This window comes from Lutjanus erythropterus, chromosome 19, assembly GCF_056507025.1.
Source record: "Lutjanus erythropterus isolate fLutEry1 chromosome 19, fLutEry1.hap2, whole genome shotgun sequence".
Taxonomy (NCBI): domain Eukaryota; kingdom Metazoa; phylum Chordata; class Actinopteri; order Lutjaniformes; family Lutjanidae; genus Lutjanus; species Lutjanus erythropterus.
This window is the reverse complement of record NC_139335.1, coordinates 2,204,364-2,347,809: the sequence shown is the minus strand read 5'-3', so window position 1 is coordinate 2,347,809 and position 143,446 is coordinate 2,204,364. Positions and strand designations below refer to the sequence as shown.

Here is a 143,446-nt window from a genome sequence, read left to right as displayed (position 1 = left end):
TTTTCTTGCATGTCAGCAGAACTCCTGAGCCAGAAAAAAAGCATTGAGAAACAAATCACATCAATCACATTTGGCAGAAACCTGCTGCTGCTGCTGCTTCTCTTTTCTACTCTGGTTTGATATTTTTAAGTTTCGGGCTCTTCTGGCCACAACCCCAATCAGTGAGGTCACAGACATTCTGCCCCTGCGCTGATTCTTGGACTGTTAAACAGGGTTTTGGCAAGTGCAAACCTCGTTAAATTAGTAACTGGAGCCAGGATCCAGTGCATGCGGACCCAGAGGAGCAAAACAGCGATCCATAAATTCTGGTCAGGAGGTGCCACATATTGGAGCTCGTGCTCACTGAACCTGTTGAGCTTAAAGGAATGCTGCAAACAAAGCAGGCCTGAGTCACTGCCATGTAATGTGGAGAGAACTTGACTGTGCAAACCAGGATTTTATCCCAACTGTAGACCCGTTCTAGCAGTATTTGGTACATTCACAATGTCAAAATTCTTTCTTGATCTGATCACATGTAGGAAGCTTTGAAGACCTGAAGCTTTAAAGACCTTTAAGGAACCTGAAACACACTGGGAACACATTGGGTTCTGGTTTTTAATGAGCCAGTTTACACCTGGCATTAACATGTGTCTTGGGTGATCCGATCACACTCTGGGCTTTCAGCCTAAAAAAAAGAGGGAGGAAAACTGTGTCTGGATGGCTCAAATCCTAACCTAACCCTCACCCAGGAGACCAGGCTTTGTGTTCCATGTAAAAAACAAAAGCTTTAAGGAACATAAGAAGAAGACATACTTCATTAATCTCCAGGGAAAATTACATTTTTCACTCTGTTGTGATTTCTTTCTACTCATACAGGCCCAAACAGGACCTATAGATATGCATCAGAGAGATGTCAGAGCGAGGGGGCTGCACAGACACATATAGTCAGGTGCCCCAAGCAGACAGGGGTTCAGTGCCTCGCTCAAGGGCACCTCGGCAGTGCTGTGCCAGTTGTACCTCTGCAGCTACCAGTCCATGCTGGACTTACTAGATTATCCAAAACCCAAGACTGAGCTACTTCTTCCCCAAAGTGAGCTACTGATGCTGCAACAAACTGACAAAATGTTTTTACAAGGAACGAAACAGCTTAGTGTATTGCATTTAATGCTGAAATAAGTAATAAAGAAGTTAATTAAGTTTCTCCTCACTCAACAACTCAAATTTGAAGGAAATCTGGGGATATTACAGTTACTATCTCAATGGTGAAATGAGTTGAAACACACTGTTTGCAAACATCTGCTGCTTATCTTCACAAGTACAAAAGTCCAAACAAGTAATCTGCATTACAGTGAACCAAATGGAAATCAGACAGCTGTTTTGTGCGGACTTAACAGGACGTCAGTTGAGTAGGCGTTCCTTCAATGTGGTCCATGACACGTTACGTACAAACAGCTGGTAGAAGAACGTGGTCACATGCATCTTGAGTGCATTCACACCTGAACATAAAGCTGTCATGTTAATAGCAGGTGTAAACGGGGCCAGTGATTCATTCAGAAGTGTCAGAGAAGCTCCACATTCAAACAGAAAATTTATACATATGTTCAATATATAATCCTGTGTAAAAAAAAAATGGGAGAGGCTTTTGGCTGGATTCAAACAAGGGTTCTCCCTAAAGGGCTGGGGCTCTACCTAGAACCATCTGTTTCTATATAACCCTCTTTTGAAGACAGGCTTCATCAAGAATCATTTCTGGTTCCATAAGAACCATTTTCATCGATGTAACCCTGTTAGGAAGAGTTCTTCACAGATTGTTGAAATTCTTGAAAACCTCTTTTAAAAGAGTTCTCAGTAGAACCCCCCTGTGTGGGTCAGCACCTTTGGAAGGATCTAGATAGAACACCCAGACAGGGTTCTGGGTAGAACCATTACAGCATAGAAGGGTTCTCTGTAGAACCTCTCACTTGGGATTCTTGGGGAAACTTTTTACGGATGGTTCTGGGTATAACCCTCTATTCTGGGTTCTAGGTAAAACTCTCTGAAAGAGTTCCAGATGGAACAATAATAAAAGGTTTTAACCAAAAAGGGTTCTCCTGTAGGGACAAGCTGAAGAACCCTTTATGGGTCTTGTTAGCACCTCTAATTTTTGTAAGAATGCAGAGATAAAGAATCTTAGAACCACTGCAGTTCTGTTCTCCAGTTTTATAGCCAGTAAAGTCAGTCGGTGTTTTTTTTTTTCTCTCTCTCTCAGATAACAAACTGACTCTGAGCAGGAAGTCGGTTCTGATCACTTTGTGGTTTGAGACACATTCAGATTCCAGGTGTGAACATCGTCCGTCCCAGTCGGCTGAAGACACAATATGAATGGAAGATACTGATCTGTAGGTCTGACTGACTTCAGCGCAGCTGCAGTTCTCTGCTCTTTGTGATTCAGTGCAGATTCGCTCCTTAAAAGCACATTTAGGTAAATAAAAACCGCGCAGAGGTAGAACATAGAATGCTGACTAAAGAATTTAAAAACATGAACAACCCTCTTCATCACAGGACATAAATATTTATTATTCAGCTGATAAAATGGCACTTTTAGAGGCCTTCGGAGAGGGGTGGGGGGGTGAGAGGAAGGTTGAGGGTCTTTTCTGATCTGTTAGCAGCCTCTGCTGGTCCTGGATCTGTCAGTGCATCCAGAACCAAAGACTGGTGAATATTCACAATGGGTCTAAATATAAAATAAGTATAAAATGAAGATAAAACTCTTTTAACTCTTTTAGGAACAAAACTAGAGCTGCAACGATTAAATGATTATGAATCGATTATTAAAGGAATCTGCAACTATTTTGATAATTGATTAATTTGTGGTTTTGAGAAAAACAGTCAAAATTCTCTGATTCCAGCTTCTTAAATGTGACTATTTTCTGTTTTTTTTATTCCTTTCTGATGGTAAGTATTTGAGGACATCATCTTGGGCTTTTGGTAAACACTGATCAACATTTTTCACCATTTCCTGATATTTTATAGACCAAACAACATCTTGATCAGTCAAGAAAATAATCCACAGTTTAATCGACAATGAAAATAGTCATAAGTTGCAGCCCCAGACCAAACGCAGAAACAGAAAAACTGCACTCGATGTCTGGTGGCCTCAGCATTATTAAAACATACTTTTTTTATTTTAGGAATATCGCCAAGTCAGACCTTTTTTTAACTCAGAAAGATGCAGAAATTCTCACTCACACATTTATTACTCGCCCTTTAGACAACTGTAATTCCTTTTTTACTAGATTATCCAAAAAGTCGATAAGAAAACTGCAGCTATAGTTCGGAATGCTGCAGCCGGAGTCTTTAAACAAACCAAAGAAGATGGATCTGTACACTGGCTACCTGTATCTTTTAGGACTGATTTTAAAGTTCTTTTATTTGTTTAAAAAGTCTTGAAAGACCTTGGGCTTCTTTCATTTTATGCTTCAGCCAGATCACTGCTGTCCTCTGATGTTTTTCTTTTAAATGTTCCTTATATGTCCCATAAACGCCCCGTAACGTTCCAGTACAAAGTGAATTACTGTAGTGAAAACAGCTAACAGTAAAAGCGTGCAAGAATTTCAGCATCTTTCTGAGTTTAAGAAAAAAAAAGTCAGACTTTGGCGATATTCCTAAGATTAAAAAAGGAAGTGCTGTGAGTCATTTCTAATTATTTTCACACAAAATGCATTCAGTGACCTCATTTTCCAAATCCCATGAACTCTTTTCTTATTCCTACTCCAACACTTGCAAAACACAGCAGCTCATTTTCAAATGTTAAATGTTAGAAACACATTCAAAACACAATTATGGAAAATGTCATGCATTTCTGAAATAAGCATGTTGGAAATATAAATCTTACAGTGACAGAATATTTACAATAAAATTAAATCATAACCAAACAGACAAAAGAGGAAGGCTTTGCAGTGACTTTGTGCAATAATAGGAGAAAAAAAAGCACTGACCGATGCTTGTTAGCAATTTAAAAAAACAACTGTAAAATGAGAAAATTTAAACTATAAATCTGAATGTAACATCTGACATTTGTGCTGCTGGTTTTAATCTGTCCACTAGCATGCAGTTCTTCTCTTTCTGTGTTTGGTCCAATGAAAAGAGTCTCAGTTTTGTCCTCACTTAGCTTTAAGAAGTTTTTACTCATCACAGTTGAACTCACTGCCTCTGGACATTAAAATGTCCAGCTGTCTGTATTTTTAAAAGTAAAAAAAGACCTCTCTTGTACATCTTGCATCATTATTATTATTACATCACATTATTTTGGTGTTTCTTTCACTTCATTCTACTAACTATTATTGTTTTGTTTTTTTGCTTTTATTTTATTTTTTTATTTTGCTTTTTTTTTGCGTTTATTTCGCTTTATTTATTTTTTTCTTGTAAAAATATTAGTACTACTAATATTCAAGTACAGTATACATTTTACAGTAGATAATGCTCTCAATATAGAGGGACACTTAGCTGTCCAAAAACAAAAGTATGATTGAATAGATTAGAACATGTTACTTGTTTGGGCTCTTTTAGGTTAATTATCATCCTACAACCTTTTTTGCGACAGCCAACACGCAGAGCAACACGCTAAAGCCCAAAATAGAAATCAAAACCTCCTGAAGAAGAAGAAATTGCTGCTGACACGTTACAAGACAGCAACACACATACAGACCCGGTTCATTAGTTGCATTCTGTCAACAGACAAGAAAACTACTGTAAATACCGAAATTCTAAAAATACAAATTCAAAGAGCAAATGCTGTTTGTGTGCAGCAGCCGTGGCAGAGCAGATGATAACACTGACACGCTCAGAAACAGACAGAAGTGAAGAGGAAAGTAAGTTGATATATAGTGAGAAGTATTGCACAAACAACCTGCACGCAAGTAGGTCAGCACATACACCTTAAATACTCAGCATGCACAAATTAACTCTGTGTGTTTGTGTGCATGTGTGCATGAGATGAAGTCTTAGCTATAAGGAACTGTATTTGCAGTGCTGAAATTAACAAATTACAAATACTCAAATTACTGCAGTTAAGTCGTTTTTGGGGGTACTTGTATTTTCATGAGCATACTTGCAAGTCAGGTGTAACTTTACTCTTACTTAAGTTTACACAACACTATGCAATGTAAAAAATCACTATTGAGTAGTCCTACAAATTAACATCCAAACCTTTTAATTGCATTTTTGTAACCAATAAGAGTATTCAGATGAAAATGAGGCAATAAACACATGACATATACAGATGGAAAACAAACAAATGAAAAAAAAAAAATCTGCAGCAGGCACAGTATCCTCTTGTTTGAAAAAGCAACACAAAAGTGCCCTCTTGGATGCCCCTATGGTAGATAAAAGGTGGTAAAATGCCCACCAGGGTGCCCCTTCAGTGGATCAAACCAGTAGTTTTACTTGTAGTTGAGTAACATATCAGTAATGTAACAATACTTATACTGTGGGACAGATTTTCAGTACTCTTTCCATCAATGATGAGCTAGATTAGGCCTACAAAGCTCCTAAAAGAGCATTCTATAAAAGTTTGTCACACACACACACACACACACACACACACACACACAAACACACACACACACACACACACACACACACAAAAAAAACAAAAAAAAAAAAAAAAAAACAAATGGAGAAAATAAAGGAGAATGAGGTTCAACGTTTACAGATTGAGCAACAGAGGGATTATATTTTTATAAATCAAATGTTTTTGACAGCAGGGCATTTCAACAAAGGCAGTGATTAAAAAAAATACTTTAAATGCACATTTTAATAACATGAGAAAAGAAAAGAAAAAAGGAAGGGAACAGAAACTAATTAATAGATTATCAAAACGGTAGGCAATTAATTTAATAATTGATTAACTGTTGCAGCACTAGAAAAAAAGTCTACAAAATCCTGACTTTTATAATGAAAAAACATTCCGGAAGTACAAAGTGTTGTTGTAGTGCGACTGACGCTGTCTTCCGGTTTCCGTTTCTGTCAAAATGGCTCGTGTACTACAATTTAAAATCGCAGTTGTTTCGCTTGTTTTATTTGTCGTATGTACGGATTTTGTACGTTGTAATAATGGCAGAAGGGTAAGTGTGAAATTGTGTTAATTTAATGTTAGAATTTGGCTGCGGCGAAACGGAAGCTGCACCTGTTAGCTTTGTAATTAGCATTAGCTTTGATCAGCTGAATAAAGGCTAACTGTACATTTTATTTTTATTATCAGCTTGGCGATGCCATGGACACTGAATTCAGCGGTTTCTCTGTACCTCTGGAACACTCTTTTGAAGTCGGTGAGAAACTGTTGATTTTGTTTTATTGCCGTTATGTTATTTGAAATGTTATTACCAGTGCTGTCAAGCTAACTGAGCACCACTGTGCTATTAGCGATAACGCCGTGCCCGAATGGAGACCCTACATACCAAACCTCATTCAAATATCTGTTAAGTTAATAATTTTTTGATGTGCCGATAAATTAGTGTACGTGATTCAACAGAAATTAAGTTTTTCAGGGCTGAAAACATGTTATACGCAACTCGGCATGCAGAGTAAATGTCAACATTTTGTTTACAGTGCTTATTTTCAGTTATTTACTTTGTCAACAAGACATTTGTCTTTCTCAGGCTGTTTCTGAAAAACATTAAAGGTATAGTTAAATGAAAATTCAGTCATTATCTACTCACCCTCATGCCGATTGAAGGTCAGGTCTAGGTGTTTAATCCACACTCTGCTGGAGTTTCACAGGAAAACAGAGTTGCAGAATCTCCCGTCTTTTAAAGCTCCAACATGCCAAGCTGACTAAAATAAATGTTATTTTCACCATTTTTTTAGCCTGAATCTTCACTGTAGATCCTTAGCCTGGAGCCTTGTCCGCACGCACATGCACACTGTCTGAAGTTGGTGTGTGGTGTGACGGTGTTCAAACGGCACACCTGACTGAATTTTTATCTTTAATAAATGTGTGCCTGAAGTGCTTTTTTTCCAGTCGTTAATCAAAAGCAAAATTCGTCTCATGAGCATTTGCAGTCAGTGTTGATGGCAAATTTAGTCAATTGATTAATTTGATTAATTCCTGTGCATACTATGGGCGTGGGCATCAGAGGCTCAAGCGCAATGCATTCTGGTACATGTAGGCATTGACCATCGACACTTATTGGACTTCCACATAAAACAAGTGATGAATTTTCCCTTTAATGTGACCTGTTTTCTTCTCACTGTCTGTTGTCTTTCTTGTCTCAGATGATGTAGCAAAGTTTCAAGTACGAGGAGCGCTGGTGTTAAAAGTTGGAAGGGATCCCAGCGTCTCACTGACTCAGAACCAGCTATCAGAGGAAGACAGAACCAAGCTGAAGGTGAAATAAGATCAGACTTTAAAGGATGTAGCTGTGTCCAAAATAGAGATTACTGAATTCCCCCTTAGTTCTTTTTTGACATGTTATGCTCATCACTGGTGCACAAAGTAAAGTAATAGACCAAAAATCAGGATGCACAAAAGTATTTGAGTGTGATCAGCATGGCATGCTGTGAATCTGCATCTTTAACATGTTTGTTTTGAATGACTCTTCAGGAAGTGGCTGCAGTGGACGGCCTGTACAGAATCAGAGTGCCTCGTGTTTTCCTGCAGGCAGACAGACAGACAGAGCGGCAGATGGAGGGTTACCTCACAGCATTTGTCAGAGCTGTATGTATTTCTCACATCCTCACCACAAAATCCTCTTCAAAGAACAATTTAGGGAACCGAGAGAATATTTGTGTTTGATAAATCTATTTGTTCTGCTATTAATGGAACTAATCAATTCAATGCTTCTTTTCTAGGTCTCCCTCTAGTTCCAATTGTTTAAATTGATCATTAAAAGTAGAAGTACAGAAGTACTTTGACTGGATCCCTTTTTTCAGATATTAAAGAGAAACTTTAGGTTAAGATTTTGTTTCCAAATATACCTTGTTTATCAAGACAACATTTTAAGTTGATCTTTTGTTTATGTACAAGACAGTTATTGATGCTGTTTGGTTAGGACTGTACCAAATGCTTCGAAACTTAAAAAAATCAAGGCTATTTGGGGCAGCCCTTCCTTTGATGAATATTCATGAATGAACCTTCTGGCATTTAGGGGTGAGAGAGAAAATCAATTCTATTAAGTATTGCGATTCTTTTTTCGTTTTTTAAAATTCCTGACACATAATGAGAATTTACATTGATGTGCTACCGGAAATTTGCACATCAGTCGCAATCATAATAATCTCAATAAACTGATCCATTTTCCTTCACATGCTTCACGTGTGTGTTCACACTTTCAGACATAAATTTCCTCTGATCTGTGTGAACAAAGCTTCTGAATTCAAATTGCTGACTCAGTCTGTTCTCAACACTGACCAGCTTCAGCAACTTTAAAGGGTCAAAAAAATCAAAATTCACAGTGAGTTTAAAAATACAGCTACCAATGGTGGAGACAGTGTGCCAGCAGAGGGCAGCACTTATATCTGTATGTTTTTGATCGAATTGTTTGTTCACTGCTCGAAGAGCAAGAGCAGCTAAACGTAGCAGTTTTTCAAAAAGTAAATATTTTTATTTTAAATTTCAGATGTGAAGGATGTTCATTTAAAGGCTCACAATTGTGCTGTGTGCACTTTTCAGTGGTTCTATTCATTTTGGCCCAACATTTTTTATTTATTATTTTCTTACAGCACTAGCTTACTGAGCAGAAACATGTCAGTGTAGCAGTTAACCTCAAAAAGTATTTTATTTAATACTTTTTATGCACCATAGTAATGAAAGAAAACTAAGAAAGACTGACTGACATGTTGATGCTCGTTGATTTTGGAAATATGAATCATGCTATACAGTCTCTAGAAGTGCATGATTCAACTTTTTCACATGGTCTTGTGTTATAAAAGAAAGCAACAGTCAAAATACTTAGAAATCACAGTACTTCAGTATCGCAATAAAACTTTCATGTGTTGAGCCAAAGACATTTTCCACTCTGATGGACAATGTTCTTATCTAGTCTTTTGCCTTTGAACACTTTGATGCAAAATGATTCATGCATATTTCCACTAGAATTCTATTTTAGACTAGACTTGTAAGTAGATAACCCAAATCTCTCCACTGTGTAAGGTTCTGTGAGAATAAAAATCAATCCAGACTCATGTGAAATCTGAAATCTTCTAAAATGGGTGTAATATTTTTCTAATAGATAGATAGATTTCCACCATGTGATATAAATGCAGCTGATACTAACTGTTAAATATTGATGTGACTCTGCTCTGCTCTGGTCCTCAGTGTGCCATGGTTGAGTCCCATCTGAGTGATGTCATCACCCTCCACTCCGACGTCTCTGGGTACCTCATCGGTGTCTCCATAGTGACGATACCCGGAGCCTGCAGGGGCACTGAGGTCGAGGATGAAGTTGATCTGGAGGTTTTCAACACCACACTCAGCATCATGTCTCCTGTCAATGCACCGGGGTCAGTCCCACATTATATATATTATATTAAATAAAAATAACAAAACAGTAATATTAAAAGATACCACCAGTTTTAGACGGTGTAGACGAATTGGGGGAAGTTCAGCAAGTAAACAAGCTGCCATTGCTGCAGTGCGTCTCCCCACAGAATGCAGGTGTCAGTGCGAGCTGTCATGAAGAGTGTGCATGTGCATTTACCTTTTATGTAACGTTACCTTTGACTAGAATGTCTTGGAAGTTGGGAAGAACCTGCAGTGCTAGGCTGCTCCAACAGCAGTCGTAAACTTCAACTTCAGAAAAAAAAAAACAAAGGAATGCAAAATACACAAGTCTGTACTTCATGAAGAGTGCTCCTGTGTTAGACCAGACTCTCTGGGCGTTCGTCAGAAGTGGATCTACACCTGAATACCTGTGAAAATATATGAATTCATATTTTCTTAAATATATTACGCAGTACTTCATCACTTAAACTCTGAATTTTCAATACTGTCTATTTTAACAACCAGCTAAATACTGTGTAAAATTATAAGAACATTAATATCAGCATCCAAAAAGGTACTCAGAAAAAAAAGGTCATCAGTTACTGAACTGAACGTCATCAATCCAGTTATCCATGTTCAGCAGCAGAGAATCTTTGCCATTTAAATCTCACAGTTTTTATTGATGAAATTCATGAATTCATGCTGAAGTTCACCCACTACCCTTATAAAGTTATCGCTGGTTCCCAGGGTGTTAGAAAATTAAAACTCAAATGACTTGACACCTCGACCCCAGCTGTCTCTCTGTGTGGCTCTGAGTATAATGCAGCCACTGACTGTCATTAAAACTTGTGCATGCAAGCATCTAAAACCGCTGGCTCTCCAGCAGGACGTTTTTCTCAGCTTTCTCAACAACTGCTCATGCAAACTATTTTACACTCCACACTGCACTTTCTTGCATCTTTAGCAATGCACCCGCTTCATGTGAAGTTGATCGGATCGACTGTTACAAAGAAATCAGAGGGACAGATGTACCGAGACTCCTTAGATAAAAGAAGGCTTTCTCATTTTGGTTTTTCTTCCGTCCAGTCTCAACCACTCGATAAAACTTGACTGCGTAGGGCAGCACACTGTTACAATCTGTATCTGCAGCGGTCTGCGCGTTAGTGAAATCCTCTCGGGTGGCTTTTTCAGATGTCTTTGATTCAGTTATATTTGCCGTGGCATAGCAGCTCTACATCGTTTCCCCATAGGTAGAACAAGCCTCTCTGCGCTCCTCTGCCTTTCAGATACATTTTCTGTTTCGGGGTTTGTTTGAATACTAATTGCCCGTTTTCTTGCAGACCTGAGACGGCTCTGTTCCTTGAACGCTTGGAACAGGAAGTGGAGAAGAAAGGGAAGAATCCACAAGAGCAGAAATCTTTCTTTGCTAAATATGTAAGTACTCCCACTGAAAACTGCTGATAAAGCTAACAGGCTGCACATGAAGATAAACTCTGTGTCTTCAGTAATTGGGCTGTGATTATTGTAATGGTCTTTATAGTTAATGAACACATGAAAATGCATATTTGGCTCATCATTTCTTTTTTGCTCAAACCCACCTCAAAGTTTTTTATGCATGCAGCATGTTTCAAAATAAAGTACAGAGGTTACTTCAGTAGTAGGAGTAAAAGATGTTTTTGTATTTAATTTCATTTTCCATTATTTGTGACAGAAAACTATGAATATGTCATATTTGCACATTTTTTGTTTGCTGTATTCTGTGTTTGGGATTCACTCTTCATTCCTGTTTGAAGGAACTTTCACACCTGCAGTTAAGTTTTTTTGGTTCAGAGTATAAAAACAAAAAGACGCAGTGTTGCTTTTTACCTGTTGGGCAGTTCGTACAACCACGTATTATGGCCCATTGTAGGTAAAAATAATAAATAAATAAATAAAAAATATGGAGCTGGGAGGAGTGGAGTGATATGCCAAGAGAAAACTTCAAGAATTTCCAAGATTATAGTCTTGCATTTAAAAAAAAAAGAACTTGCATATACTCTGAGATTGAAGTTGTGATCTGTTCATACTCACAAATCTTTTTTTTTGAAAAACCTTCAATACAGAAACACACAGATATAACACACTAAACACAGACTTTTTTTTAATGAACATGAAAATCATGACGGAAAATTGATCATTTCCACTGATAGAAGACTAAAGTTAGTTGTCATGTTTAATCAAATGCTGCACCACCTTTAAATTGTCAGAAAATTGTGAAATATTTTCTTTAAATGTCTTGTTTTGTCAAACCAAAACCCAAAGATACTAAACAGGGAAAAGCAAAAAAATGTCCATATTTGAGATGCTGATATCAGCATTTTCTGCCACTTCTGCCTGAAAAGTTACATTAACCATCGATGGATTATCAAAACAGCTCATTTCTTTTGCAAAAGCCTGCAGTCCTTCTGTTGAGCCCTGGGTTTGCATGTTGCCTTCTACTCACTCTGCTTTGCTTTCACACTATGATCAAATCACACCAGAGTCTTTTTTAGGTGATCTCTGACCTAAAACTTTTGGTCCACACCAGAGTTTGCTTGTCAGCTTTCACACCAGTCTAATATAACTGAATCAGACAGATCAGGTGTGAAAGTCCTCATCAGCTCTGTGCTGCCAGGCCAAACGTGTGATGCTGCTGTCTTGAACTCATCCAACATGATTCTCCTCAGGTTCAATTTTAAGCTAACATGAAAATTAGTCGTGAGATTTTGTTTGTCCTCTGACATTTTGAGCTGCCAGTTGGAGTAAAAAGCGTCTCTCCCCTGGAGCCCCGTGTTTTGAAACATCCCCGCAGAGAACCTGCAGCCTCGTGTCCCCGTCGCTTGGCTCATCTGTCCAATCTCCCCCGTCTTGTTTTGCTCTGTGCTGCTGCTGCGTGCATCGTGCTGTGTTCAGTGACCTGTGTTGACTCTGTGCTGTGCTGCGTCCGATGACAGTGTGTTGACTTGGTGCTGTGCTGTGTTCCAGTGGTATTTGATTCTGGGAGGTGCAATCTTCCTCATGGCCACCAATTCAGCACAGCCCCCAGCAGGGGGAGGAAGAGAGCAGAGCTGATTCCCACTGAAGTACTGTTTTCTTACTTGTGGCTCGTTCTGTCCCCCTTCCTCCTCTGTCAAGTTATGTATTTAACTTCTAAGCAGTATGACTAACTGAAACCCACCCTCTTTCTCCCACTCACTCCTTTTTTTCCACTCTTGAAAGGTTTTTTATTCCAGGATCAAAACCAAATACTTTTCAGACTGATAAATGCTCCACTTTTCTTAAAGTGTTTTGAATGAGAAAACTTCCTGCTAAACCATCTAGAAGTCCTAAATCTCAATAGTGAGTGTGAACATGTTGAATATGTGTTTGGTTTTTGATCCTGAGGTTTTTCATTTTCCTCCAGTCTCTCACCCACTTTGTCCACTTCATCTTTTCTTCTTTTCTGTTCAGAAACTAAACTGAAGCTAATCTGGGCTGACCAATCTGCAACTGTTGAAACGTTCTCTGTGATCACAGTTAAATTTGATGTCTAGAAAACAAATATCACTGTATTCACTCCTGTCTTTTCCCCTCTTGTTCTCTGCAGTGGATGTACATCGTGCCTCTCGTTCTCTTCCTCATGATGTCTGGCGCTCAGGACCAATCGGGTGGCGGAGCCGGGGGCGGAGCAGCCAATGGAGGCGGCCGATGATCAACACGACAACAGCCTCTTTTTTTTTTCTCAACATTAACTGAACAATAATTCTCTTGAACAGTTTTTAATTGCTGTACATAAAGTTATTTAATGAGGATAAATGTCAAACAAGTTAAACTTGTACAGTGAAGAGAAGATATTGAGCCCTGCAGACGACTGCATTTTTAATACTAATGTGAAAATAAAGTATTTATTACTTGATCTGCTTTTTCTGTCATGTCACACCTGCACAGTAATATAAAAATCTAAATGATATATACATAGAATAGGCAGTATATCAATATATATGGTACATTATCAGGACAGGTCTGGTTATTGAAGGGAAAAAATATATCTGTGAGATTCCAACATTGTAAAATAATGTTTAATCAATTTTAGATGAAAATACAAAACAAAATATGTTTATATATATATATGATTATAAACATTTATTTTAACATTAATAATAATAAATTTCCACCTAGAACCATCACAAAAATAATCACAGCCTCTAGTACAGAAATAAAACCCAAAAAATTTTGGGAACATTCCAGTTTTTAATAAGTAAGAGTGCTTTGTTTCAGAAGTTGAGCGCTTAAACACAAACAGTCAGTGGGTTATAGTTGCCAAAACATGTTGCAACCGTCCCTAGTCTCCCCTACTTTAGTTTTAATTGAGTCTAACTAATTATTTCTATTTTAATGTTGAGAAATTGGAAATGGAGGCAACTTGTGAAGTTTTAGTGACAGAGAGATGATAGTTTCTAAGCATATGGTCAGTATAACCACCTGTGACCAACATGAAGTAAAAATGGTCACATTTTCTTTGCCTGTTGTGTGTTTTATATATAAAAACATTTTATATTAAAATACAGACACTTTTAGGAAAAGTCACACACGAGCAGCGTTGTGTTTTTTTTAAGTTGTGTTGAGAGGACAACTGATGTTTATGTTTGTGATTTAAATGAAAGGTCAAAGACAAACACTGACATTTCAAATCCTACAAAAGCTACTTGGAAACGCCGAGTGCAGCTCAGCATCCAACAGACGGTCCAATCCAAACTAAACGGGCGACCACCAGTCTGACTAAAGCCATGTTTGGGGAGCTGGTAACTCTTTCCTTGTTCATCCTGACACCTATCAGTTTATTTATAATCATGAGTCAGGGAGGGGATCACCGATTCAAAACAACACGGCTTTAGTGACAGAATGTCCCAAAATCCTTTCCGTCAACATCGGCTATCCTCTTCCCTGCCTCAGTCAGTCAGTCCGGCTGTTTTTAGTCTTATCCTCTTATTTTAGGAGGCTCAGCAGTGAGCCTCAACACTTCGGTGCCCTCTGCCCCCGTCCAATCACAAGCCAGGCCTTTCTCAGAACGACCCACCTGCTCTGCGGCCGCCTGTCAGTCGCCCCCTTTCGCCGTCTTTGCTGTTCAACATGAGGAATAAGGTGGAAACGACAGCTGAGGGAAACGGGAGAGTTTGAATAAAGGGAGTCGGGCGACAAAAGTCATCTGTTTGTAAAGAGATCTGCGTCTGTCAGAGGAGGGCAGAGGTCACGCCGCCGATCGGTCCGTGTGGTTTTATGTAATATCACGTGTTTCCAAATGTTTCAGTCCAGCGCCTGCGTGTGGGATTTTACTTTGAGCACAAACTCTAATGAATCATGGGAAGCCTTTCAGCATTGACTGTGATATATGTCTGTGTACCAGGAAGCCGAGGGACACTGAGACACTGAGACACGATTGTTGTGATCTTTGGGAATGGAATCATCTGTGTTTGCTCTTACATAGACATGTTCCTTTCAACAGACGAGTGAAGGAAAATGTGTACGACCTAAAATTAGCATCGGCTTAAAAATAACAAAGTTACATCCAAGTAAAGTAGTTTTTCACAGTTGAACTTCACCTCCTCCACGCTTGTGAACCACTGAACCTTTCGAGGACGCCTCTTTAATACCTGATCATGATACTAATTAATGAACTAATTAACCCGTTTACCTGTGAAATGTTCCAAACAGGTGTTTTTTGAGCGTTCTACAACTTTTATTGCAACTTTTATTAGTCCCAACTTTTTTTTACATCATATTGCAGGCACCAAATTCAGAGTGAGTGTATATTTACAAGAAACAATAAAATGAATCGGTCTGAACATTAAATATCTTGTTTTTTTTACTGTGTTCAGTTAAATACAAGACTTTTTTGGAATTGGGGTCCTACCAGAAGTCGAGGGCACAAACCCTGCCATCTCTTCAGGTTTATTGACTTTACTTCTATACAGAATTGCAAGAAGAAAAAGTCATTTACACATCAGCTGGATAAAAATCAATTTACCAAAACACATAATGGAGCTTTAAATCATTGTATAAGCTCGGTTTAATCACTGTAATTGTATTGTGATCATGGTTAAAGTAACTGCTGACCTTGTTAATAACAGAATTATTAGTGTCACTGTTTAAAGCACACTTCCTGTTGTGTCATACAGGTATGCAGAAAATTTCCCACGACCACCAACCAGGTGAGGAGAGGCCGTAAATCATTTCTATGTGATTATTTTAACGTTTTGATGAGTTATTGATACATGCTACGTGAAACCTCAAACCTGTAACCGTTAATTGAGAAAACATGGTTTTAATAACACGGCGAGAGGATAACAGGTGAATGATGTAATATAGAGAGATACTGCAGAAGAAAACAGGAGAGTGGAAGGAGGCCGGAGTGAGGAGGAGGAGAGGAGGAGTAGAGGATTACATCCATGAAACGGGCTGCCGCTCAGATAGCAGCAGTTCCTCGTAAATCTCTCGGCTCTCTGTCGCTTGGAGACCACTAATGTCAGCGTGACAGCGTGTGGCGGGCAGGACATCCCCCCTCTTATTACATCTCGTGATTTAGGAGCGGTTACAAGGTTTATGTGGCACTAAAGCTGAGAGGGGCCTGTTGATTTTGGCCTGTCGTTTTCACATTGTAAATCTGGACATTTCGAGCATGCGCGGTTTGTTAAACACGCTCAGCCTCGATCGATGACTCGTATCTGAGCTAAAAATTAGCTTCATTTCCCGCGATCGTCCAAATTACAAAAGCTGCTCCTCAGAGCTGCTGCGGTTTCACTGAGGAAAAATTAATGATGGAAAGTATTTTGAGGTACTTTTAGTTTTACTCATTGTTTTTTATCTATCTGTCTGTCCTTCCTTCCAGATTAATATTTTTACATAAAAACATATGTGATAAGCTTGAAGTAAGGCTGGGAGATATAGAAAAAAGAAATATCACAATTTTTTTGTCCAAATACATCAATATATATTATTATTTTGAGAATATTGTAGGGATGACTGTATCACTTTACTGTAATGCAGCATTTAAAATCAGGAAAAGACAACACTTATGTAACATCACGATCAAAATCGAGACAATATCTAGTCTCATATCATGATCTAATATTCATATCTTGCTCAACACACTGTTACCTTCATTATGTTTTCAGTTTGACTGATTTGATTGTTTGTCTGTCAGTACACTGTAAGAACGAAAAAGTTTAGATTTTAGTTTAGTTTAGATAAAGATTTAAGTTTTGAGCCAAACTCAAATTCCTAAGTTTTTTGAAAAAAAAAAAAAAAGTTTTGATCTTTTGTTTGAGATAATTTACTTTTCTTCTTTAGATAAACTTAAGCTTTGAATTTTAGTGACTCAGAACATTGTATTTTAATTCACTGAAGTGAAAGTAATTGTGAACTGAAAACTAAAGTTTATAGATCAGCAAAACTTTTTAAGAGTCTATTGCAGTGCTTTGCCCTGAAATTTTAAGTTGTCTCAACTTATTTATTTTATAATGTAGGACTACAAGGGAAAAAACTAATAATTTTAAAGTTTTAAAGTTTAAGTTGTTAGCAGGTCCACCGAAGCAACATTTCCTCTCTAAACATCTCACATGGTTTTATTTAAATAACTGTTTGAGGCCTTTAAAGGTCAGTGCCTGGTTGCATAAAACCAATTAGAGTAAAGTTTCCCTTAAATTTTTATCTAAATTTATGCCTTAAGAAAAATGCATAAAATGACAGAAACTGCTGTGAAAGCCTGAGACTGGAGATTTTGCTGTTTAACCACACATTTGTGTTTGTGTATGCAGTGTTGGATTCTGAGGACGTGGACAAGCATCAGTCCAAATGGGTGCAGGACACGTGAGGCAGCAATGATGCACAGGGACCAACACGGGATGCATAAAGGTGCATATGTGAACATGCAGTTACAATCAAGTATAACTGCGGCCTGCTTACATATGAATGCATCATTATTAACAATCTAATATGTTATATATAATGATTTATCAGTGGGAGGACAAGCTTCTGCAAAACAAGTATTTCACTGTTGATTGTTTCAGTACATTTAGCTGATGGTATATTTGTTGTACTTATATTTTTACTGAAATAAAGGACTTGAAATGACTTACGTTAAGTAATAAACAACAGTTGCTTCAGTCACTCCACATTCACACCGAGAGCCGAGCACACGTGGACGAAAACACTGAGAGGGTCGTGAGACAGAGGGAGCACCTGCCATGTCAATCAGAGACGAGCCAAGAAAACTACATGGTTGCAGTGTTGGAAAGCGTCCCAGCGGGGCGTCACAGATTACAGCCTCATACTCATTGTATCCCCAGTGCGTAATCACGCTATACATTTCACCATAGCACCATCATGTTAACATGTAATGAAGTAACATGATGATAGGATGTGTAATGGCCGAGCTGGGTGGTAATGTACACTGGGAATATTACATAGTGATCGTTGACTGTATGATGTCGTGCGCAGGGCCCCTAAACACACCAAAGGTCAAGGTACAATACTATTTAAGCCCACTCACTGACAGCAGTAAGCAGCAGGTGTTGAAATTTGTTTTCATGCCTCACGCGAAGCATATCTGGTATTATAGGAGCCGGCGCTAAGCGGACACTTACACTTCATTAAAATTCTTCTTCTAATAGCAGCGAGACACTTTCTCATGACAGGGAGTTATTTCCTATTAAGTTTTATCAATTAAGACGTGCCAGGAAAGGACGCCTGCAGAGACGGTGTCTGGAGACGCACATATGACCCACTGCCTAAAGGAGAATACCACTTAATTTCAGCATTCAGACTTTAATCTGAAGCTTTATTGCTTTTCATTTGGTGGACTTTTATTACTGTCTGTGGTCGCTGATAACGAGGCAGTGAGAGAGAAGCTGCCTTCAATTGGTAACGCCGACGAGAGCTGACCCTTTCAGTGGTGGACTGTAGCAAAGTACTTTTATTAAAGGGATAGTTTGGCTTTTTTTAATGTGGGGCTGTATGAAGCATGTAACTATAGTCAGTGTTTTAGCTGCTGTAAATGCCCATCAGCAGGCGACCAGGGAGGAGAAGCAGAGAGCAGCACCAGCATGGAAGCTAAGCAATGAACTACTGTGGACGGGGTCAGCAACAAACACATTATAGCCCCCTAAAATAATCACTATCCCTTCAAGTGTACCCTATATTTAGGACATTTATAAAAAAAAAAAAAAACTGCAATGTTTTTAGGCTTTTATTTACAATTAAATTGCAGGAGCAAGTGTAATTTGCAAAAGAAAGTTGTGGCTTTTTTGTATAATTCATTAAAAGTTCTACATCACCTTACCAAAAAGGTTCAATTATATATAAATTTATATGTATAAATGCAAAAAAAAATAGTGATTAATAAAACAAAACACTGAGTTGGTTCATTGAGATGGACACGTATGATGGGGACCGCTATATAATTTGTGGTCAAGTTGCAGAGTTTGCAAAGTGGTGCAGAATTCACAGGGATTGGTTGAGTTTGCATGAATCGTTGTGATCACAACATCACAGCCTTCTAGAAGGACTGATGAAGTTCAGGTTCCCACCTGTCTGACAGGAAATGCCCTCATATGAGCCAAAGAACTCTCTCCAAATCAACCAAACTCCAAAGGCAAAATCAGTAATTCTACCTTTTATGTAGAACAGGGGGGTTGATACTCGACCGCTGCCTCAGTCTGTTAGTTTGTTTGTGTTACTGTGTGATTTTGGTGAATCTGAGCTAACCTTTGAAAACACTGAAGTCACAGATGAAGGCTGCAGCAGGCCAGCAGGCCAGCTGTAACCTGCGTCACTGCCTTTTCCTAACAGCTAAGTGGAGTTTTCCATTTGAAACCCCAGACAAGAACACAGATGCCTAATATTCTGTTATAATATTACAGACATGGACACATAAAGACTTGAGACTTTTAGAGAAACTTACAGAGCCTCCAAAGTCCTGGAGAATCTTTTCTGTTTATCTTGCAAACACAATATGGATCTTGTTCACACAAGACATTAAATCCAAATCTTATGCCAAAAAAAAAAAGACGTCTGCACACAAGATTTTTAAATAAAGAATCTTTTTGGACTGCAGTATCATTACTTTAGCACATTCAGAATTTTAGTCAGGCTGCATTATATTGATTGAAGAAGGGTTTTTTATTCATATATTATTATATATATAATTAGCGCTCATCTAAGGTAACCAGAGACTGGATGAAATTCAGGAGAGTCCTGGCTGTGTTAACAAGATGCAAAAACCTTTATGAACAGGTGACAGGTGCGTTACAGTCATATTCAGCACATAAGATTGTCATTAAGCAGTAAGAGCTTTTTTTAGATTTTATTTTTATCACATATTCCTCTCACCATGGTGACTATACTCTACATCATCTGGTTTAAAACAGGTCGAATAGCATCTGTTATTTATGACAACCTGCAGTGCAACAGACACATGAAAATACATCAATATTCTGTTTACAAAAACAAACAGACCATTTTTCACTTCCTAAAACCGTCTCCAGTCCTTTGCACTGTAACATTCCCAAATGGTCCAGGGGGTGACGGGGAGTAATGATAGTTTCAAAAAGCAAAAGGTAGAAGAGAAACCAAGACAAATACAAGAACAACATTCTTTTTAATTAACAAATTAAGTCAAAGAAACCACTTCAATGGCAAATTAACATTAACTTCAAATACTAATCAGACAATAAACTTATGAGATGAACAAGACACACCATTAAACATCTTCTCTCCATAAAGAAGGAAGGTTTTCTGTACCAGGGAGACAAAAACAACACACACGGTCTAATCTGCCACACACAAACTAAACTTCCACACAGACTGAAATCTGGTTTGCTGCTCTCTGCCTGCGTTTTAACTCCAGGCCTGATTACTGATTGACCGCAGCTGCAGGAGGAGCGGCGCAGCACCTGGTCACAGGAGAGCTCAGCACAAAAAAAAACATGAAACTGTGGAACGTAACACAACAAAGAAGATCGAGGAGAACCTCATTTTTATGCCTCCCTGCCGGTGAAAGCTGTGGCTGAAAGCATTAAGTTTTTGGGTTCATCCATCATCCGTCCATCCCGTTCTTGTGAACACAATATCTCAAGAACACCTTGAAGGAATGTCTTACGTCCACTTAGACTCAAGGATGAACTGATTAGAATTTAGAGGTTGAAGGTCAAAGTATCTCCTTATGTCCAAAAGGTTCTCTGTCCTCTGTAAAAATAGTCTCTAGGTGAAGACATGTTTCTCACTGGCAATTATTCACTTGAATCACACGTCTTTGAACTCAGTCTCACATGTTTGCAAGACTTCTTGTTGTATTACTGTGGTTTCATATGGAGGAAAAATTGCATTTTTGTACTGTTTTTAAGTCACATGCTGTTATATTCATACTGTTTGTGCTGTAAAGCTTAAGCTGGTCTTTTAATGCAGTAAAAACCTAGTAGTTCACTTAACTGTAAGAATAAATTAAAAAGGTAAAAGTTTAAAAATGTAAAAGGTTTAGAATGTATTTAGTAAAATGACTTGGTAAAAAGAAATAATTAAAATAATTTAGTTAAGAGGATAATTTAAATAATTTACAAGGTGTACATTTACATTGTAGTATGGAGTGTGTTCATACTTTGGTTTAATCTAGACATGAAGGCGAGAGCTGCCTGTGGTTGTTTTCCTTTAGTATCCCTCTTTATTTAAGGACACAGCAGTCTGGTGTGTTGTTCGTTTGTAATCGAGTACAGGTCACATCCTGTGTGAAAGCTAACCGTGCCAAAACACGGAAGTGGACTACGACTGGGGTCCTGCGATCAGCTTTTCTAAACCACAGCAACAACATAAACAAGTGTTGTGAAAATGATGATGCAAGTATACATGGGTATACAACGACATTACAACAAATCTGCATATATCTTTGCCGCGTCTTGAAGTCTCCATGTCGTCCTCCTGCCTCGCTGTGAATATTTCTCCAGACCCGCCCCCCATATGACTTGTAGGAGATCAAGGCCAAGATAATGACAGACTTGAATCTATTCATTACAAATGAATGACTGCTCAATTAAAATTAGTTACTTGAGATGAGTGAGGAGCAATGTTAGCAACATCTGCGTGGACAGACCGGTTACAAGCTGTTATTTTCAAGCTCTGACCACATCAGCAGTTTGGTACACTTTGCCCCAAGTTCTCTGCCAGCGTTCACTTACAGCAGCTGCTGATTGATGGGATCTGGGATCGATGACAGCTCTCCAGTGAGTCGCTGGCTCCCATCTCAAATACTGACCGGCCCCTGCTCTTCTATACAGAAAACAAACACCTATAGGTCGTGTCAGTGGCCGTTCGTTCTCGGGTCAGAGGTCGCCGTGTTGCCAAGGTGACAAAACAAAGCGCAACGTATATACACGATGCCCACGATGCGAATTTAGGCACCGAAACTTCCAGAAATATTCCAGAAATGTGGGCACCGTCTTCAGGCTGCAAAATCATCTCTCAAGTCATCATGAAAACATTGTTTATGTCATTTCATGACTGGGGTCGGTGCCTCGTGCACATGCTCAGTCCATGTGTATGTAAATGAGCATGCATACTTGGGATATACTGGGTATTTGCTTGTCTCCATCTATCTGATCCCTAGAAAGGATCAGGAGTTTCATGTGACAGGACCGTCCCTTTGGGATAACCGTTACATCCAACCCAAACTTATGCACATTCCCTTCCCTCCCCACGCTCATTTTCCCCCCTCCCCACTCATCTGGAAGTCAATAAGAGTGACCCTCCAGAGACGCACGGGCACTATCACAAGACCACCTCGTCTGATGCCAAACAGCACCGCAAACACTAAAGGAATCATGCCTGTGCCCAAGAAAGGAGGTAAGAAACCATCATCACCTGAACCTGTGTAAAGGACGTCGCACAGTGAGGGCGAGAGCATCACCTGTTTGTCATTTATCATCAAAAATATATTCAAATTACTGTTTGTAACAACATCAAATAACGCACAGGTAAGATTTACAGCTTTGTTACAATTTAAAGATATAATTCAAGTCATTTTTGTAATTCTGTGATTCAAATTTGGCAACTAAATCTGAGTGAAATCACTGATTTGCTGCTTTTGATTGCTCAATACCATGTCGCCTCTAAACTCACACTTCAGTTTCTAATTTTAGCCACATGTCATTCTCTTCTGCATTAAAACGTGTTGGCAAGCAATACGTTTTTTGTGTTCTCTTTTTATCAAGGTGCAACAATTAATTGATTATTAAATTACCAACTAATTTGACAATCAATTAATTGGTTTATTCATTTTTTTTAAACAAAAAACCCAAAGAACACCTTCTTGAATTTGAATACTTTCTAGTTTTTTTACTCCTCTGTAACAGTAAACCAAATATTGTGGAGTTGTCGGCAAAAAAAGACATTTTAGGACGTCCTCTTGGACATTTTTCACCATTTTCTGACATTTTATAGACCAAACAACTAGTCAGTTAATCAAATAATCAAGAGACTAATCAGCAGGTTTGTAGTCCAGAGTCCAGATTTCACATTAACACTGTGAATTCTAACACTTAATTCCACATTCTTTTGGGAAAAGTAAAGTCAAGAACTTAACTGTGTCATGTTGTGCATTACTGACACCAACTTACTCAGAAAAACCAAGAAAATATTATAGTATGAAACAAGTATGAGGGCAAAGAGTGCTGGAAACTTTTAAGTAATGACAATGTTTGCATTGACAGAGAAGAAGACATAAATAATCGAGCAATAACTAATCCATTTCGTGACCGCTTGAGCAGCTCAAACTTTATTAATTGCTTGTCACAGTGTTTTCGGACCATATAGTATGTGTTTATTTGACGTTGTTAAGTAACCTCATGCTGATGATCCCTGTGAGTCAGCTCAGAGCCAAGCGTCCTTCCTCACCTCACATCCTGCCAGTTTTCTTTGCCCCATCAATCATGTCAGCAAAGTGCATAAAGGAGCCTCTGCCCAGACGGTTATGGTTTCCTCTGCACTTGTGCCATCGCTTACCAAATTCCCTTCAATGTCATCCTCATCTGCAATCTAGGAGCTCATATTTCTGTCTGTCTTCGGCATCTCTCTCCCATGATGCACCTGTCTCAGCACTGCTTCATTCTCTGTCTGTCAGTACTACAGGTAGAAGATTTATCCCTCGCCCTCCCCGGTCCGTCTGTCCGTCCCCTCCTGCTTTTGGATGTTTCTAATCCGTGCTCCCATTCCACAATATCTTCCATAACTCAGACTCAACCCCTCTGCCCCCCCTTTCCGACTCCCCGCCCAAACGTTACTAATCCCTCCTCTGGCGGCTTCGGTAATGAAGTGTGAAATGCTGCACAGTAATTCAAGTCCCAAAATGTAAAAGACCGTCTCGGCTTTATAAATGGCTGCTTGATTCATCCATTATGTAACAAACGGCACCCCGGCCTCTGCTCTTTAACTTCTCCTGAAGGAATTAGTAGCATCAAAAGTTTACTTTGTCACCATGACTGAAAGATACGCTAATAAGCTAATGTCATTAGCTAATGTTTTTTACATAAAAGACACTAAAATGATTGAATAATGTATTTAATGTGGCAATTCTGTGCAGGAGCTCACAGGAAGAGTCACCTTTTGTAAAAAATGGTGCATTCAATTCACCCCAAAATCAAAAATGTAGTGCTATTTATCCTTCCCGATTGTTTTGGAGTGAGTTGCTGAGTTTTGTAGATATCAACCGTAGAGATGTCTGCCTTCTCTCCAATATACTATGATAAATGTTTTTTATTTTTAGTGAATTTTAAATGGTATGGGTTATTGATTATGACAAGTGTCTTTATCAACCTGTGATAATGCTGAGAGATCAATAAACTGTCAGCTTTTATTGATAGGGATATAACGACACCAAAAACTCTTGGTATCGACTTGAAAAATAGTCATCATAAATCTGATGTGTACAGAATTATTGTTTGTGTAAAATTAGTTTCTCTATTGAACTTAAAGTGCTTCTGCTTTCCTTTTTAAATAAAATCAAATATATAATAACATAAAATAATATAAAATCAAAGTAGCCAGCCATGATTTAAGCATGTGAAAACAATTAATGTTTGAATTTTGTATCTACAATCGCAAAAACAAACAAACAAACAATGCAACAGTCAGTCCTTATGTAAAATAAAATAAAAATAATATAATAAAATAATCAATTGTGTAATATCATGGTATATATTGTCACAGTTTGATATGGTATCGAGATGTTTATTTTATTGCGATATCATGACATTCAATATATTGTTAGATCCCTGATAATGGAACTAAATTGCACTCAGTCTGTGATGCTCATAAAAAAATCATTTGAAAAATTCAAAACCAGTGTCTCTTTCAAAAAATCATGACCCGGTTACTCAGGATAATTCACAGACCTTGTTGTGAGCAGTTTCATGTCAGAACTACTTTCATTCTACAGTAGAAACTACCAGAGCTACTACTAATAAAAAGAAAGTAGTTCCAACATGAAACTGCTCACAACAAGGTCTGTGGATTATCTATGGAGTAGCCGGGTCATGAATTTGGGAAAGTGACTCTGGTTTGAATGTTTGAAATGTATTTTTTGGTGCATTTCGCACCACAAGCTGAGTGCCATTTAGTCTCACTTTATTGGAGAGAAGTCAGACATCTCTACAGCTGATATCTCCTAAACTCTGCAACTCACACCAGAACTATCTAGATGGACAAATAGCACCACAGCCCAGAGGAAAAATATGTATTTTTGATTTTGAGATGAACTGTCCCTTTAAAAGCCAGAATCCTGCTTCCATATGTTACATTTCTTTCCCGCTGTCACCTCATTTGCGCCGTCATCATCAGCAGGGCTTCAAGCCAGGCAGTCTTGACAGGAACCAGAGGGATGAGCCTGGGCCCACGCCACCTCTGCTCATCCTCCTCCTCCTCATCTCACTATATCCTCTGATCTTGCTGTCTCAGTGGGATGTTTTGAACCTGATCTGCTCAGATAATGTAGCTCTGTCCCACTGAGATGGGAATCTCTGGAGGGAAACACTCCACCTTGTGACCGTCCAAAACAAACAGCCCCTCATGGCGAGGCATCGGGAGATCCAAGGTTGACCTTTTGGTGTGGATCTGCTGAGCTGTTCACTCCATTACACATGTGCTCAGGGGGACAAAACTCATGTTTTCCATCTTGTTGTTGGCGTGAATCCACACCGAAATCTCCCTGGCTGGAGATCTTTCATCATTTTGAAGTTATAATCAAACAGCTCCAACAGCTTCATCCACATATTCATCCATTATTCCTGACTTGATTCATGAGGCGTCTTTTTTATGGTCCCTCTGCCCTTAAAGGGACAGTTCACCCCATAATCAAAAATACAGATTCGTCTTCGGTGTGTAATGCTATTTATCCATCTAGATTTTTTGGGTGTGAGTTGCACAGTTGGAGAGCATAGAGATGTCTGCACTGGTCCTGTGGTGCTCAGAGAGCCAAAAAATACATGTGAAAAATTCAAAACCAGTGTCTCTTTTTAAATATCATGACTGGCTACTTAAGATAATTCACAGACCTTGTTGTGAGCAGTTTCATGAAACTGGACAGGGAATGCACAGGGAGAACATTTCAATGAGGAATCATCAACATATTTTTATATTAGCTAGTAAACTTGAGAGAAGGTGAAAGTAGTGGTTGGTTAACAAGCTCCAGCTCTTGTTTTTAATCTGCATCATTGTGCGCAAAGCAATGCAACAGCATGACAGGCTGTGAACTTTATAAACTGAGTCGCTAAATCACCACAATCCACAAAGCTAACTGAAGAGTGATAGAAGCACAGAGTAGCATGACGCACTGTCAGCAGCCTCACCCAGGAGCACCCACAGAGAACATAGAACAGGTGATGCTCGCTCGTTTGCTTATTGTTTGTGCGTGTTTTTGACACTGGAAGGTCCAGACTGAGGATCATGACGGCGAGAGAGCTTATTTTAAAAGTAAGATGCATTTTGTTTAACCAATAAATAGCTGCTTAATTGCTCTCACCAAACTCACCAGACTACTTTCGCATCATCGTCAGCTTCATTCATACTTTACAGAAATTAAATCAAACTCACCAAAAACATCTTGGTTCATCTTTCTACTGCCCCAACAATCAAGGAGTGCCAAGTGTGGAGCGCATGTGATGCTGGACAGACACACTTTGTGTTTCTCCGATTGTCTCTGAAAGTCTCATATTTTCACTTCAAAGATGAGGAAAAAAGACATTAAATCTCTGCGACTGATATCTCCAAAATTCTGCAACTCACCCAACAAACAATCTCAATGTATAAACAGCGTTACACACCAGGGGGAAAATATGTATTTTTGATTTTGTGTTGAACTGTCCCTTTGAATATCTTAATGCCTCACACCTCACTCTCATATCCCAGTCTGTCTCCTCCATGTCTCTATTGCTGTGATGTCAGGGCATCAATCTTTTTGAGTATCTGTTTATCTCTCCGGGGCTTTCCTGTTGATCCCACTGAGCGTGGACAGGCATCCACACGGGTTTAACCTCCACAGAGCAGCCGCAGAGCTGGCATATCTCCAAACAGACACCCCACCTCACCTCACCTCACTGCCAGCCTGATATCTCACTCCAAGGTTACTTGAGGCACTCACCTCATTCCCATCAGAGAGAAGCCAGGAACATCTTATAGATTTGAAGATGAATTTATTTACACGTCTGTCTGTCTCCTAATCCATCTTCCCCTCTAATTCCTCTTAATGCCTTGACTATTCCACAAGGCTTTGCTTTCATCGTGTCCTGGCCTCACCTGCTGTGTTCCTTTACGGACCAGCTCAGGGAAGGAGGAGGGGGAAGAGAGACAGATGATGTGAGCTGTCACCAGCGTCTCTCTGCTCTGCTGATTTCCAAGGACAAACGCATGACCTTCACTCTATCCCCGTCTGTCTGTCCTGCCAAGTCTCTGCTCCTGTCCTCATGCGCTCTGTCCATCTGCTGTTTAGTATTATGTACATGGACGAACAATACTGACTTTTGAACTCGAACATGCTCCAGCAGTAAGTCGTTAAAGACATGTGGACGATATCCAAACTCAAATCTGGTGTGTAATTGGACCCTAATCCTCAGTAGGTTCCAATTAATATTCCTCCATGCCCAGTCAATTATCAAATTTTATGGTCTTAGTGGCTTCAGTCAGTCAGGTAATTGTATTAAACATAATGGGCTTCTGCGTAAAAGCAAAACTGTATATACAGTATATTTAGATTTTTAATTACAGCACACCAGAAGTGGATCTAGAGGACATGGAGGGCTGGATATAAAGGGTTGTACTTAGAACCATCCGTGAAAGGTTTCACCCACAACCCCCTATTGTGTAATGGTACACCTAGAACCATCTCTGGGGGTTCTATCTAGAAACTGTTCCACCTTCTAAGGATGCAAATAAGACTCAAACCATGGGGTTCTACCAAGAACCTTTTCATACCCCAGGGTTTTTTTTTTCTACCAAGAATGTTTTTACATTTCAAGTGTTTTATCTACAAACTACCCAGGGGGTTCTAATGAGAACCCTTTTATATTCCAGTGGTTTTATCTAGAACCCACACAAGGTGCTCTACTGAGAGCCCTTTTACATTAAGGTACAAAAAGAACCATAATTGACAAACCCTTGATGAAAGAGTTCTTAAAAGATTTCAACAGTGATTGAAGAACTCTTTCTTCCAAAAAGGGTTCTTTGAATGAAAACCTCAGTCTAACAAAGAAATCTGGATGAACCCTTACTTCAAACAAGTTCTGGGTAGAACCTCAGCTCTTCAGGAAGAACCCCACATACATTTAACAGAAAAAAGTCATCAGCAGTCAAAGTGAGCGGGGACTGAGGCAGAGTACTTAACAGAAAACTTAACAGTCAACAGGGAGCATCAATTACATGTGTGCTTGGAGCTTTGCTTGTAAATTTCCAACCAGCGACAACTTTTAATATAAATATCTTGCAACTGCCACCCTTCTAGCTCCGCCCCTGCAGCACACAGCAATTTAGACTGTAAAGGAGGAGCTGTGGATCTCCTTAAAAGTCAACAGCTTTAAAGTTGGCCCTCTCACCGTCTGCAAACCTCACAAGCCCTCTCAACTTATCAGCCACGCCTTAAAGTACTGCAGGCCAGCACGATTCAGGGAAAGCAAAGCCGCCTCCTCAATCATATTCGATGTTTGCAGATGTTAATCAGATCCCATTTATCTTCCTGCTTGTTATGTAGCTGGCGTCCTCCCCGCCTGAGGGTCACGCAGGCCGGAGAGGTCATGTTTCCTCAGGCTGAGACAGGAAAACCGTTGCACCTGAAAGCTAACTGTTAACTGTTAGCTTTAGCTGTTAGCTGCTGTTAGCGGGCAACAGAAGCAAGTTCAGCCGCCTCCCAGTGAACAGGGTGAGACCTGTAGCCTATTCCCTGGTATCAAAATGGTCTCCGTTGGCCTTGAAGGCTGTTTTGGTCCTGGTCCAGCTGTGTTCACCGAGAGATTTCAGATTTCAGAACCACTTTCCATTCATGGACTACTTTAGCTTCATGGGTATTTCAGACTCTAAAATACTAGGAACCATGCATCTTCTTAAACATCAACCATTTTAAAGTTGGCCCTCTCACCCTCTGCAAACCCCACAAGCCCTCTCAACACACCAGCCACGCCGGAAAGCACCACAGGCCAGCACGATCCAGGGAAAGCAAACCCACCCCCTCAATCACGTTCGATGTTTGCAGATGTTAAACCAGACTCCCATTTATCTTCCTGCTTGTTATGTAGCTGGCGTCCTCCCCGGTTGAGGGTCACGCAGGCTGGAGAGGTTATGTTTCCTCAGGCTCAGATATGTACCATGATCGACTGACCCACCTGGAAGAGCTGACTCTTGTCTTCAGGCTTATGGGCACCATTTTTAAAAAGACATCTTTTAGTGCATTTACAATCACGCTGATAACTTTAAAGATCTTCTTTGCTTATTTTGATTTGCATAAAGCCAAAGAATTACTGAATAAAAACTTGAACAATAACTTATTTCTAATGGAGGAGTGTAACTGAGTTCACCAACTCATGAACAATCAACTGAAAATTCAAAATCGGTGTTTACGTTTTATTTAGCTTATTGATCTGTACGTCACCTATACACCAGTGTCTGTCCCAACAATGACAAAAAAAGTCCTTTTGCAGACTCTGCTATTTTTAATGGTAAATCAGAGTTCGTATTTTCCTTGAGAACAATTGCAAACTGTTGATCTGCACATCCTGCACTCAAGGGCGTCATTAGATTTGCATCCAGTCAAATGCGTTCGCACTTTATGATGCAGCAGGGCATTGACGGAGAGTGCATCTGTTCAACTTTACATTGACAGGCAATTAGACAGCTGATCAACTTAAAGTGGAGAACTTGTGATCGCTTGTTATTGTCAATTTATGATGTTGCAGAACATCCTGCAGTCCTGCAGAGTTCCTGCAGAGTTTCTGCAGAGCTCCAACAGAGTTCCTACAGCCTGTCTGAGCTTCTTTGAGTCTGGGTACGAGGGGACAGAGAAAAAAACTTACTTTAACCACAGATTGTATATTAAATAGGGATTCAACCTATTCACAATCAATGGCTCCAACTTGTTATTTGGCCTGCGGTATTTATTTTTCCATGCACAATTGCTACATATTGTCCTTTAATACAAATCTTTACTATAAACTTTAACAGAGGAGCCAAAGTTCCCACAGACATCAGGTTTGTGATGTGAAGTGAATAAAAGGACAAGATTATGGAGCAAGATGTCGCCGGCGACGTGTCTCTCCAGTTAGTATCAAAACAAGCTGATATTCTCAAACTGAGTGGGAAAAATGCTATCTTTAACATTAAAGGGAAGAAACATGGGAAAGACTGGTGGTTAATATACAGAAATATGTCTTAAATTGAATATAAGTTATTCACTACACAGCCAGGAGCCACGAGCTCTATGAAAATCACAGTTAGAAGCTCCCTTATATAGAATCTGGAATATCTGTCTAATTTTGGCATTAGCAAAGGACACACAAATCAAATTAATGTGATGATGTTACCATCTGATAGGTGAGTAAGAATGATGAGGAGTTAGTTGTCTGTGTGAAATTTGAGGAAGAGTATAACCTGAGCGGCGGATGACTACCGCAGAGGGGTGTCGGATCATGACCGGACCGGCCGGTATTGGATCGCAGTTTTCTCTGAATGTCAGAAGACGCAGCGAGTGACTCACAAAACTGGAGGAGGAACAAACGAACGGAGATTACACACCAGCCCACACGACATGACAAACATGTCCCCGGTGGTGTGAAGTAACAGCGCCCTACAGAAAGTATATTCTTAGAATGAGACTTCCCGCCGTCGGTGGCCATGATGATGTGTGTCCTTAACAAACATATGCTCCGGCCTCGGGATTCCTTATGTTGAAACCTAAACCTCGGCCGGCACGAGGAAACTTCATGAATCAGTGCTGAGCCGACATACCACACATTCTCTGTCTGTGATCTACTGTACGTTGAGAGCAGAGGATGATTTACTGCAGGAGGACGCAGCCTGGCAGGAGGGAAAGGATTACAGGGAAAGATTAGCTGGACTTTACTGTCCCACCATGAACAGAGTTTTTAATAGGGATGTAACAATATATGTTAATCATTTTAGTTTATTATTTTTATTATACTGTAAAATGACAGCTGCGATGTTTTTGCTTTGCAGTTTGTACAGTCATAATTCAAGCAGTCACTGAATTCATTTTTCACATGCTCCAGTCATGGCTGGCTACTTTTATTTTATTTTATGTTATTAAAAAAGGACAGTAGAGGCACTTAAAGTGAAAATTAAGTTCACAAATGTTGTGCTTTTTTTTGTAACCAACAGTTGGAAATGCTAACAATCAATTAATCAGTTACTCATTAATGATTAATGATTTCATTTGTATTAGGACTTCTGGACTTCTGGCTGTAGCTGTTTTGAATCAAATGTTTTTTGATTTTTTTAATGATTCTCCTCATGATTTCTGTTTTTGTTTTAAATTATTATCTGTATGTCTTATATCTCTAACCATGTAATTGTTCTGTTGCCTGTCTTGGCTGGGAAAGTCTTAAAAAAAGACATTTTTAATCTTACTGAGACGTCCCTGTTGGTTGAATAAATAAAAACAGACTGTAGTAGACTGCAGGGGACTGACACAATATCTGTTTCTCTTACAGGAAGGAAAAACGGCAGCGCTGCAGAAGGTAAAGAGCAACATGTTTAGAAGTCAACAAATTATAAAGAGAACAATTCATCCAGTAAATTAAATGTGATGATTAAGTTTGATGCGTTTCAGTCCAATTCTCTTGTTGTCTCTCCTGTGTGTCACCTCAGAAAACAAGCTGCCGCCATATGAGCCGAACGTCCCCGAACCGACCACCAGGGCAGACTTCATGAAATGTAAGGCTCGGGATGTTTAGAAGCACCATTTTTAATATCTTATTCAGAAAAAACACTATTCAATTCAGTTCAGATCCAACTTTATTCGACTTAAGGATGCACAGCAAGTTTTTGTGGTTTTCTTCAAACATTCAACAAAAGGTTAGTTGATTCCACTAAATACCTGCACAGTTTTTACAGTGTGCTTGTATTTGCTCCCTCTCCTTCCTCTCAGACTGGATCCCCGTCACTCTGGATGACAAAACTGCACAGAAACTGTTGTGGATTTCAGAAGGTGGTGCCAAGGTGGCTCGCACGTCAGACGCGGTCTGCCCGTATCCCAACAGGCCTGAGAGATATGAGCACTCACCTCAGGTAGGTCTGGATGGACCCGCCCCTTTTCCCTCTCCTCCAACAGCTGAGAAAACTGGGTACTGCGGTCAACTTTAGGGCCACATCTTAAGTTACAGAATTTTAGCAAAAAGCGAGCTAACTAGCTAGTTAATAATTGTTGCGGGTTACCAAGCTTCTTAGCTTGTCTTTTGCTAACATTTATAATGTGAAAATTCTTTTTTAGTCCCTCAGCAACATCTTTTAACCATCTTCAAAGTTTGGTTTTCTTTTCAACATAGACGAGCCGAGCACAGAGCGTATCAACGCACAAGAAACAAGACAGGAGAAAAGTATCACTGGAGCACAGAGCGACTTTGATGATAAATCATCATGAGATGATTAATCCTAAAACCAATGAGGAAAACTGCAGCACTGTTAAACTAACTCTTTATTTCTATTATCATAATTTATTTTATTTATAAATTTAAATATGTAAAATATATAAATATAGGTGTATTTGCTTTTTGTCTCTTGTTCCCTGGATATTTGATGTTAAACTATCAGAAGAGCTGCAGATTAATTGGTGAAATAATCTATAAATCAGTAAGAGTCTTTTGTCTGTAGCTTTAGCTGACTTCCTGCCTCCTTCCTGCTGTAGGTGCTCGGTAAGGAGAGTCTGCTGGGACATCGGGGGTACTGGGAGGTGGACTACGACGGCTGGGTGGTGATCGGGTTGGTCTGTGAGAGCGGTCCCCGCAAGGCCGGGGAGGGCCCCTGCGGCCTCGGGGAGAACACCACCTCCTGGGGCGCCGGCTGGTCAGGCTCTTGCTACCAGGTCTGGCACAACGGCGAGAACGTGGACATCCAGCTCCCACTGACCACCACCATGGGCGTCTACTTCGACCAGCCCGCCGGCGTCATGAAGTTCCTCCTGGTGGAGGGCGAGGACGAGAAGGAGGTGCGCCTGATTCACAAGTTCAAAGCCAACATCCAGGAGAAGGTTTACCCTGGCTTCTGGGTCGGCACAAATTCATTCTGCCTGATCAGAAAAAAGGATCAGTGACACGGCGGAAGTTTTAGCGGGGGGGAGGGAGAGGGTCAAGTAGTGTAAATTTAGGAAGGCGTCAGGAGGGAGATGGAAAGGTTGAGATGTTTGGGGAACAAGTGTTGGAGTTGTAAAGCAGAAATGAAGCACAGGGTGTAGATTGTGTTGTGCTTTCTCCCGTGCATGAAGAAAGCTTATTTATTTCATATTATATCCAAAGATGCCTAATTATTTTATGTACTGTTGTGTATCTACTCATGTATTTTATTTAACTTAGAATTTTAGGCAAGGTCTTGTATGTTTTTGTAACATGCAGGACTTGCATGTACTAGAGTGCTTGCTTAACTTACGAGTCTGTATGTTTTTTATGTAGTCAATAAATTCAACTGTTGTGTAATAACACTGATAATGACTTGTTTTTGTGTGATACTGCACAGAGGTGGGAGGTAACGAAGTACAAATACAAAAAAAGTAGATAGAAACAGAATGCAATGATTTGCAAATATTTGCAACTTGTATTCAGTTGAACAGCATGCAAGGACGAGATATTTAATGTTCAAACTGATCAACTTTATCGGTCTTTGTAAATATTCATTCATTCTGAACTTGATGCCTGCAACATGTTGCAAAAAAGTTGGTTCAGGAGCAACAAAAGACTGGGAACGCTCACCTGTTTGGAACGTTCCACAGGTAAACGGGTGAGTTGGTAACAGGTGACAGGATCATGATTGGGCATTAAAGGGGCAACCTGGATAGGCTCAGCGTGGATGGGGTGAGGTTCAACAAAAGGTTGTGAAAAACTACAAACAGTTCAACAGTTTAAGAACAACGTTTGTCGACACAAAACTGCAAGAATTTATAGATTTCACCATCTACAATCCATAATATCATTAAAAGATTCAGAGAATCCAGAGAAATCTCTGCACATAAGAAGACTGAAAACCAACACTGAAAGGCTGTGACCTTTGACCCCTCAGGCAGCACTGCATTAAAAACTGCATTAAAAACCCACATCATTGTATAAAGGATACTACATGAACTCAAGAACACTTTGGAAAACTGTTGTCAGTAAACACAGTTTGTCTCTGCATCTACAAATGTAAGTTAAGACTCTACCCTGCAAAGAGAAAGACATATATCAACAACATCCAGAAACACTGCAGACTTCTCTGGACCCAAGCTCATCTGAGATGGACTGACGCAAAGTGGAAAAGTCTGCTGTGGTCTGACGAGTCCACATTTCAGACTGTTTTCACTAATCATGGACGTCGTGTCCTCTGGGCTAAAGAGGAAAAGGACTATCCAGATTGTTACCAGCACTAACTTCAACAGACAGCAGCTGTGATGGTATGGGGGTGTGTTAGTGCCTATAGCATCATGGGTAACTGTCACATCTGTGAAGGCCTCATTAATGCTGAAAGTTTCATACAGGTTTTGGAGCGACATATTCTGCCATCCAGACGACGTTTTTGTCAGAGAATATAGGTGAAAACAGATTTGCACTCTGTTTGTATTTGTTTTACACAGCATGCCATCTATTTTGGAACTGGGTTTGGACTTCACTGCTTAATTTAAAGTTTCAGACATCTCTACCTGACTTGAGTCTGTATTTTCTGACAACTTCTTACTTTTACAAATACAAATATCTGTACTTTCTGCCCCTTACTTTGCTAAACGGGCTCGTTACTCTAGTTTTAATGTATTTGAGGAGAATTACTGATTTTTTTTTTCCATCATTGTGCACCAACTTCCCAACATCCAGACTGATTCCAACCTAAATAAATGGGACAATGACACACAGGAAAGAGGAAACAAAACAGAGACGATGACTCCACCACAGAGGAAAGGTGATGTTTTGCACAGAAACAGCTGGTTGAAATGTCCTTCACAGGGCAACTTTTTACTGTTTGAGTACATTCACAGCTTCCACTTTTTCACTTCTACTTGAGTAAAGAATTTCAATCAGTACTTCTACTTTTATCAGTCTTTTCGGTATCTGTATTTCTACTTAAGTAAATAATGTTTGGACTTCTGATTCTACATATCAGTTTGGAGCAGATGTTAACTCATTAACTCATTTGATCCACTGTCCAGTAGAGTGCTGACGCCCTCTAGAGGTCTTTCATATTATTGCATCCTCACAAATAACAACACAACTCCTCTTCATTTTTTTCTCTTGGTGTTGCTCCTTTATTTGAAACATAAAAGTACTTTTAACGGAACATTTATTTGTTTTTGAAATGGACATTTGTTCTTTCAAACCAAGCCATCTCTCTCTTTCTCGCTCTCTTTCACTCGGTCAGTTTCTCATTCATTCAGTCCTTTCAACAAGATATCTGGAGCAAAAAAAAAAAAAAAGAAAACACCACCATCCCCTTTAACTCGGTATTGGTTTACAATCATTCTATCAGTCAGTCATTCATTGGCAAAAGTAAAAGTACAAAGAGGCATGTTAGGAGGAGGTGCTGGTGTCCTCCGCTCACATTTTGAAAAGCCACAAGCTTAAAGGGTTCTACTCCTTTAAGGAATAGATTTCTTTTTTATTATTGTGGGGGCGACAACAACTGGCCTGTTGGTCAACTTACCCGCTAAACGATAAGAAGAAGAGGAGGAAGTAAAAAACATCCACATGGTCCAGGGGAGATCACTGGCTCCTGTGCATCGCGCTAAAACTTTAACATATAACGTGTTGAACGACTGCAGGGCCATGAGCTGGAGCTCAGAGACGGTTAGCTTAGCTTAGCTTTTCCCTCTGCTTCTAGCCTATGCTAACCTAAGCTAACCTGCTCAGAGGTCAGACACAACACAAGTGTCGCTTTTCTAACACTTGCAAAGAAATGTTAAACTATTCTTTTAAGCTAATTTTACTTCACGTTTCAGAAGAGTTGGCCATCTGTATTTTAAAGTAATGTAGTATGTAACTTTAGAGCTGTTACACAGTATAATAGTGGTTGCATGATATGGTAAAATAAAGTAATTATTTTGAAAGATATTGCAATATGATTCATGATTCGTGGGAATGGTCATTTTTGCATCACATAATTATTTTCACTGAGATAAAACATTAAAATGATGATGCTGTAACATTTGTTGGAGTCTGTACGTGAGTACAGGTACGTTTATTAGAATGTTATTTCGTCATGCATTTTTACTCTAACAAGAAGTTGCAGCTCCTGTGATTTTGATATTTCACTTGCTATATTGAAATTTCAATATTATTTCAATTAAATGTGCAGCTCTGGCTGATTTAGCTCAAAATGTTGTCTGCCGGAGCGTCAGCATGCAGCACCGGAGCCAACGATCGCCTGGACACAGGTGGCTGCTCCCCAAGTTCTCATCACATCACAGGTAATTTTCCCAAAGCACACAAGCTTCGTAACAATTAACAATCGGCCGTGCCAGTTTTAGACCACCATACACCTTGTTTTAGTGTCTTTGTTGGTCAGTGCAGCAGGTCACTACACGCACATCTTGACATCCTAATGTGGTGTTGTGGGATGTGTAGTAGCTAGTGTTGTGAAATGTGTAGTGGGGGGGTATAGTGTTGAAAATGTTATTAGTGTTCATAATAACAACATTTCTTTCTGTCAGTTACTCCTCGAAGCATGTGCCATTAATTTTGGTTAGTGAGAAATAAATGGAGGTACTAGCTTTTACACTGTTTCACATACTGTATGTCACATCTGCCACACCGCCGTCCGGCTCTCCTCCCGTAATCGCAACTTCCTTTATCTCTCCGATTCTCTCCCTCTATCCCTTTCTCTTTCTTTCCGCTCGCCGCGGCCGCTCCCTCTCGCTCTCAGTGCTTGAGGGAGAAGTCCCCTGTGTTGAGACGGGGCCGAGGCAGGGCCCCGAACATTTCTGTCCCATCGGTGGCCCCGGGGGCCAGCAGGGCCTTCATGCTGGCAGCGATGTGCTCCAGGTCAGCGCAGCCCACCTGAAAGACAGACTATGTTGACTCTATGTTGACATGGTTTGGCCTTAACCCTCTCAAAAAAATGATACACCACACTGCCGCCGCTGACATCATCGCTCATCTTGATGCAACAAGAAGCTTTTAAACCACGGGATTCTGTTCAGATTGTGTCAATCTGCAATCGCTCACACTCAGACATCCTCACTAAAATTCAAGAAGTAAACATGATGGATGTCGGTCACATTTCACCATCCAGTGGGTTCGGCTGTAAGAAACGTACAGCCCGCCTTACAACAACAGTTACAGGTAATCATAAGGTCGATAACTGGGTTTTAAATTTTTCATTATTAACTTTTCTGCACCGATTAATCGTCCTACAAGAGAGAATCACAATGCATCTAAAAAGCACTATTCAATGTACCAAAACAATGACTTATTATCTCAAAATGACAAACTTTCTCGTTAGTATTCAGTGACTATTTTTAGAAAGTTTCTCATTATTTTGAAATCCTAACTTGTGTCATCAGTCTATATACTGACCTCTGAGTCAGAGGAGAACATCTGGACAGGAATGGATGTATTCTGTTTCAGTTTTTATGCCAACTTCTGCTGAGATTTTTTTTCCCTTGCTCTTAGAAAATGGTATTTGTAAAAATATTCACCCGGCACGACTTCACACAGATGTCACACACACTTTTACGGTCACATGAAGCGATGGAGCCGCCGTGGCCGTTAGTTTGTGCATCAGGGAAGCGAGAACTGAATAGTTTCTTTGTCCCAGTCTTTAGACAGCATGAAATATGTCAGGATCCAACTGACACAAAAAAAAAAAACAGCAGCTTGCTTAATTAATTCTTTCATTATCTCTTTTTTTTTATCTCTTCAGGATGTTTGCTTTTGAGTGTTTACTGGAAAGAGGAAGACGCATCAAACATCATCAGATCCATAAGTGGAGAACAGAGTGATTATTTTCATTATCAATTAATATGTGGATCATTTTCTTAATTAATAGATTAGTTGTTTGATCCATAAAAGTGAGTGATATTTTTGGCTTTTTTTAGTTGGCTAAAATCTGTTTTCCTGTTGACCCTGGGAGCAGGACTGCTGCTGGTTACTGTAGGTAAGACACTGTTGACAAGTACCTCATACAACCCCACCTCAAATAATCCAAACTATCCCTTTAAGCCCAAACATATCTGGCTAACTCACTAATCTCACAGCGTGATACAGGCAGCAGAACATTTTAATCTCTGTGTGCAAACTAACCAGCCGCTCTGTCCTGTTTGTAAACTGATACGTGCTCACCCGTTCTCCACTGCCGCTGTCTCCTTGAGCCGATCTGCTTCCTCTGCAGCCCCACACGGGCACGGATACAGGCAGCGACCGGGCCAGAGCCATGGGGTGGGCGTGCCGGGACGAGTACGCAGCCTGACCCATAGCCATGCCACGGGGCGGCGGAGGAGCATCCTCACTCAAAGAGCCTGAGACAAGTAGAAAAATGGATTAGAGCTGCATGACAGGCTGCAATTATTTTGACTGAAATTTCCTCACAATTTTCATTTTCACTGAAAAAAAACTTAAAATCATGATGATGTGACATTTGAAAACATGTTTTCATACATCTGGAGAAAAAGATTTTTATATATATTTTTTATAAAGCTCTTTCCTCACACATTTTTCCTTTATTAAAAACTGCATGCCAAACTCTCACCATCAGTGCTCTCCTCCTCCCCGTCGGACTCAAAGAACGGCTCGCAGTCACGAGACAGAGAGTCCTCGTCCATGGAGAAGACACCTGAAGGAAAACGACGAGAAATCCTCAGAATAAATGCACATGAAAGCATTTATCAAAGGAATAGTTCAGATTTTTGTCAATATTTTCACCTCTTTTCTGACAGTAAACGACTGTTATATAAGTCAAATATCACTCTCTCTTGCACAACCAGACTCCATTGGCAAAATCAGTCATTTTACCTCGCAGAACACAGGAGCTGCTGATCTAACGCTGCCTCCATCTGTTGGGTTGTTTGTGTTATTGTGCGACTTCAGTTGTTTTAAAAGGTCCGTTCACATTCAAGAAAATCACACAATAACACAAATAAACTAAACAATCGAGGCAGCAGAAGATCAGCAACTTCTGTGTTCTGAGAGGTAAAATTACAGATTTTGCCTATGGAGTTTGGTTGGTTTGGATAGAGTGCTATTTGATTTATATTACTGTGGATTTCCTGTCAGAAAAGGCTGTCTCACTGCAAGGTAAAGCAGTGAAAATTTTGTTATTAGCATTATATAGCGTACAATTAAACTGATATTGATTTATTTAGGTGGCTATAATATGTTTTAGCCTCCTGCACTCGTACTCCTGCTGCTGAAGCTACAACACTGACTATGGATAAGTTCCTCACACAGCCACACTTTAAATAATCTGAACTCATCATTCCTCACCAGCACTTTCATTCCCGTAGGGTCTCCTCTCATCCATGTCCTCCTCCTCTTCCTCGTCCTCGCACTCTTCCTCCAAATCCACAATCCCAGACCTCTGTCTCCCGCGCTCGGCCTCCAGCGCACTCTTCTCCCGTTCCCTCTCTCCGTTGCCGTTCTGGCCGGCCCCCTGCCCGATCACACCTCCTGAGCTGTAGATTGATGGGTAGCTTTGGGAATACAGTCTGCCATTGGGGCTGACTCCGCCCATCCCGCCGTCTCCTGTAAAGCTCTGGATCAACAACAAAAACAACAACATCCACCATATTATATCACAGTGCAGTACAGAGTCGTCACAATACCAGAATTTAAACTTTGACACAATACTAGTAGAAAAAAGAGATACTCAACACCTCTTCTGATATCACAGCAAAGAGGAAAAAACTCGCAGGATCACAACACAGAAGTCAAATTTCAGGCAGAAGAACAAAGATGGAACTGATCTGAGGTCAATTTTGAAAATAATTTTGGCACTTTTGATGCTGTGATTAACAAATTTTGTATCTTTTTAAACATGGAATTGAAAAAGCATTGAGGTATCGATACTTTTGTCAACCTTGGCGCAGTATGCGGCTCATGCGGGCCACTCACCCCCCGGTGTCCGGGGTCCGTGGTCAGGTCAACCACCAGCTTGGTTCCTCCGTCTCCTCCTGACTGGCGTGTGTGCTTTTGGGCTGTTAGCATAGTGGTGGAGTGCAGCACGCCGATGTCGTCCATGTAGCGGCGCGCCGACTCGGCCAGAAACCCTTGACCCCATACATTATAGGAGAAATCACACTCCTTAGGAAAGGCACTGCTGCTCTCCCGTTTCCTCCTCCCATCTGCGTCTCCAGTCGACAACCGGAACTTCTTACAGGCTGTTAGTATCGCCAGGTCGCAGCCGGACTTTTGGCAATACGTTTCCGCAGCAGAAAGTAGCGCCAGCCAGCTCTCTTTGTGGTTGTCGGGGATATCGGGCTCGGATGACTGGGTGATGGAGGCCATGATGGTGCTAAGTACTCTTTACAGCTTTCTTTGACTGACTCGATGAGATAATGCTGATGAATGATGAGGAGTTTGGAGTTTTAGGGGGGCACCAAGCTTAATACAATATTGACAAGAAACTTTGGTAGCTGTTGTTGCTCAAACTGTTGCAAAAAAAAAAAAAAAAAAAACTTAACTTCTGTTTCTTCTGTCCTGCTGGTGTACGGTTGGTTTTTGCACTGGTGAAGATGCAGGGGAAAATAATGATCTACCAGGAAGAGAGGCACTGGGTGACTTTAAGATATGATATATAGGGCGGTGTCCTTACACACTGGAGAGCCAGGGGAGAGAAGAGATGTTGTCAAGTTGCTGGTGATACCTGGAACAAAAAGAACCAATTCAAGGTTAGCTGTAGAACTTTGAAGATGGCAGAACACGCAGTTTTAAATAAGTGCTTCTTCTTTCTTCTCCAGAGAAGGATTAGGAATCCAAAGTGACTGACAGGGCTCGAAATTTACTTTTTTCCTCGCTGTCCTGCAACAGTCCTGAATTCCACTTTAAGCTGTCCCAAACATAAAAATCTGGTCAAAGAGCCCAGTTACATTCATATATGCTGATACAAGTGTTCACAGTAGCCATTTCATTGTAGTGAGACCATTTTTTTTAAAACTTGATCTCACTGTACATACGGACCTCTAAGATCATCACAACCACAAACCAGAGACGTGGGACATTCAGAGGACATATGGCTCTGCGAGGTATATCGACAGTAAGGAGGGTTTCTGGCACAATTTCTAGAACATAAGTGCTCGCTGAGAGGAACACCTCTTGCAGAAATATTCAAATAACAACATGAAATTTTGCTTTGGTGTTCAAACGGGTCTTGGTGGTTTTGAAGTTGTCCTGACTGTTTTCATCTCTTTTTGAGTGGTCAAAAATGGTCGATTTTGGACCCAAATCTGTGCAACAAAAGGTATCAACCTCAATAGGTCACAGTGAGGATAAATTAATTCAGTTTTTTTTTTCAGGAGGTTGGGATTTATACACTAGTTTTGTATTGAGGAATAAATGTGTCTGTTAGTGAGAAAGCTGACGGTCTGTCAGACTGTGCAGAGAGCAGCAGGATCAGACAGAGCTCTGCAGAGGAAGACGACCATGAGGAGCAAAATGAGGATAAATCTGATCCCATAAGTGTGTATTTTATACTGAAAGGGCTTAAACCTGCTGTTCATTCTGATAAGAGCAGTTTATGTTCATGACTCATGACAATATTTCAGTGAATGTTAATGGAAGAGGCTCCAGCTTTGCTTCATGGTGAAGAAGCTCTTTCAAATGTTCCCAAAGCATCGGAGCTACAAATAACATTTATTTTCATTGTCAATTAATCTGTTATTATTATCTGTTATTTTCTCAATTAAACGATTAGTTGTTTGGTCTAAAAAATTTCAGAAAATGGTGTAAAATGTTGAGATGACATTTTCAAATGTTTTGTTTTGTCCACAGATGTTTAGTTAAGTTAGCAAGATATTTAGTTCACTGTTTTAGAAGATTAAAGAAAGAAGAAAATATTCACATTTAAAAGGCTGTAATCAGAGAAACTAGACTGATTATTATTCAATTATTACATTAATCGCCAACTATTTTGATAATCAATTAATAAGTTTGAGTATTTTTTAAGAAAAAAGTCAGAATTCTCTGATTTCAGCTTCTTAACTTCTCCTCTATGACAGTAATCTGAATACCATTAAGGTTTTGGGAAACAATGCAAAGATTTCTTAATCAATTCATTGAGAGAATAATTGACCTATTGATCGACTATAAAAATAATCGTCAGTTGCAGCTCAAAAAGCAGCAAAATATCTGATCCATCTGTCAATCTCTGCACCACGTTCATTTAGGTCATACGTTGAATAAATCAGTTCATCTGAAAATAAAGAATTTCAAAGAAACTGGGTCTTTTAATGTTTCTGAATTTTATCAGATAAGTTTATTGTTGATGTTTGTTTATTAGCTGGTTCCTGGCCTCCCTGGTTTAGAGATTACAGAAGATTTATGAATTGAAAGTGACGTTGATTTAAATAAGAGCAGATAAACATAATAAAACAATCAGTATAAACTAATCTGTGCAGTTATTGTGAGCCCTCACCACCTCCACACCAGCTCATGCTAACTACTGTAGCTACAGTGTCGTTAGCTCCTGTGTAAAGAGCCTGCATGCTCTCCACTGATCCTCCTCACAGGACTCGTCTCTGTCTCATTTTAAACTGCATCGCTTTTGCCCTTTTCTTTCCTGCACGGTCGCTGTCGCTGCTGCAGCTGTTGTTGTTGATCTTGTTGTTTATTCACTGTTGTTTGTGTGCAGCCTCCTCATGATGGAACCACATTTCACCTCCATTTTTCAGGCTTTAAGCAGGAGCCGAGACGCGCACGTACGGAGCCCACAGACGAGCCGAGACGTTCACCCACCTGTTCACTTCCTTTCTTCCACGTTGCCAGGTGTTAATCAATCCTAAACTTCACTTCTTTTTTTGTCATACGTGTTCTGCCTTCTCCAACGGTTTCTCTCCCCTAGCTAGTCTCAACACCAGCAGCGGCAAGCTAGCGGGGATTATTGAAGGCTATTCCGGTTCAGAATTTCAAAATAAAAGTATTTTTGTCTTTACATAGGCACAAAACTATTAGTGAAGAGAAGTATGTGTGGTAATTTCATATAATTAAAGCCTTGTTTTATGTCCGAAGTGAGATTATTTTTTTTTTAATCTGCTCCCAGTAGGCATCAATAAAACAATAATGAGTAAGTAGTTAATAACGGATATTGAAAAATAAAATCTAATTAATTAATTCAAGCATAATCCTCAGACTTTATCAGCCATAGCAACTTATTTTATATGTTAAGAAATAAAAATAAATATGTAAAACATCAATAATAAACGTATATTTTGACTTGACTGCTCCTGAAAGCTTAAAACTCAAAAAACATATAAATTGGGAAAACTATCATATTATTCATATATTTCAGATTTCTCAAGAGTATATTTATTTATTTCAGAGGGTAAAACTATTACAGATAAAAGGACATAATAGAAATATGTTGGCGTATCCTCTTTTCAAACTCACCCTATACATAAAACAGTCTTCACTCTTACCAAACATAAATAAAATATGATAAAATAAAACAACCTAAAGGTCTCAGTCTATGACACTCAATAAAGACCACTCCAAAGGGACTGGAAATAAATAAAAATGATAATAATGATAAAGCTTTTTGTTTGTTTGTTTTTTGTTTTTCTTCAAAGAAAACCAACATTTTCTATATAAATAATATGAAAGCACAGAAGCTGAGATATTTCCAGGAAACTAGGAATATATTGGGGGGGAAGAAACTAAAAATAAGTACTTATTTCCAGGGAACTTGGAAAATTTTAGGGGAAAAGGTGACGAATAAAAATAAATAGCTATTATCAGGAAACTGTGAACACAAGTAGACATTATTTTGAGTCAGATATAATGATTTTAATTGACATCCATCTGTCATGTTATGGGGGTCTCACCCTTAATAAAATCTGTGTGCATGAAATTATTTTTATTTAATTTATTTTTTGTTTCAATAGTCATCCGCTCACATCCGGTTTTGGTTTAGCGAGCTCTCGCTAACTTGACGCAGCTCTGACGTCGGCTGTTTACTGCCTTCCAATCGAACGCACGTTGTACACGTGACCGAGCACTGTGGGCGGGCTCGTACTCGCGTGGTCCTCGTGCACGTGTACACCCCACCACCTCCTCCTCCTCCTCTTCCTCACTTCCTCACCTTCACCACCTACCAGCTGCTCACAAGCCACAGATTACTTTGTTGACTTTGTTTTTCACTGCAGCTGTCAGACAAATGTGGTGGAACAAAAACGGAGGATCAGTGATGAGAAAGGATTTTTAAAAAATGATAACTGGAAGAGATTTCCACATGGAAATTTTCCAGTTATCATTTTTAAAAAATCCTTTCTTTCTCTTGTTTCCCTTCCCCTTTCTTCTCTCTCCTTATTGTTTTTACTTTTTGTACTTTTTTCTGTCTTGTTTTATTTTATTTTATTTTATTTCTCTCCTTTTTTCTGTTTTCCCCCTTTCCGTTTGTTTCTTTTTTTTTCTTCTCTCAAACATAATGAAACTAGATGGCACTAAAGTGCTTAAAGCACCAATAAATAAATAAATAAAATACATTTGAAAAATTCAAAATCAGTATCTCTTTCCAGAAATGATGACCTGGTTACTGAAGGTAAACCACAGACCTGGTTGTGGGCAGTTTCATTAAGGAACTGTTTTCTTTCTAGGGAGAAAAGAAACTAGAGTCTAGAAAGAAATAGTTCCTACATGAAACTGATCACACAAGGTCTGTGGATTAATTTGAATAACCAGAAAGCCATGGGAAAAACCAAAAGTTCTCGTCCTCTAACTGTATTTTCTCTATTTTTGATCATGTTGTAAATGTGACTGAAAATGTCAGCCTCAACGTTCAGTCCTGTTAACTATCATTTATTATTATTTCTAAAATTATTTCTTAGATGTTATTACCCTTTTTTAGATAATAGAAGATAGTTAGTATTGATGCCATGTGGCTACATTTAATTAAGAATGATGCATTTCATCACAGTACAGTGATATAATTTATTTAACAGCTAAAATAAACATATTTAAGTGTGCAGCCTGGACGCTGCTGGTGTTGTGACGAATTGTGGGATTTTACTGCCCTCTAGTGATCATGATATAGCACTTCCGGTAAATACTTTCAAAATAAATGTAAATGGTATTACTGTCTGAAATAAAGCACGTCAGAGTGTCGTATTTTTGTTGTTGTTGTTGTTGTTTGTTTGTTTTTTATTTGTTTGTTTGTTTTGTTTTGTTTTGTTTTTGTTTTATCACATTATGGCTTTTTGGCGAAAAAAAATCAAAAATAAATAAAATAAAAAAAAATTATTAATAACAATACATTTAGAGAACAAGGAAAGGAAATCATTAATACAAGCATAAATAAAAGAGACGGAGGAGTGAGATTAAATATGCACATTAAAAATTAAATTAAAATTCACTATGGTCTGACTAACTCGCCTTCCGGCCATGACGTTTACGAGGGGCGGAGCTTCCGTAAGCAGGAAGTCTGACGTAACGTTTATTTTGGAAAAGCAGTGGACACGGAGGTGACGGGAGAATGGAGGATTGCAAGGTATTTTTGAGTTCTTTACTGTAGTTTAGTGTCAGTATTTACGTCTGTGGACGTTGAAAAGTTTCGTCCCTCTGGACTGAGACATTTTGGACGGAGCTGTTAGCTGTAGCGGTTGTTAAGCTAGCGTTCAATTCACAATAACGTCATGATAATGTAAAGCGGTTCACTGTCCGCTGACATGTATGTTATCAGCTAGCTACATTTAAGATGTCGGACTCTGTTGGGTAACTAGCTAACAGTTGCACTTTTAACCGTGAAGAGAGTAGAATTTCGACAGTAGATCATTTTAGTAAAGTCTCCTAAGTTTTCCTGACAGCAGCCACACTGTCATCATGTGACCTGCTTCTGTCATTAAAACAGCTTTTTGTTATGTGAGTCACTCACCTGCCACAGCTACCAGTCAGATGTTTGATGGGACACTTTAGGCCTTTAGGAATATAGTTTAGTGTTATGTGATCAGTTATGTTACAGTTCAGTCAAATAACGTTAAACAACAAACAAAACAAAATCAAATATACACTTACCTGTAGCTAGTCTGAGCAGTCATTCCCAAACACTGGCTCAGGACCCACAGGTGGGTCACAGGAGATTTTATTTGGGTCCCCAAACAAAAAAAAAAACTATGGAAAAAAAATTCTGCATACGAAAGCCTGTTAATTTTGTTTAAATGCACTTCTTTTGTCTCATTTATTTAATTGGCAAAAATGTCTGATATTGTTTTCCTGTTAAGAGGAATAAAAACAGCAAGATGGTTATTTAATCCAACCTAAATTAATTTATTTCTCATTTCTAAAGTTTTAACATGTTCATATGCTTTCAAATGTGTCAAGATGAGACAAAGTGACGGGGAAGTGGCTGTAATTTCTGCACAAAGGAACAATTTATTGATGAGGCCTTTTGTGAATTGGGTCCTGATTGTTTGTCCTTTTTAAAAAGTGGGTCCCCAGAAAAAAAAGTTTGTGAAACACTGAGTTTGAGTGAGACTGGGTGAAACAGGGACGGGGGAGATCTGTCATATCAGAGGGATTAAAATAGAAAAACTATTTTCATTAATCAGTTAATCAATTAATTATTTAGTCTAATAAATGTCACCAAAATTGTGAGAAATGCTCAAAGTGACGTCTTCAGATTACTACTTTTGTCCAACCAACAGTCCAAAACCCAAGGACTCTTCATGTACTGTCATAAATGGCAAAAGAAAAGCAGAAAATCCTCACATTTATTAAGCTGAAACCAGCAAATGTTTGCCTGAAAACTTACTGAAACAATTAATTGATTATCAACATACTCTGCAACTAATTTTCTTTCAATTGAATGATTGATTATTGATGAGTTATAAATCGTTGCAGCTTTATAATATTATGTAGATCAGTCATTTTCATTTCTCTCTAGTTGTGTTTGAAAAAAAAAATGTGCTTTTGATTTTGGGGTGAACTGAGAGCTCGGAGCTGCACTTTTTTTAAAGAAGAATTTGGAAAATGTAAATGAGCGTTCAGAGCTGTCAGTGCTAAAACAAATATGTTTAAATTGGAAAGCAAATCAATTTGTGACCTTTGGAATTTGGAGATTTTGGAGAATGATGACGCCCACAATCAAGCAGATCGGAAGATAATGAGAATAATCATTATTTGAACCTCTGTTAGATCAGAAACATTTTTTTTGCCAGTTAGGTTTTCACATACAAGCGTGCATAACAATATAGACAGCATGAATAAAAATAAAGTATATATAATTGAAAGAGCTGTACAGTTTGTGCATGAATGTGAAAAAGTTCACAGTATAAAGAATATTTGCAGTGTTTAGGCAGAGTCACCATACATTTGCCATACATGTTCCTGTGACTGGAATCTGGCCCAACCTGAAGAAAACCAGTTCTGTTTTCCAGCTTACATTTACATTTCTGAGGGTTTTCTTTGTCTACAGCTGATATTTGAGAAGGAGGGGGTGTACCTTCACACAAATGCCAAGAGGAGTAACCATGACACTACCATCCCCGGCTTCATACGGATTGTGGAGCGGGTAAGTGGATCTGTGTTAAGATACAAAGAGGGAAATCGTAAAAGCACTTTGTTGTTCTCATTGAGCGTGCGTTTGTTTTAGGCCGGGGTGCCGGCTTTAGAGTGGAGCCCCCTGGAGGATGAGGGCCGCAGTGCCCCTGCTGTGCTCTTCACCAAAAAGGTCTGTAATCATCTGTTTGTTACGCATGAAAAGGAAAAGGAAATTATTTATTTTATTTTATTTTTTTTTCTGAAATATAATTCCCTTACCGATTAGGATGGAGAAGGAGGAGAGGAGGAGACAAACTTCGACCCTGGGTATGAGCCAGACTGGGCAGTTATCAGCACAGTGAAGAAAGATCGAGAACACGTTCCAATCAGAGATTCAGGTGCAGTTTACATTTCTGTCCTTTCTTGTAAACAGTTAAAGGAGAAGTATGTAATATATTTACTGCAACAAATCATAAAAAAAACATAATATGTCATTGGACATTAAGGAAACATAAGTTGAAATATTTGCTTCACAGCTGCAGTGTCCTCCTTTGAAATTTCCACCCAGTGCTGGAATTGTTTGCCTGTTTCATGTTAATCAGAGTATGAATTAATGGTGAATGTTAGCTAAATGAGTATGTTTCTGTGTATTAGTCAGGGCTTCATTTAGTGTCTTTTGTTGGATGAAATATGTAAGCAGTGCAGGATTTTAAAAAACTGCAACAGACAAGCTTGGTTGCACACAGATATCTTCTTTGTATGAACCCATTCATCCTTGTCAATATTCACGACAAGTTCATTTAGCCACATCTATGCAACATCCTGCAGCTTCAGCACGTCAGTCTGGCTTCAGACACTGTAAAAACAAGTTGTAGATTTTTTGGTTGGACCAAGGAGAAGTAACTGATCTGTTGCTGATGTAGTGACATTGATATTGAAAGTGTTTTTTTTAAGTTATGAAATCTTGATTTTGAAGGTAAATTTTGTCTCCTGCAGGTCAGTGGTCGTTCTCCCTGCCTCTCTCAGAGCTGTACTCTCTCCGGAGGGCTCGCTTCTCTTTGGGTCGGAACTTCCTGGTGCTGACGAGTCGAGGAGGCCACCCGCTGCCTCCTCTGCACTTCCACAGAGGAGGAACCAGGGAGCTGCTGAGGGCCCTGCAGCGTTACATTATCCTGGACCAGTAAGCATCATCATCATCATCATCATCATCATCATCATCATCATCATCCTGAGTCTAGTTGCAGTTTCTGTCTCGTTGTGACTGTGGGAATGTTAGAATTCATCTCATGACAGTTGAAGAGGAGTTTCAGACAGAGCTCAGCTGTCACATGAGTGGGGAACAACATCACATGGGTTTCTGTTCACTAAGGAACTCTGTCATTGTAGATTTAATCACTTTTGTAACAAGCAGAAATACAGATCCGCTTGAAGAACATTTCTAGCAGCTGTTTCTGTGCAAAGCTAAGTGAACGTCACCTTTTCTCAGCGGTCGAGTCTCTGTCTTTGTCTGTCTCATCTTGTTTTGTCTGTTGTGTGTGAGATGATGATGATGATGATGATGGATCCAACATGGAATCGTGTTGTCTTTGAGTTATTGTTCAGTACAGCATCTTGCTGTTCGGAAAACAGCAATGATGCAAAATTAAAATATTCAGTAGTTCCCCTCAAATGTATGAAACTAAAGCAACAAGTCTGTTTTGGAGTAAAAATAAGAAGTTGTCAGAAAAATAAATGCTCAAGTAAAGTACAGATCCCTGAAAACCTCCACTTAAATACAGTAATGAAGTGTTTGTACTGGAATTGGAACACGATGCTTCATTTGTCATCATCAGGTCACCAGTTGACGGGCGGCTCTTCCTCGCCTATCCTCATGACTCCGGCGCTCTCTCTCAGTCTTTCGACAAGCTGCAGCTCCTCGATGATGGAGGCTCGGATCTTGTGTCGGTGAGTTGACTTGAATTTTTTCAAAGAAATTCATTTGTGATTTAAAGTAAGGAGATGGATATGATAAAAACAGTGATGTGGACTTGAGTCACAGATTTGATGAGTTGAGACTCATCTTGACCATCTACTTGACCCCTTCAACTTCAAACTCAAACGTGTTGTGTTTAAAAAATGAGCCCCAATCAATTTCCTTCATTTCTTCAATCAGCTAAAGTTAATTCTTTTGATTGTCCCACTGTGGAAAGTGACATCAGTGCAAACTCTCTCTGATCAGAAAATCAATATTTTTAAGTTGTCGATGAATGATCAATGACTCACAGGTCAAAGTGACCCTCCAGTGTCACATCATATGACTGAAATGTTTCTCTGTTAGAACAGATGAACTTCGTCGAGATTGTTGCAGGTCTCAAACTAAAAATTCTCGATGTCTGCTCTTGTTTGTGGTTCTGTTCTTTCTGCCTGAACAGAGGTTTATCCAGGACCCATACGCCACCACATTTGGTGGATTCTCCAAAGTCACCAATTTCTTCAAAGCGGCGCTTCGTCCTCCAGATTCCCCCGTCCCACGCTCCAATCAGGATCCCAGTTTGCCCCCCCAGTCTGACGACGAGCCCGGCTTTGAGCTCATCACCTGTGTAAGACAAGAAAACAAATCTAGAGCACACAATCGTGTCTGATTACAGATTTTCATAATGTCAAGAGACTTTTAAATTAGATGTTGACGTTTGTGTCTGTCCATTAAGGGGGTGGAGCTCGGTCCCAGACCAGATGTAACCAGGGGACAACCTCTGGACAAATGGGAGGAGTTTCTGGACCCAGAGGGGCGAGTGAAGAACCCAGAGAGGATCAGAGAGCTGGTGTTCAGAGGGGTAAGACAGGAAATACAGTAACTGTAAATCTGCTTTATGTTTTTCAGCTCTTTATGTCTACCACATGAGTGTTTTCACATCATTCTCGTCCGTCACAGGGCATCACACCGGCCCTGAGGAAGGAGGTGTGGAAGTTCCTCCTGGGCTTTTATCCGTGGAACAGCACTGCCAAGGAAAGAGAGGGCATTCTGCGGGTCAAAACGTTAGTGTGTTTTGTTATTTTTAACAGAGTATCCTCTCCTAATTATTTTTGGTGGCTAAAGGAAAAGTTTTGACATTTTGGGAAATATGCTAATTTGTTTTCTTGCCAAGAGTTAAGTGAGAGGATTGTGTATTTTTGGAGCAGTGGGATTTTGTTTTCAGGATAATGGGCTTATCATTATCTTGACAGATAATTGACAGTTTAGAGTGTAGGACTTCGCATCTCTTTTTATTGTCAGATTATAATGCCGTGCTAAGCTAAGCTAACTGGCTGCCGACTGTAGCTTCATTTTTACCTAACAGACATGAGAGTCGTGTCAAAGTTATCATCTGACTCTCAGCAAGAAAGTGAATAAGAGATTTTCCCAAAATGTCAGTCTTTTCCTTTGAGGCGGTCGACCCCTGTGACGCCTCACTGTGTGTGTCTGCAGGGACGAGTACTTCAGGATGAAGGTGCAGTGGAAGTCGGTGAGTGAAGAGCAGGAGATGAGGAACTCCCTCCTCAGAGGATACAGAAGCCTGATAGGTCAGCCCCCGCAATCTGTCAAAAAAGAACAACAGACGATCCGTTCATCGCATCAGTCAGTTGTCTTTGTTGAAGTTGAACTTGTCTTTGTTCTGTTGTGACAGAGAGAGATGTCAGCAGGACAGACAGACACAATACGTTCTTCTCTGGGAACGACAACCCAGGACTGACTCTGCTCCACGATGTGCTGATGACATACTGCATGTACAACTTCGATCTCGGTGTGTGTCTCTGAGGTGGACCAAGACTAAACATTTCAGAATAGCATAATTCAAAATGAATCTCCATTTAATAAAACCAAGTTTATTCATGTAAACTGAAATTAAACAGAGTTATATCGATATGTAGATGCTTTCTTACCCAAATTAAAATAAATACATAAAACAAAATTTAAAAAGTTAGATTGTTTGATAACTATCTACAAAAGAAAACTGGTATTTTGTTTGCTAGTTAGCTAGATCCATGTCACCGTGACACTGTTGTTTCTGTTCGTCTAGGTTATGTCCAGGGGATGAGTGATCTCCTCTCTCCTTTGCTGTTCGTCACTCAGAACGAGGTGGAGTCCTTCTGGTGTCTGACAGGCTTCATGGAGCTGGTGGTGAGTCGGAGTTTCTCTCTTTCTCAGGATCAGTTCACAAGCATGTGAACTTTTCAATTTCGGTCACAAACAACTTTCACTTTGGTTGTTCCTCTATTTTGCATTCATTAGAGGAACCAGAAGTAGCCGTGTTTTCATCACTTTATGTGGGTTGATGGAAACAGTGAAAGGTTTTTAGACTGATTTGTGGTTGGGTTTTTTTGTCTTGTAAACACTTTTTTTTCTGCACATTTTAATGTAGCAAACATTTCACACGACATGACTGATTAGCTGCTCCAACAGTTGCTCTGATGACTCTATAATCCATCTATGATGCTCCACACAGATCTGATGGAACTTTCCTCACATCAATACATGAAACAAACACAAAGGTCACATTTTCATCCAGTTTTCTACATTTTTTTTTCACCGGTTGTCATCTTGTTGCGCTCTCTTCTTCTTCTAATGGTTTTCTGGCTGGAGAACTGGTGCCACTTCCTGCTGCAGTCTGCAGCCAGTTTACTCAAAATTCACTTACAATTTTCAGTATGTTTGGATATGAACACAGCTACTTTGGACAGGAACAGGAGCTCAGCAGCAACAAAAACCAAAACAGAAATTTTGACTCAAAGTTAAGATGCAGAGGTTTTCTGTTCATGTTCAGTGTGGCCAGTCAGATGATTCCTGTGTGGTGACTTAATGCTTCATCAGCACTTCTGGTTTAAATGAAAACAGAAACGCTTTATTATTCAATCTGCAGCAGACTTATTCTGGTATGATCAGCTTAATCTTTGTTAAAGCTACTATAATGACTTTTTAACTGCTTATGAAATTCTCTGTGCCGTTATAACCTGTATAAATTAACAACATCATCCAAGATCAACTATTTCTGTTTAGTTGTTCTTAATGCCTGCCACTGGGTCGGAGTCTCTGTGAAATCTAGTCAGTTAAAAAGAAGCATATTTTGTGGTTGTAGTAGTGGAAACACCACCACTTTTGTCTGCAGAAATCAAAAAAATATGAAAGTTCAAGGTTTAAGGCTGTACATGTGTGAACTTGAGGTCACCGAGTGACTTAACAAGTCTTTTCTCTTCTCTTCCTCTGCAGCATCAGAACTTTGAAGAGTCTCAGGAGGCCATGAAGCAGCAGCTCCTTCAGCTCAGTATCCTGTTGAAGGCTCTGGACCCGGAGCTCTGTGACTTCCTGGGTTAGTCAGCTGATACTCCAACACTGAGACTGGCTTAGATTAAAATAACTAGAAAGATATCTCCAGAACTCAGTGCCTCACATGAAAATTATCTAGATGGATAAATAGCACTATAGGAAAAATGTGTTTTTTGATTTTGAGGTGAACTATCCCTTTAAGGCATTGCAGGATATGTAGGGAGCAACACAGTTTGCCCAAACATGGTGCGCCTGTGTGACCTCCAGTGGTGCCAATTCCCCTGTCAACCCTCTGATTAATGAATTTATTTAGAGATTGATTGATTGATTGATTGATACTTTTATTGTCAGAGCAAATCTGAAATTTGTCTTTCATCATAGCAGCTCCACTTCTAACATCATAAATGTTACAACAATGAAATGAAAACAAACAAACACTTAAATGGATTTCTTGGAAAGTGATTCTGTTGATTAAATCTATTAATTATTATTATTAAGCATGAAGGTATACACATTTTCAGCAGCTGCAGATGGGGTCACACCACTTTGACATGTATGATAAGTGTGAAAATGTTCGTTAAATGAGAGGACAAGATCAACTGATATTCATGTATTTCTACTGTAAAATGTTTTTAAGATGTAACTCAGTATTTCACATTTACAAGGAGCTCATTCTTCTTTATTTCTGGTCACTAATTTAAAAGAAAACTAAATATCTTTGGTCCATCAGACTCTCAGGACAGCGGCTCTCTTTGCTTCTGTTTCCGCTGGCTGCTCATCTGGTTCAAGAGAGAGTTTTCATTCGAGGATATCCTCATCTTGTGGGAGGTGAGTGCATCCATAGCTGCGTTTACTCATACACATGAATATTTTTTATAAAATTAAAAAATCTAAAGTACATGTTTCAAACTTGTTTGCAGCTTCTGTAAAAGTATTGTAACATCCTTTTTTCTTCCTCAGGTCCTCTGGACTCGTCTTCCATGTGACAACTTCCACCTGCTGATCGCCTGTTCGATCCTGCAGTCCCAGAGAGGAGAGCTGATCGGCTCAGACCACGACTTCAACACCATTCTGAAGGTGTGTACTCTGTGTGTGTGTTACTTTAATCTATAAATATACACATTTCCCTCTGTGAATCTCTTCCCACATTGTGAATCTTCTTCAGCACATCAATGAGCTGACGATGAAGTTGGACCTGCAGAGCGTCCTGCGTGGAGCCGAGGCCATCTACCTGCAGCTGATTCAGTGCAAGGTCAGAGGAGCTTCATGAGCCAATGAGATTCAGCATGGAGTAACTCTTGTAGTTGTGGTTATAATGAACAAAGATGAGACAACATCTTAAAAGAAGAGTACATCCTCTTCTTAAAGGCTAAATGTAAAAAAAGTATCTGTGTGGAGGCTGTAGAATGACTGACACCTTTAAATCAGTGATTCCTGACATAAATCTGTCACCACAATGATCTGAGACCTAAGAAAATAAATCTTCTTTGATGATAACATTCAGTCCATGAAATTATGACATATCTTAATTTGCCAGACTGTTAGTTGTTGTCTTTATTCTGTGAAATATATCAGATTCGGCAAGTTTGAGAAGTGAACAGTGATTCTGAAATGATGCACTTGTAGTGATGCAGGTGAGCCGGGTCAAAAAAATGAAATAGGATGAAGCATCTCGCTCTGTGCATTTAGGTGTGAGAAACAGCACATTACAGTGTGCATGGAAACAGAATCATTAAAATAAACAGAAAACTATCACACATAAATACAACACAATATAGAAATCACTGCTTTCAGTTTTATTTCCACGCGTGTAGTACTGTCACTGCTCCAGATATCATTAATATTTAAGCAAAAAAAATGAAAACTGGACTTGGAAACAGAGGAAATATGTATTTTTTTAGACACCACAGATGGAGGTTAGTAAGAACTTTGACTGTGAGTGTGAGACCTTTTGGATGTGCAGAAAAACATGGGACATTAATTAACATGAGATCCAGATGTGTATGAACAATTAGTGAAGTTACAGCCTCCGTGCATCTCTCTTAATGGGGAGACACTTCATCCCATTATACCTACCTGCAGCCCAGTCACTATTGATCAGAATATAAAATTTTTATGACCTGTGTATTAACTGCAGTGCTTGTTGTGAATCCTCCTATGAAGGTGCATTACTGTCTGAGTAATGCGTCCTTTAAATAGCAGGAAAATACTGCACCACTGACTCTAGACCAGGTTTTTGTCTGCCAGTGGCTCTGTCACTTCCTGCTCCTTCAAGATAGCAATGCACCTGACCAGCACGCCCATGGACACAGGCACATTTGCTACTTAAAAAATGTGGGTGCTGATTGAGAAAATGACAACTGCATTGGTCAGAAAATAGAAATGACAGCTGCGCTACCAGGCAGAAGACTGAGCCCTTTGTGTGTATAAGACAAGTCTTTGTACACAAATATTATTTTTTATTCTCTAATTTCTTTGTTTCTTAAACATTATTTTTGGAAAATGTGAATGAAACGTGTACTTCTACCAGAGTTTTATAAGTGAATCTGCTGCATTTAAACACAAAGTCAGAAGAAAAAGGGAGATTAAGAAATACGTCACTCTACAGGATTTTGTAGCGATGAATTTGACACCTCCTCTCCCCCTCTGCCCTCCTCAGGAGCTCCCCCTCAAGGTGCAGCAGGTTCTGGGTCTCTACGTCCCCTCCAGCTCTGAGGAGGACAGCCCGGACCCCGAGACCAGCGACACACAGCGTCTCCTCGGCCAATCACAGGCAGGAGCTGCATCGTGTGACGCAGCACGCGGTCCCAGCTATCCTTAAATCTGCAGGTGGACTGACAGCCACTGACAAATGTATGGAAGATATTTGTATATGAAAAATATATATATATATATATAAATATACTGTATATGATCCAATGAGAAGGAATGAAGACTGTTGTTACAGTTTTTCAGAGGCAGGGGGTGACGTTGAGATTTTTTTTCTTTTAATGTACCCATGAATGTTGCAGTTCAACCTGTTTGAACACTATAGTCGTCCCTGCACTGCTGTTGTCCTCCTCCTGTCTCCATGACAACCTGTCTCCTGTTTACACGTCCTGCGTCTCTGCTGAAGAGTGTCCCCGTCCTCTCTGCTCTCCATCCTCCTTTCGATGCTGCTGTTTTATCTTTTACCCAAATATTTAATAACTGCATTCATCACACGTGTGTACTTTGAGTGTATTTTGTTACGTTTGGTTTAGATTTCCTTGCGTCCCCTCGCCACCGTTCCTGAAGGGAAGAAGATGAAGGATAAGCTCGCACTGGCGGCGCCTTGTTAGTACTGTACGATGCCATTCCAGCCCTATGCAAAGTTTTTTGCATGCCTTATAGTTTTCACAAGTGGCGTGGTAATATTTTAAGCCTTGTAATTATCTGTATCATGTCATAACGTTTTCATCCGCTGATTATTACCAAATAAATGGTTGAATCTTAACGAAGCAGCAACTTTATATTTGCTCCTTTCACTGACTAGACAGTCTCTCTGAACAGATCTACTCACAGCCAGGATCTGACTTGATGTTGTGTGCAATTAAATGGAAAAAATATGTGCATGTCTGTATTGGTCAAAACAAGTTATAAGATATTGACATGGATATCTGCAAAAATCCAATATCATGCATCCTCCTCAAAGCAACAAGAGAAAAAAGTTAAAAAAAAACTCATGAAAACAGACAATGATTCAGGAAACTGTCATAAAACTTAATACCAAGACCAGGTCATTCTTGACTGATCAATATTTAAATCTGTTTCACCTTGAGTGTAAAATGATCCCAGATCAGTTTTATAACCTGTGGAGCTCATTGAATTGATCCCCGTCTGTAGAGTCACACAGAGTTACTGAGACCCTGAGAGGCACCACCACACGGTGGAGTCTGGTTACACAGACGTGTGTGTGTGTGTGTGTGTGTGTGTGTGTGTGTGTGTGTGTGTGTGAGCTCAGTGTGTAGTTATAAGGAGATATATGTTTATTAATTGTCATCGTGTTCGACTCCTGCGATGCTTCCATAACTGACTGCTGGTGTATAAACAGGTTATGAATGTCAACATAACACACTTGTAATTATATAAAATCTCTTTGTAGGAGAAATTATATGTATTGGAAATGTTGTACATTAACAAACATTTAAAGTTATCATGTATTGATATCAAAAATTCAATAATGGCACAGTAAAATGTCCACAATACAATATTTATTTTTACTCTAAAACCAAAGAAAAATGACGACTTCTTGAATAACAACAAAATATCACATATTTAAATAATATAGTTTTTTCTTTATTTATTTTATCAAAATGTCCATTGAACACTTCAATCTGAGAAAAAAGTTGTATTTTCTTGTTATGCTTCAGACTTTACAGGGTTAAAATGTTTTCATAAAAACAAAATCCTGGAATGTTGTGATTAAACAGTGAGAAATAATAATTCTTGCAGTGTAACAGTAACAGCTAATTGTTTCTGTAGTGTCTTAACTTGTGAATTGGTTAAACTTTGGCCTCTCCCCCCTCCTCCCCCACCGGCCAGCAGGTGTCTGTGTGAGGTGAATGGCAGGGGACAAAATAGGACCTCTGTTCTCCACTGTCCCGGGAAATGAGCTGGAAAATGAGGGGCGGGGAACCACGCCTCCTTCTCAGGACCCGCTGCACTCCTCTTTTGGCTGGTCGCTGTCTCTGTCCCCCTCGATCTGCGTTGTTTGAATACAGCTGCGACGTATGAATTTAGCAGGGTACTTAAACAGGCCGACGATCTGTCGCCCCGTTTCCCTCCCTCCGTCCGTCCCTCTGTCCACCCCAGCCTGACCTCACTTGACTGGCAGAACCAAACTCACTCAGTCCTTCATTCAAACTCAATCTGCTTTCAGACCCTCTCAAAGCCTGTTTTATAGGCGAAGGCCTTGTCGACAGCTTTAAACCCCATATTCTCTCACTAATGCCACAATCGAGCAAGTGTCAGAGGATTATGGTCTCTTCATGTTGTCATTATGCTGAGTGACTTAGAGAAGCTGTTATCTGATGATGTGGTTGAAGCTCTGTGCTTCAAATGGGAGCCTCGGGTTTATTGTTCAGTACAAGTAAATACTCTTTCTGCAGTGTTTTAGTACGCCAAGAAAGTTGGGACGTTGTGTAAAAGTAAATAAAACCAGAATGCAATGATTTGCAAAAACTTTTTGGCCTATATTTAATTAAAAACAGTAGAAAGACATTTACTGTTAAAGCGTAGAGCTGGTAACAATCCTTTTTTAACAGTCTTTTTCCTCATTAGCCCGGAGGACACGACGTCCATGATTAGTGAAAACAATCTGAAATGTGGACTCGTCAGGCCACAACAAACTTGTCCTCTTTGCGTCAGTCCATCTCAGATGAGCTCTGGTCCAGAGAAGTCTGCAGTGTTTCTGGATGTTGTTGATATATGTCTTTCTCTCTGCAGGGTAGAGTCTTAACTTCCCTGAAAATCCCTAAATTCTTTTCAGTTCTGTGTTGAGAAACCTCGTTCTTAAACTGTTGGACTATTTGCTCACACAGTTTTTCACAACATGGTGAACCTAGCCGCTTCTTTACTTGTGAAGCACTGAACCTTTGAGGACGCAGCTTTATTACCTGTGACCAGCTCACCTGTTTACCTGTGGAATAACTTCCACAACTCTTCCCATCTTTCTTTGCTCCTGTCTCAGCTTGTTTGAAACATGTTGCAGGCATCAAATTGAGAATTAATAGTTTGAACAAGTCGATAGTTTTTTCATATCAGTGCATTCTAATGTTATTTCTCTACTTTTTTGGATTGAGGTTGTACATGTGATGCGTTTGGGTGCATGTTGCATTTTACTGCTGTAGATGTTTAAGGCTGAGCCTCATATGCTGCTGGGTAGTTTAATCTACAGCAATGCATCATGTTCTTTAAGATCATCATATGTTTGCAGCGTCGCCGTCCTGTGAGAACCAAGTATCTCTGAAAAATCAAATTTTCATGAAGCAGACCTTCCCTGTTTTCAGCTTTGTTAATCCAAGGTTTTAAAATAATTGATTCAGTTAAATTAAGAAGGAGAAGTTTCTCAACTCATAAAGGAATAAAACTTAAAAAAACCCAAAATCAATCAATCACAGTTTTATTTAAAGGAAACATTCTGCACTTTTTTATGTGGATGTCCGATCAATTAAAGGAATAAACCTCAGTTTATGCTTGCAAGGCGAGTTCATTTATATCACACCATTCAGACATAAAGAAATGTACAGAAACATAGAAATATGTTTAAAAATTGTTCTTTGTTACTTCCTACCTTTGCACAATACAACATGTCCTTAATCCTTAGTTTGGATAGAAGAAGAGCAGCAGAGGAGGGATCCAGGATAAATAACAGAATAAATCAGCAAAAAGAAAAATCACAGTAAACGCAAAGTTTGTGCAGGAATTAAGTTTTTTATATTGAGTATTTGAGTGTCTTTACTGATAAAATATAAAACCATCAGTCATAAAATGATGTCTTGCATGAGTTACAACAAATTAAATTAATTATTATTATTTTGCCACTCAAACAGTTAAACTTGTTTCTCACTATATGAAGCTGATAATAGAGAATTAATTATTGATGCTGAGCTGAAATCCAGTCATGGTGCCGTGTGGTCGTCCATTTAACTCCTATTTGAAACATGAGCAGCCATTGAAGCTTTAATGTGTGAAAAGCCACCTGTAATGACTGTCAAATACAATCTGTATTCTCCACTGGTGAGTGCGACCCCATTGTGACCGTCAGAGGAGTCCCCGGGGAGCGTGTGAAGAGTGTGTCTACCACATGAATGTGTGAAGTGTGTGTGTGTGAGGGGAGCTGGCAGCAGGCAGAAGGCCAGGGGCTGTTGTCTGACACTGATTTGTAAAGGGAGACAATACGGCTCATTGACCTGCCCGGCTCCACTGTCTGTTGCACATACCTCGCCCGGCCCTCCCCAGTGGCTTCGCTGCTCTTTAAACACGAGCAGCAGATTGCCACAGGCGCAGGGAGGGGAGGCCAACGGGACACAGGTTGCTTTGACAATGAGAGACCTCGGAGAAAAGGGGGGGGGGGGGGGGGGGCAGAGCCAAAACTTTGATGAACACATTTACAGAGAAAAAAAAATCATCTAAAAATCTAAATTTGACCAGGATGTAAGGCAGTGGAGAACTTTAAAAAGATTTTTAATTAATAATTAAAGTTGTTTTTATCTTGTTCTGGATTAGATTAGGTTCTGCGTAGAACTATTTGCTTCTGAAGAACACTTTTTTTTTAAAGGAAGGGTTCATCAAGGCTTCTTTGTGAGACTGAAGGTTCCATTAAGAACACTTTTTGGAAGAAAGAGTTCTCTAGCAATTATTGAAGAAAGTCTCAAAGAGGTTTTGTACCATGATAAACAAAAAAAAGGGGGGGGGGGGGGGGGTTCTCGGTAGAACCCCTTGGATGGTTCCTAGATAAAACGCTTTGAATTTAAATAAAGTTTTCAGTAGAACCCCCTGAGTGGGTTTTAGATGAATTCCTTGACACCACATAAAAACGTCTTTTCAATAGAACCCACAGGGTCGGAAAGAAAGAAGTTGAGACAAAATTTCAAGGAAACTTACTGCAATAGATTTTTGAGTTTTGAGTCCAACTCAAACTCTTAAGTAAAATATGAAATTACTAACCATCATTTGTGCTCACTGTGTCATGTGCTTATTCAATAATTTATGAAATACGATTTTTGGAGTTTCTGAAAGAAGAAAATTAAATTTTCTCAACAAAAGATCAGTTGTTCATAAAACTTTTTCAGAACTTAAAAGTTTGAGTCGGGCTCAGAACTGAAAAATCTATTGCAGTCTCTGTTTTTTTTTTGCAATCTGATGTAAACTTGTTTAATTTTTCAGAGTTTACAGGACTGAACGTCCACCCAGCCTCTGACAGGACTCCTCTCCTGCTCACGGTGTAAACAAACACCATCATCCTTTTGTCATCCATTCCCATTGTCAGAGTCTGGATGTGACCTTTTCTCTCCTCTCACCCCTCGCAGCCTTTTCTTTTTTTCCTCCCTTCTCTCTTTCACTGCCGAAGACAAGCTGTTGCTCTGTCCCTGCGGGCCACTCCCTCACTTGTCTGCTCCTCTTTTCTCCTCCCCTGCCTCCCTCTCTCCCCTACAGCTCTCCTTCTCTCTCCCTCTCCCCACCTGTTGAAGCAATTGTTGCACAGGCCGTATTGTCTCCTTATTATTTTATGTCAGTCATGAGGGTCCACGCCCCTTTTCTACACGCCCCCCCCCCCCCCCCCTCCATGCCACTCCCTCTTTCTCTCCCCCCCTGCTGGGTATAAAACTCACAGACAGGAGTTGAGCAGTGATTCTCAGCAGAGCATTGCAGGAAGTCCAAACTATTCCAGCAAGGACAAGAGGAGGATCTGCAGGGATTTCACACCAGTTTCCTTCCCATTTGGACCGTAACAAGTTAACATTTTACCCAGCAGGCTTTGCAGATGGACAAAGGCATGTCTGTGTCTCTGTGGTGTGAGGAGGTGGAGGACGAGCAGAGTCAGCCCGAGGTGCCGGGCCTCATCGCGGCCTCGTCTCAGCTGCGAGCCGCCTGGGACCCCACCGTGTCCGGGCACCGTGTGATCCAGAGGCTGCTCCACGTGGAGGAGAGGTACATGCCCTCCATGCTCTACATCACCCTCATCCAGCGGGAGCCGGAGCGCAGGGAGGAGCTCGCCAAGTGGGCCCTGGAGGTATGCAGCTCCCTCATGCTCCAGTTTTTTCCTCATTATGTCATCATGCCAGCTGTGATCCTGATGTTTGCTCTTCTGTCTCCAGGTGTGCTGTGACTGCGGCTGTGATGAGGCAGTGTTCCCCCTGTCTGTCTCTCTGATGGACAGGTTCCTGTCCGCCTCGCTGTCTCTACCTGTCGCACCGTACTGCCTGGCCGCCGGCTGCATCCTCATCGCCTCCAAACTCACAGAGTGCGACAACGTCACCGCAGATACTCTGTGTGCTGCAGCTGAATACAGCTTCCAGCCCTCCAACCTGCGGGTGAGTCACTCACACAGCAGCTAAAGAGATAATGTACAGTGAGCAGGTCATTACTGCAAAATAAACCACAACATGCAGGTCGTGAATCATCCTGAAGGGGTTTATTTCACAATAATGACCTGCTCTCAATTATTACACAGTTACTTAACAAAAATGAGACAAAATAATTATTTTAAAATGATTTTTTTATTCATTTACAAATTATTTTATTGCTCCTTCAGAGTCTATAATCAAAACTGCATCCATAGTAACGGCCTGTTCTTCATAGCAACAGTCTGCTATACAGAAATAACAGACCTTCTTTCTTCTGTGTGGAATCTCAGCTTTTTAGGAGGAACCCTTTTGGAACTCATATTTCTAAGAATGTACTGAAGTGTTTGAACCAGGATTAAAACATGTCAGAACTTATGAAGCTTTAGTCCATCCATCAACTACATCCCAGTCCTCTTAATTAAATTTAAATGTAATTTAATTTATGATCCAATCAGGCTACAACTAAAATGTATTTATCACTGATTTTGTATCACATACATTTGACAATCAATCAAGAGTTTATTCTGTAAATTCAGTTAAATAATCACAGATGCCTCACACGTTGCCAAAGCCTAAAATGATGCATAAGGATCACAACTTTTCATTAACCTGCCAATTACTTTTTCTGTTATTCGATTGATTATTTAATTGGTCTAAGAAATGCTGCAACCTCTCAGAGCCTGAGACGACGCCTTCAACACAAAGGATTTCAGTTTTACAAATTTGAGAAATTGTTGCTTTTTTTCACTAATTTTGCCTGATGAATGACTTCAATGATTTATTAAATATCAAAATCAATTAACCAACTCAATCATTTCAGTTCGTAAATGAATATCACAATGTTTTGACATAGTATTTCCCTTCAATATAGGTGCTTCCATCCAATTTCTTATTTAATAACAGGGTAAATTAGTAGTAACTTTACATTAAAAGTAATCTAATCAAAATACTTAACATTAACTCAACATTTTTCAATTGTAATCTGGTCTGATTATAGTTACCTATTTTATGTAATCTGATTATGTAATCCCATTTACATGTAATCTATTACAACCCAACACTGGTATTAACAGTCGAGACTAGACCTTATTTAAGATCCGTCACAACATAACATGAAATAAATACCTTGTTACATCACACTCGGTTGTTATAACAGTGTTATTCATTTACACAATCATTTATGACTGAATGCACCATCTTCCCTCCATCAGGAAATGGAGCGTGTCATCCTCGCCACCCTCCGGTGGGACACAGCGGCGGTGACTCCACAGGACTTCCTCCCACATTTCCTGGCCTGCGTGGAGGAGAGAGGAGGAGACTCTGAGGGGGAGCTGCTCTCCACCCTGCGGCGGCACAGCGACACGCTGGCCGCCATGTGTGCCTGTGACTCCCGCTTTCTAGGAGCGCCGCCATCACTTGTTGCTGCGGCGTCACTGAACTGTGCTCTGCGGGGTCTGGGCAGCAGGGGCCCCGCTCAGCTGGCTGTGATGGGCGAAGCGCTGGCCGAGCTCTGCCAGACAGACCTGGTGAGTACACCTGAACACGGACCTGACTGCTCGATTTGATCAGGTTCAGGGTTTTAGGTTTTTGCAGGGGATGAGAGTTGCAAGCATGGGTGGATTACCTGGGGCCCAAAATGTGATGGGGCCCCTGAGTCAAAGCATCTGTTTAACTGCTGGCATTTCTTAATGAATATGACTCAAACATAACAACATAAAAGTACCACAAAGAGACACCAAACAACTACAAAGGGACACACAACTACCTCAAAAAGTACCACACTGAGACAGAAAAGTATTACAAAGCAGTTCAAAAAGACAACAGAGACAAACAGTTACCACGAAGAGACACAAAACTACCAGATAGAACTACAAAGTACCACAAAGAGACACAAAACAACTACAAAGAAATACAAAACAACCACAGAGACATAAAACAACTATAAAAACTATAATAAAAATTACACAAAAAGACAACAGAAACAGAAAGTGCCATGAATACACAAAAAATGACTACAAAGAAACACAAAACAAACAAGTAGAGACACTGTCTCTTTGAATTTTGTGTTCCTGTAAAGGAGGAGGTTGGGGGCCCCTTGTCTCATAATCCATCCATGTTTGCAAGAAAACTGATACAAATACTTGTGTTTTGAGGGACCTGCTTGTTTTACAGTCAGGGCCTTGAGCAGGAAGAGACCTGGATCTATTAAGAAACTGATTGATCTCCTGTTTTTCAGGCGGTGCTGCAGTGCTACAGCGACATGATCGAATACGCCCTCCGACAGCGGCTGAGGAGCGGGCTGCAGCAGGGGCCCTCAGAGAAGGACGAGGAGGTGGAGAACGAGAGGCCCGGGACGCCCACCGACATGAGAGAGATTGATTTCTAAACACAGAATCAACTGGAGCACCGGACATGTGAATCAATCAATCAATAACCTCTCAATTCATCAGTCAAACTGATATAAATTGATTATGACCTCAAAATGCTCTGACATGTTTTTATATTTTGAAATAATTCTATTGAGTGACTGTTAATTTATTTTTCACTTTATTTATTTCTGAACAATTTTGATATGTGTGCCATATTTTATTATCTATTTCTATTAATTTTATTGTAGGTTTAGATGTTACTTTGATGCATAATATTTATACCTTTTTATTTATTATTATAATGTGCAATTGTTGGCTCTTTTCATGTTAATTTATTTCAATTTGTTAAGACTTTGTGTTTGTGTACCGAATTAAATATACAACAAATCTATTTTTCAAAGCAATTAAACGTTTTAAACGTTTGTACATAATTTGCATCTGTGTATTATTAATCAATGGGATCATGCTGCCTTCACTTACCATTCATAGGCCAGTATTACTGAGGTATGACTTTAACATACAGTTCATCTACTTTGGTGGGACTAAGAATGCTATAAAAAATAAAACTGAATAAGAAAATAAATGTAAACAATATAAAGAAAAATAAACTGTGAAGAAATAATTATTATAATTTTAATTTATCTCACGATTATTCGTTCATTTATTTCTGTATATATTGTATATTGTTGCATATAGATTACTCCTGTATGTGCATTTTTTTTTAAATTTATTACACTTAAAAAAAATGTAATTTATTTATTTTCATCCCTTTGTTTTTCCTTATTCTTTCCCCCTTTTGTTTTGCTTTATTAATTACATAAATGTCATTATAATCTATAAAATAAAAAGCAAATATTGAAAATGTATAGAAAAAATTGAGCAATTCATATGGAATGAATATATAAATGCATATATACAGAATTCATGTGAAAATACATGAAAATGTTTAGAATTTTTTTTTTACATTTGGTTATTTGTAATCATATTTCCATATTTATTTCATTATTCCTTTACAGATGTATTCTTTTTATGAAATTCCTATGACTCCATATAACTACTAATAATTACTTGATAATGAGCCAAATTTATTATCATGAGCTGAGATAAGTTTCACCATCACTGCTCAACAATTCGATGATAACGCCACCACTAATTACTGATGACGAAACGATGATTGCATTAATTCCGACAGTCCCTGAAGGCATCGTGTTGGACCAATGCCGCATTTTCATGACGTCAATTTTATCCGACTCCAGTTTACAGACCGTTTTGAGCGTTGGATCAGGTATTAAAAACATACGAGAGGTAAGAGACGAGATGTTTTATAGTTTGTGCTATGACATGTGTTTTTTTACTTGTGGTTGTAATATCGGCTGAGTTTAAATAAAGAATTCATAGAAAATGGTGACATAAATGAGGGAAAACGCAGGAAGAATTAGAGCTAGATGCTTACGGCTGCCACGGTAAAGGATAAGGTTATCCATATCCTGTTCTCACCTGAACACTTAGGTTTAAAGAAAAACGAATAATGTTTAAAACGCTATAAGAAAAAACGAACATTAATTAATTTATGCCGTAGTGTGTTTCATGTCGCGGAGAGATCAGGGGCTTTTTTGTCATCCGTGTTGTCCATGTTTAAGCTAGTTAGCTACCTAGCTAGAGATACAAACCTTACAATACAATTATTATATCCAATTAAAAATGATGTTATATATTCCATTAAGTAACACTTCTTGCACCTTAAATTAAAATTGTCTTCTTAATTTAGCTCTTAAAATGAGTTTTCTTGCCCACACTAAACCCCACTTGTGAAACCTGATATTATTGATGCCTTTTCTTATAGAGGACACACACGTCTAAAAAATAAAAAACTTTAGACATTTTACAAATATGTAAAGCCTCCTGAAAAATTCGGCATTCAGTGAACACACCAGCCAGGAACCAATTCCACAAAAATCCGCATATGACAGGCTCATAGTTATCAGCAGACTTCGTGTTGTTAAAGGTTACTGTTTGCGGAGGTGTGACCTGGACTTGAGTCATGTTGGAGTTGGTGACGAATACAAACATAATAAAATAAACTCTGACTGCACCTTTAAATGAAAGTCTGACTCTGCTCGTGTGGAGGGTAAGTTGAGTGTCCCTTGTTGCCCCTGGTCCTCTAAACATTGAAAAGAGTGCAAATATAGCAGAGCTCAGACAGCTATAAATTAAACCTGATATATTATGGGAGTGTAAGAAAACATTGGGATATTATGTTTTATGATACTGAATCGATCCTTGAAACACTGTATTGTGATATTTTGATACACAGCAGTGATTCATTTTGTGTTATGTTTAAATCCACAACAACTAAATAGCAGTGTTATCATCCGTCTTCTAAATAAATATTCAACTGACTTTCAGTGAGCAACATAAATCAACATTTAATGTCCAAAATGAAGTAGGAAGAAGCAACATACTTGTCTCGTCCTACCACTGTTCTGTACTAATCCATCAATAATCAATCAGTTGTTTGTTTTGAAGGAGGATGAGCTTGAAACCCAGCTGGCTGCTGCTGCTGCTTCTGTCCATCTCTGCTGGGGTCTGGTCAGTGCCGATTGATCGCAATGTAGGCAACCAGGAAGCTAAAGAGGAAGTGCAGGAGGAGAACGGGGTAATAAACTCATCCAGATTTTGGTGTGTTTTCATAATGTTAGAGGTTCAGTTTGCTGGGAATAACCTGTCATCTCCAACACTGTCCTGCAGGACACTGGCCTGTACTACGACAGGTACCTCAGAGAGGTGATCGAGGTTCTGGAGACAGACCCTCACTTCAGAGAGAAACTGCAAACAGCGAACACAGAGGACATCAAGGTCTGTGTCCACCTCTTACTGCCACTCTCAAGCAACAAGACGATCTGACATTTAATCTTTCTTTTCACCTGTGATGTCTTGTGTCGTCCCTCAGAATGGTCGTCTCAGTAAAGAGCTGGACCTGGTCAGTCACCATGTCAGGACTCGCCTGGATGAGCTGAAGCGTCAGGAGGTTTCTCGCCTCAGGATGCTGCTCAAGGCCAAACTGGACAGCACCAACATACAGAGTGAGTGGACGAGATTTTTGATGAAAGATCCTCAGTGTAGGATTGGACGGTTGCTGTAACAGAGAGAGACATGCAAATGAAAATACCAATATTTAAGGTAGTATTGTGTTTGTGGAATAATATGATACATTTTCCTTTCAATCATCATGTACAACCTACTAGAAGTGTGTGTTGGTGGCTGTATCTGCAGACATCCTGCACTTGTATTTCTGATTATTTTGCTGTGCTTTACCAAATCAATCCATCCTGGGGATGAGACACAACAATTAACTCTTTCTGTGTATTTACGAACAGCTCGGAGAAATCCTGCTGACTCTACCTTTAATTATGTACCGAATTATACAGTATTTTTCTACTATATAAGATGTCATTGGTTGCTAAATGATTAGGTATGTCCTGTCATGCTCATCAGATTTTACAGACTTGAGAAAAATCCTCATTTGCTACAGATTCCTACAAAAAAAAGAATCACATTGCTTTGTTTTTCAATCAAAATAACAATAACAATGTAAACATTATCTTTACCTCTAACATCACAAATCATATCGCAGTTGCACTATCAGTCAAAATAATTTGCAATTTGATATTTTTTCAAAATCATTCAGCCTGACTATTAAATAATAAATACTAAAATTGAACAAATTGTTTAGTTAAATTACACTATATAAAATAAAGCTGTATTTTTGTATTTGTGAAGCTGTAAGCAGCATTTTTTTTACCTTGAAAACAACTAAAGAGCAGATACAAGCAACAAAATGTGCAAATGTTGTTCTGTAAAATGTTAACTTGTAAAATATACACATGAATGTAGAGCTGCAACTAACGATTGTTTTCTCTATTAATTGATTAATCATTTGGTCCATAAAATGGTGAAAAATGCAGATTAGAGTTTCCACAACCAAAATATATTCAGTTTACTGTCATGGTGAAATTGAAAAACAGAAAATTTTCACATTTAAGAAGCTGAAATGAGAGAATTTTGACTTCTTTTTCTCTTGAAAAATTTACAGATCGCTTCATATTCAATTAATCGTTGCAGCTGTAATACAAATGAGTCTGATGCAGAGGTGTGTTCAGTGTGGTCAGGACATAATGCAAGTCGTGTGTCAGAGGTCCAGCATGTGTTTTATAATTCGTGTTTCTGCCGTGAAGCCCTGCAGATGGACCACGCCTCCCTGCTGAAGCAGTTTGAACATCTGGATCCCCACAATCAAAACACCTTTGAGGCCAAAGACCTCGAGCTGCTAATCTCCACGGTAAGATCCTCCAGGGTTTTTGTTGGCTCACAGAGTGAAACATGTTTCAGTCCAGCCGGTTAAAGGTTTATATGTTCTGACAGGGAGAGTGATGAGTTTCCCCCCACGTTCCAGAACAACCTGTCACTGAGTGCTCCACACACCTAGAATTTTCTGCTTTGTGTTGTATCTGACCCAACTTTTTGATTCAAATTGAATTCAAGAGGACTTTGTTCTCTGTCCAGGCCACTAAAGACCTGGAGAACTATGATGCTGAGAGACACGAGGAGTTCAAACGCTACGAGATGCTGAAGGAGCACGAGAGACGGGAGTACCTGAAGGGCCTGGACCAGGAGAAGAGGGAGCGGGAGGAGAAGAGGATGCAGGAGCTGAAGGAGAAACACCGCCAGCACCCAAAAGTCAACGCTCCGGTAGGCACAAATACACCCGTGTTGGTTTTCAGTGGAAACAGGTGGAACCAAATCAAGCTCTCTAACACGTTTATCCTCTGAATCGTTTTTTCCGTCACACTCTCAGGGTAGTGTTGCTCAGCTACGGGAAGTTTGGGAGGAGACAGACGGACTGGACCCTCAGGAGTTCAACCCCAAAACATTTTTTAAACTGCATGGTGAGTAGTTAAAGGGTTATTTCAGTATTTTTCACCCTTGACCCTATTTGTAAGTCATTAAGTCAGTCTGGAGTACTTTCCAGTAGTAGCTGCAGCTTTTAAGACGATCTGAAGACTCCAGTTACAAAAGTTGTTGTCCACATTTGTCACTTCGACACAAAAATGTAGGAAAATAGGTTGGGGGGAAAAATCCCTGTCCTTTATTCATGTAACACTGATAAGTTCAATATGAATAAAGTTGTCATATCTTCTCTGTTTAGATACAAATGAAGACGATGTTTTAGATGAGCAGGAGTTAGAGGCTCTCTTCACTAAAGAGGTAAGAAACCAATATTCAGAGCACAAGATTAGCACCAGACACCAGTTAGATGCTGTTAAAATATGCAGTCGGCTGGTAAATTTGCTTCAGTTTTACTGAAACTCTTTTGTTTTTTTTGGTTTTACCATGAAACCTCCTTAAAATGCTGCAACAGAATATCAGAAACGGATGCTCATCTGTTTGAAAACACAGCTGGTTTGTTTTAGTTGCCGCAAACTTTTCAAAAGTAAAAGTTTTTAACCTGACAGCAGTGATCTGCGCAGCATCCCTGTGGCAGCTCAACATCTGTTCGTTTTCCTCCTCCAGCTGGAGAAGGTCTACGACCCGAAGAATGAGGAGGATGACATGATGGAGATGGAGGAAGAAAGGCTGAGGATGAGGGAGCATGTCATGAAGAATGTGAGTCCTAATCCTTTACTTTAATCTCTCTGCTCTTGGTTTCGTTGTATTTCACGAGTCCGTCTCCACCTTTTTCTCTGCTTTGCTCCGACTGATCCAGCTCTTGTCTTTCTGTTGAAAGGTGGATACAAATAAAGATCGACTGGTCAGCCTGGAGGAGTTCCTCAAATCCACAGAGAAGAAGGAGTTCAATAACCCCAAAGAGTGGGAGGTAAAGAGCCTTGAAGGTGGCATGAAGGTTGGGGAAGTGGGCGGGACGGTCTGTGGGTCTGAAATTAAACGGATAACACTATCCCTCATAAGAACATTTATGGTCAGACATATTTTCATTTTTGGGGGAAAAAAACAGCTTTCAAAAAATTTCCAATAAATTTTTGGGCCCTCCACATTAATTCTGAGGACCCCCTAGGGGTCACGGACCCCCTGTTGAAGACCCATGCACTATACTTCTTCCTTTTACACTAAAATATGTATATTTAATAGCAAAAATCAATTCTTTTAAGTAAAGTGATTCTTTTTCAAATGTCTAGCGCTCAGTCCATTAGCTTGATGCTAACACACAATAAGGATTCCCATTATTGTGCTAACATAAATTAGCATTGGAATCACTGTTAAATCATAACATTCTGATTGATTTTTACTGACATTTTCACTGACATGCCTTTCAGGCATATTTTTCCTTTGCTTTTTGGAAACAATTTTTTAATTTACCACTTTTAAATGCAATATAGAAGTGATGCATCTGAAAGAAAACTCAGACTGACTGATATTCTGATATGCATCGTTTTCAGAAATATGACACATGATACAGTCTCTAGAAGTGTATGATTCAACTTTTTCACATGGTTTAGTGTTTAAAAAAAACAAACAAAATTCTCGATATCAGGAAATGAGTGTAACGTTCAAGTCCTGTTTAAAATGTACATTTTGCATGCTAAGTAATGACGCTCCAGCTGCAACATTAATCTTTGCAAACTCATAACATTTTAACTGTATAAATTCATTGTATTACATTCATTCGACCTGCTGTCTGTCTCTCCAGACTCTGGACACAAAGCCGGTGTACACGGAGGAGGAGCTCCAGCGATTCGAGGCTGAACTCCGAGACAAAGAGGAGGAGCTGAAGAGGAAGGCAGAGAACCTGCGCCAGGAGCAGGAGCTGCTGAAGGAGAGAGGCAAAGCCCTGGAGGCCCAGAGGAGAGAGTACCAGCAGGTGACTGTTTATATCTGCTGAAACTGGACTGAAACAGCAGACATGAGATGAATCATATCGTAGACGTCATTATCTGTATCTGTAGGAGCCATATACAGGGATCTAACTTTAATTATTTCAACTAAATGGCTAATTTATAACCTGTTATAAGCATGTACATGACAATAATTCAGTTGCATTTTTGTCTATTTCAGGCAGTATTAGAGATGTCCCAGAGACAGAAGGAACAGCAGGCGGCAGACGGACAACCTCCTGCAGGTCCTAACGGAGAACTACAGTTCCAACCAGAGACACAAAAAGCAGAGGAGAAAGGTAAACAGTCTGAGATGTGATGTACGTGTCGGTGCTGGTTGGATGGATCTCTGCTCTAATTTCTTTTTATTGAAGTGAATCTTTCCTTTTCTCCCGCAGACGCAAAAGCTCCGGCTGAACACGAAGCCGAAGCCCAGAATAATCTGCCTGCAGAGCCTCCACAGAATCTGCCTTTACACACTTAACGCAGCACACTCCGACAGCCTTAACACACACACACACACACACACACACACACACACACACACACACACACACACACACACACACTCACTCTGATTTGCACTGACATAGACATCCAGATGGGTTCTTCTCCTTCAACTGTGTGAGCTGTACGTATAAAGTGAGACAGACGTGGCTCGTGAATCATGACATATTGTACTGTGTGTTCATCTCTGTGGTCTACATTAGATTAAAGAGCTCGATATCACTGTATGTATTTTAAGAATTCTTCAGTTTCAGTGAAGTTTTTATTAATGCAGGGTTTTATTTCAGTGTCAAATCATAAACATCTTCAAATAAAGTATTAATTTAAAACCTAAACCAGACTTCATTACTCGGGGTGCGGCTCTGGCTGGGTTCTAGCAGAGATTATATTCCTGGTTATTCTACACTCAAACTGTGATGTTGTCTAAATATACACTCATTATTAATTTGATGCCTGCAACATGTTTCAAAAAGGTTGGGACAGGAGCAACAACAGACTGGGAAAGTTCTCTAAAACACCTGCCTGGATCGTTCCACAGGTAAACAGGTTAATTAGTAACAGGTGACAGGATCATGATTGGGTATTAAAGGGGCGACCTGGAAAGGTTCAGTCGTACACGAGCATGGATGAGGGCAGGTTCACCACAAACTGCAAATAGTCCAAGAGTTTAAGAAAATAAGAAATAAATCTGCACCCATCCCCGATTATTTCAGCGAGACGATGCAGAGACTTTGTGGACGTGTTCCAACAGTGTGTCTTCGTAGTAAGAGTCCAGGTACTAGACTGACCTGCCTGCAGTCCAGACCTGTCTCCCATTGAAAATGTGTGGTGCATTATGAAGCACAAAATACGACAACAGAGACTGTGGACTGTTGAGCAGCTGAAGTCGTATATCAAGAAAGAATGAGGAAGAATTTCACTTTAAAACTACATAACAGCATACAACATAACATAATGTAATATAAGTAATAATCTAGTATGTAGAGCAGTGGATGAGTGTATTTATCCTGTATTGATGTGTTTGTGTGAGCCTCTTCCTCCTCCTCCTCCTCCTCTGGGTCACTGTGTCTCTCTGTGGACACTGGGCCTGTTGTCCACTGTCATGGCTCCCCAGGGAACCCGCTGATCTTTGTTGTTGTCCTGCTGACGAGATGCTCCCCTGGCCGCCGCCCAGGACATTCCTATCAGCATTCCTCCAACCCGCTGACCTCTCGTGACCCCGCAGGGCCCCTCCTCTCCTGGTGTCCAGCTGCCTCCCGTCAGTCTCTGCTGTCACGTCGGCCAAATAGAGACGTCTTCGGGAAGCTGCCTGGATGGTGAAGTCACTGTTTATTATTATGCAATCTCTGGTGTTCAGAGCACTTTTATTCTGAAATATCCCCCCAGTAGAACTGAGCTGATTGAGTTTAACCAGACAGTTTATGGATACACAAACATGTTTTGATATTTTTCAGCCAACATCAGAAGCAAAATACAGTAGTTTTAAATGCAGGTAGAAAACAAGCAAAACAAAATATTTTTGTTCTCAAGTATTCTCAAAATACTCCAATCAGTCCAACATCAGCTGTAAAATGATACTAAATAATACCTAAATGCAAACTTTTTCTGGCTTTTGAAGGAAGAAAAAGTTTGGAACCACTGCCACTGCTGTACATTTATAACCTTTATTTCTACTACAGCTTTCAAACAAAGAAATGCAGCTTTGTGTGCTTTACAGGAGAACATTTAAAAAAAGAATACAAGTATTTAAAATAATAAAAACACGGCAAAAAGATATACAGTTAAGTTAAAAAGATAAAATTAACAAAAGCAGGATCATAAAACTAAGTCTTGAGCAGTTTCTTCAAACTATCAATAGAAGTTGTGCATCTAATGTGTGGTGGGGGTGTGTTCCAAACCGTAAGTCTACTATATTTAGTAAGTCTGCACTATAAGATCTAAGAGGGCGGTTTGGAACATGCACAGATATGCAGTCCTAAATATATGAAGGTGCTGAGCCACTAAAAGACTGAAAAAAGACGTAAAATAATTTTAAATCAGTCCTCAGTGACACAGACAGAGTAATGATGCTAAAACCGGTGTAATGTGGTTTCTTTTCCTGGTTCTCGTTAAAACGAGCCGCAGCCTGTCAGTGTTTTCTTGTTTTTCCTGGTAATCCTAAATAAAGTGCATTACAATGGTCCGTGAGAGAAAATACAAAAAAAAAAAAGCATGAGTCATGTCTTTGGCATCTCCCAGTGTAAGGTTCGCTCTAACTCCAGCAATATTTCTTAGGTGATAAGAAGCTATTTTTGCACCATTGTTTATGTGTGAATAAAAAATCTAACAGAATCAAGAATAACACCCAGGATTTTTACTTCCGACTTGTTCTGTTGTGCCAGACTCCACATTTAATTTAATATTTCATATCACATGTACATCTTTTACAGATTTATTCTTTTTTATGGCCTTCTTATGACTCCATAGCAACCAAGCTGAAGTATATATTTAAATCTGTTCATGAAAGAAAAAAGAAAATAAAGGGGTCTTATTCTCCATGTGGCAGGAGATTTGAGTTCTGCTCCCTGTGGGAACTTTAACAGGTCGTCTCTGTTGGTCTGCAGAGAGCATCATCCACACCAGCTCTGGTATTTCATCCAACTGTCGGTGACCGGAGGTGGCAGTGAAGCTGTCAGCACGCTGTCAGTGGGTCTGTGAAGACATCATGGCAGGAGGAGGACATGATGCACCGAGACACTGTGTCTAAACTCAGCCGAGTTCTGAAGGTATCTCTGCTCACATACTTTAGTTTTTCTCTTGTTGTATATTTTTATACACGTGGTAATATTGGTTATCAGGTACTAATAAGTGCAGGGATGTAAATGTGAGGTCGATCGATGGGGAGGAGGGTGGATTTATGTCACAGATTGATTATTGATTCATTAGTATAGCTTTGGTAAAGGTGTAGAGCTAGACAAGCATGTTGTATTTTTTCTACATATACTTCTATATATTTTAAATGTTCGAAATAATTAAATCAAATCAATCTTGTGACAAATCTTTCTCTTGTATTTCTGTATTCAGCTGTCTGCAAACTAATCAGTCACATTGTATATTCTGTGTTCTTATATAATCTTAAACATGAAAATAAAACATTTTAGGACGACCACGTGCAAAATCTAAAAGTCTTGCTCAGGATCTTTACTTGGTCTTGAAGTTAACTGTATTTTTTCCTCCATAAAACTACAACTATAATCTAACCAAGTGTTTTTTTTTTCTTTCTTCCATTCTGTCTTTTTCTCTTTCATTCCTCTTTCTCTCTCTCTCTCATTTTCTCCCAGATTTAATTCAGATACACTTTGAGTTTCTCAGGTGGCTCTTCTGTACATCATACCTCTCTGAAGAGGACATTACGTCACCTAAAACATACCTCCTCCTCCTCCACCCCTCCCTCCATCCCCTCTGACACTACCTTAGGCCTTAAGACCCGCCTCCTCTGAGATGTGATTGGCTGACAGACCGGCGCCCTTAATGACTGGTGATGGTGACTGGTACATTTCCTCTGATTTGAGTAGCGGGTCATTTAATAATGAGGAAGAAATTAATCATTTTTTTCTAAATTAAATTTGTATGACTGAAATAATCAAATCCCATAATAAACCTCATAAACATCCAAGATAACTCACTTCAGTAGAACTTTAAAAAAAAAAAAAAATAAATAAAGTTCTGACCATTTTAAAGTTGTTAATATTGATTTAAAAGTTCCTCACGGTCTTTAATTTCATATAAAAATGCGAATTCATAAAGGTTTGCCTCAAATCGAGACATTTGGCCTAAAACCTGATGGCAGCAGTGCATTGCATCCCCCTGATTGAGCCACCAGAGGGGGCAATTGTTTAATTATTTTGGCAAGTTTCATGTCCCACACAGTATGAATGAACCGAGAAAACACCTGCTCTGATGCTGCACACTGATTTTTGTGTTTAAAGGTGGAAAAGTGCGACAAAGTGAAGTCAGAGGAGAGTGTGAGGATGTGAGGAGGCCGTGTGCTGACAGCCGGTAAAATCTTGTTTCTTTAAGACCCAGCAGCATCTCACCGAGGAGGAGAGATGAGGGAAGATAAATGATGGGAGGCGGTCAAGTTACACGGAGACATCAGGGAGGGAGCCGGAAGCTGGAGTATTCCTCTTCAGAATAAAGTTCCAGCTTGTTTCATCAAGTTTTAGGTTATTTTATTCTAATTTATTAGTTTAATTTCTCTCTTTTAACAAGACGATACTATATTGGTCATTTTGAACAAAAGACAAAACTCCATGGGGACAGACTTTCAATATTTTGCTATTTGTATTTTGTCGGGTGAAACAAAAGAAAATGTAGTTTGTGACAAAATACCTTAAGAGCTTGAATTTGTGTATATAAAATACTTAAAATACATTACTGAATGTCATTTTATCCCAAAATAAGACGTTTTTTTATCCTTGGGTTTAAACTCTAGGGAAAAAAATCAAGTATAATTAATTATATTCAGGTGCAGCAACACACTTAAATTCCCCCTAAGATAACGGTATATAATAAAAATATGATCAGATAATAAGGATTCATTATAAAACCTGACTAAATCATGGTTTAATTTTGAATTTTATTGTGCACCATCCTTAAATTTAAACCTCTCTTTAAACCACAGTTCTAGATCTACATCAAAGTAGTAGTATAAATACGAGCAGTATTTATTATTTATGTTTTTTTACATTTGAAAAGTGGTCACCATTCACTTCCATTGTTTGGGAGATTCTGCAGCACTGTTTTCCTGTGAAACTCCAGCAGAGTTTTGTGGACCACAAAACTAAACCTGACCTTCAATCAGCATGAGGGTGAGTAGATAATGACTGAATTTTCATTTTTTGGGTGAACTATCCCTTTAAATACAAGTAGAACTACAGACTTGATAATCTACTCATATAGTGTAATAAGTTACTTCCCCCATGGTTTGAGCATACAGGGGTTCAGGGTCTTTTATTTTGAAAGCGTTGCCGGATGTTGCCCGTGCTTCCTGCGTGTAGTTTGACGCAGCGGCTGAGCTCGAGCCGTCGCTCCCACAGCAGAGGGAGGGAGGGGATGGGGCAGGCTGGTAACCGGGCTGTAACGGGGATCAGCTGCAGCCTCCGTCGCTCAGATGCTCTGATGGAGTGAACCGGCCAACGATGCGCCTTTATGCCCGTTCTCTGTCGATCATGGAGAGGGTAAGACACTCAAACCGTCCGGTGGCAACCGAAATCCACGGCGATGCTGTGCGGCGCACAGATCTATAGCCGTGCGTTAGACCATCCAGCTGTTTTTATGGGTGGGGGGAAGCAGGGTGGTGTGGGGAGGGGAGGTGTGGGGTGTTGATAGGAAATAGACGCCTTGCAGTCGGAATAAAGCCAAAGCATCGCACCGTTTTCCGACATTTAGGTTAATCATGTCACAAAAAAATAATCCAATTGCGTAATATCTTATGATTTCATCTGTTAATTAGGCCTACATCATTTACAGGATGATTGGCACCTCCCACCATGATGTGATAGCGGTGTGAGGCTATCCTGTACAGCCCTGAATACATGGGAAAAATCCTCTTTTACCCCCATTTAGGCCATTTATTTTGTTAAGACAGCTGTTAATTCCAGCCTGAGGATAATAAGCCTCCTGATTCGCTCTGAATATTTTTACAGATGGGCTCCGGAGCCTATTTCCTCCTGGATACAGCCCGTAATTACAATTCATGATGACACCCTTTTTTTTTTCTTCACATGAATGTATGAAACAGCGCCGCATCTTCCTCCTTCTTCTACCTACAGGCCCTAAGAATAATTGTTCTGTATTTGCGCGACGGCGTTTTGTAGGCTGCTGAGGTGAAGCGACCATTCACGACTCATTTCCGTACATCATGCGCATTCATTTTCACCATTATGGCTCTGGACGCTCGGATACATAAAGCCGAGACACGCACTGATGGATGAATGGCTCCAGACGTTGAGTATCGCGATGCCAGTCAGTGGAAGAGACACAGAGACCGCTGCAAAAGCGATGGTTGTTCTCTGTGAGGTTTTGAGGAACGTCTGAGGAAGGTGCCTGTGCTGTGTGTGTGTGTGTGTGTGTGTGTGTGTGTGTGTGTGTGTGTGTGAACACCGATCAGCCACAACATTCAAACCACCTGCCTAATATTGTAATATTTTGTAGGTCCCCCCCTTTGACCCGTCCAGGCATGGACTTCCCAAGAAACTCTGAAGGGGTCCTGTGCTGGTATCCAGAAGGGACCCTCAAAAGATCTGACCATTTTAACCCACACCACGATCTTTCCCGAACCCTAACCAGGTGTTTTCAGACAACAAACCTCCCGGGATCCTAACCGCAACACTGTCACACTATAAAACACAATTAGTTTGTACAATGAGCATGATGACGAAATGTGTACAAATCTCTCGCCGAAAGATCTTGCAAGATTGATCATTGCAGTCCAAACCATGATCTTAACACCAACCCTTACCTGGTGTTTTCAGTCCCTAAACCCACTTAGATCTTAACCACTGAGTTGTTGTCACTTAATAAGACGTAATGAGTTTGTGCAACGTGCATAATGAAGAAATAACATGTATGAATCTTGCGAGTCTTGCACATCTTGGGTTCCTTCCTAGATATGACCTTGTCCTGTGGTATTTGGCACCGAGATGTTAGCAGCAGATCCTTTATGTCCTATATGGACAGTATATATATAAATGCTCTCAAGAACGTGTTTGCATCCCTACGCAACATGGCTGCTTTGCATATCCCGCGTCCATTTTAAACGATGGTTGTGCATGTCCATGTGGTCAAACAGCAAGTGTATCTCTGGCTTACATCGCAAGACAGGGTGTCCGTAGATCAGACAGATGCCGACACCTTGTCAACACAAGGCCACCTTCTTCCATTGCTCTATGGTCCAGTTCTGACAGTCATGTGTTCACTGTAGGTGCTTTCCACTGTCAGCATGAGATCAGCATGGGCGGCTACGCAAACCGTAATGCACTGTTCGACCTTTTCCACCAACATGGAATTGGTTTGTTCCAGTTCAAAGCATTTTCCACCAAAAATAAACTGGTTCAGAATAAGGCTGGTGGATATCTACTGAACTGGTATGACGATGTCCACATTGAACCATCGTGATAGATAATGATATCGTTTCTTGGTCTGAAAAGGTCTTCGTCCTGACACCACCTGTGGAGACGTAGTGCAGTGAAGAGCAGCAACAGCTTTTTTTTTTTTTTCCTTCCATATGTCAAAAACAGAACAACTCTATGGCAACTCTGAGAGGACACACTGCCTCAAACAAAGAAGGCTTTTGAATCATAATGGTACAGTGGTAGAGGACTCATTGGTCAACAACCGTCAGCCATCGCAACAGATGATGGCGGCATCTATCGACCAAATCCAAGATCAGAACCTGAAAAGTTTAGCAGGTGTTCCTTGGGAACCAAAGTGGGCGTGTCATACTCTACAAGTTGTTGAGCATTGCGCAGCGCCCTCTGTTGATTACACCTTTGATTGCAATGGTTCCACTCAAAACTGGTGGAAAACGCAGGCTGGTTCACTAGATAGCACCAAGGTTCCAAGAACTGTTTCAAGAACCAGAACGAATTTAGTTAAAACAAGCCCACAGTGTGCTCTGACATCTTTCTGTCACAGCTAACATTAACATTTTCAGCAATCAGACTAGACGGGGAAGACTTTGCTCTTTTTCGTGCATTCCAGACAACTCAGAACTCAAAAATTTCAGACTTCCTACCTGAGGAAGTACAATCAAACACCTATCAAAGTTGGAGTTCCTACTTGTGAACCTGGCGTAAATCCTCTGTCTCCCTCGACATGCTGCAGAAGCAGCTGTCAGACGTTCTGCAGGTAAATTAATGTCAAAATGTGTCGTCAGAGTTATTAAATGCCGTAAAATAAAATGTATCGTGGCGTCTGTTACCTCACATGTCCTTTGTGTCATTTATGCAGGACGGTGCTCAGCTGAGGGTTCAGTTGTACGAACAGTTTGTTGTGGTCAGCCATGTTTTTTTGTTTACTTTTGGTGCTGTGCACTCGAAAAACTTTGAGGTTGGAAGTTGGAAATTTCAACTTGGAAGTTCCGTCCTCCAACATTTACTAAAACAGAGCATGACTGTTCACTTTCTGCCTGATATATCCACAGTCTTTGACTGTGAAACGAGATGATCAGTGTTATTAAGTTCACTTGTCAGTGATTTTAATGTGATGACTGACAACCTACGATTTAATCAGGCATAGAAAGGGTTAGCTATACTCTAAGGACCGCTGTCTCACTTCCTGGTTTTAAAAAATGGCGAGAATACTGCTCAAGTACTGGTAAACTTTCATTAAATAATATTGGTATCAGATGTGTCTCAACCGTAACATGTCAAATGACGTAGTTCAGTTTACATTTTAAAAAATCTGAATCAGTAGGAGGTTGGTCCGTTGAAAGGTTTAATAGCTAAGAGTTTGATCTTTTAAAATATATTTTCCAGCATAACTGAAGAGTAAAAATCAAAACCTCCTCAAACTTTGGATTCTCAAGAATGCATGACATCATTATCCTTTAATCACACATTAAAGATTAAAAACATACTCTTCCTTTCTTCTTTTTCGTCTCTTTCCAGGTTCGTCTCTCATCCCAGTGAAGCCTGGGCCGGGGGGTCAGAGGTCATCCACCGAACCTGCACTTCTCCCTCTTACCCCTGCACCCCACCCTACCCCTCCACCGAACCCTCAGCCCCTGTCACCCTACACCGTCTCCCCCAAAACCACTAGACCTTATCTTACCTCCTGTCCCCCACTTTTCTCTCACTCACAAATCCACAGAACGTCTCCCCCTCCTCCATCCCACAGCACTTATTTCTTGCCTGCCAGCCTCACCCAATCAGCTTGAGAGGAAAGACCCCTAACCAACAAAGTAACTGTTTGATGACGAGTCAGTCGTTCAGCAGACACTGCGCTCAGGTGTCCTAGACAGCTTCTCAGATAACACCTCTCACACACCCAGGCCTCAAGATGATGTGCGAGGTGATGCCCACCATCTCCGAGGACGGGCGCGGCGGAGGAGGAGGCGGCTCGTCTTCCCCGGCGGGGGGCGGAGGAGGGATGGGCGGAGGGATGGGAGGCATGGGGGGCTACGGCGGCCGGGATCCCCGCGGTGGAGGCGGCGGCGGCGACGAGGGGGGCAGCACGGGCAACCTGGAGTCGCTGATGGTGAACATGCTGACGGAGAGGGAGAGGCTGCTGGAGAGCCTGAGGGAGACGCAGGACAGTCTGGGGACGGCGCACCTACGCCTGCGAGAGCTGGGCCACGAGAAGGAGTCGCTCCAGAGGCAGCTGTCCATCGCCCTGCCGCAGGTACGACGACTTGGGGGGTCGAAGTAACATAAGAGAAGTGGGAGCTGCTGACACACCTGAAAGAATCTCACATAAAGCAGTGGTTTCCAACTTTTTTATCATGATGATGTTACATTTGTCGGGGTTTGCTCCAGATCTGTAGGCCAGAGTTACAGTAACTCATTATAATGCTGCTTTGTCACATTTTTTCTTTTGCAGCTTCTGTGATTTGAACATTGCACTTGGCCATCTTGTGGTTTCTGTAATATTTGGATGAATCGTGCAGCCCTGGTATAAATGGCCGGATGTTTAAATTTCCTACATCTGACCTGTAAAAATTAGGGATTAAAATTTGTAAAGTAATGTTTGTTTTTTTTTAGTTTTCACAATTGCAAAAGAAACATTATGTACAAAAGTACAGGAAGAAACTGCTTCTAGATAATCCTAGATTAGAATTAGTTTGTTTTAACAAACACAGTGTTGCATTTAACATATTTTTTTGATTCAGTCTGACTTCTAAACTCTGCTTAAAGCTATTACAATGGACTTCTATATTTCATTGATTTTGGAGGCCCTTGTTGGACAAAAGTAGTTAAGAACCACCAAATATAACATCAAAATAAAATTATCTAAATAAAAGAATCTCCTTTTCTCACTGATGATGACTTATTCAGGTCATATAGGCATCAGTGATAAACTGGGACTGTGTCATGGTTAAAAACAATTAAAAACTCCTTTTAACAGCTTGAAACAGCCTTTTTAAAATAATAAGTGTCTCTCATGATCTTCTAATAAACAATGTAAACTCCCATAAACTTAGATTGTAGTAGGGTATTTAAATAAAATCACAATAATATACTTCTTTTCATATTTATAAATGATTTAAGGGCTGGTTCGAGGTCGTGGGTGATACATTTTCTTTAAAATAACACACCGTGAATTTCAGAATACTGCAAATATATGATGATCTCATAGTAATGATGCGTAGTCTTGTACTGTACCAGCAGTACTCATTGTGAAAATGGTTCCTGTCACAGTGTTGAATTATTGATGTGTTAACCTGTAAGCAGGGTTTTAATGTTGTTGCTGGTCCAGGTGGCGCTGAGTCTGACTCCTTTATTGTGCTGCTGGGGAGTTTAAACCTCGTATCTCCATCATCATCATCAGAGAAAAGAGTTTCTCTCTCTTTAAATAATGCTGCATCCTGCAGCTCAAATCAGGCTGTATTATACAGTCATCGAGGTAAACCATTTATTTATGAGCTCATTGAACTTAAAGGGATAGTCTGGATCTTTTGAAGTGGAGTTTTGTGAGGTATTTATCCATAGTTGTGTGTTACCTACAGTAGATGGCGGTTGGCAACACGGGTTCGGGTGTAGGAAGCTACGCAATGATCTTCTGTGGACAGGAGCAAAACCACCTAAAAAATAAATATCAGTTTAAGTGAACACAGGAGCTGCTGGTCTGTGAGGTAAAATCACTGTTCTTGCAAAATTAGTTTAGTTGCTTTGGAGAGTTGCTTAGTTGCTTATGTAACTGTCAGAAAAGGAGGTCTGATGGAAAGGTAAAGCAGTGAAAATATTTTAAATAAAGTGTACATTTAAACTGACAGTTGTAATAGAAGTAGTAATATTCTGAAAATCTAAAACTTAGTTTGAGCACCTGCACTCCTGTCACTGAGTTTGTCATTTGATTTTCACCAAAAATATACAGAGGAGCCTGTGATCTTCGATCCAGAATATAACCATCTGGATGAAAAATATATTCCATCTGTTGCACCAAAAAAAAAAAACCCACAAAAAAACAGCTTTCGCAAGTTGACACTGTATTTTCTATCCAAATAGCTGGAAATGACGTATGTGCTTGATTATTTGTTATTTGTTTATAAAGCAAAATATTGTGTTATTCTGTATGAAGATATAAGCTATTGGAGATTATAATCAATGGACGAATACAGCCAATTAAATTTTGGTTCATGTTGTACTGAGCAATGAGAAATGTCATCTCAGGCTGCTGATTTTGTTTGGATTTGGAAATACAGTTTACAACTCGAGAAAGAAGCAGAGAAAAGTTGTGCAGCTGTTGAAATATTCTTTCATCCAGTCGGTTCAGAGAGTCTTTGAGGGAAGCTGGAAATACGTTTCAGAGCGGCGGTAAGTGTCGTTAACGACCTTCAGGGTTTTTCAAAGATTGTTATACATTCTTTGGAAAATTGGATGCTCAGCTTTGTGATTCAAATGTGACGGTAACACACCACGAGAGGCACAAACCGGGGCTACAGAAAACCTGGAGATGATGACGGCAAAATGTTGCATTTGCCCCCGTAGTACAGCAGCCAATTATTATATTATCCCACATCCCAGCGCACATCGAGAGCTAATCATTTTGTAATTCCACTCAACATACAAGGGCTCCATCTCTATTTTCAGGCAGGAGTCATTGTTGGACGCCTCAGGCAGCGATGATGCCTCCCTCATTGTTCATACCTATTTTTCCTCTGTCGCCACGGCTGAAAAATCAAAATGGAATAACAGATGTAGCAGCGCTGCACATTCTAACAGAGAGTGACTGGACATTAAAGGGCCATATTACCTCACTGAGAGGGGATCGATATGGTGCACACATCTGCACAAACACACACAGGAGCACACGGAGGGCCGTGTGTGTGTGATACGTTCTACAGTAGATGAGTTCAGCGAGTTCGTCTGTGTGTGCAGACGTTGCCAAGAGAGGAAAATAGGAGAGAGGGATGGAGGCAGCGACAGCATGGCACACAGAGAGAGAGAGAGAGAGAAACCTGGTGATATGAAACACACAGAGACTAACAAATCAAGCTCATTTGCATATTGCTGCATACTAATGAGGTGGCTTCAAGAGTCTGTTTTAGATGTCATGTATCATGACAGGGGGAGATTGAAATGGATGACAGCGGCGGGATTGAAAATGAAAAGTGTAAAGAGGTGAAATGCCGGCGCGTCGTGCATCTGACCAAAATGATGGCGTCCGGAAGAGACGGAGGGAGGATTCTAGAAAGTATCGGTGGTCCATCTCACTCCATCTTTTACACGAAATAATCCCAGAATTATGATATCCTTTGGGCCCAGAACATGCCATCTGTACACAGAAATTTCCTCCTCCTCCATCTTTTCAAATAAGCTTCCTCCTTTCACTCCTTTTCCTCCCCGATTTCAGCCCAGCGAGCAGCACATCAGCTCTGGAGCTTGTTGTAGGCTGAACACACTGTACTTTTTAAATGCATTTTTTTGGGGGAGTTTGGGGGGGTGGGGGGGGGGGGGGGGCTGGAGGAGGGTGTGAGGTAAGGTGCCTGTTTGCTGCCGTGTGGGTAAACTGATCACTGTTAACACAGAGTAAAGATAACAGCAGCAGCGTGCACGCATCACTGCCCTTTAATGGCTCGTTTGCATAAGCGTTTCTTTCTTTTTTTTTTTTTTTTCAAAACACACATGATTCGGTGCACATGTGCGGTCGTGTGCCGTGTGTGTCATATGTTTATCACGCCACCATCACACATGAGCAGAGAGGAAACGAGGGGACAATCAGTGCATGGGCGAGCGGTCAGGGAACAGTTCTCTCTCAAGATAAAGATACTGACTAGAACCATTAACGACCCCTGGCTTGTCCCCTTAGGAGAACCCATATGAGAATTCTACTTAAACCCCAACAGAAAAGGTCATACCTAGAAGCATCTGTGGCTGCATCCAGAAAACAGTGTGAGATTTTCAAGCAGGTCTGAAACCTTGCATGTAAACACGGATCCAGTGAAGTACTGGAAATTAAAGCTCCAGTAGGCAACATTGTTTTGGTATGATTGAGAATTAATTTCGTAAAAACCTTTAAATCAAGTGGTCTGAGACAGAACTAGTCTTCTGCACCTCCTCTTGGCTCTGTTTTCAGCATTTTGAGAATCTGACCCGAGACGGTAGACTTAAACCAACCACAGGCCATCTGTGAGAGCCAGAATCGATGACGGAAACTCCTGCAGGAAAAGTTGCTGTAAAACAGAAGACAATCTTTAAAGAGTCCAGCTAATGAGCAACATGCTCAGCCCAGTTTGTCAGCTCACTCTTTTACTTTTGACTTCACCTTCAGTTGTGTTCGTTTGCATCTGTTGCGGGGCTTTGCTGAAGGCTGAGAGGACCAGGCAGACCTGACCTCTCAACCTTCGCAGCAGCGATCCACGAAGAAATTGCAGCCCAACAGACTGGCCAGACGAGAGCTCAGCATTAAAATAAAGGGAGGAGGGATGTAAGGGATAAAATCGACCTCTCTGGTGAATCGAGTCACAACATGTCGCACTGACTTGCCTTTCCATTACTGCTTTTATCACGCCGAGCCGTGATGAGCAGTGCCTGAGATGGACCCACTCTGGAGTGGGACTAAAGTGAGCCCAACTCACCTCCAAGTGGGCTGTGGTGACTCTCCTTTTCTTTTTCTTCCAAAAAGGGTTCTGTAGATGAAAAAGAGTTCATGTTGGAATCCTTAGTCTTACAAAGAACCCTTGATGAATCTCTACTTCAGAAGGAAGTGGTTGCGGTAGACCCTGAACACTTCGGGAAGACCCCTTTTGGAACCCTTATTTGTAAGCATCCATATTTTTCTTTTGGACTGTAGTACTATTCATTGGTCTAGATTTTTTTAGTGTTTATTTGCTGAGTTTTGGAGATATCAGCCATAGAGATGTGTACCTTCCCCAAAGCACAAAAAATATATTTGAAAAACTCAAAAGCAATGCCTCTTTGCAGAAATCATGACCCTTTTAGTCAAGATAATCCACACACCTTGTTGTGAGCAGTTTCATGCAGGAAATGCATGATAAATAATGAACAAATAACACCATAGATAAAAAGAAAAAAAGCTATTTTAATTTTGGGGTGAACTGTCCCTTTAAGATGATGTGTTACTCTCTGTTCAGTGGAGTGTTGTGATCACAGACGCAAAGACTGAGCGAGGCAGATGATCACCGCTGAAAGTTAGACTCAGTCCAAAATGTCCCTCATCCTCTCTCAGTTGATTTGTTGCCATGGATACCTGTTATTTAGACCAAAGGCAACAGATTTTAATCATGACTCTCATGTAGATAACCTCATATTATACATAATTGGATTAAATTACACAAAATCACAACAATTCAGCTGGACTGCTGTCAACTGGAAGTAGAAGACGTTGCACCGCGCTGGCCTCATTCCACTTACTTTCATGCCTGTTTAACCTCCAGGCATTTGCCTTAATGACGGGCAAACGCACAGCCAGTCGTGGTTATTGTACAATTAAACCAATTTCAGGTGCAACACGTGCAGTAAACCTGATTGTTAGATTTTATATCGAGGCCTGGTTTGAGGCTCCTGGTGGTCTGTGGTAGATATGGCAAAGATTACACCCTGTATGCTGTTTGTCTGTTTTTTACTGACTCGTGTCCTCCTTCAGCTGCATGTCTGTGCACGTTTGTTTAATGCAATGAAATTCTATCTGAGTTTGCTAATCAAATCAAGATCCATCAAATTGTTCTCTGTAGTTAATAGCCCTGTGTGGGTGAATGGAAAATGTTGGCAGTAAATGTTACAGTCTGCAGGTTTTCTTATTCTGTGGGGTAACGGGGGCCGCAGCCGGCAAAGATGACCTCATGCTGAGATACTTCCAGTCCAGGTGCTGCTTTTCACTCATCATGACACAGAGGTGGGACCAAGTCACTGTTGTGCAAGTCTCAAGTCTTTGCACTCAGGTCCCAAGTCCTAACCTTTGAGTTTTAAGTCCTAAACAAGTCATAATGTGACTGAGTCTTGACCTGCTGATCTTTGTGCAACTTCAAATGTAGTTGGATGTAGTTGCATCCCTGTCTGCAATTTTTGACCTGCACATTTTGCATGTTGCACTTCATTTTTTGTTGACCACCTTGTAGTAGTTGTTAAATTAAAAGTGAGCCTGTGAAATATGTGAGAAATAAGACCAGTCTGACCCAAACCCATCAGGTCCCATCAGGTTTAGGCACAGATCTTAAGCTCTAACTGTATATGACTCCAAAAAGAACTGCTAGAATAACAGTGGCAAAAAAATGGTGTGATTATTTAGCCAATGAGACGTTCAAAGACTGTCCACTCCCATGACCCCAAACGCCACAGTGCAGATTGAATGCAATGCAGCCATACAAAAAGACAAAAGATGTGGAAACCTTCACTCCCCTGCTGGCTTGTTACTAATCTCTCCACATGTGAAACCAGCCGGCTGAGCCGAGTTTGAGCCGGCGATGCAATGAAACTCTGTGAGGTTGAAAGTCAGATTGTTCACTGCAGTTAACTGTGCTGTGTGGGCGAATGGAAAATATTGGCAGTAAACGTTAAAGTCTGCAGTCTTTTCGTTTGTTTTCATGTTTTGCGGTTTCTTATTCGTTCCTCATCAAAAAGAATCGACCTCATGCTGAGACATTTCCAGTAAAAGTAACAATTTAACCGATCAAGACGTATTTTGTTGGTTAAAATGTGCAAAAAATAAAAAAAAAAAGCTTTACTGACGGTGCAGATTTGATGCGATGCAACTCAGAGAGAAAAAGACAAAAGCTTTTTACTAATCCCTCCACCTGTAAAACCAGCTAGTTTGTGCCTGCTTCCTGAGGGCATTCTGGGAAATGAAGGAAGTCACCAATTCAAGTTGAAGCACACAGGGCAGGTTTAGGGAAAGTGGGAAAGTACAGCATTTCATTATGAAATAATTTGTTGATGCAGCAAACCTTACAGTTTGATGAGAGAGAGAAAGAGAGAGAGAGAGAGAGAGAGAGAGAGAGAGAGAGAGTGTGTGTGTGTGTGTGTGTGTGTGTGTGTGTGTGTGTGTGTGTGTGTGTGTGTGTGTGTGTGTGTGATCATGACCTCATGCAGCAGCAGCAGAGTCAATAACAGCACCCTCTTGTGACCCTGCAGGAGTTTGCAGTGCTGACCAAAGAGCTGAACCTCTGCCGGGAACAGCTGCTGGAGAGAGAAGAGGAGATCGCAGAGCTGAAGGCAGAGCGGAACAACACACGAGTCAGTGCACTTTACACCACAACACACTGATACACTCACATAAATACACTGAGCAGGGTGGCACCAACAAGCATTCATTTTAAAACCTGATTAAACCATGATTCAACTTCAAATTATGTTGCACCAAACCTCCAGTATCAACTTAAAAAAATAAATCAATCAATCAAGTTCCTCAAAGGAACTTAAGGGACAGACTCAGCTCAAATTAGTTTTATGATGAGTATCTTCTGTCTTTCACTCCAGTTGATAATTTGGCCAACATGGTTTTTCCCACAGGAGAAACTAGAGCTTCTCTGCTGACCCATTATGAGTAGACTAACTTATTAACAAGCTGACAAAAAAAACTATGTTTTTTAAATATACTTTTAAGCTAGCTAGCAAACAATGAAACTGTTTGTAAACCTTTTAGCTGGCTATTAAACAGCATAACATTTAAAAAATAATTAAATTGTTTGCTAGCTAGCTAAAAAGTAAAAAGAAAAACAATAAAAGATGTGTTTTTGCTAGCAAAAAGTTGACAAACTGTAAAAGTATAAAAAATGTTATATTGTTTGCAAGCTAGCTAAAAGGGTTACAAATGTTTTCACTGTTTGCTAGCTTGTCAAAGAGTTAACAAACTTTCTTTGCTTACTAGCTAGTTAAAAAGCATATGTTAAAATTTTCCAACAGAGCTCTGCTTGATTCTCTTAGATTTAGCATAACTCATTTTGAGCCTAGTTTTGCTAAACTCAGATTAGAATTAATCTTTGATTAAATTAATCTTTGTTGGTGTGACCCAGTCTGAATGTCTGTTTAACATGAAGTTCTTGTATTTATTTGCCTGTTTATTTAAAGTTCTGGACTGAATTTAATGGCATGTGTTCTTTGGACAGTGAATCACCTGAAACAGAGGAACACTGGTTTTATTGTATGTGGACCACATGTGTTTCCAGCTGCTGCTCGAACATCTGGAGTGCCTGGTGTCCCGTCATGAGCGCAGTCTGAGGATGACCGTGGTGAAGAGGCAGGCCCAGTCTCCAGCCGGGGTCTCCAGCGAGGTGGAGGTCCTAAAGGCCCTCAAGTCCCTGTTTGAGCACCACAAAGCTCTGGACGAGAAGGTGAGGGAAAGACTACGGGTGGCTCTGGAGCGAGTGGCGTCCCTGGAGGAAGAGCTGCAGTCTTCCTCTCAAGAGGTGAGTTTCTGTTTTTTTTTGTTTTCACAGGTTTCAGTGAATTATTGATGGAGTCTCTCCTGATGATTCTCCTCTGTCTTGTTTTAGGTCGTGTCTTTAAGGGAACAAATCAAGCGACGGCAGCAGGGACTGGACAACGGCAAGGAGGTAATCTTCAGAAACGTAGAGACCTCGTAAAAAACTTGAGCTAAAGCAACTAATGCGAGCAGAAATCTATTAAATGAAATGTATCACCATGAAAAATCGTATGATCCATGATGGTCCTGCAGTACTTTTAGAGCAACCTTAGGAATTCAGGGCTGATACACGTCTACTGCAACAACATTTGTAACTGAAGCCCTCAGAAACATTTTGTGCTGCCCAAAACCATGAATTACACACATTAGATTTCAATCATCTGTGTTCAATTTCAGTATTTAGTAACGCTTCAATTTCCAGGTCCCATAATTTCATGGTAAATAGTAAAATATACTTGAAATTTCTTAGAGATTAATTACATGTTTTCTGATAATATGCAAGTACAATTGATTGATCAACACTTGAAGCTGATTAATGCATCAAAAAACACTAAATCACAATAAATCTTTAAATGCATTTGACCATACATACCTCACAAGTCAAAAAATTACAAAAGGCAAGTGTCATCGTTTATCATCTTATGCATCATCCAACAATAAATACAAAAAAAATCCATTGATTAGATAAAATAGACATGAATCGGGAGACATACAGGAGAATTGTGATCCTGGGAGGAAATAAGGAGAGGGCGATGAAAATGTGATTCTCCTGGGAAAAATCTGAAGTGTTGGTAATAATTAAAGTGTCGTCGTCATTCAGCGACTTCCCAACGGACCGTCCTCCATCTTGGACGACGGCGACATCGACAGGCAGAGAGAGGGCGAGATCGAGCGACAGAGGTCAGAGCTGGGACAGCTGAAAGAGAGACTGGCCCTCATGTGCAGACAGGTACCTGATTCACAGACAACTCTTATGGTCTAATGCTTTCACAAAAAAAAAATATCAGTGAAGTCGGAGATGCTAACGGACAGAAAAATCATGTGTGCTCGCTCAGCCTTGTATCTCACGCTGTCGCCTTCCCGTCAGGTCGGCGAGATCGAGGAGCAGCTGACGTCCGCCAGGAGGGAGCTGGCCCGATCAGAGGAGGCCAACCAGAAACTACAGAGGGATGTGAAGGAGGTGAGACTCGCCGAGCTGCTGACAGACAATAAACTGTGTGTGTGTGTGTGTGTGTGTGTGTGTGTGTGTGTGTGTGTGTGTCTGTGTGTGTGTGTGTCCCAGTCTACTTACAGAAATATGTTAGAGTTTGGTATGGAAGTGATTCTAAAACACCTTCAGGAGCCTAAAAAAAGTTCAAATCTGACAGTTATTATTAACAAAAACTGGGGAAGCAGCTGAATAAAAATGTAATTTTAGTGAAATAAATGTCAGCATGATAGTATCAGTGTTTTTTTCCCCTTTCCTATTACATAAATCATATAAATAATATTCCTTTAACTTAATATCAGTCCATATTTCTCCCCTGGTCATTCATGCCCTTCCTGCTGATCTAGCAAACTTTTTTTTTTTTAGAAGGTCTGGATAAACTAACAACAACCAAGTTTATTTATTTATTGTTTTATTTAACAAGGACAATGAGAGTTAGCCAAGAAGCTATTTTTCATCTTTAGTCTGTCAAAAGATGCTACAAAGTTACCCTACAAAACAGAAGATGAGATTAAATTGACAAAGTTATTCATTGTTTATCATTTATAAACAGGCAGAACAATAATAAAAAAGAGGAGAGAATATTAATGTTATTAGAAACATCAGTCAGGACACCCCTATATTACATTGTCAAGTATTATTTAAAACATGCAACACAAAGGCTCATACAACAATTCATGCAAAGCAAATAAATGAGGGATTTTATGATTTTTTAGATGGAAAAATTGGATAGTTTTGGATATTTGTCCATTTTTTGTTGCTTAAAAGAAAAGCATCAATGATGAGCTGTTGCAACAGAATGAAGTTCAGTCAGTAACATTACTTAAAGGGGTAGTTTGTGTTTTTTAAGTGTGGTTGTGTGAGGTTACCTGCAGAAGATGGCAGTCACACCCCCAGTTTGGAGAAGCAGAGAGGAGCTGCAGCATGGAAGCTAAGCATTGAGCTGCTGCAGACAGAGTCAGCAGCAAAACAGATTTCAGCCACTTAAAAAGATCAATATCAGTTTAAGTGCGGGCTATATTTAGAATATTTTCATTGCTCTACCTTGTCCTCAGACAACCTTTTCTGATGGGAAACCCACTGTTACATGAGCCCAGCATCGCTCTCTCTCCAAAGCTACCAGACTCGTTTGACAAAAACAGGATGAGGGAGTCGCTGCTCTACTGCTGCCTCAATCTGAGAGTTACCCCTGGAGGGGATCATGTAATCACTTCTGTGTGTGTGTTCACTGGAACTACAGTTTGTCCGGAGCTAATCTCGAATACCACTGGACCCATCAGCCTAATTTTTTTTGTGCCCATTCATGACTGTGTGCTGAAAGACTTCCGTGATTCAGAGTTCTTGAGAAACCTTTTGTTTTAATGACTTTTATGTTTTTATGGCCGGAGGCATTATGTTTTCAGGTCGTGCCATTCTAATAATTACTAATTACTGGTTAGACTAATTACTGTCTGTGGTTACCGAGGTGAGCAGTTTGAGCAGTTTTTTGAGTTTGTCAGTGAATAAAGGCAGCATCTTCTCAAGACCGAAGTGGAGCTCCTGGAGCGTTGCTATGACGATCAGCTCCGCCTACGCTGTGGGAGTATTAAGTACAGTGCAGTTTTACACAAGTTTTACGCAAATATCATCATAATAATCCCTAGTCCTGTCTTCCCTGTGTGTTTTTTAGAATTGATTTTAATATTTTACTGATCACTGTTAAAGCCCGTCTGGGTCTGGTCCCAAGTTCGCAGCCTTAGATTAAATTAATCGTCAACTACTAATCGATTAATCTGCAGTAATTTTTTGAGAAAAAAAGTTCTTAGATTCCAGATTCCTAAATATTTTCTGGTTTCTTCACTCCTTTATCACAGGACACTGAATGTCTTTGTGTGCAAAATAAGACACTGAAGAACATCATTTTGGGCTTTGGAAAACATTGATCTACATTTAATCAATCGATAAAGTAATCGACAGATTAGTTGACTGTGAACATAATCGTTAGTTGCAGCCCAACTCTGGTGGGCGTCTAAAGATAAGTACCTCATACAAACCCACTTCAGAAAGTCTGAACTGTCCCTTTAATGTCATCTCCACCTCTAACTGCTTCTCCTCCCTCTCTGCTCTTTTGTCTCCCCTCTGTCTCCCACTCTGTCTCTCTTTGACTTGTGCAACTTCATAAGTGGCTGCTTCTGAAATCTGTCAACAGCTACTATTAACCAGTCATTATCATTCTTCAGCTAATAGCTGTTCAAGCCCAGGGACTTCCCTTTGATCAACACCTGCTTCTAGACTGAACGTTTGTCCCGCTTTCTCTGTCTGCTCTGCTTTCCTTTCTATTTCTGCCTCTTTACATATGTTTTTTTTTTCTCCTTTTAATTCTCCCAGGCTCTCTGTCAAAGGGAAGACATGGAAGAGAGAATCACCACATTAGAACGCAGGTTTGTGTCTCTTCTCTGTCTTCTTGAACTCTTGTTGCCCTCCTCCAAAATGTGCTCCGCTCAGTGCTCCGTCTGTCTGCCGGTTTGTTCTGGTTTGCAGGTACCTGAGTGCCCAGAGGGAGGCGACGTCTCTCCACGACATAAAAGACAAACTGGAGAACGAGTTGGCCAGCAAAGAATCTCTCTACAGACAGGTGGGAAGAGCCTCTTTCATCCCCGCGTGTGTCCATGTTTCTGCTGCTGATTGGCAGCTTGGCCACGTTTTCGCGTTGGCACACAGAGCGTGCCATCAATGCATTTTCTTTTCCCCCAGTGGCTTTAATCATGTCTGCTGCCCCGCGGCAGTCCTCGCTCGCGCTCCTAGTTTCACCTCCACTCCCTCTCATCCTGCTTTCTTGCAGAGCGAGGAGAAGAACCGGCAGCTTCAGGAGCGTCTGGATGATGCCAAACAGAAGCTGCAGCAAACTCTGCAGAGGGCCGAGACGCTGCCTGAGATTGAGGCCCAGCTCGCCCAGAGAGTTGCAGCGCTCAACAAGGTGTGTGTGTGTGTGTGTGTGTGCGTGCGTGCATGTGCCTGCAAACATATCAGCCCTGTTGGCACATTTGCAAGATATCTGGCATGTTTGGAAAGGTGTTTTATTGACCTTGTTAGGGCCAACATCATGATTACTTCACAGTGTTACCTGGAGGCAAAAGGAAGGAAGAACCAGAGGCAAACACAGAGTAGCAGGGAATCTTTCTATCTTGTTAGGTTCCACAACTGAGTTGTAATGGTTCAAAATTTAAGTTTGATTGTGTTCCAGTTGCCACAAAAAAACAAAAACAACTACTGTAAAACACGATATGCAGGTAAATGTGTGCGAGCCGTTGCAAAATAAGCAAAATTATCTTACAAAATGTAAAGAAAGGAAAAATTCTCACATCTATTTTACTTAATAAACAGAAAGATACAGACGATCACCTTTTGATTCCCCTCTTTTGCAACACTAAAACCCCTTTCACACATGCACTGCAACTCTGCAATTATCCACAAACTACCCGAAGGAGCTGTGAATAAAAAATAATGTCTGCATTTTTTGGCTTAAACTCAACCCTGCCAGTTCCCAAGTCCTAACTCTGGGTGAGCCTCATGAGTGGGCATGTTGATGACGCTGTGCGCTGTGCAGCTGCTCGCCTGTATCGTTTCATTTTCATACAGAATATCTGCCAATCAATATCAGCGTACATGAGTCAAATATTTTTTGACAGACAGTCCTTCAAATTGCAGCGCACAAACAAACGTCTCTCCTGCATGCAAGCAGACTGGAGTCAGCTGATCTCCGCATATATCACTCTTTTCTTCTTGCAGTTTGTTAATGTTTTAACTTGGTTTGTATCAATATCAACGTAAAAACAATCATCATTCCGGAGTCCACCTCCTCCTGCACGCTCTGCAGGCGCCACCCCTCAGCTCTGTCCAGATGTCTGCTGTGGTGGAAACACCTCCACCTGTGAAAGTATCCCGCTGTCCTTCATCCTTGTTTGGTTTTTTGTCTAGCAGCCGACGCAACCTGCCGCACGTACACGTCATCACAAGAGGCTGCAGAGGTTAAAAAGTAACTCACCTGAATTAGTAATAGTTCTTAATATTACTAATATTATTGGGTAAGTTATTACAGTTATATATTATTGAGTAATACTGTCAGTGCACCTTTCTTTGGCCATGGGCACCGTCCTGAGCAAAATAAAATTACAAAAATAGGCCAAAAAAAACTGGCACTGGAAAAACTTGTTCGCTAACATTAGCTAACATGTTTTGGGAATTGGGAATTGTTTTGCCTCCAGTTGAGCTGCGCCCACAAAAAAACAAAACCCGTCCTAATGTTTACCAACAGAAGAGGGGTCTATATAATGCAATATCTTCACTGGACAGCAGCCATATGTGCATGCATGTGTAAATAAATCTGTGCATGTTGGCATATGCTCCCATGCACAGACACAATTACATGAGTGTGTGTGTGGGCATGCATGGGCATGCAGGCTGGTGCAGGCATGAATATGTGTGTGTGCATTTGTGCATAAGTGAGACGGAACATGAGATGTCAAATGACAGATGAATACCAAATATTTTAAGCGAGCGGTGCCAGTAATAATAAGCAAACAATCTGAGATGAAAGTCAGCTTAGGGCACAGAGTCAGCACAGCTATTTGATCCTTGGGCGCTCGACACGTCAAGAACTGTACGCCGCACAAATTCTTTATAACTGACTGATTTAATTGCTCACATGTTAACCTCTAGCATTCCTGTAAACACAGATTTAACTCATGCCAAAAAAAGGTACATGCGCTCTCCTCCCAGTAGTCACATCCTAAATGGCTACACTTATTTCTTACATGTTCAGGCAAGATGGCTTCCATGGAAGGATAAGATTAATGCCCTGTAAGACACCGGCAAACAAACTTTCCTCTTATGCTGTGATCTGTGCAGGCATGTAACTAATTGATAGACTTGGTCAACAAGCTGTTTCCTTTGTGTTAATTTGTATTAGTGTCGCAACATGGTTAACGCTTTAACCCTGCTTCCTTCCTCTGCAATCACTCAGGCGGAGGAGCGTCATGGTAACTTTGAGGAGCGACTGCGACAGATGGAGGCGCAACTGGAGGAGAAGAACCAGGAGCTACAGAGGGTGAGTCATGCTTGCTTTTCCATCTCTCTTTCTCTTTCTCTGTTTTCATCCTCCCCCTCTTTCATGCCGTTCCTTTTGTCAGGCTTTACGCAGCACAAAGGCGCACTAATTTTCTAAACCCTCTATTTGACCGTGCACATTCAGATAGAAATCTTTGTCTCTCGCTCTCAGTCAAGCAGAATGCTTGTTATTAACTCTCCTCCCGCCCTCCCTCCTCTCCTTCCTCACACTCATTTTTTTTTCCTTTTTCTTTCACTCTCGCCCGTCTCCCCCCTCAGGCGAGGCAGAGGGAGAGGATGAACGATGAACACAACAAGCGTCTCTCCGACACGGTGGACAAGCTCCTGTCTGAGTCTAACGAGAGGCTGCAGCTCCATCTGAAGGAGAGGATGGCCGCCCTGGAAGAAAAGGTGACCCTCTCGGACTGAAGCGAGAATTCGCAACATGTCTGCATTTTGATCGGAGCCTTATAAAACTGCAACAGGAGCCGTCTCATCAGGATCTTAAATATGTGTCCCTTTTCCCCAAATTAACTCCTGGGCCTAATCCCCTAAAGCCAGTTCACCCCAAAATCAAAAATACATATTTTCCCCCTGACCTGTGGTGCCCTTTGTCCATATAGACTTTTTTGGTGTGAGTTGCAGACTCAGTCTGCTTTCTCTCCAATATAATTGGACTAAATGGCACTGGGCTTGTGGTGCTGAAAGCACTAGAAAAAAAGAACATTTGAAAAGTTCAAAAGCATTGTCTCTTTCCAAAAATCATAACCCAGTTACTCAAGATAATCCACAGACCTTGCTGTTATAGGAACTAAATATCACCCTCTCCATACCAACCAAACTCCACTGGCAAAAACAGCAATTTTACCTTGAAGAACACAGGAGTTGCTGCTCTACTGCTGCCTCGATCTGTTGCCTAGTTTGTGTTATCATGTGACTTTGGTGTTTTAAAAGGATAGATCGGATTCACCAGAATCACACAATAACACAAATAAATTGTCAGATTGAGGCAGCGGTCGACCAGCAGCTCCTGTGTTCTTCAAGGTAAAATTATTGATTTCCCCTATGGAGTTTGGTTAATTAGGAAAGAGTGATATTTAGGTTACATTAGGGTGGTTTCCCCTTGGAAAATGCTGTCTGACAGCAAAGTAAAGTAATGAAAATATTCTAAATATAATGCATTTTTTTCTTAAAGACCCATACAAATGATACTGTTGTTATTTGACAGTAATAAAGCTTCTCATCCTTCCATCTCCAGAATGCCCTCTCTGAAGAACTGGCCAACATGAAGAAACTCCAGGACGATCTGCTGGCAAACAAGGTGCCTGCGCCTCAGGGCTTCATTCTTCACTAGTAGACATACGTTCCCTTTTTAACCGACTCTGTCTCCTTTTCTGCTCGCAGGACCAGCTGATAGCAGAGCTGGAAAGGCTTCAGCTGGAGTTGGATCAGCTGAGAGCGAGACCTGGAGGTTCTTATTCCAGGTTAGACATCTGCACCACAGACAGGAGTGCAGCTCACACCATCGTTCTGAGTCTCAGGTGTGGCCTCGGCTGCGACTGTAAAGATGCCAGGGTCGTGTCTCCTGGTCTTGATAAATCACTCTGCATTGGAGGCGTGCAACTCTGTCAGCACTCACAGACAGGGCTGGAACAGTGTTGATATGTACACACACACACACACACACACACACACACACACACACACTGGCTGGCTGCACAAACACACATGCATGATCCAACACTTCTAATTCTCACTTTCTCCTCTGCAAGTTTTGACACTTTCTCTTATAGCCTTCTGCAAAACTGTTAATGGGGATATGATGCATTTCTACACATTATGTGAAGCCAAATCACCACTTTTACTGGATGTATATATTCAGACTTTTATTTTCACTGTTTTGGGCCATATAGTCTCTTTAGTTTCTTTTTTTTTTTTTAAATATTTCTACTGTGCATATTTTAGTTTTCATTTTATCAGATGCTGTCTTTGAATCGCTCATCTTGCTGTGTTTATGTGCATTTTCTTTTGCACAATTTATATATTGTTTTTTTCAATACATAATAATGACAGTTACTTTGACAATAACAGAGAGAATACATATAGAAAGAAAAAAAATAACAATAAACAAATTGGGTCGAGCAACTCGACAAAACAAAAGATTTGAAAATAATGAAAAACAAACAAAACACAACAGAAATAAATTACAAAATAAATAACATAATAAATCATAGATAATAAAATAAATCAATACAAATCCACTGAACTGCCTGAATAGAATAATTTCAATTTGATCAACCGTTTACATTTTATTCATTCAGACATCCTCAGACTCTAAATGTGTAGGGAAATAACATTTTTATTTTATTATTAGTAGTATTATTGTTGTTATTGTTATTATTTCACAAAGTACATGAGTTATTTTTAAGTCTTAAGAGCTAAGTTGTCATCAGTCTCCAATTTGCCATGAAGGCGTCTATTTATAAATTAAGGTTAGTGGTTATTGATTCCATGTAATAAACCCTTTTCAGTTCAATTCACTGTGATTTATTAACAGTAATATTTTGTAAACAGTATTGCTAAAGTGTTAGTAATACAATAAAAACAAGGGTGGGGCAAACTAATTTGGTTCAGTAATAATTAAGGACATAATGATACCAAAAACTTCGGTATTTTTCGGTACATGATTCGATATTTATGATGATATTAAAAAACAAAAAGAAAAGGTTAACCTCTGCTTTCCCTCCTTAATAATATAAAGTAAAGTGTGTGCAAAAATTTAATTATATATGTACATTTGCAAAACAAAAACAACTGACTTAATGTAGGTGGTTGTGTTTGCAGCCTGCAGTTGTTATACCTTTTTTTGCAATAAGAAGCAGGATTTCCATTAAATATTTCAGATTTTGGTACTAATACTCTGGGATTATTCTACCCAACATAAAACAAAGTGTCTCTAAATGCAGTTCTGTGTCAGAATGAACTTAATCTAATCTTTAGTTTCTTTTCAGCAGTTGATTTTTTTGTTATGTGCGTGTGATTCACATCCTCAACACAGTTCAGAGGTGTATCTGTGCTTTGATAAACTAGAAGAAGAATTTAAGAACCTCATTATAATCTTCTAGTTGGATTCTCTCCAGGTTCCTGTGTGTTTTTGTCGGTCGTACCGTCTCACTGTAGTTGCCACCACAGTCTTACAGTGGCCACCCTGCACAGATAATTACCTGCTCCTCTTATCTCGTATCATCTCTTCTCTCTCCGTCTGTCTCTCCAGTCGCTCTCTGCCAGGTAGCGCTCTGGAGTTGAGGTATTCCCACGGGGGCGGGTCCCTCCCGGCAGGCTCCACCACTCACCTGGATCCCTTCGGTAATGCCTCCACCGGGGGCGTGGTCAGGCGGAGTCACCGGGCCCGCTGGAGCTCCGCCCGAGAGGACTCCACCAAGGTGAGAATCTAACAAACCTACTGTTACTGGCTTGATTAATGTCGGGTTGTCGCTGTCAAGACATCACAAACAATTAAAGACAACAGTCATGAACATTCCTTCATGGTCACGACAGGTGTTATGACAGTGTAATAACAGTTTTATGTACACCACCTCAAATTAAGTGTTACTAGAGAATTCATGGCAATACATTCAGATTTCAGTTTGGACCAAAGTGGTGCATCGACCAACAGTCGACAGATGACAGTGATGAGTATTTGTGAATGGAATCGAGATGAATCATGGGTAATGAGTCCTGTTTCTTGCTGTGTGTGTTCAGTACCCAGACTGGGAGAGCGGGGCTCTGCTGGGGAGCGGGTTCGAACCGGGCTTGGACGTGACCTGCTCTGACGAAGAGGATGACGGCGAGCCTCGGTTCGGCTCCGAGCTGCTGTCGCCCAGCGGACAGACGGACGTGCAGACCCTGGCCATTATGCTGCAGGAACAGCTGGAGGCCATCAATAAGGAGATAAAGTAAGGAGGCGCGGGCGGCGAGTACTCAACACCGGCACGCACTGCAGCCTCAGAAATAAACATATCAACACCTCTCTGACACTGAAGAAGAACTGCAGTGATGGAAGAAGTAACATCTTTTAACCATCTTAAAAATGTGGTTTTCTTTTCAGCATATACAAGCGTAGCACAGAAGCTCTCTAAGTACAGGAAACAACAAAGGTGACAGCTTGCTCAACTGCTACTGGAGCACAGAGCAAAAAGGGCAACAGCTGTAGTTTTTGCATAGTTTTTTTTGTGCAAATTATCCAAACAAGATGGAACATTAGCTTTAGAGGTCTGGACAGCAGCAGGCTAGCTGTATCCAGTTTTTATGCTAAGCTAAGCTAACAGACATGAGAGTCTCATCTATTTATCTTCCAGAATGTCTGTTGTGATCTGTTCAGTGTTGAGCGTACAGTATTTTAACTTTAATATTATTGTATTTAACAAAACCAGACTGATCCAGGAGGAGAAGGAGAACACGGAGCTGCGGGCCGAAGAGATCGAGAGCCGGGTCAGCGTGGCTTTGGACAGTCCGCCCATCCCTCCGACCTCACTGGGGAGAGACAGCACAGGACGGGGCTTCATCCCCTCGTCCATCACGTCCTCCACCCTGGCCTCCCCCTCTCCCCCCAGCTCTGGTCACTCCACCCCTCGCCTGCCTCACTCCCCGGCCCGTGAGACTGATAGACAGGTACGGCTGGAATTCGGGAATAAACGTCTTTTCCCATGCACGCTAACCTTTTTCTCTTTTTTTTAATCGTTCCTCTGTATCAGCCTCACTGTTTATGCAAACAGCTCCTCCAGACAGTGAGTCACGTAAATAAAGCACCAGTAAATCATTCAGATGGGGGTCAGGGAAGTCAAGTTATTCTTCAGTAGCACGTTAGGTTGGGTAAGACTGATTCAAGTAACTTTGGGGTGGGGTGGCGTGATGGTTCGTGCCAGACTCACTGGTTCCAGGATTTCTGAAACGGGCGGATGGATTACAAAAGATGGTGCAATAAACAAAAAACATGTAGTCAGCCGTGATTGTGAAAGTGATGATGATAATGTGGGAGCTCTGAGTGGAATGGAAAGAATGGTTCAAGTTATGGTTCAAGCTGGCAGGACATACATCAACCAAAAAAACTGCTTAGGATGAAACAGAGCTAAAAAAAAAAAAAAAAGAAACAAAACAGTCGTTTCCACTTCTGTCAAAAACTAAAATGAGACAGCAGAGACGTGGTAAAAGGTTACCTGATAGACCCAGTCCCACTTTCTGTTCCCTCTGTTTCAAGTCCTTTTTTTAAGGTAAAGGGAGAATATCTAAACATTTTCAAGGTACTGCAATAGATTTTTGAGTTTTTAGCTCAACTTAAACTCTTGAGCTTTGAAATAAACTTTGCGTTTCTTCTTTAGATAAACTTGAATGAGTTTTAGAAAGTAAACTAAAATGTATTTCAAACATTGGTCGCAGTGAGCTGTGAACCAGATTTGTTGTTATTTTGATGCCTTAAAATTAAATGGTTTTAATTGAAAATATTACTTTTTTTTTCTCTTTTATTTCCTTTTAACAGTTACAGTCTCATATAAGCGTGTTGAAATATTCCACAAGGTCGTAAATGTCTTTAAGAGGTGGTCCATGAGTTTTGACATCCCCTCAATGTCTGTACATTGTTTCAATTGGTAGGAATGAATGATCCTTTTCGTTCATGGACCCAGAAAAAGCTGATAAATAAATAAATAAATAAATAAATAAATTTTGAGTTGGGCTCAAAACTTAAAAATCTAGTGCACTATATTGCTTTGTAAGTTTTCTCACCTTTTTTTGTTATTACAGTGTTGATAAACAATAATGATAAATGATAATGATATTAAAATGTAAAAAAAACAGATATCATTTCCATGTACGTTTTTGCCGGAGCCACAAGGAGCAACTGGAAAGCATGCGTCCCCGGAGCCGCAGGTGTCTTGAGTGACCAGTTGGGATGGGATCTCACTTCTCTGCTTTATATACAAATAAACTGGCAGCTTTGTCATCTCTGTCTGCAAAGACCAAATGTTTTTAATCAGCCACCTGGCAGCCAACACGCTCGGACGAACACACACAGTGTTTTTTACACAAAGAAAGAAATAACTTAATGTAACTTAATGTTTCTCCTAACTCCTTACGGAAATCAGAGACTTTCTCCACAGGCAGTAGACTATACTGGTTACGGTTTACTGCATCTGTAAAATTTAACATGTTTACCATCAATAAAATGTGGTCTTCTTTCATAAATTTAACGTAAATGGAGAAATCAGTTGAAGCAGTTTGTTCAAACAGCTGCTAAATGTCCCCTGTAACTGGAACAATGTTTTTTAAAAGGAAACAAACAACTTCATTCAATTGCATTTTACTTTTTAAGGTGGCAGTGATTAAGAATTTATCATAGATAATATTGGTCATCACCCAACAACTCTCAAAATTGCCCAATTTTGGGCACTTTTGGGTAGCCTGAGAATATTTTGGTGGTGATATTAGATAAACATGGAAGTTCTTCCATCATGCAATCATGGAATGATTCACAAACTGATCCTCGCAGAGAAAGAATGAAGGGAATATTTAAGCTCTGTTAGTCTGAAATTCACATGTATGGGATCAAAATTATCATCATGTCTGCATTACTTACTGCACAGCCAGAAACGCCGTCACACAAAGATCGGCCTTCTCTGTCACTAACAGCCTCATTCATCCCATCACACAAAACTGATGTGTGTCCCTCCTTCCTGGAGAATCAATTACTTTTCATTGTGAATTAGACTGCTTATGTTTACTTGCTCAGATTTAGTTGATTAGGTCCTCTTTCCTTGCTCTTTGTGCTTTACCACAGATAAATACACTACGTAGATAAATAGTTTCTTATCTGTCTGTCTTTATGATCGCAAGTCTACACTTAGTCTTTTATTTTGAAAATTGACCGGATATTCTCTACTTTTTCTGCCTGACTTCCTGCCTGCTCGATCTGCTCTGTGCTAATTGATGCGGCCTCCGTCAAAAATAGACTTGGCGTGTCTCTGGGATGCGCCGAGGTGCCGCTGGTGGAATTGCGAGCATTGTGTAGAACGGCTGCGACCAGCTCCATCCGCCATAATGCGACTCAGCCGTGCCTGGAGGAGTTTAGCCATAACACTAATCTGTCATGTGCCATGTAGAGCCGTGACCCTGAAAACATGCGTCAGACCGGCGATACATCATCCAGCTTCTGGGGGAAAACTCACGGTTTCATGTCATGGGACAGAAAAAAGCTGAAAAGCTGCTGTGTAGCAGGTTGCCTCCAGAATAACGGTGATTTGTTATTGACAGATCACATTAAGCCTACAGATACCTGCTAACTCAATATTAGCACTGTCTGCTCACTGGAAGGTAGAAGACTGAAGAAGCATGATGGCTGACTGATCAACCCGATTAACCTAATTTATTAAGATATCACAAACACACCGGTTCAGACAAGGTACAAATATAACCAGCCATGATTATCAAAGTTGTCAGAATACAAATATTACATGATAACAGGCTGTAAATAATCAACATAATATTACATAATAATTAGTAAACCTGTATAATATTGAACTCTTTAGGAATGACACTGAACATCTTTTAAATGACATTTTTTCACAAGTTCCACACATTTCAATAGAGGAATTCTGTCAAGGGCTGCTCCCTTAACTGACATTCCTGGAAAAAGGAGTAGGGAGTACCATTTATGTACTCTGTGGAATGGAATGCAGCTAAATAAAAACAACAAAAATTTTCATGCTGTTTTTATACTTCATGTTTCAGAACAACAAAGAAGATGATCGGTCCCTCGCTCTTCTTGACTCCACGCCTCCCTCCACTCCTCGTGCACTGCGATTGGACAGGATGACCCTCACCCATCCAGGAGCGATGCTGGACGACCCCCGGGAGTTTCGCAGGTAAGGCCGTCACAAGATAAATATATCAAGTGCAACGTCCTTATTGGACTTTTTCCCCCCTTAGTGATCGTCTCTGTCCCTTCCAGTCTCTCGGCAGATGGCAGCAGCTCCAACAGTAGCCAAGATTCTCTTCACAAGGCCAGTAAGAAGAAAAGCATCAAGTCTTCCATCCATCGGCTTTTTGGAAAGAAGGAGAAAGGAAGAATGGGCCAACCTGGGCGGGATGGATCTGCTTCTCTTGGTAAACAGATGGAGGATCAGGGAGGGATAACACTGACTGTATACCAGTAATCCACACTGCCAGGATTCTCATTTAAACGTGTTTGAGCTGCTCTGGTTCTGTGATTTCCAGGTAATCATATCTATATTATCTTTCATCCACATGACCTTTGACCTTCCTATGTCTCTTCCAGCATCTACACCCTCTGAAGACCTGGCCTCTGGAGACCCGATGGGGATGAACAAGACTGGGACTCTGGGTCCAGCAGATAAAGACCGCCGCAGCAAGAAGAAGTTTGTGGATTATGTTTTATTTACGTTTGGTACTCAGATTAATATTTTCATCTTTCACTTATAGGTCAAGTGTGTAAGATTTAGGGAGATCTATTGGAAGTGAGGAGTGGGTGTGAGGACCTCAGGAACAGGACAAGTATGGACGAAATGATTCCGGCCAGAGAATCCAGTCTGAGGGGACACTTTAATTTCCAGTGCAGGAGATTACAGCTTTGAATGTGTGCGGTGGATCCACAAGTACACGTCTTAAATCTCACGAACAAATCTGGTGAAACAGCCGCACGTTTAGACATTGATGCTTGAATTCAGAGAACCAAAGTTATAACCAAAACCGAACTCGCATTCACTCATCAGTTAAGCAAGCGCATGGTGTGACGCAGCAATAAATTACAAAGGCAAATTGAAAAATACACAAAGCTGTGCGATGTAATGGGTTTTTGCAGGTTTTGTGGGCTCTGTAGGTTTTTCTACGCTTTGGAAGGGGAGGGTGAGAGAAGGTGTCTGCAAGCTCACCGCTAGATGCCACTAATTCCTGCACACTGGTCCTTTAAACGAAATCAAATAAGACTGATGTACTTCTTCTTCTTCTTACCAGGCATGAGCTGCTGGAAGAGGCATGCCGTCAAGGACTTCCCTTTGCATCCTGGGACGGACCCACTGTTGTGTCTTGGTTGGAGGTAATGTGGAATCACAGAAACCTAAGGGATGGGGGATAGCAAGGGCTACGTTTACATGCACACTAGTTTTCCACTAATATTCAGAATATGCCAATATTCTGAATTTTTACATCATGTAAGGAGCTTATTCAGGCTGGATTTTGTGAATTAGTTCTTATTCTGAATGGAACATATTCTGATAAAGACATGCTGGTATTAATCTGGTTTTAGGGGCATTTTTTTGACGCGTAAACAGCAAATTCAGAATATGCATCTCAGTTGGGGTTTTTACAGCAGTTTGGGGCTCGCAACCTCTTCTGCTCTGTGCTGGAAACAAAGCCAACAGTTTGCAAGACTGGGGTAGAGACGTGTGCACAAAAGAAAATCTCAAACTCGTGGTCGGCGGGAGAAACATTCCTAAAAACAGAATATTGTGTGCATGTAAACGTAGCCACTGAAAGGGACAGTTCATCTGTTTTGGCTTCACTTTTTGGGAACTTTGATGTTGTTCATTTATATATATTTCAGTGTTGATAATACACAGACTATGGATAAATATTTCATACAACCCCACTTCAAGAAATCAGAATGATCCCTTTAAAGATCAAAACTTGGATCCATATGATTTTTTTTTTTCCTCATGTTGTCTCCTGTATTTAATCTGCCGTCTGACTCCTTCCAGCTGTGGGTGGGAATGCCAGCCTGGTACGTGGCAGCCTGCCGTGCCAACGTGAAGAGCGGCGCCATCATGGCCAACCTGTCAGACACAGAGATCCAGAGGGAGATCGGCATCAGTAACCCGCTGCACCGCCTCAAACTGCGGCTGGCCATCCAGGAAATGGTGTCCCTCACCAGCCCGTCCGCCCCGGCCAGCACCCGCTCTGTGAGACTCTTCTTCACACACAGTTCACATTAGCATACAAAATACCAGCACTCACTGAAAAAATGTCTGCTTTTTTTACGGTCACTGAACGCAAATTCATTTCAGCTGTAAGCAACCATCAGTGTGATCCAGATCTGCAGATAAGGCAATTTGTAAACAGGTGAGGTTCAGCAGGGAGAACTGATGATGGCATGATGGGAAACATCTGTGAAGGAAACTTCTGTGATTGAACTGAAGGGAGAGTGAAGAGGGTCACAAATATCACAGGCTGAAAGAAAATAAATAAATATGCATTAATTAGGGCTGCACAATATGGTGAAAAAGACCGCAATTGCAATTGTGATATGCAGTACAGTTAGTGGGAATGATCATTTTTTCATTTTTATGTGATTATTTGACATTTGTTGATGTCTGTACAAAACAAACATTTTTTCTTTCATCTGGAGAACAAGCCAGGACATTTCTGCAGCGCTATAGTGCTTCATTATATTTTCTCACACATTTTCCCTCTTTCAAATAATTGCAATTTCGCTATTTAAATATTGCACTTCTCCATATGGCAGTTTTGATAATATTGTGATTAATTACAAGACCAGAAATATAAGCATATAACTAGAAATAGAGCTTTTTAATCCAGATTAAGAAATAAATGAAAGGATAGAGATGCACAGAAATTATTATCACAAAAGGTACAATAAAGAAAAAACCTCAATATTCTCATTATGTCTTAAATGAGAAATAATGAGAGAGTAATCTATGCTTAAAAATACGCAAAATAGACACATTAAAGTGAGAGCCCAGTGAAACAAACTGTGCAGGCTGCTACTCTAAAATCCTGCATTTAACGAACCCATTGACCTTAAAACAAAAAAGAGGAATTAGGCCTGCTAATATATTTCATGTCATAAAAATAACATTTAAGGTAAAGAAGCCTTTTATTGGAGAACACTTAAGACCTTAAACACCTTCATATGTTGATTAATGCATTCATCGGGATGTTGATACCATTTTAATAACTTACTAAGGTCTATTCTCCATAAGGAACAAAGCTTTTGTCTGTTAATACACAAACGCTCCATACAGTAGATATTCACACGATGAGGTGTGTGTTGAACCAGGTGTTTGTAGTTTTGAGATTAGTTGAAATCCTAAAGATCCCCTTTGGGGAAATTAGTAACACTGGTAACATGAAACATAAATGAAATATAACTGAGAATATACATACAGTATGTCATCAACTGGGTCTGATGTAAAACCAAAAGCAGATTCTGTTCAGTGGAATGTTGGAAAGAAAAGTGTGGGAGTGACGGAAGAAGAAACAGATGCAGGAAAATGTTAACTAGAACATGAAATGTGTCCTGCATGCGATAAATGTGAAAAACAATAAAAATATGAAAGGAGAACGATTGTAAACTGGAAGGGCGCTGATAAAGTTCCACCTATTTTTGCCTAGAGATAAAGCTTGGCAACAAAAGCTACATTTCCCCCCCAAAAAACTTGCCTTCTCACACAGCCACAAAGATAAACCAGATGTTGAAAAGTGTAGTAAAACCGTTGCACGCACATGCATTGGTGCCCCTGCTTTTTTATGTCTCCTATTCAGAGGAAGATAAAGTCACAGACAACCAAAAACCATCTCCTAACTGTCATCGAGGTTGGAATAAAGGCCAAATGTTGGTTTGGCTTGGCTTTCCCAATTCCTTGCTTGGCTTCACATTTATTTACAGCAGGAATCATAATAATGAGATGAAATGTTGGAAATTACCAGTCCCATAATTCTGCTCAACACATTTAACAGATTTGTCCTATCAGGTCACGTAAACCGGCTGAACCTCTCGTGCATCAACATCACCATGGTGATGAGAATGCAGTCTGCTGTTGTGGTTAGCTGACATCTTGTGATGTGGCTTTTTTTTGGCACAGCAAACATGTACAAGTATTGAGTCAGTACTTCAGGCAGGCGAGGCGGTATGATGGTGTTTCATTTTGATCTCATCGGTTTCACTTTTTCTCTCTTGACCACAGTCGACCAGTAATGTGTGGATGACCCACGCAGAGATGGAGTCCCTGAACGCCGCCACCAAGCCTCCGGTTAGTGACACTGCTGCCCTGTCTCTGTCTGACAAACCCTCTTTTATGTTCTTCACAGAGGTGGGAAGTAACTCGGTACAAATACTTCGTCAGTGTAGAGTTTTCAGGTATCTGGTCTCGAGTATTACGTTTTCAAAACAGGCTCATTAACATTTGAGTGGAATTATTGATTATTTATATTCTGCATCATTGAGCGGCGCCTTCATCACCAACATCAACACTGATTTCAACACAAATCGATCGGACAATAACACACAGAAAAGACGATTTCTTGATGTGGCCCTCGCTGCATATTATGCACAACAGACGTAACAACAAGAACAAGATGAAAATGATGTAAAAGACATAACAAGATAAAGGACATAACGACAAGAACGTCTTAACAAGTCCAAAATGATATAATGATGTGACAAGATGAAAACGATGTAAACAATGGACACAACGTTAAAGACAACAAGATAAACATGATATAAAAGACGTAACAAGACAGAAACAACACAGAAGACGTAACAAGAGAGAGAAATGTGAGGTTCAGTTAGCTACCGAAAAAAAAACAGACCAAACTAACGTAAAAGCCAAACAAAACAAAAACGTGAAAAGACATAAGATAAAATGACATAAAAGACATAACAAAGTTAAAGACGCAACAAGACAAAAATTGTGTAAAAGATGTTAACATTAAAGACGTAAAGAGAAACAATGTAAGAAAAAAAAAAACAATGTAAAAGATGTAACAACGACATCATAATAAGACCAGAACAACATACAAGATGCAACCAGACAAAAATGACGTAAAAAATGTAACGAGACAAAACAATGTGAAAGACATAACGACAAAGACATTGCAACAAGACCAAAATGACGTAGAAGATGGAACAAGCCGAAAATTACATAGAAGACATAATGATAAAAACAACAAGACAACAACAAGACCAAAACAACGTTAAAGACATAATAAGACAAAAACGAAGTGAAACCTGTGAAATACAAGTGTCATAACAAAATTACAAAATTACGTAATACGAAGAAAAGATGTAAGAAGAACGTAAACAACGTAACAAGACTATAACAACGAGAGGGAGACTCGACTGTCGATAAAATGTGAGGTTCAACTTTTTACACAAGTATTTGTACACCTATCTGAGTAAAGAACGTGTGTACTTTTACCACCTCTGTTTTTTCATCATTATTTTACTCACTACGTTTTGAATTATTTTGAGCGTCTCGTCTGGTCTGAACCATGTTGATGAGTCTCTCCCCTTCCTCCTCTTCCTCTCTCTCTGTCTCTTTTTAAACTCCTGTCTCTGTCCTTTGTGGGTCCAGGCCATAGTGTTGAGCATCTTCTTCTCCCCCTCTGGTTGCTGTTTCAGTGTGAACTGCTTCCAACTAATTACCCGTTCACTAACACACTATTCCTCCCTTTTGTCCTCTTTTCCTGCCACTGCTGCTGCTGCTGCTGCTGCTCCCTCCTCCTCTGCTTCTCCTCCATCATCTCTCCATCCGTCCACCCTGCTCTTGACCCCCTGCTCCCCTTCTCCTCCACCACCTCCACATCTCTCTCTCTCTGGCTCTGTCTCTCTCTCTGTCTCTTCTCTCGGCGCTGCAGGAGCTGAAAGAGTTCAGCTGGGATCAGGTAAGGATCACCTGCACCTTTTCTTTTCTTTTTTTTTTTTTTTTTTGGAAAAGTCAGGATTGACACAGCATGATGTGTGTTTGTCAGTAATTTTTTATCTCTAGTGAGACTAACAGCAGTGAGTCATGATGAGCTGCTGACTTGCACTAGCATCAGACATGAAGCGGAGCGTGAATCAGCGTTGATCATCTGTGGTTGTCCCCTCCAGATACTGGCCTATGGCGATATGAATCATGAGTGGGTGGGCAACGACTGGCTGCCCAGCCTGGGCCTGCCACAGTATCGCAGCTATTTCATGGAGTCCCTGGTGGATGCACGCATGTTGGACCACCTGACCAAGAAGGAGCTGAGAGGACAGCTCAAAATGGTGGACAGCTTCCACAGGTAGAGCTCGGCTCCCGTGTGTCTCGCTCGCACTCTTTTAAAGCCGTAACTCAAATAGATAATTCTCATTTGTCACTTCTCCTGTTTTTACTTTCATTCCTCTCTGTTGACGCTGTCTGGCTGTCTGCGTGTGACTGGCGTGAGAAATATGAAGCCGTTAAAAGACACGTAGGGAGTGGTCCTGTTGTGACAACAGATATGTAGTCACCAAAACATGTCACAGTCAATATGCATGCAGCTCGTTAAAGGGACAATTCACCCCGAGTTGCACATTTTTGAAGCTGTCAGAGAGGGGTAGTTTTCCAGTTAAGTGTATTTGAAATACGTATTTAATTACTTGCTCTGCAGAAAAGAATAAAATATAATTCTCCTCTTGCACAATGTAGTGTGCCAACTTAGCTTAGCTTCTGGTGTCAAATATGCAGCGCACATCTATGGTCACCAGAGTGCCTTTTCATCCACGAGTTTTTAAAATGCTTCACTTTTTACAGTTCAGTTTGTACATATTCTTAATATGTACAAGCTAACATTAGGTTGCTATGGCTCTTTTCTACACACTGGGCTTGGAAGAGCTGCCCAAAATGAGAGTGCTGGTTGCTGCTTTTTGTGTTAACTACAAACTTATTCCACATATTTATCAGCTGTTTTTAGCTGAGGGGGACGGGAGACAAGGGGACACTTTTTGCAGCGCTGACTCAGAGCTGCGGGCACTGAGCAGGAAAACACAAAGTCCACTTAAAGGTGAGCCTTCTGGATTTCCGTGTAAAAAGGGCTTCTGTGGATCTGACCACCCTCCTCATATACTTCACAGTGGTTTTCAGGCTAGCGACCTTTCTGACCTCACTAAAAAATACACAAAAAATACTAAAGAAACACTGATACATGCTGTATACAAAGCGAACAGTAAAATACTAATAATATGTACAAATATAACTGTAAAAAGTGAAGTATTTTAATAACTCTGGGATGAAAAAACACTTTGCAAAGTTCAAAGTGTTTTTTCATTTTTCATCATCAATTTTGAACAAAGATTTAGAGTTTGTATTTGTGTGTTGTTTTAATGTCTTCAAATATGTAATTTTTATCCACAGGGTTTTTTTTAACTGTAAAAAAAATAAGCCTATCATTGTCTTTGGATAAATAAGTGACTCGTCCTGTCAGGTCCAGCAACAGGCTAAATGTGAACCACCATATTTCATTTGTGTTCTTTGTGACCAGTAACTCAAGGAAAGAAATCCCTTTCCTCTTTGATAAGCGTACATAAAAATAAGAAAATTACCCAGAGGGCATAGCGTAAGACAAAACCTGCACGCTTAGCTAACTAGCTAGCGTGAGAGGAGGAAGATGACTCATAGAACAGAATCAGAGTGAGGTGGTAGGTGTTAAAAACATGTGGAGAGTTGCTCCTGTTGTTGTGACTCTGGCTGCTCAGGTGTGTGTCTCCAGGCCCTCTTTAAGTCCTCTTTTAAGATAGCGGAGGGGTCAAAGGCGTTGGCTTGTGTTAATGCTTTCTGAGTATAGGTGAGAGTGGGAACACGCCCTCAATTAACCTGCTTCAGCTGTTAACCCTCTGGTTCTTTGACCTCTCCCAGGGTCAGTTTGCATTATGGCATCATGTGCCTGAAGCGTCTGAATTACGATCGCAAGGAGCTGGAGAGGAGGAGAGAGGAGAGCGCCCACCAGAACAAAGGTGAGCTCTTTTTCTTTTTTTTCCTCTGATCTCATTCATGCCCCAGATGTGGGACGGGGTGGTACGTTTCTCTGACCTCGTCCACCCAACTAATTCCCCTATTCATGCTGAGCTTGTTTAAACATGGTTCGTGCGGGTGCTGGAAATCCTTGAAAACACGTGTCGTTTTCAAGGTTCAAAAGTGCTTGAAACTCATGGACGTTTGCAGCCACAGCATTGTAGAGTGACACCAGGCTTCACGATCGAACAAAGTTTATATCACGTCGACACTTCTGTCCATATTCATGTGCAGCCTCTCCTGTGCTCTCTGCTCAGAGTCGTCACACAAACCCAGTCGTTTTCCAGCGTTTCATACAGTGATGCTGGAGCGTCAACGCCGCTCTGACCGCAGGGAATATGATTTATTTGAAGGACACGAAGCCGGACTGAACGGGCACGACCACCGTGAAATTCCTGCCCTGATACGCCATGTCTGGTTTGAGGAGTTTATAAGGAGTCACATTGTGTATAAAACACAAAACTCTGTCTGTCTCAAAAACATTCATTGTAAGTGGGATGTTTGAGCTGCAGCTTGCTTTGTGTCTGTTGGCGACAAGCCGCTGTCGATGACGTCATGACGTACAATCGACCAATGGTGCAACTTCATAACTCAACTACTTACTTACTTACTCAGCCAACCAGCAACTGGCCCCTGTGGTCCAGCCAAAAATTGAATAAAAATAAAATCGGGTTGCGGGGGGCAGGAGCCCACCCCGGCTGACACTGGGCAAGAGGCGACAAGTCGCCAGTTCATCTCAGGGCTGACACATAGAGATAAAAATTACTCACACTCACATTCATACCTACAGGAAATTTAGAGTTATCAAATTAACCTATTATGCTGCATGTCTTTGGACCCGGAGAACCCGGAGAACCCGGAGAGAACCCACACGGACACAAGAAGAACATGCAAACTCCACACAGAAAGGCCCTGCCCCAGCCACAAACTCCTCAGTGACTCAGAACCTTCTTGCTGTGAGGCAACAGTCCTAACCGCCACTGTGCTGCCTAGATTATTTCCTTGGACTTTAAATCATTGTTTTATTTGATGGCCTTGCTGGCGTGGCATTTGTGTGACCTCACAACACCAAAGGCAAAGTGGATATGCTTCTAAAATAATGAAATTGGAAGCCTGTAACGAACAATCAAATCATGTAACTTCTACTTTACAAGACTTTAAATAAAGACCTAAATCATCATCATCACTTCTTGTTTCACACCAAATTCTTGTATATTTTATGCTATTATTAGAAGTGGCAGTTGCAGCACCATTTGCTTTACTATTTTCAACTTTTAACAAGATCTCTTAAAAGTATGTGTACATAAAAAAGAGAAGAGAAACTGCTTCCCAAACTCAGTAACCCATAAAAATCATTAGCTTTCTTACATCAGCTTTGGCACATAAAATCAAGTAAAACTCTCGCTTTGAACCCCCAAAACACCCCACAAACTTAATAATGGCAAACTAAACAAACACTCCCTTTGATTTCCGCTGTCTCCCACATTGCAGGGAGACGTTTAGAGCCGGACCACCCCTTCGTTATTGCTTCCCCCCCCTCCATACTTAGAAGAGATTATAAGCCGCAGCTTTCGAGTGCAATTTGGCAGGATAACAATTACATAAATGTCAACGCGCTCAGTCATTAAATAAACCTAAATCTCTCGCTCTCCCACCGCTGCGCCCTGGGATACACATGTTGTACATTTAAAGTCGGTTCATCTTGGATGATTTTCTCGCAGAAGAATTTCCCAAGTGATTTGTGAGTTTTAGGTTTGACCTGTCCGTGTCTGAGAACACATCAGTAAAGCAGGAACTTTTCACTGTTTCTCTTGACCACTCAGACACTTTAACCCCTTCAGACAACCATAAATAAGGCAGATTAGCCTGAAGTGAGCAGAATATTAAGAAACCTGATCTCGCTTATAATAACGGCGAGCGGAGTCGACAGCTTGCTCTTTGCACATGGATGCCTCCTCTCCCTCCCTTCCGCCCTTCACCTTCTCCTCCTTTCCTCCCAGATGTGATGGTGTGGTCCAACGAGCGCGTGATGTGCTGGGTGCAGACTCTCGGCCTGAAAGAGTACGCCGACAACCTCCGTGAGAGTGGCGTCCATGGGGCTCTGCTGGCTTTAGACGACACCTTCGACTACACCGACCTGGCCCTGCTGCTGCAGATCCCCAATCAGAACACACAGGTGAACAGACAGACAGGTGGTCACTGATGGAATCGATTTTCACGTCTGTATCAGTTGTCTATTACTTACTTTCCTGTTCTGTTGAATTTGGAGCCCCCTGTGGACAAAGGCGGTAGTGTTTCCACTGTAAAAATCACAAAATATACCTTCAAAAATAAATGTATCTGAATAAAAATCTCCTCCAACTACCACTCACTGTGACTTTGGCTCGTAAAATGTATGTTTTCCACCAAAAAGTTCAATCAATGGGACAAAAGTTCTTCAAACTAGTGTAGTGCCTTTTTGGGGCGTGGCCGTTTATAAGGCATGGAAGTAAGTTTTTCTACCTTGAACCAGAGCTATTCAGGACCAAGTTTGGAGAGGACTGGAGGACTGGTGGGAAACACAAACTCCTTGATATACAATCTTTGATATGTAATTATTTTTCTTTTCAAGAGTTCAACTACTGGACTCAAGATGTTTCCTACTTCACTGAAAATGTGACGTGGAGGCTTCAAGTTACCGTTTCACATTTGTTGCATATCGGTCCATGATGAGGGAAAAAAAATATATATATATATATATTTTTATGAGGTTTGTGGCAGTGAAGAGAACACAGACAGCGGCTTTAGTTACAGAGGCTTAAAGTGATTTTCCAGCTGGTTATTTTAGGGTATTGCAGACTGTGGTTAACTTTGCATGAGATGTATGAACAAGGTGATTGGAATGATCAGTTAAAGATGTGAGAAAAATTAGTAGTGACACATTCCCAAGTAACAAATTTTCCTCTCAGAACTTTGGTGAGCAAGATTTTGTTATGCTTAGTATCCTTTATGAATTGAAGTTCAGCACCCTGTCAGATGTATGTAAGAACATTTTTATAAATGAGGCTTCAGGTTTAAAAATACCTGAATTACCCTTTAAGAGTTACAGCTGCACTGGTTTAAATCAGACATGATATTCCAACATGAACTAATAAATGCCAGCGCAGCACATCTGTCCTGAAAATGTGTCTCCTGCAGAGTCTCAAAGTTCTACATCTCCTCTGTCCTGCAGGCCAGACAGCTGCTGGAGCAAGAGTACAACTCCCTCATCTCCATGGGAACCGAGAGACGACCTGATGAGGTCAGCACGCTGATCAGCTTTAAGAAATTAAAAACTATACATATATTTGTATATAAGTGATGTCTTGTCTGAGCAGGCAGCTTTGTGTTTTTTCACACACTCTGTCTGTGTATCTGTCAGGATGGAACTAAGACGTTCACCCGCTCGCCCTCCTGGAGGAAGATGTTTAGGGAGAAGGACCTCCGGGGCGTGACCTCCGACTCCGCCGAGACCCTGCCTGCTAACTTCCGTGCCTCAGCCATCGCCACGCCCTCCGTTACCCTGAGAAAGGTTCAGAGTGATGGTGAGTGTGACGCGTGACCTCTGACAGCTTCGCTCTCATGTTCGCATTCGCTGAGCTCCTCCGAGGCCTCGAGGCGCCTCTCAATTTAGACGATGTGTGAAAACCTGTTACTCTATATAGTGTTACTCACATGAAGGGCACGACGGGGATCGGGGCAAAAAGGTCAGCTGCAGCTTGCTTACAGGGCTAGATCTGATCAGGTGCAGCTACAAGGCAGGAATTTTACCACAGCCAAACGGACAGTGGCGTGGATGTCCCAGAGCCAGGGTGTGCAACCTTCGGCTCTGGAGCCGCATGCCCCCTCCGGTGGCTCCACATGACAGATATAATATAGAATTTTTTTTTTGCTGTGAAAAAATCTATTTGCTCTTTTTCTTTTCTTTTCTTTTTTTGCATAATTCATTAAAGATCAAAGCAACAGGGCTATAATCGTGCCTGAAAAGTTGAGCCCATCAAGGCCTGATGCCGACTAAATTCTGTCTGAACCCGAACCTTGTTAGCGTATTTCAATCCAAGCCCGATTAGAGCCCGACATTTTCCTTAACAAGTTTCCCTCTATGCACCAAACAGTAGGAGTTTTCAGAGACAGGGACAACACGTGCAGGGAACTGGAATTGGCAACGACTAAATTGGGGAGTAAAATGAAAATAAATAAGTATAATGCAGCCTGAACCCAATGTGAGCCTGTGAAACGTGAAAGTAAGGCCCGACCCGACCCAAACCCACTGGGTCTCATCAGGTCTCGTCGGGTTTGGGCAAAGATCTCAAGCTCTGTTTGTGTAAAAGTTTCAGTGATTAGACAAAACTGTGAGAGTCTGCAGAATTCACAGGAATTGGTCGAATTTGCATCAGTTGTTGCGGCTGCAACATCACAACTTCCTGGAGGGAGTGCCTCTTGTTATCGCACCGTTGGTTTTGGCCTTGGTGGTCTACATTTTGGCCGTGATACCCCAGTAACTTTAATTATTATTATTATTATTATTATTATTATTATTAATAATCATAAGCTAAAAGTGACCTCACCCTAAAAATAACTTATTCCAGGCCTGCTGCTTTTCTGCAGGTCTGATAATAAATGAGCCGTGTATTTGCATCTTAATTTATTGGAAATGAGCCTTGAACAGAAATATTATGTTTTCAGCCACCATACAGTCTACGATGTTATATAAGCTGCCGCTGCAAAATGCAAAACCAGCGTCATGTGCACAGACTGGAGTAGTTGTTTTCATGCAACTCTGCCATTAGTTTGGCGGTGGAATTTTCTGTTTCCTTCTGCAGAGGAACTGGCAATAACAAGGAACAGACGCTTCAAAGTACAGAGGAAGACCATTATCCCTCATTCCACTTCTTAATAGGAATGCCTGTGGAAGGTCAGTGCTGTTTAAGAACACTACAGTTGTGATAATGACCCCGTCTGTGTTTGTCTCCCGCCCTTCTGACGCAGCCAACTCTGGTGCCCGGGGTGAATCTGCCTCAGTGAGGACGTACTCCTGTTGAGGGGGCTGAGGTGAGAACAACATTAATTAAACTGTCTGGTAGCCAGAGGTGGCAAAAGTACACACAGTAGTACACACATTATTTACTCTAGTATGAGTAAAGAAGAAGTACTGATTGAACTTTTTTACTCAAGTAAAAGTGAAAAGTACAGGCTCTGAAATGTACTCGGAGTATCTGAAGGACATTTCTACCATGCGTTGTGTTGTTTCGTCGTCTTTTTCATCATGTTTCGCTTTACATCATTTTCGTGTTGCTGTCTTTTCCATAGATTTATCTCATTACATAGTTTCCGTCTTATGTGTTTTATGTAATTTTCATCTTGTCACATCTTTTAGTGTTTTTGTCTTGCTATGTCTTTAACATCGTTTTCGTCATTATGTTTTTTACATCATTTTCAAGTTGTTACATGCTTTACATCATGTTTGTCTTGCTACATCTTTTACGTAGTTTTGTCTTTTTATCTGGTTTTCATCTTGTTACGACTTTCAAGTCATTTTCATCTTGTTACATTGTTTTCATCTTATTACGTCTTTTAGGTAATTTTCTTCTTGTTACTTGTTTTACATCATTTTCATCTTGCTACATCGTTTATGTAGTTTCGTTTTATTTGTTTTACATTATTTTTGTCCCGTCACATCTTTTGTCTTGCTGTCTCTCACTATTTTCACTGTTAGGTCTTTTACATCATTATCGTTTTGTTACCTCGTCTTTGATTTGTTGTTGTTTTTGTCTCGTTACGTCTTTTATGTTGCTTCGTCTTCTCACATCTTTTGTTGTTTTTGTCTTGCTGTCTTTCACGTTGTTCATTACGTCTTTTTCATCTTGTTGTTTTTGTCCTGCTACCTCTTTTACATTATTTTGTCTTGTTAGGTTTTGTTATGCGTTTTATGACATTTTTGTCTTGTCACTTCTTTTGTTGTTTTTGATATTGTTACATTTTTAAAGTTGTTTTTGCCGTGTTATTTTTTTTTACATCATTTTCATCTTGCTACGTTTTTTCACATTATTTTTGATTTGATGTCTTTTGTCTTTTTCTCTTGTCACATTTTATTGTTTTTGTATTGTTAGATTTTTTTATGTTGTTTTCATCATTTCATCAAAGTACAGAAACCTGAAAAATCTACCTCAAGTATTTGTACTTAGTTACTTTGTGCCGGTAAAATGTCATCCATGTGGGGTTTTATCTGTGCGGCAAGACTAAACAGCTTCTCTAAGCTTCCGAGATGGCTTGCACATGTGGCGGGCACATTCGTTTGAACCTTGTTGTTTTATGTATTTGTTTGTTGTAGTGGATTGGTTTGAGCCTGGGATTTTAGTAGTTCCCCTGAGGTCTTAAAGTGGTGGGGTTTGGTCGGTGGGGATTTAGGCAGAGTTGAATTGAGGCCACTGAAGCAGTGACGTGGTAATAATGCTGTTTCTATCCGCAGGGCGCTGACTGGATTGGGACTAGAGGACCCTCTCGCTCATCCACGGAGAAAGAAGCAATGAATATAACCATTTAACTTAAAAATAAACCTATCGGTCTGACCATTCTGCAATAACAGAAGCTAAGGAATAAAGGGGGAAAATGACATGAAGAATGTATGAATGTATTTTCCGACCAGACTAGGAGGAAGGTTGAATGGGATCAGCTGTTTTCTCTCTCTGTCTCTCTCTTCCTGTCACTCTGTCTTTGCTTTTTCTCTCTCGCCGGGACTGTGCTGTGGGGTTAATAAAGGACAACGCCGGTGTTGGTTGGGTTCGTTCCGGCCGGTGCAGGTTTCCCCTCTCTTCATTCCTGTCGGAGTCTGCACACAGTCAGCAGAGTTGGCAATATCAGGGCTCATTTTCCTACTCGCTGCCATTTATTCTCTTACAGTTTGAACACAGCTAAACGTGTCGCCTTATAACTTCTGCTCAGCAACAGGTGTTTTTAATGGGAGCCAGGGCAGAAGTTAACCTCACCGTAAAGTTTAGATTTTAAAAACAAGAGGAGTGACTGCATGGGAGGACGTTACGATGATTAGGGGAAACGGCTGGATGGATATAAAGCCGGGTTATAACTCTAAACAACACCGGTGTTCTCCTTCCTTTCTACTCATGAGGCGGCTGGTGTCCAGTGTCAGCCATTGTGGCTCTATTGTGGGCTTCTACGGTCCCGTCAGGGGTGTCTAAGTGTCCCCAATTGGTCGGAGCGGTGTAGTAAAACACGTCTGAATTCAGACCACCATTTAGCTCCGACCACATCAGAGGGACCGTCCTCGCGCTTTTGTCTACTGGCACCTTGAAAGCCGATAGGCCGAGTAATCTCTTTTGAAGGGACCCCATTATAGAGATCAAAGGCGCAGAGGTGGATGGGACGGGGCGGAGCGGGGCCACAGAGGCATTGTGCTCACTGAGTTCATCATGTCCATGGCAGGAAATCCATACAGTTAGTGTCGGTACCACTGTCTGCAAAGGTGCACTTTACAGGGAGTTTATAAGTTATAACTTTTGACTTTATTCATGCTTAAGGAGAAATATGTAAGTCCTTAGGAGAACTTAAATCACCTGAAAAGTTTGGGCCCAAGCCTGACAAAGTTCTGTCCAAACCCGTCCTGAACCAGTCTGTCATACCAAACCTGATTACAGCCTGACGTTTTTTGTTTTTTTTTACGTACCAAACAGTTGGAGTTGGCAGTGACAGGGACAATACACAGGGAATTGGTAACGACAAAACCAGGGAGAAAAAAAAAGAATAGTAATAATACAGCCCATGAAAATATGTGAGAAATACAACCTGACCGACCAAAACACGTTGGGTCCCGTCGGGTTCAGGCAAAGAGCTCAAGTTCTAGTCGCTAGTGTTTAAAAATGAGTACTGCAGTCCAAATAGAAAGTTGGAGCCAAGGGCGGCATATTAAATAAGATGAATCGTGATTTAATATATGATCTATGGTTGAAGCGAGTTGTTTCCCTTCACCTCCTCCTGCCCAGACTCAGGAACCTCAGGAAGGCTGCAGGGACACTGATCCACTGTTTTTAACTGTCAATTATCTGTCAATGTTAGGTTGAGCCTGTTATCCTGAAAACAAAAAGCCCACTGCTCTGGAAATACACACTCTGGACTTTGAGTTCAGGCACTGCCTGCCTTCTGCCTGCCAGACTCCATCAACCTTTTGCTAAATTTTACCGTTATAAACATATTCCCCTTTTTACGACTCATAAACAAGCACTCAATCATTCAGCAAACATTCTGTCTTCATTTTACCTCTAATAAACAAAAAAAAAAAACCAGTTATTCTGACCTGAAACAGAAATTTTAAATGAGAACATGCTGGCTTTAGTGTTGTTGTTATTATTAACCAATATTCAACATCTGGTGAACATTTACAACAGCAGACTTGGCAGCTATGTGTAAGGTTCTTCATGTAAAAAGTCACAAGTTTTATGACTTAATAATGAGCCGTGAGACCTGTGGTACAAACGGCTGATTGGTGCATCGGTGGCTCGGTTGGTGGAACTTGTGCTTCATGTGCTGAGGTTGAGTTCTCTGCAGTGGCTGTGGGTTTGATTCCAGCCTGCTCCCCCCATTCTCCCCCAACCCTCTCTCCCCGTCTTATTTGCCCAGATTTTTAATACATGAATTAAGCGACAAATCTAGAGAGTTATTGAAACCATGAATGCTGTAATCTTAGTCAGCAGTCCTCTGGCAGGCACAGCATCTGCATAAGTTTTTCATAAATGAATTCTTCTTAAATAATTAAAGATGAGGAAAGTTATTCAGGACAAAAAGCCAGGTGGATTTTTTGCAACCTGAATGTTTTTTTCTCCTTTTCTGCAAATTGAAACACATGAAAATGCCATTAGTAACAACTTGTAAACCCTTTGTAAAGTCTGTCTTATTAGAAAGTGATACCAAAGTGTTGCACATATTGAGGAAGGCATGACGCTGAGGACATGAACTCCTCACTAGCCCTCCACGATGTCGCCATGCGGTTTATGACTCGTAATCATCAGCTCAGGGTCTTGGTCTAATCCTGATGATGAGAGAGGCGGCAGAGAGAGACAAAAACAGCGACTCACAGGGAGGAAAGAAGAAACTAAAAGGGTGGACAGAAGCCGGTCATTTTACTGCACACACAAGCCATAACAGAAACCAAGAGCTCTCTGGGAGGGGGGAGGGGAGGAGGAGGAGGGTGGGGGGGGTGAGATCAGAGAGAGGCAGGAAGAGAGGAAGAGCCCGAGGAAGCCCAGGAAACAAAACCTTTAGCCTCTGTGTTTACGATGCATGTCAAACAAACGACAATGACCTAAAAACATTTTTTTGGTGGTGAAGATGATAATGAGGTGTCTTTAAAAAATATATATCTGTATGATAAACCTACAGGGGGTGGGAGCCTGGGGATCAATTTGTAAAATGTGTGTATTTTTTTCAGTTGTATTTTTTATTTTTTACGATATCTATTTATTTTCTTTAGGTATGTATTGGATAAATGTATGTACATGTTCCGTTCCTTCTTGACTTCATTTGAACTAGTTTTAAAAGTAAATATGAAACATTGAAAAATGGTCATTCAAATACGCTACTGTATGTGTACATTTTGAGATCAAATTGTGCAATGATTTAACAGATTTCCATGATTAAAGTGATAGTAATACAAATTGAAAATATCATCTGGAAAATAAATGATAATGATGATGATGATAATGAAAATGGTGATGTAAAAGAGAAAAAAAAATAATAAAGCGATCCAGGTGGATCTGCTAATCATTGGAAACTTTCTCCATTTTTTCTTTTCCCTGTTTATCTGTTTTATTCTGTTTTGTCCTTTTCTGCAGGTGTGTGCAGTGGTACAAGTCACTTTACTCAAGTTTTACTCCACTACATTTATCTAACAGCTATATTCTGCCCTACATACACACTGCCTGGCCAGGAAAAAAGCCACCACCTGGATTTAACTAAACAAACAGGTGAGAGCCTCCCATTGGATAATTACTGCAGTGATTAATATGTTTCAGCTGGTAACAAGTTATTGAACCCTAACTGATGCAGTGAGCAGCTTCTCACTTCTTAAACAACCACGTCAGAAGACATATCCTGTGGTCGAGGAAAAAATGTTCCTCTGTTTCAGAAGAGTCACATTATTGTCCTACATCAAGCAAAGAAAACATCTAAGATTGATGAAACTACTAAAACTGGGTTAAGAAATGTCAACACATTATTAAAATCTGGAAGGATCGTGGTGAACCATCATCTTCAAGGAAGAAATGTGGTCGGAAAACGTCTGGTGAAATCAAATCATAAAAACTCAACAGTAGAACTCACGGCTGTGTTTAATAGTGAAAGTAAGAACATTTCCACACACAGTGTGAAGAGAACTCAAGGGATCAGGACTAAACAGCTGTGGAGCCTGAAGTAAACCACTTATCAGTGAGGCTGATCAGACAAATAGGCTTCAGTTTGCAAGGGAGCATAAAGATTGGACTCTGGAGCGATGGGAAAAGGTCATGTGGTCTGATGAGTCCAGATTTACCCTGTTCCAGAGTGATGGGGGCATCAGGGTAAGAAGAGAGCTGGATGAAGTGATGCTCCCATCATGCCTAGTGCCTACAGTACAAGCCTGTGGGGGCGGAGTTATGATCTGGGGTTACTTCAGTCGCTCAGGTCGAGGTTCAGCAACTTTATGAGTCCAAAAACTGAGATCAGCTCACTACCTGAAAATACTGAATGAACAGGTTTTTACATCAATGGATTTTTTTTTTCTTCCCTGATGACACGGACATATTCCAAGATTGGAATGTCAGGATTCATCAGGCTCAGATTGTGAAAGAGAGGTTCAGGGAGCAGGAGACATCATTTTTCCAGACCTGAACCCCACTGAGAATCTTTGGGATGTTCTGGAGAGGACTTTACACAGCGGTCTGACTCTCCCATCATCAATACAAGATCTGAGTGAAAAATAAATTAATCTCTGGACAGAAATAAATGTTGTGACACTGCAGAGGCTTATTGAAATGATGCCGTGGTGAATGTAATCAAAACTAAAGGTGTTCCAATGAAATATTAGAGTGCGACTTTTTTGTTGGCCATGCAGTGTATATATCTATACATATGTAATATATGACATTGAGGTTTTCCTGAAAAAACTATTTATAGACTCGTTTTTGAAGTTGATTTCAATGTGAATATCAGTAGAATGAATGTAAAATAGACACAGATTCATAAGAAACATTTAATCCGTTGCTGCTGCTGTAGTCACCGGACCGTAAAGCCACTAATTACTTTGCAGATTAAAGATTTTACACACAAAATATGCAAGACTTTTATTTGTAATGGAGTATATTTAAATTGTGGTATTTGTGCAGGTTGTTAAGAGTTAAATTCAAGCACTTTCAGGGTTCCTAAACCCCAAATTTCCAGACTCTCAAAGCCCTTATCATCACATCTGAGTTGTTACTTAAATGCAGTTGTAAATTCCTGTATACCCGCAGTGGCCCTGATGCCGCGGCCTCACGGCCCCAGCCTCTTTCCTGTCACTGCGGTTTGTTGAGATTCTTAATTCTTACTGAGCAACAACAAGCGAAACACTGTGCACAGAACCAGTGGTTTTCTAGCCTGAAGTGCTGGAAAACCACTGGGATATTTATGACTACAGTTTGATGAATTAGCAACAAAAAGGACAAAAAACTCAAGTACCGATACTGCTTTTTTTTAGACCGAGTACAAGTACTTACATGTGGATACTTGCCAGTACTGAGTACTGATACAAGTACTTAATAATGTCTTTACAGTTCTAACAGTAACTTTAAAAACATGTTTTGTTTTCATCAGACATTCCTCACTTTCTAAACAACAGATTTTTGTTGTTGTTGTTTGCTGCTACTTGTGTAACCATAGTTACATATTACATCTTTGGGTTACTTGTGGTAAGTAGTGAGACACTCAGCTAATTTGCACTTTCACTGCAGTCTACAGGTGTACTCTGTGTATTTATTTCAGTTTTACTTCAATGCTAAAAGTTTACAGACATTTGCCAAAGTCTCTGCAGTCATTAGTGGATGATCTTGTGGACGAGTCTCGAGCTGATGATGACGGCGCGACTAAAAAGTAATCATCAGCTGACTTCTTGAACTCTGCGTCGTGTTGGATCTTTAGATGTTTGCTTGTGTTGAGCGGCTGTTTTTCGTGTCGTGGTATCAGGTGTGGAGTATCGGAGCAGTTTTATGAGTGCGAGTCCCTGAGGACCGATACATGATGCTTTTATCGGTATCGCTACGTCCATAGGACAAGTATGTTTTGGTCATGACTATTTCATGCTCATTCATTTCCAGAGTAAGGGATCAAGACTGAAAAATATGACGACAGGTTCATTTCATTTCAAATCTAAAAAAATGTGTTGTTTATATGAATGAGTGTGTAGATTAAACACCAGATTATGTTGAGTATCAAGCATTTTTTAAGAAATAAATTCAAATTCAAGCATATTCCTCCTCCTTTTTTTGTGCGAGCCCTGTACATTCTTTACTCTTCACTCCTCTCTGATAACAAACTAAATATCTTTGAGTTGTGGATTAAGAAGACATTTCAGGACTTTGGGAAACACAGTTTTCAGCATTTCCTAACATTTTATGGACCAAAAAACTAATGGTAGTTTGAGCAAACTACTTCTTACCAGCAGATCAGAGCAGTACAACACCTGAATGTACCACTTATGATAAGTTTTCTTTTCTGAATCAATCCCAGAGTGCTTTGTGAGTTTAGTTCCGCATGTTCAGATCAGTTGTGTAACAATAGTTTGCTGAGTACAAAGATCCTTTATTACCACATTTGGCAGGCAAACTGAACAAACCAGCAGATGGTAAAAATGTGCTTGTTAAGGTGTCGTATAATTAACAAACCACATGGTTTTTACATTCATTTAACAAGTTCCACGGACGGAGACGCATCCTGCCACAAAACTGTCAAACCATCAGCCTGAGTGAAGTCATGCTTATGTGTGCCCACGCTGTAGATCCTGTATCCCCCCCCTCCCCCCACTAAAGCACTGGTCCAATATTGATGGTAATCCATATGGGAACAGTGAGGAGCAGTAAAATGGAGCCTCAGTAGGTGGCGCTCCTTCCTCTCACAAGCAGAGCGGACCAGAGGCTGGAATTATCATCAGACACTGGAGAGACCTACCACTCCACGAAGACTTCTTCTATAAATACACACAGATATACATAGCTTCATACATAAAGGTATACTGGTGTCATATTGTACACATATATATATATATAAAGGAATATATTAATATCAAAGACATACACATGCTTACATACTAATCAAAAATAACTTAGATTATGAAAGATAAATCATACAAAAACAGTAAAATCTCTATATATGACAATATTCCCTAAGATCTAGTATTGAGGTCTTCTTGTTTTTTTCAAAAGTCATTTGAAGTCGTGTTGGAGGGGAGGGATGGAAAACAGAAGAGAGAGATGTCTGAAAAAAAAACGAACTGAGGCAGAAATCCGTCATGTTTAAGGAAAGCGGCGAGCCAGAGAGCACAGAGGAGGATGTCACAGCTGCTCTGCTCTGTGTCACTCTCTACTCCTTCAAGATGCACTGCGCCGCCTCCGTCTCTTCTGTGGAGGCAGGAAATCAAAACCACCCAAAAATTCACCTCAAACCAGATTAAAAAAAAAAAAAAAAGTCAGTTTGTGGACACATGTATCACCTCTGCACTGATTCATTAAAACGGCGTCCACGTTTCAGTCACGTGGACTTTTCTCGAGACATAAACACAACCAGGGCTGTGCTGACGGTGTGTCATCAGCTCATTCAAAATCCTCAACTAAACATTTTAACATTCACAAACCTCTTAATACCACTAGAGAGAAAGAATTAATCAGAAACGTATGAAAAATATATATATATAAATATATATATAGTAAAATCTATGATAACAACAATAATAATGATATAAAAATAAATAAAAGTAAGAAAAAGATAATAATAGATAATAATGCAAATAAAATACATAAATAAATTTATTTTTCTTTTCTTTCTTTCATATTATTATTTTTAATTATCTATTTTTATTTACATATTCTTAAATTATTATTAATTTTTTCTGTTTAGTGGCATTAAGACTAAGAAAAGAGAAAAATAAAAGAATAGAAGAGATAAAATAATAAAAACTAATACAAATATATAAAAGAAAGAAAGAAAATAAATGATTTTTCTTTCTTTCTTTCTTTAAAATTATTTTCTTTACTTATTTCTTCATTTATCTTTTTATTTTTATTATTACATTTTCTTCTTATTATATTTATTTATTTACTATTTATATATTTCTTCTCTATATTCAGTCATTTTAAGAGGGTTATGTCTTGACTACTTGAGGATTTTAAGTGAGTGTGTTGCATGTGATTATAGACACACAGCTGTGGACTGTGATGCACTTATGAGCTGTATTTAAGCACTATGTCACTTTATGAAGGTCCTTGTGACTGAAAACATCGACACTTTTTTAATAAATCAATGCAGAGGTGATACATGTCTGCAGGAATTGACTATTTTGTCTCTGAAATGACTTTCTACTTCTTCCATCTCTCTCTGCCTCTCCCCTCCTCCCCTCCTCTCTCTGTCTCAGCCTCTCCCCCTCCTCGTCAAGACCTCCCTCGCCGTCGCCTGATTCGCTCTGGACAGCAGCACGCAGACGCAGGACGAGTCGATTCGGATCCACCTCCATCCGGTCCTGTTGTTTTCGTCTCTGGTGAGCGCTCGGACGAACGACTGCTTGGCTTTGCACTCGCTCACCCACTGTTTTTTATCCACGCCCAGGCAGCCAGCCCCGGCCACGCCCATCCCCGTAGATTTCGCCGCCGCAGCGCTGGCGCCCCTCGGCCTGCTGACGTTGATCCTCTGCTCGGCCTGGCGGCAGCGAGTTTCATAGAAGTACTGTTTCAGTGGTCCTGTCTGGGTCTGGATTTCCTGCAAGATGGTGACCGTATTCCCGTGGGAATCGATGGCGGTCGTCTTGTTGGTCACCCAAACGCTTTCCGACTCGCACACCGACTTTTCCCCTCGCCTTCTGTCCATCAAGTGTGAGCGTTTATCCCTTTTAACAGCACGGGCGGCCTCGGTGGTGACTCTGGGCGAGTCTCCCGAGCTCAGCGTCGTCGTACCCCTGTCGATTGCTCTGTCCCCGTGACCCTCAATGTGTCCGTCCACATCCTCCTGCTCCTCTCTGTCCCCGTCCTCCTCCAGCAGGCCGGTCTCCAACATGAGCAGGAGCGGCGGGTGTTCTGGAGGCGACGGGGAGGGAGAGAACAGGACACGAGGGTGCGCGTCCAGAAACATCTCGTCTCCTTCTAAGATACCGTCCAGCCCGGCCCCCAGACCCCCGAGCCCTGCCTCCAGGGTCAAGCTCTCGTCGGCCGGACCTCTTCCAGGCGTCCACTGACTTCCTGTCCCGGCTGTGGGTGCATCTCTCAGCTTGTCCGAGGGAGCAGTGGGTTCTGGTCCTCTTTGACCCTTTAGATTAGCAGCAGGACTGACGGCGTTAACGGTTTCCACTGTAGAAACCTGCAGCAGTCTTTCTGTAGAGTCCTGAAGATTGTCCTTCTTGGAAATGTCCACAAAACTGGAGTAATCTTGCCTGCTGCTGCTGCTGTCAGCTTTGTAGTCCTTTGGTAGAAAATTATCCGTGGAAATATCCTCGGTCCTGAGCGTTCCTCTCTCTGGAACATCCAAACTGCTTCTGCCTGAGTCGCTATGTGATTGGTAGGGTCCTCGATTCTCCACTTTGAACGTGGAGGTCTCTTCATCTGCGGAGGATTTCACATAATCCTTATGGTTCTGGAGGTTTTGTGTGTTGGTGTGTTGGCTGAGAGCGGCAGCCATGTCGTAGTCCGTTTGTGAGGCATTACCATGGAGGTTGTAGTCCACGGGGGGAGCCGCGAGGCGAGCAGCCGGGTCATGACGGGGCTCTCTGCGGCCGTCGAAGCCAGGCTCTGTCGTCGCGGCAGCAATCCTGGACACAGGGTCGTGAGGGAAGGGCAGGGCCGAGGCAATCACCATGGCAACCAGGGGAAGCCAGTGCATCACTCCCAGGACGTATCAGCTGGGGGATAAAACGGAGGCAAAAAGATGGGAGAGAGACAACGTTATTTTAAACAACACACATTGTGGTTTTTACAGTTAACCTAAGTACCTCAATTAAAACGTAAAAGGAGAGGTTTTACTGGTGGCCTGCAGCTTTATGACCGAGCTGCTTTAACCGCTGAGGTATGGCTTTAAAATCTTGGCAGAACTCGTGGAAAAATAGGACCAAGTACAGCGAGGTCGCCCTCTGCTCAGAAGAAGTTCAGCTACAACAACGCTGCAGATTTCTGCCTGACCTTCAAAACGTTCGACACTGACAACCTGGTACGTGTGCGAGTCAGAAACTTTACAGCCAAAGGAAATGGATTAAAAAGACATCGGCGACACAAGAAAACAAGCCTGTCCTCTCAGGTTTTAAGGCCTTGATTTTTTTCTTTCTTTTGTTTTTTTTGTTTTTGTTTTTTTTGTTGTTGTTACAGCTCTTCTAGGGTCCAAGAACCTGGGAACCTCTTTAACATGTGGTAACAAACATGGCTTACCTCAGGTCCACCTCCAGAAACATAAATTACAAGAAAGCATCCCAGTATTGCTGAGGTGAACCTCAGGTATTCTACCTGATCGCACCTGGGCTGTGGGTGAATTTGTTTTCCTCCAGGTGATGTCTGAACATGATACATACATAATACATCTGGAAGAGTTTACTTATAGGCTGACGTGCATTCATCTCTATTGTAAACGTCCTGCCTGCCATAACCTGCATTATTGAAACCTTGTGCAGCCTGTAATCACAAAAGGATTCAGAGATGATTTTGTGCAGCAAAAGTATTAAACAAACAGTGCAGAGCTTTCACATGAACCTCTTCAGGCTGCAGAACAGTACTGAAGCTGCAATGATTAAACAAGACTATTAAATTAGTTTCTAACAATTTTGATAATTGGTTTAAATAATCTTTTAAGAAAAAAAGTGAAAACTCTCTGATTTCAGCTTCCTGCAACGATTATTCATTCAAAAGGAAGTTCAAGGCAACTATCCTGATCCTCTCCAGCAGCGCTGGAGGATTTAGAAAAATTATCTAATTGCGATTCTTTTCACCGATATTGTCACTGCGATATGATGAAGAAAGGTCATTTTTAGGGGCGAGACAAAAAAAATGATTCTCTTAATGATAATAAATAAATTGTAGCTCCAGGCCTGGTGTATTTAATGAACTGAAATAAATGCAATAAGATTAAATGCAATTATATTCAACTGAATCTTAATAAAAATAACAGTAACACAGTTCAGTTTCTCTTGGTGTTTGTCAGATTATTCTTCTTTATAAGTTGAAGATACATGATTTTCTCTCAGTCAGTCTGATGCTGTGTTAAATGGTGATACATTTAAAAGTCATTATAATAACTGTACAAAAGTCAAATAAAACACTCCTCATGTAAACCCAATGTAAACATTTTCCTGGCGAGACTTTCAGGTACATTGTTTTGTCGGACATCATTTAGATTAAACACAAAGCGTGAGTCAATTCAGTGAGTCATGTGCGTTTCAAAACGTGGTTCACCTGTGACTAACTGCGGAAATATTCCAGTCACCCCTCTGTGTGCCGTGCACAGCGGGACGGCATTCAAGCGGCACGCAGAAACCTCGGTGGTGGCGGAGGTGAACATCAGTTTAGTCGTTTGTTTGAATGTGGGGAGGAGGTCACTTGGAAAGAGTTAAAATAGGTGGAATGATCAGAATGTCAGTGATGCAGCTTTACTGGCGAGGCTCCTTCACAGCTTCCTCAGGCAGCGAGGAGGGAAAAAAAAACACGCAGGGGCAACAGAAAATACAGTAAGTGTGAAGGAGTGGATGTCATGACTGTTTGTTTGCTTGTGGTGTGTGTGTGTGTGTGTGTGTGTGTGTGTGTGTGTGTGTGTGTGAGAGAGAGAGAGAGAGAGAGAGAGAGAAGGTGAATGAATGGATGCATCATCAGTGACCATCAGTGAGTGACGAAACAAAAAACTCTCAGTGACAGGACATGTACTCAGCAGGGCCACACCCTGGACACAATGCAGCCGCTGAGGAGCAACAAGGTTTGGTCGACACATCAGTCATGCTGTCACCTCGGGCGCTCAGAGTGCCTGCGTGATGTACTGACGATAAAACACATCAAAGTGAGCTGAGCTTCCTGTTTTCTCAGGCTACTGATCGACACACCAGGCCTGCCAGAGTAAACACAGGGTTTTGTGCGAACGAAGAAGAGGCGGGACTAAGTCTTTGTTTTGCAAGTCACAAGTAAATCTAAAGTCTTTGCCCTCAAGTCACAAGTCGAAACAGGCAAGTCCCAAGTCAAAAACTTTGAGTTTTATTTTCCTAAACAAGTCACAGTGCAACAGCGAGTTTCCAGCCTGTCGGTTTACAGTTACTTATCTAACAAACGGCTAAGCATTAGCTTGCATTGTTATGATCAGATTAATTAACCCAAAGTTAACAAGTCTCCATAATTTCTGCACAAACTTGCACTACTGTCCAATCAGTGCAACTTTTCTGCAAATCTGTCCAATCATCATGGCTTCCTGCGAGTTCCACCACAGTTCCCTGCACAAGCGTCATACATGTACGTCTCAATGAACCAAGTCAATGTTTCATTATTTACTGCTTTGGTACTGAAAAGTTTGTCATTGTTATTAACATTTACAACCATCGGTGCACTTTTATATTTTATCATTTTGTTGTTTTGACTGAGTTTGAGCTCCAAAAAGAATTGGTTTACTTCAAATTCAGCATAATTTGTCTTTGTCTTTGAATTTTGATGAATTATACAATTTGCAGCTTTCACTGCTCCCACAATTTCATAGCAAAAAATGCCTACAAACATTGCAACATGCGTCACAATTTTTTAAGACAAGCTGCTGCAACAATCTCCCAAATAGAGCCTGTGAAATCCTGCAGGACTGATTAGCTTAACTGTTTAATATTAGCCTCCAACTTACATTAGTGCAACTTGATTCGATGCTGTTGGATTGGTTCAAATTGGTTCAAAAAGTGGATCTGGGGAATTAAAGGGATAGTTCACGCTAAAATCAGTTTTCAAACATAAAAACAACTGGAAAAAACATAAAATGCCTTCATACTGTTCATTTGGTTTAATCCAAGTCTCCTAAAGTCCTGACATGCTTTGCACACCGTCACACCACACACACACACACACACACAAACACACACACACACACCACACACACACACACACACACACACACACACACACACACACCACACACACACAGTTCAGACAGTGTGCATGTGAACATGAACATGGTTCCAAGCTAAAGATCTACAGTGAAGATTCAGGCTAAAAACACAGAGTAAATAACATTTTTTCAGTCAGCTTGGCATGTTGGAGCTTTAGGAGACTTGGTTACACCAGACAAGCAGTATGGAGGTGTTTTATGTTTTTATTTTGTTATTTTTTATTTGAAAAGTGGTCACCATTCACTTCCATTGTTTGGGAGATTCTGCAGCACTGTTTTCCTGTCAAACTCCAACAGTGTTTTGTGGACTGAAAAACTAAACCCGACCTTCAATCAGCATGAAGGTGAGGACATAATGACTGACTATTCATTTTTGGGTGAACTATCCCTTTAAGTATAGACTCGCTGAAAATGAATAACGTGATTTGTGGATTCACACTTTTTGAATAAAAGGCTTTTTAATCTTTGGGCTCAGGCGAGTCAGAAGACTCAAATCCAAGTGAAGTTACGAGTCACTGGTGTCCAAGTCAAGTCTAGAGTCATCAAAATTAGTCGAGTCCACACGTCTGAAATGAAGGCAACATAAACATCAGGCTGGGTATCATTCAAATATGTTTGATACAGGTCGCAGTAGCGATACCTTGACTTCAACATCAGTTCCTGAACGTTTCTTTTTTCAAAAGGCCTCCCAATTCTATAAAATCCAATTTAATAAAATATCTTTAGCTTCATGTTTCATCTGCTTTTTACTCACTTAAAGCAGCTTCATAACATAAAAATAGTTATTTACTTGAGTGTGGCTATACTTAAGTTGTCTTGTTTCAGCTTTTTAGTTTTATGTTTCAGCACTTTGGCATTCTTCCACTCAGAGCAGTTTTACAACAAACAAAATAAACCACAACGTGGAGATTTACTCCCAAGGAACCAAAATTTGCAATCAGTGCCATATAAATATGTCGTAGTTTGATACACAGCAACGTAAACAGAGATGAACACACCCCTCAAACATGGAGAGAAGCCAGCCAGCTGCAATTAAAGCCGAAAACAAAGTGAAGGTGAAAACAGGCTGGTGATTCTGCGAGGAGTTTCAGATCAGCCGACTGTGGAGAGGAGGAGGCGGCGCAGGGTGACTATCCAGGAAAAATCTGGAGGATTTGTGTTATGTGAGTGCGTGCTCTGCTGCAGGAGAGCTATATGCTTCTTAAGGGCTTTCTTGGAGCGCTGGGACGCCACACAGAAGGCAGGCGGGCAGACTCTCTAAGTGGTTTCTTTGTAAAACAGCAGCAGCAGCAGCACTTCATCACCATGCTCCATTTGCTACAATGACACGCATCATTTGCGCTCCCTGCAAGGCTAGACGAGGACCACGACGTTCTTCCGCCCTCTGGACCAGACCCAAGCACTCTGAATACACACACACATAAAAATCGCAGTCTCTCTAAATAAAAAAAAAACTCACTTAGTAAATAAAACCGCACTCAACGCTGCACACTTATGTTAATCCTAATCTCCGTAGCCTTCGTAGATTCTTCCAAATGAGCGCAGGAAGAAAACTCTGAAACCACGGGACAGGGCCTAAACAAACAGACAGAAAGCAACCACGTCATCAAGCAAAACTCCATGAATAAACACACTAAACAGACTAAACTATGACATTAACTGCAAGGAACTACAGCACCGCTCTGTATTACTTAGCATTAATTATGGAGTCCTTTTATATTCATTAAACACGGAGCCTTTATGTTCACTCTGATCCTACATTTGTGAGATGTTCAGTCAAAAGAAACCTGGAGACGAAACTTTTCCTTTAAACTCTGCTTCTTACAAACTGTGCAATACTGTAACATTCCCAAAGGAGAACAGGGAGACGACCTCGGAGAACATTTTTAAGTGACAGCTTGAAACAGATCTATTTCACTCTGCTTTCAACTGGTCTTGAACATGCAAAGTTCCCCTCCCTCTGAACCACAACTTCTTATTTTTTTTATTTTATTTTATCACTGTTTAATTTTTCTATAAAGGTTGTCAGGGCTGCAACCGACAATTATTTTCATTTGCTTTTAACTGATTAATCAGGTTTCAAGGTTGTTTTTCTTTCACTTGGATCAGACATGAGTCAGAAATCTACTTGTCAGAAGTTGTTTTTTTCCCCCTGAAGAAATAATTATTTTATTTTATTAATGATCATCAAATAACAAAGATTAAAATCAGCTGTCATGATTAATCTACAGCTGCAGTTCCTGTTAATGTCAGAAAAAAATGACTGTCCATCCCAGATTTCAAAGTCCAAGGCGATGTCTTTGTAGCATTGGCCAGATTTATGTGCCTGGCATGGCATTTTATTTGCAGGCAATCTTTGTTCATCTACAGGTATTTTTCTTCATTAATGGATTAATTGTTTGGTCAATAAAAAAAAAAAAAAAATAGAAAACTATTAAAAAATACCCACCACCATTTCCTCAAATTTCTTGAGTTGTTTGACCAAAAACAGTCCAAAACACGCAGGTATTACATTTATTTACTGTAATGTAAAGATGAGCAATTAATTGATTATCGATACTGATGTAATTCACTATCGGATATTGTACCAGCTGCACCGATCCACATTCTGATCTAAGTTTCAAGTGTGTTTTATGCCTTAGATGCTACGCTACAACGTGAAATGAATGTTACATATAACATCATGTATATTGAACCTACATCATTATTTCTTATAGGTTCACTACAGAATTTGTCTAAAATAAAGCTGGTAACAATAAACCAGCACAAAATGACAATTAACAACACAACACAAACATGTTTGAACAGATACATTAGAAACTCTTACAAACTTAGTTAAAGTAAAATCTGCATTTTTAGAACATAAAATAGTGAATTTAAACTCTCAGCAGAGCATCATGGGAAATGAAGGCCAGCACTGAGCACTATCTGCAGCACAAGTACAGCGTTACACAAGTCCAAGGCTCTGAAGCATGAGTTTTTGACAGAAAAACTAAACCAGTTTCCCATAATAATAATAGTTATTAGGTATCAGAATTAAATCAGAACTCAAAAAAAGGGCTCATGCATCTCTCTCAGATTATTTGGCTCTATAAAAATATTATCTTTGTGGTTCAGTCTTTTTAAGCCACTTTCAAAAAGCATTAAAGTCATGAATCATCAAACCACCTTGTTGACCTGCAGCTATTACAAAGTTTTGGCTCTAAAATGCAACAGAAAAACATGACGAGACGGAAAAACGGCATTTCTTTCAGTAAATCTGGCACCTGGCAAATTGGTCTTGACTTCTGTTTTGAGTGCTGCCAGTGTGAACCGCAGGGGTTTAATCCACATGAGACAGCGTGAGTGAAGGAGGAATCAGGGGGGAATTATGGCTGGAAACAGATGCCATAAAGCAGCTCCACCACACCTGGCAGTGGCTACTGTGCTATTAGTCTGTTAACAAAGTAATCCCCCCCCCACCACCTTCTTCTCATGTGTGGCTAATGTCAGACACGTCCATCTGACAGAGAGATAATGTACTCTGTGTCTGTGATGGGACCAGGCTCCGTCCCGTCTTAATCCTGCCTCTTTTGAAGCCGTGTAACCCACAGAGTGATGGTGGTTGAGGGGGGGGTGGAAGATGATTGGAGAATGGTTTGCACCACGTCTTTCAGCAGATTTTATGACAGGTTCGGTGTGACTAAGCTGTCAGAAATGCATCATGAGTGTGTGACCATAAACAGTGACAACAGGAGTGGCTGCAGCACAGAAAACACATGCAGGTAAATGTTTGTTCTCTCTGTTTAAGGGTAAAGTAAAAGCTTTGGCCTCACATGTGCTCATTTACAGAGCCTGGCTGTCCCACTGTGCAAACAGCCCATTAATTCCAGCTCTGTGATTGTTTCATTCCACGCTCAGCCTGCAAGATCCAGCCTCCTCCTCTCTGTAGTTAGCTCCATATGAGCGGTGACAGCAGATCTTTCTTTCTCTTTCACGCACAAGATGACAACACATGACACTGGGATGCTTTCCTGTCACGATACCAGAATTTTAAACCTCAGTACAATGCTTGTACAAAAACAATACTCAATATCTCTTCTGAGTCACACACAATAGGATTTTTTTAAATAACCGATACAGAAAAAGTCACTGAACACTGTCTGGTTTTACTGTGCTGCACGCCAGGATGATATAATCTGAACTGAACTGAGTTTTTAGTGACGTACTGAAAAAAAACCACACACCTGAGGAGCTGTTGTGTATGCAGCAGTGCTGTGTGACACATGCTTAAAGGCTTACCTAACCTGACATCATGCAGCACAGTGTGATGAAACTTTTAGCAATGAATTTTGGTTTCACGTATGACTGCACAGGTAATCAAAATATTATCAAAATCGTGCAGAGTTCAACGTTGGTGTTTTTCTTCACCTGCCCTGTTGGACAAGTAGGTCAGAAATCTAGCTGTCTGAGGTCACTCGCCGCTGTACATTCATAACAGCTATCAAATAACAACAAAGACTAAATTGCCATGTTTAATCTAAGGCCGCAACATTTATAAAATAATTAAAAATGGCCCTCCCAGTTTAATATGATAATATTAAAAAAAATCTCCATGGCATTTTCTGACATTTTTTGCATGAAAAATAAATGGAATCATTAATTGATTATTCAAGTAGTTTAATTTTTTAACACATGCCTGGTTGGGGAAGTCAGCTGCTATATTTACTTGCCCAACAGGGCATTTTACTTGCCCCTAGCAAGTAAAGTTGCCAGTAAGTGCATATCCAAATTACAGAAGCTACACTTTTTTGATGAAAGAAAAATGTGACAAAAGCAGCATGAAACAGATCGATATTTTTAGGCTATTCTGTGATTTTCTCTAAAATAACAAACCCTAAATTCTCAAATACTGCAAACAAATGATGATCATTTAAAATATGATGCTTTAACGTAGATTAAAAAAAACAAACAGTCACTGCTGTTAACAGTATTTTATAACCAAACACGTTGATGTTGACATTCGCAGCAGCATTGCAGGGACGACTGTTGGTGCCAGGAAAAGATGACACTTATTCCATATCACGATACAACGATATCTAAAATCTAGGACCGTCACGTCACAATATCGATATATATTGATATATTGTCCAGCCCACTTCAGATCTTGTTCTTCAGATTAAAGGAAACATATTTCCTTGTCACAGATCCCAACATCATTTTAATATTTTTTTTCAGTGAAAATCTTATTGCAATCGCAATATCTGTCAAAATAATCACATTATTACATATTTTTTATCATATCCTATAACCCTGGTTGCATGGAGGATGTTAGAGCCGTTCTACTGAATGAATTTTTTATTTCACTTGCCACCCACAGAGTCTTGTCAGCCCCTGATCTTCAGACAACATCAGATTAAGACACCACCATCTTATTCTGCAGGTATGTTTTATACCACAGCCTGTGTGATCTACCTGCCGGTCTGGGTTGTGAATGGGTAGCTCTCACCTCACCTGAGTGGCTGCCAATGAAAACAAAATGTTCAAATTGGCTACAACAGCAGGACTGCCAAAGAAAATAAAATCAGAAGCAGGATTAAGTTGTTCAAAATGACTTGATCTCGTGCAGGCAACGAGCGAAAAGACTTTTAAAATGCTTGAATTAAGTACAACATGCAGTGGAAGAAATAAACATAAATAAAAATAACAGTTTGCATTTATGAATTCAAGTAAATACACGTGCTGACTGACAAATAAATTAGCGATGAATCGGTGTTCGATAAGAATTTGATCAATAGAGTAAAATTAAATCGATCTAGTATAAAGTAAAGATCTGAGCTGTAACAGATTACTTTATTCTCAGTGCACTCTGATCAATATGTGGGCCTTTATGTCTTTATATTACATAGTTATATACATGTTTACAGGGCTGCAACTAACAATCAATTCAGCTAATTAATCCTGTCACAGTCTTGTGGAGTCATTATCGATCAATCTGTCGATTATTTTCTCCACTAATTGATTAGTTGTTTGGTCCTTTAAAATGTCAGGAAATGTTAATCAGTGATCAGATGTTCAGATTATTGTCAGAGGAGAGTAAAGGAACCAGAAAATATTAATATTTAAGACTTTAAGACTGAATTTGGACTTTTTTAAAACTTAAAAAGTGACTCAAACCCATTAATCATTAGCAACATAGTTGGCGATTAATTTAACAACTGATTCAGGAAAGTGCTCACGAATAAATACAAAATAATGAAATAAATGACCCTTAATCCAGCCAAATGAGCACATGAAGTGACCCAATTAGATCAATTCTGAGTTGTTGCTCACATTATGTAACTATAGTGCATCAAATTGACTGAATTCTTGTAATAAATTAATACATATGCACATGTATTAATTGATTGACAGTGTGTGATATTTGCAGTGGACAGTTGGAGGCCTACATGTGTGATTTACAGCCGTACCGTTTAGGTGAGATCCGGACCCCGCGTCCTTCCAGCTGACACCACATTGATTATAGAGTCCTGTCGCCAGTCGCTCAACTGGTTTTAAAAAAATAAACTCAAAAGACACCTTCGTACGGAAACCACAAAACTACGCGCAAACATTTCTTCCTTCTTTTAATAGTCCGTGACATCGCATGAGTCCCCCCAAAAAATCCGACGACGATTAAAAAATAATTAAAAAAGGAAAGGAAAGTAAGTTAGAAAACAGAAAAGTCTCCTGTCCTGTCCTGTCCTGTCCTGGGTGCGCTTCCACTGAGTCCAGAAAAAAAAAAGCACCAAAAATGTCAACTTGCCACAAACATAAGATATTCCATGAGTTGTTACTCCTCCGAGGCAGGCCAAGAGGAAAGGTATCTCAGTTCAAGTATGTGAACGAAGAAGTGGAGAGGTGAAGAAGTTGGCCAAATGTTTTAAGATCCGAACTCCGCCTGAAACGCGATTAGTCGGACAAACAGTTAAGCTAGCTCGGGTCAGAGCTACAACTTCCTCTCCCGGATTTCAAAGTAAAACCCACTGTGAGGAGTCCGCATCGCGATGGAACGCTCGTCTCGCGGCGGTGCTTTTATTTCGAAGACGAAAACAAAAACTTCCGCTAATGTTTCTGTTAGCTAGACGCAGCTAGCGACTCCGGTTTCTCCTGGGAAGCGCAAAGACAAGTCGAAGTTTTTTCAGGAGGTTAGTATATTGAAAAAGAGATCTACACCATTCAACGAGTAACATCTGTTAGAGCACATGTATCCAGGACTCGTTTCCTAAACAGATGCATTTAATATGAAACAGTATTCCAGGGTTTAGGCAGCAAAATTAGCCCCAAATACGTTACATTTCCTTGCGAGCTTGATTTCATACATTGAAATAAACATTGTGGAGTGTTAAGTTTTTAAGGCAGACTGCTATGGAAGCCCATTTCTGCCAGTAAAAGAAAAAAGAGGCACAAACTTAGCTTTAGGAATAAAACCTGCACATGTTAAATTGAATTTAATAGATTAAAAAGACGTAATTGTGAGATTAAGTCAAAATTATGAGATAAAAGGTCATAAATATAAGATCGAAGTAAAAATGATGAGATAAAAAGTTATACATTTTATCTCAAACTTTAGAACTTTTTATCTCAAAATGTCAACTTTCTATCTCATAATTATGACTTTTTTCATCTCACAATTCTGACATACCATGGTGATATTTGTTTCTTGCAGTTATTTAGAGAGAGCAGAGTTTAGAGAGCAAAAGTAAAGTAAATAAATAAAAATATTTCCTTGCAAGTCAAAGTGTCATAATTATGAGATAAAAAGTCAAAATTATGAACTAAAGTCATAATCAGTAGATAAAAAGTCAAAATTCTGGGCATAATTATGGGGAAAAAAGTCAAAATTCTGATTAAAAGCATTAAATCTTATAAAGCATTTTTATCTAATAATTTTAAACTCTTTATTTAATGATTAAGACTTACCATGGGGATATTTGTTTCTTTTACTGGCAGAAACAGTCTTCCACATTTCCCAAGCAGGTGCGTTTAATATAAAACAGTGATCCAGACTTCAGTGAGCAAAATTAGCCAAAAAGAAGGTTACATTTCCCTGTTAGGCAGATTTCAAACGTGCAAATAAAACCTGTGTAACATCTACACATTTCACATGTGCGTGACAGAGATTTGTTTTACCTTTAACCCCGCCCCCAATTTCTCAAGAAAACAATTTAGAGTATTACCAGAAATGTAGTGATGTGGCGTTGGCACTGATCCACGTATTGTGAGTTTATTATAGGTTGGTAACAGTGCAAATTATTACAAACAAGCTGTAGTGAAGAAGCTGTATGGCGTAATTCGTCAAGGTCTGCAAGTGCAGCTTGTAACACAATCCCTTTTGGCACAATCAAACCTGGAGATGTAACTGTATGTTTTAATGCCAAATCCGAGTCTGCTATCAGATTGCTTCCTGTTTGCTTCTGCCAGTGTTTTTTCTTTTTTTAAGCGGTGGTATGTGCTTGGCTCTTTGGCAGGTAAGTGTCTTATTCAATGAGGGCAGTTTGACAGGATAATTGGGATCCTGAAGACCTCATTGGCTTTAATTATACTGTATGGTAACGGAACTTTTCATACTTACTAAACACAGGATCTAAAATGTGGCTTTTATGGCATTTTGTTTACAAAAGATAAAAATACAGATGGCACACAAACACCACAGACACATGTTTCAAAATGTAAAATGGACAAGAACATTTGTAAACAGAGTGTATACTCTGGCAGACTGCATGAAAGACTGTCAGCCTTTTTAATTCACTGTTAAATAAGTTGAATGTTAAATTCAACATAGGGCTTGGCGGCCTAAATTTTATACCAGATTTAAGCAACAAATAAAACACAAATAGTCTATTGTAGAATTTGAATAACAGCTTCAAATGACTTTTCATACATGCAGTTTTTTTTGCATAATATCAGTTAAAAAACTGAGTTCAATATTAAATGTTCACTGGGAGTTTTTTTTTACTATTAGACTAGTTGACTGGTCTAAATTAAAACTTGCGTTTCAACAGGGAACAACAGAGAAATGAGTTGCCAGGAACATCCCTAACAGGGATGTAATGTCCCCTCCTTTTTTACTGCTAGGACATATTTGACATGTTACAGAGGTATTTTATGAAAAGTTATTGTACAAAGCTGCAATAATAAACAGAAAAACGATAGGACACCTTTTCTCAACCTTTCTGCTCATTGTCTTACTTTTAAACTTGCTGAAAAATTATTCACTAATTTGCAAAATGGTCTTCTGCAATTTCAATACATATATTTTAACAGGGGTGGACTTGCTAATTTGGGGGCCTTTGGGGGCCCCTGAATTTAAGCCTTGACTGTGACTTCTGTCACGCCAGTCTGCAGTTTTATAAATAATGCATCCCAGAATAACTGGGAAACTACAGGCCTGACAGCCCTCAATGTCTTCTTTGAGTCATTTTCAAAAGCAGCTTTGCTCCAGAAAAATGTCCCATTTCACCAAAAGCCCACTGCTCCATCAGTATCATCAACAATACAGGTTACCTTCGTCATCATGGTAACAATAATAAACATGCAGTTAACATTGTGAAACAGTCACAGTTTGGTTAGCTTTAGAAAAAGATTATGGATTTGGGTTAAAATAAGTATGTTTATTAAGTCAGTTAAGTCATGTACATATGTTTGGTGGAATGGATGTTTATTTTCAGGATAACAAGCTGCTGGTTTTCAGAATAAGGAGCTGTGCGGAAAAAAGGGACGTCCTCTTCCAGCTGGCGTTGTGTTTCCCTTTAAAGGAACGGAGAACAGTTGCTTGTGAAAAGGAAATATTCGGTGTAATGGGCCGTCAGAATAATGGCACAGCACCAGCTGGAATACCAGTGTTTTAAGTGGTGTATAAAGCATTTCAGGGTTTTTATTTGTCAGGATTGCACAATGTACACTCAGTTGTAGCACCTTCACGCACGCTACACACACAGGAAATGTACAAACTGGTACTCAAATATTTAAATTTTGTTTAACATTTACCTTCGACATCAGTGTCCTCGGTTTGTTCATGTGGCATCTCACCTTTGGCATCAACAGTGATATTTTACTAAAAAGGAAACTGAAATGTACTCGCTTGTAAAAAGTCAAAATATTTATTGATGCCGTGGGCAAAGACACAAGTGATTTGTTTCTGGAGCAGCTCCACATTCGGGGATTTTCAGACTATGCCTTAATATTTCAACACAACATATTTTTATTATGAATTACTTTAATGTAAAATATCTGGAACATGTATTCCTTTACTGTCTATCACTGTGTTTTTTATTTCTAACTATTTCTTTTATTATACCATTAAAATTGGATGATTGTGCAGGTTCAGTAAATGAATATGTTCAGTAAAACTGTCCTACAGTGTGAATTTAAAGCTACAAGGACCTTTAATATGTTGTTGATTTTGGAGGCACCAGCATCACTTTTCCCACAGTAATAACCACAAAATATAACATCAAAAATGAAATAATCTAAATAAAACTCTGCTTCTGCTTCCTTTTAACTGGCTAACGTGCCGCTCACTGTAATTTTGTCTGGGAAAAATGTAAACACAGGCTCATTTCAGCTGATTTCATGGAGAATCCGACCCGAGGCAGGCAGCAATTGTACAAAAATAGGAGATCTTTTCACAGGCGGTCTTGTTTACTTGTGTAGGTCATCTAGAGGCATCAGTATTAAATTGAGGCTGTTTCATAATTGGTTAAAAACTCGTAGTAGCTTTAAGTTGCATCTATTTGTCTTAACTTTGCCTGCATGCACTCAGATATTTCATGGTTAAATGCGCTGCGACATGTAAACACACACATTTTTCCGTATGCGTTGGTCGGCTGAGTGCAGGCGGTTTCAGGTCTCCTGTAAAGTTGAAAGGACAGAAACAGGAGCTGGTGACTGGCTGCTCTGTCCACTCACAGGTCGAGGCCTCGGCAGAGACACAATGGAGGTCTATGGAGGACACACAGGCCGACAGACAGTTCAACGGGTCCTCGGAGCAGATAAGTCGTCCCCACACAGACCAGACGAGGGTTTTGCTGCTATTGACCCGAGAGAACAGCGCGTCCACTGAGCCTCCCCACCTTTGAATGGCCTTGTTGAAAAGGAGAGCCATAAATTGGCGGATGAGCAGAAGAGCAGAGTCCCCCCCTCCTCCCCTTCCTCCCCCTCCTCCCCCGCCTCCCCCCTCTCTCTCTTGCTCTCTCACATGCTATCTCTTTCTTTCCTTTACCAAGTAGTGGTTTCCATCTCACCAAACCCCTTTCCCCCTGAATGTTTAAAAAGATGAAAGGATAAGGAAAAGAATGGAGACAAAAGAGGGGAGGGTTATGTTACAACCCTGCCCCTGAGAGACTGCTCATGAAAGAGTTTGGGGATGGGAGAGATAGGGACGGGAGAGGAGACACAGAAAGAGAAGGGGGATCATGAAAAGAGGTTTTTCAAACTCAAAGCCGCTAAAACGGGTCACTTCTGTATAGAGAGGCAGACTAAAGTGCAGTTTTCACTCAGGGACGGAGACATTTAACACTGTCAGTACCCTCAGATGGAAGGAAGCGTTGATGTACTTGCACCCGGTGACTGATTGCGCAAACACACACAATCACACGCACACACACACACACACACTTTCGATTCTTCCTGTCTGTCTTCACCAGAAGCACCAGAATTTTAATCTCCCACCAGATCCTCTTTACCATTAACTTACACGCACACAACACACTACCTGGTGTCTCCCTCGCGGCGTTCCTCCCTCTTGGCATTTAGTGTCACTCACTTGAAATCTTCGCAACCCTCCCACCATTCTCTCTATCTCCTTCTTTGTCTGAACTTGCCCTGCATGCACTTAGATATTTCCGCCTCGGGGTGCATGAGTGAGAGTCGCAGTGAGAGAAAGAGAAAGAGGGAAAGTTGTTAGCTAAGTGCGGACAGGAGAGATCGTCAAACAGACATGACGATTGAAAGGGCAGGGACGCGCTGAAGCCGTTTTCTTAAGGCTCTTGCCCTCTTGATCTCTCGCTATTTCACACACGAAGTAAACACAATGCAGCAGGATAAAGAGGTTTATTTAAAACATTCACTCACAGAACAAGTTTTCCTTCCTTCTGTCACACTAACACTTCACATTAAAAGATTTCTTAAATCCCCGACTCACCAGAAGCCCTTAAAGTTAAGTCACAGTGTACTGCAGTCAAATAACACAATGCTCTGCAGCGGTTCTCTGTTATTTCCTTTGGGGATTTGTGTTTTTTGACACACAGCATTTTCATGATCCAAACAGATTTTCAGACTATCATTAAAGCCCCATCAAAACAAAACTGATCCTTATTACAGCACGGTTCTGCCCTGTAACACTAGGAACTTGCAAAACATCGCTCACCGTGTCTCGTATCAGTTTCACCTCTAAAGCTGCAGTGATTAATTGATTATTCAATG

General features: G+C 40.4%; 8 protein-coding genes and 1 long non-coding RNA gene across 11 annotated transcripts; 7 read left to right on the top strand and 2 right to left on the bottom strand.

Moving 5' to 3' along the window:
* Positions 1–5,928: 5,928 nt before the first annotated feature.
* Positions 5,929–13,352, top strand: emc10 (ER membrane protein complex subunit 10). Of its 2 annotated transcripts, XM_084745025.1 has the most exons (8): positions 5,929–6,083; positions 6,221–6,287; positions 7,234–7,346; positions 7,562–7,675; positions 9,275–9,459; positions 10,780–10,873; positions 12,443–12,540; positions 13,044–13,352. In XM_084745025.1, exons 1-7 carry the CDS (start codon positions 5,991–5,993, stop codon positions 12,527–12,529), a joined length of 753 nt encoding a protein of 250 aa, XP_084601151.1. In that variant the 5' UTR covers positions 5,929–5,990; the 3' UTR covers positions 12,530–12,540; positions 13,044–13,352. The 2 variants fall into 2 exon arrangements, with proteins under 2 accessions (XP_084601151.1, XP_084601150.1); XM_084745024.1 differs by lacking the exon at positions 12,443–12,540.
* An 8,840-nt stretch (positions 13,353–22,192) lies between these two features.
* LOC146309006 (tripartite motif-containing protein 16) lies at positions 22,193–33,414 on the top strand. Its single transcript, XM_084744843.1, has 5 exons — positions 22,193–22,324; positions 31,684–31,710; positions 31,841–31,906; positions 32,121–32,260; positions 32,877–33,414. Exons 1-5 carry the CDS (start codon positions 22,270–22,272, stop codon positions 33,279–33,281), a joined length of 693 nt encoding a protein of 230 aa, XP_084600969.1. The 5' UTR covers positions 22,193–22,269; the 3' UTR covers positions 33,282–33,414.
* Positions 33,415–35,429: 2,015 nt separating this feature from the next.
* Positions 35,430–43,230, bottom strand: akt1s1 (AKT1 substrate 1 (proline-rich)). The gene is made up of 6 exons (XM_084744621.1): positions 43,090–43,230; positions 40,252–41,002; positions 39,625–39,892; positions 38,891–38,974; positions 38,485–38,660; positions 35,430–37,200 (listed from the first exon to the last, which is right to left on the bottom strand). The coding sequence occupies exons 2-6, from the start codon at positions 40,642–40,644 to the stop codon at positions 37,063–37,065; spliced, it is 1,059 nt and encodes a 352-aa protein (XP_084600747.1). The 5' UTR covers positions 40,645–41,002; positions 43,090–43,230; the 3' UTR covers positions 35,430–37,062.
* A 2,509-nt stretch (positions 43,231–45,739) lies between these two features.
* On the top strand, positions 45,740–56,579 carry tbc1d17 (TBC1 domain family, member 17). The gene is made up of 17 exons (XM_084744484.1): positions 45,740–45,835; positions 47,759–47,854; positions 47,936–48,013; positions 48,110–48,221; positions 48,820–49,003; positions 49,656–49,767; positions 50,235–50,402; positions 50,511–50,636; positions 50,735–50,838; positions 51,269–51,363; positions 51,468–51,584; positions 51,861–51,961; positions 53,048–53,147; positions 53,835–53,932; positions 54,065–54,181; positions 54,270–54,356; positions 55,764–56,579. Exons 1-17 carry the CDS (start codon positions 45,821–45,823, stop codon positions 55,923–55,925), a joined length of 1,872 nt encoding a protein of 623 aa, XP_084600610.1. The 5' UTR covers positions 45,740–45,820; the 3' UTR covers positions 55,926–56,579.
* Positions 56,580–61,434: 4,855 nt separating this feature from the next.
* ccndx (cyclin Dx) lies at positions 61,435–65,142 on the top strand. Its single transcript, XM_084744378.1, has 4 exons — positions 61,435–61,859; positions 61,945–62,160; positions 63,405–63,719; positions 64,430–65,142. Exons 1-4 carry the CDS (start codon positions 61,611–61,613, stop codon positions 64,577–64,579), a joined length of 930 nt encoding a protein of 309 aa, XP_084600504.1. The 5' UTR covers positions 61,435–61,610; the 3' UTR covers positions 64,580–65,142.
* Positions 65,143–65,747: 605 nt separating this feature from the next.
* nucb1 (nucleobindin 1) lies at positions 65,748–72,294 on the top strand. 2 transcript variants are annotated; one of them, XM_084744253.1, is made up of 13 exons: positions 65,748–65,867; positions 67,089–67,218; positions 67,311–67,418; positions 67,513–67,645; positions 68,798–68,901; positions 69,126–69,311; positions 69,418–69,508; positions 69,769–69,827; positions 70,134–70,226; positions 70,348–70,437; positions 71,269–71,439; positions 71,634–71,751; positions 71,851–72,294. In XM_084744253.1, the coding sequence occupies exons 2-13, from the start codon at positions 67,093–67,095 to the stop codon at positions 71,934–71,936; spliced, it is 1,365 nt and encodes a 454-aa protein (XP_084600379.1). In that variant the 5' UTR covers positions 65,748–65,867; positions 67,089–67,092; the 3' UTR covers positions 71,937–72,294. The 2 variants fall into 2 exon arrangements, with proteins under 2 accessions (XP_084600379.1, XP_084600380.1); XM_084744254.1 differs by having other exon boundaries at positions 65,782–65,867; positions 67,074–67,218.
* Positions 72,295–72,877: 583 nt separating this feature from the next.
* On the top strand, positions 72,878–75,641 carry LOC146309001 (uncharacterized). Its single transcript, XR_014772436.1, has 3 exons — positions 72,878–73,275; positions 74,563–74,724; positions 75,280–75,641. It is a non-coding gene; the product is annotated as an uncharacterized LOC146309001 (long non-coding RNA).
* A 1,403-nt stretch (positions 75,642–77,044) lies between these two features.
* ppfia3 (PTPRF interacting protein alpha 3) lies at positions 77,045–118,298 on the top strand. Its single transcript, XM_084743914.1, is given in 32 exon segments — positions 77,045–77,178; positions 80,611–81,343; positions 88,252–88,353; positions 89,286–89,525; positions 89,613–89,672; positions 90,363–90,491; positions 90,630–90,722; positions 93,117–93,169; positions 93,270–93,363; positions 93,571–93,705; positions 95,752–95,835; positions 96,114–96,245; positions 97,093–97,155; positions 97,239–97,318; positions 99,109–99,277; positions 99,597–99,790; positions 100,268–100,505; positions 103,617–103,750; positions 103,837–103,991; positions 104,164–104,263; positions 104,859–104,940; positions 105,602–105,802; positions 107,828–107,893; positions 109,217–109,414; positions 109,416–109,526; positions 109,735–109,910; positions 111,503–111,600; positions 113,659–113,834; positions 114,870–114,938; positions 115,059–115,221; positions 116,666–116,728; positions 118,146–118,298. Coding segments are annotated over 30 exon segments (3,990 nt in total). The 5' UTR covers positions 77,045–77,178; positions 80,611–81,001; the 3' UTR covers positions 116,719–116,728; positions 118,146–118,298.
* Positions 118,299–126,048: 7,750 nt separating this feature from the next.
* Positions 126,049–137,948, bottom strand: ntf4 (neurotrophin 4). The gene is made up of 2 exons (XM_084744180.1): positions 137,452–137,948; positions 126,049–127,793 (listed from the first exon to the last, which is right to left on the bottom strand). The coding sequence occupies exon 2, from the start codon at positions 127,772–127,774 to the stop codon at positions 126,317–126,319; it is 1,458 nt and encodes a 485-aa protein (XP_084600306.1). The 5' UTR covers positions 127,775–127,793; positions 137,452–137,948; the 3' UTR covers positions 126,049–126,316.
* Positions 137,949–143,446: the final 5,498 nt, after the last annotated feature.

Bases quoted from the DNA above. Each gene is read 5' to 3' on its own strand.
- emc10 (XM_084745024.1), top strand. From the start codon at position 5,991: ATGGCTCGTGTACTACAATTTAAAATCGCAGTTGTTTCGCTTGTTTTA. The intron at 7,676-9,274 runs GTATGTATTTCT...TCTGGTCCTCAG, and splicing joins TCACAGCATTTGTCAGAGCT to TGTGCCATGGTTGAGTCCCA. The intron at 10,874-13,043 runs GTAAGTACTCCC...TGTTCTCTGCAG, and splicing joins AATCTTTCTTTGCTAAATAT to TGGATGTACATCGTGCCTCT.
- LOC146309006 (XM_084744843.1), top strand. From the start codon at position 22,270: ATGCCAAACAGCACCGCAAACACTAAAGGAATCATGCCTGTGCCCAAG. The intron at 31,907-32,120 runs GTAAGGCTCGGG...CCTTCCTCTCAG, and splicing joins CAGGGCAGACTTCATGAAAT to ACTGGATCCCCGTCACTCTG. The intron at 32,261-32,876 runs GTAGGTCTGGAT...TTCCTGCTGTAG, and splicing joins GATATGAGCACTCACCTCAG to GTGCTCGGTAAGGAGAGTCT.
- akt1s1 (XM_084744621.1), bottom strand. From the start codon at position 40,644: ATGGCCTCCATCACCCAGTCATCCGAGCCCGATATCCCCGACAACCAC. The intron at 38,975-39,624 runs GTGAGGAATGAT...GTTTTCCTTCAG, and splicing joins CTACGGGAATGAAAGTGCTG to GTGTCTTCTCCATGGACGAG. The intron at 38,661-38,890 runs GTGAGAGTTTGG...TACTTGTCTCAG, and splicing joins GGAGGAGGAGAGCACTGATG to GCTCTTTGAGTGAGGATGCT.
- tbc1d17 (XM_084744484.1), top strand. The intron at 51,962-53,047 runs GTGAGTCGGAGT...CTTCCTCTGCAG, and splicing joins CAGGCTTCATGGAGCTGGTG to CATCAGAACTTTGAAGAGTC. The intron at 53,148-53,834 runs GTTAGTCAGCTG...TTGGTCCATCAG, and splicing joins GGAGCTCTGTGACTTCCTGG to ACTCTCAGGACAGCGGCTCT.
- ccndx (XM_084744378.1), top strand. From the start codon at position 61,611: ATGGACAAAGGCATGTCTGTGTCTCTGTGGTGTGAGGAGGTGGAGGAC. The intron at 61,860-61,944 runs GTATGCAGCTCC...TTCTGTCTCCAG, and splicing joins TCGCCAAGTGGGCCCTGGAG to GTGTGCTGTGACTGCGGCTG. The intron at 62,161-63,404 runs GTGAGTCACTCA...TCCCTCCATCAG, and splicing joins TCCAGCCCTCCAACCTGCGG to GAAATGGAGCGTGTCATCCT.
- nucb1 (XM_084744253.1), top strand. From the start codon at position 67,093: ATGAGCTTGAAACCCAGCTGGCTGCTGCTGCTGCTTCTGTCCATCTCT. The intron at 69,312-69,417 runs GTAGGCACAAAT...TCACACTCTCAG, and splicing joins ACCCAAAAGTCAACGCTCCG to GGTAGTGTTGCTCAGCTACG. The intron at 70,438-71,268 runs GTAAAGAGCCTT...CTGTCTCTCCAG, and splicing joins ATAACCCCAAAGAGTGGGAG to ACTCTGGACACAAAGCCGGT.
- ntf4 (XM_084744180.1), bottom strand. From the start codon at position 127,774: ATGCACTGGCTTCCCCTGGTTGCCATGGTGATTGCCTCGGCCCTGCCC.